The sequence below is a fragment of the Danio aesculapii genome, chromosome 6, assembly GCF_903798145.1.
Source record: "Danio aesculapii chromosome 6, fDanAes4.1, whole genome shotgun sequence".
NCBI classification, from domain to species: Eukaryota; Metazoa; Chordata; class Actinopteri; order Cypriniformes; family Danionidae; genus Danio; species Danio aesculapii.
Genome location: NC_079440.1, coordinates 13629106 through 13749137, shown reverse-complemented (window position 1 = coordinate 13749137; position 120032 = coordinate 13629106). Strand labels below are relative to the sequence as shown.

At 37.1% G+C, this 120032-nt stretch overlaps 5 protein-coding genes across 5 annotated transcripts in view; all 5 read left to right on the top strand.

Moving 5' to 3' along the window:
• The window catches only part of coq7 (coenzyme Q7 homolog, ubiquinone (yeast)), a 7220-nt gene extending 3701 nt beyond the window's left edge, over nucleotides 1-3519 (top strand). The window contains exons 3-6 of the mRNA XM_056459591.1: nucleotides 258-372; nucleotides 454-593; nucleotides 3065-3133; nucleotides 3238-3519. Coding sequence (XP_056315566.1) covers nucleotides 258-372; nucleotides 454-593; nucleotides 3065-3133; nucleotides 3238-3315 — 402 coding nt within the window. The 3' untranslated portion in view covers nucleotides 3316-3519. The remainder of the gene's footprint in view (nucleotides 1-257; nucleotides 373-453; nucleotides 594-3064; nucleotides 3134-3237) is intronic.
• Nucleotides 3520-31337: 27818 nt separating this feature from the next.
• notum2 (notum pectinacetylesterase 2) lies at nucleotides 31338-60375 on the top strand. The gene is made up of 12 exons (XM_056459580.1): nucleotides 31338-31567; nucleotides 31654-31988; nucleotides 33033-33085; nucleotides 34555-34650; nucleotides 34725-34785; nucleotides 35175-35251; nucleotides 35334-35433; nucleotides 40352-40540; nucleotides 49182-49282; nucleotides 49392-49539; nucleotides 52436-52483; nucleotides 58166-60375. Exons 2-12 carry the CDS (start codon nucleotides 31675-31677, stop codon nucleotides 58464-58466), a joined length of 1488 nt encoding a protein of 495 aa, XP_056315555.1. The 5' UTR covers nucleotides 31338-31567; nucleotides 31654-31674; the 3' UTR covers nucleotides 58467-60375.
• Nucleotides 60376-73681: 13306 nt separating this feature from the next.
• On the top strand, nucleotides 73682-85152 carry ccr7 (chemokine (C-C motif) receptor 7). The gene is made up of 3 exons (XM_056459588.1): nucleotides 73682-73795; nucleotides 73988-74028; nucleotides 82238-85152. The coding sequence occupies exons 1-3, from the start codon at nucleotides 73780-73782 to the stop codon at nucleotides 83294-83296; spliced, it is 1116 nt and encodes a 371-aa protein (XP_056315563.1). The 5' UTR covers nucleotides 73682-73779; the 3' UTR covers nucleotides 83297-85152.
• Nucleotides 85153-93592: 8440 nt separating this feature from the next.
• On the top strand, nucleotides 93593-95332 carry LOC130230532 (cytochrome c). Its single transcript, XM_056459594.1, has 3 exons — nucleotides 93593-93700; nucleotides 94514-94688; nucleotides 94768-95332. Exons 2-3 carry the CDS (start codon nucleotides 94520-94522, stop codon nucleotides 94911-94913), a joined length of 315 nt encoding a protein of 104 aa, XP_056315569.1. The 5' UTR covers nucleotides 93593-93700; nucleotides 94514-94519; the 3' UTR covers nucleotides 94914-95332.
• A 7271-nt stretch (nucleotides 95333-102603) lies between these two features.
• Nucleotides 102604-120032, top strand: part of nfe2l2b (nfe2 like bZIP transcription factor 2b) — an 18045-nt gene continuing 616 nt past the window's right edge. Inside the window, exons 1-4 of the mRNA XM_056459579.1 lie at nucleotides 102604-102688; nucleotides 107261-107482; nucleotides 110293-110454; nucleotides 116172-120032. The exon at nucleotides 116172-120032 is cut by the window's right edge and continues 616 nt beyond it. Coding sequence (XP_056315554.1) covers nucleotides 102653-102688; nucleotides 107261-107482; nucleotides 110293-110454; nucleotides 116172-117275 — 1524 coding nt within the window. The 5' untranslated portion in view covers nucleotides 102604-102652 and the 3' untranslated portion in view covers nucleotides 117276-120032. The remainder of the gene's footprint in view (nucleotides 102689-107260; nucleotides 107483-110292; nucleotides 110455-116171) is intronic.

Below are 120032 nucleotides of genomic sequence, written 5' to 3'. Positions count from 1 at the left end.
TGATGACTTGTCTAATTACCCTAACTTGCCTAATTAACCTAAATATCTAGTATAATATTATGTACTATCATCATCAAAGATAAAAGAAATCAGTTATTAGAAATGAGTTATTAAATCTATTATGTTTAGAAATGTGCTGGAAAAAATCTTCTTTCCGTCAAACAGAAACTGGGGAAAATATACAGGGGGGCTAATAATTCAAATGTGTACCAGGTTTAATAAAATAGCTGTTGTAAATGTACCATTCATACCTGCAGCATATGTGGGACCAAGAGAAAATACATTTGGAAAAGTTTAATGAGATTCTTGGAGAGCATCGGGTTCGACCGACGCTATTGTTGCCGCTGTGGAATATCGCTGGATTTGCATTAGGTACGTTCTTAAGTAGACAAGATTAATTGTTTGTTTTTGCACTGTAATTGTAATAATAAGCTCTGACTGTGGTGGTTTCAGGAGCTTGTACGGCTCTTCTGGGTAAGGAAGGAGCCATGGCCTGTACTGTGGCTGTTGAGGAAAGCATCTCGGAGCACTACAACAGCCAAATCCGAACACTAATGGAGGCTGATCCAGACAGATACACAGAGTTACTACAGGTAATACCAGTACTGAGCATGCACATTTACAGTTGAAGTCAAAATTAGTAGACCACCTGTAATTTTATTTTTATTTTTTTTTCAACTATTTTCCAAATGATGTTTACCAGAGCTAGGAATTTTTCACAGTATTTCCAAAGATATTTTTTCTTCTGTAGAACGTCTTTTTTGTTTTATTTTGGCTAAAATTAATTTTTTTAATTAAAAGTTTAAAAAAGTATTACTAGCCATCTTAAGCAATATTTATTCTATTGTCTACAGAACAAACCACTGTTAAACAATGACTTGCCTAATTACCCTAACTCATCTAGTTAACCTAGTAGAGCCTTTAAATGTCACTTTAAGTACTAGTATCTTGAAAAATATCCAGTCAAATATTATGTACTGTCATCATGGTGAAGAATCAGTTATTAGAAATTACTTATTAAAACTATTATGTTTTGAAATTAGGCTGGGCAGTGTTGCAAAAAGAAATTATCACGATACCATGTTTCATATCATTCGGTACCAATAATTATTGAATATTTTTTAACAATACATTTGGGAATGTTAGAATTATTTTCTATTTAACCACTTTATTTTAATTTACCAACATTACTTGCACTGCAAAACACTGAGATTTTCACAGTATTTTCGTCTTAAATGTTGAAAATAGCGGCGCGTCACTCCCATGTGCACGTCGTGCAAGTCGCACGCCTCCATTGGAAATGACCAACTTACACCCTAAGCTTATTGGCATTCCTTCCAAGGCATGTGCTCAGCAGCCACGTTTTAATAAAACTATAGCCTTCATACCGAAACTTCATACCAAACTTTTTTTTATCAATATTGACAATGGTGTTCGGTCCATAAATGTTGATACCGATTTTATCTCCCAGCCCTACAGAAATTGGGGGAAAATATATATATTGGGGGGCTAATAATTCTGACTTCAATTGTATAATAAAGCTGATTATATTTTTAATTGCCACTTAAAGGATTGGTGTTTCTGAAATACTGCAGACCATCCAAGACTGTCACCAAAAACTCTTGTTGGCTCATAAAATACAGGCACCTTGAGACTCAAAATATACTGTCAAAACTAAGGGTGCTTTCACACCTAGATGTTTGTTTTGGAACCTGTCTCATTTGCCCCCTTAGTTCGGTTTGTTTGGGCATATGTGAACACCGTAATCAGATCCACACCAAAACAATCGGTCCAAGACCGCCTAAATCTCGGCTCGGTTGAAACAAACTCTAGAGTGGTTCGGTTAGTTGCATACGATCCAACGAACTAACAAACCAGGCGATATCACAGTGTATTATAGATGTGTCATAGGCATTTACAGTATATGGCTATAAGAAGAGAGAATGATGAGTAAGACGGGATGTCATTCCTACAGTACCAGTGAAAGTGTGTTTCCTGTCAAATACAATTGTGAAAGCATGCTGTCTAACTGAACTATTGAGAAAAAAAATTATATATATATATATATATATATATATATATATATATATATATATATATATATATATATATATAATACCATGAACTTTTTGGTTAACATGACTTCTTATATAGAATTGATCATATTTTACAACCCTTGACAATTGAAATGAGGCTTTGTATGAGAAAGTCTTACCTCTGATTTATATTTGGTATCTGATGTCTGTGGGTTTCAGCATTCAAAATTAAGGTGCACCTTTTTGTTTATGTCTTATACCTATATTATACCTTATATTATGTCTTATATTATATATACCTTATATTATGTCTAAACTCTGACCAATGTGAGGAGAGATTACTCGCATGTGAATTGTTTTAATCATTTTGGTCCGTTTAGAAACTTTGCCGTGTGAAAACAAACCGCACCAAGTACAAAGTGCAACATTGGAACAATTTAAACCCTGTTTCGGAACGAATCAATCAATCTACAGGTGTGAAAGCACCCTAAATTAAAGGATTAGTTCACCTAAAATGTATATTATGTTATTAACAACTCACCTGCATGTCGTTCCAATCCAGTCCCAGTCCCTTGCGAGACCTTCGTTCATCTTCAGAACACAAATAAAGATATTTTAGATGAAATCCAAAAGCTCTCTGACCCTCCAAAGAGAGCAACGGTCACGAGACGTTCAAAGTCAAGAAAAGGAACCAAAAAACCTTATCAAAACAATCCATGTGACTTCAGTGGTTCAACTGTTATCATACAATAGTCTAAGAACACATGTGTACTTCCATAGTAGAAAAAAACTAATACTATGGAAGTCAGTGGTTACCGGTTTTAACACTCTTCACAATATCTTCTTCTGTGTTCAACAAATGAAAGAAACAATTAGGTGAACAATCCTTTTAGGTAAAGTAAATTAACGGCAAATAATACTTTTGGTGTGAACCATCCCTTTAAATGTCATCTTTAAGAGGCATGTATCTATTTTTGAGCCAAGCCATCTAACATACAACCTTATCAAATTGCTTTTAATTCAATCAGATCATTAAAGAATTTCGTGATGACGAAATAGAGCATCATGACACAGGATTGGAGCATGATGCTGAGTCGGTGAGTTTTAATTTTCAATTTGCTTGTTTGATTCATGGGAAATCATGTACATGTTACTTTGTTTTGCGTAAAAGCTTGATTTAACTTTGTTTTTCCTTCTATAGGTACCAGGATATATGCTTTTGAAAACAGCAATACAGGCTGGCTGCAAAGCTGCTATCTATATTTCTCAGCGTATTTAGAGTCATTTTAACAATGCATGGCTTGTAAATATTGTTTTTTTGTCATTCATGTACAGTAATGTGACATGTAAGGAGACCACATTTGTCACATCTTCAGTTTACCTGCTTCTTGTGAACTTTTTGGACAATTAAATATACAAACTTAAAATGGATTTGTATTTCAAAACTGTGTATTTTCCCCAATTAAATGTGTTCACAAAGTCATTGTTGTATGTTTCATTTTACCTGAGACTGAACAACATCTATAGGGTAAAATGTTTAGATTTTGATATGTCCTTTTTAAGTCTTTTGACTTGAGTTTAAACAGTGAAATGATTGCAAATAATGAAATATGAAATGCATGCTATTATGTATTTTGTCTTTGTGGCACCATCTGGTGGTCATAAGATTACTTAAAGGGATAGTCCACCAAAAATGAACCATTTGTTATCATCATCTAATGTTTTTCTTTCATACTGTAAAACATAAAAGATTAAATGTTTTCTGTTGACTTCTACTTAATAAACATTTAAAAATGTCAACATTATTTAAAATAGCTTTGTTTGTGGTGTGCAGAAGAAAGGAAGTTATACAGGATGATAATGTTTGGATGCAGGAGCAGTAATGTATTTATGAGTTAGTATTTATGATCTGCCCTGGGAGCGTCACGGTGGCTCAGTGGTTAACACTGTCACCTCACAGCAAGAAGGTCGCTGGTTCGAGCCCCGGCTGGGTCAGTTGGCATTTCTGTGTGGAGTTTGCATGTTCTCGCTGTGTTGGTGTGGGTTTCCTCTGGGTGCTCCGGTTTCCCCCACAGTCCAAAGACATGCGCTATAGGTGAATTGAATAAACTAAATTGGTCGTAGTGTGTGTATGAGTGTGTATGGATGTTGCCCAGTCCAGGGTTGCAGCTGGAAGGGCATCCACTGTGTAAAACATATGCTGGATAAGTTGGCGGTTCATGTCGACCCCTGGTGAATAAAGGGACTAGGCTGGAGGAAAATGAACGAGTGAATGATCTGCCCTGCTGGTGCCAGATCTTCAGAAATTAAATAAAAAAATTAAAGGAACACTCTATGTTGTTGTTGGCTATATTTACAAGTCCCCTAGAGTTCAACAGTTGAGATTTACCATTTTTAAATCCATTCAGCCAATTTTCGGGTCTGACGGGAGCACTTTTAGCTTAACTTAGCATAGCATAGATCATTGAATCAGACCATAAGCATCTCGCTACTATTTTTTTAAAAGAGTTGATATTTAAAGCTATATTTATATCATATACTAAGACTGATGGAAGATACTGTAAAAGTTGCTATTTTCTAGGTCAATATGACTAGGATCAAAGAACTTTGCTAAGCTTAAAGAGCTCCAACCAGACCCGGAGATCTTCTGAAGTAATATCATTGTGCCTGCTCAAGCGATGGTATGGCATGAAAATTCCTTGGTTATTTTGAAAGTATATGAAAGTATAGTTCCTAGCCATATTGGTCTATTATCCATCTGTCTTTGTACACAATATAACTACAATAGAATCAAGCTTTAAATGGGAATTATCTTTTTACACACTTTTTCTGAATTTATTTAGCATGATTCTTAGCATAGCATAGATTATTTGAATTAGACCTTTAGCATCTCACTCCAATGTTTTTAAGAAGTATTCTGTAGTTATATAATATACTAAGACTGAAGGAAGATTTAAAAAATGCTATTTTCTAGGTCAGTATGACTAAGATCAAAGAGCTTTGCTACCATACCATGGCTGAAGCAGGTATAATGGTATTATGCAGTACCGGCTAGGTAACAAGCTAACAGCGCTGCATAATACCATTGCGCCTGCTCCAGATATGCTATGGCGGTAAAGTTCCTTGATTATTATGCCAGAATGATCGTATAGTTCCTAGCCATATTGGTCTTTAAACATATCAGTCTTTGTACATGATATAACTACAGTAGAATCTTTAAATGGGAAACTTATCTTTTATGCACTTTCATTGAATTTTTTTAGCCTGAATGCTAATGGTCTAGTCTAGTTCAATGATTTATGCTAAGCTAAGGCAAGGCAAGGCAAGGCAAGGCAAGTTTATTTATATAGCACATTTCATACACAGTGGCAATTCAAAGTGCTTTACATAAACAGGAATAAAAGAAACAAGTATAAGAGAAATAAAAAAACAAATAATAAAATGGTAAAAATAGAAATAAAATAAAATAAAAGCTGATAAAATGTGTTATAAAAGAATTAAAAAGAAGAGAAAAACATAGTAGTTCGATCTGTCGGACGTAGCACAGTGCTCATTCAGTAAAGGCACAGCTAAACAGATGTGTTTTCAGTCTTGATTTGAACGTGCCTAATGTTGGAGCACATCTGATCATTTCTGGAAGCTGATTCCAGCAGCGAGGGGCGTAATAGCTGAAAGCCGATTCACCCTGCTTTGACTGAACTCTTGGGATTTCTAATCTATTTGATCCTAAAGATCTGAGTGATCTGTTAGGTTTGTAATCAGTGAGCATATCTATAATGTATTGAGGTCCTAGGCCATTTAGTGATTTATAGACCAGTAATAATACTTTAAAATCTATTCTGAATGTAACTGGGAGCCAGTGTAAAGACCTGAGGACAGGTGTGATGTGCTCTGATTTCCTGGTTCTGGTCAGAATTCTGGCCGCAGCGTTCTGGATGAGCTGTAACTGTCTGACTGTCTTTTTGGGAAGGCCAGTGAGGAGGCCATTACAGTAATCCACCCTGCTGCTGATAAAGGCATGAACAAGTTTCTCTAAGTCTTCACTGGAAACAAAGCATCTAATTCTTGCAATGTTTTTGAGATGATAGTATGCTGATTTACTAACTGTTTTGATATGACTATTAAAACTCAGATCTGACTCCAGAGTCACACCAAGATTTTTGACCTTATTTTTTGTTGTTTGACCCTTAGAGCCAAGGTACGCATTCACCTTGAGAACCTCATCTCTGTTCCCAAACGCAATCACTTCAGTTTTCTCCTTGTTTAACTGAAGAAAGTTTTGGCACATCCAATTGTTAATTTCATCAATGCATTGGCAGAGGGTGTCAATGGGGCTGTAGTCATTAGGCAGTAAGGCTAGGTAGATCTGAGTGTCATCAGCATAGCTGTGGTAGGAGATTTGGTTTTTTCTCATTATTTGGCTCAGAGGGAGCATATAAAGGTTGAACAGGAGTGGTGCCAGAATCGAGCCTTGTGGGACTCCACATGTCATGGGTGTCCACCTCGACTTATGGTCACCTATACTGACATAGTAACCTCTTCCTTCAAGGTAAGATCTGAACCATTTGAGGACCGTCCCAGACAGCCCAACCCAGTTTTCCAGCCTATCCAGAAGTATGCTGTGATCGACAGTGTCAAATGCGGCACTGAGATCGAGCAGTACCAGCACTGTTAGTTTGCCTGAATCTGTATTTAGGCGGATGTCATTGATTATCTTTATAAGGGCGCTCTCTGTACTGTGATGTGGTCTGAAACCAGATTGATAATTGTCTAAACACCCCTTGAAGTTTAAGAACTTGTTAACCTGGTTAAAAACAACTTTTTCAATGATTTTGCCAATGAAAGGGAGATTTGAGATGGGCCTGTAATTGCTCAATATGGTGTTATCCAGGTTGCTCTTCTTCAAGAGGGGTTTAACAACTGCAGTTTTAAGTGAGTTAGGAAAAATCCCTGAGAGAAGTGAAGCATTTACCACTTTTAGAAGATCCATTTCTAAACAGGTAAACACCGTTTTAAAGAATGATGTGGGGAGCGTGTCAAGACTGCAGGTTGATGTTTTCATAACTTGCACGATCTCTTCTAAGATTTTGCCATTAATTGCCATGAAATCGGACATAATGTCTGATTTCTTAAGTTGTGGTTGAGCTAGTCTGACGTCGACACAATTTGGCTGATTGGATGAGCTGATTGCCTTTCTGATATTATTGATCTTGTCAGTAAAGAAATGAGCAAACTCATTACATTTGCTTTCAGAGAGTAGCTCACTGGGAATCCGACTGGGGGGGGTTGTGAGTTTCTCTATCGTTGCAAAGAGTTTACGAGCATTGTTTACGTTGCTGTTTATAAGGCTTGAGAAGAAAGTCTGCCTAGCAGTTTTTAGTTCCATATTAAAAGCACGAAGACTGTCTTTATAGATATTATAATGGACTACTAGTTTCGTCTTTCTCCACATACGCTCAGCTTTTCTGCACTGTCTTTTCGTCATTTTTAATTTTGGGGACCTAGTCCAAGATCCCCTTTGCCTGCTAGTTATATTCTTGGCTTTAACAGGAGCAATGTCATCTATGACATTCTTAACTTTAGAATTAAACAAATCAAGGAGAGAATCAACAGAGTCTGCAGATATACTTGGTGCTAGCGATATGGCCTTCATAAACTGCTCATTAGTGTTCTCATTGATGCATCTCTTTCTGACAGAGACAGATCTGTCTTTAATAGCTGGAGTGATCAATATGTCAAAGAAAATACAGAAATGATCAGATAGTGCAACATCCTTAACAACAGTTGATGAAATGTGTAAACCCTTAGTTATAAGTAGATCAAGAGTGTGTCCACGATTGTGTGTGGATCCTTGAACATGCTGAGTCAGATCAAAAGTGTTCATAACAGTCATCAGTTCTTTTACAGCATTGATTTCTGGATTATCAATGTGAATATTAAAATCCCCAGCAATGGTAAAATAGTCAAATTCAGAGGTTACTAATGATAACAGCTCTGTAAAATCATCAATAAAAGTTGGAGAATATTTTGGAGGTCTGTAGATAATGATCAGTAAGATACGTGGAGCACCTTTTAGTGCTATACTCAGATATTCAAAAGACAAAAAGTCACCAAATGACACTTGTTTACACTCATAGACATCTTTAAACAGGGCAGCAATGCCTCCACCTCTCCTATTGGCTCTGCAAACACTCAAAAAGTCAAAGTTTAAAGGAGCTGTTTCATTCAGAACTGCTGCACTACAACTGTCATCTAGCCAAGTTTCATTTAAAAGCATAAAATCAAGGCAATTTGAGCTGATAAAATCATTGACTAAAAGTGACTTATTGTTAAGTGATCGGATGTTTAAAAGTGCTAACTTAACAGTTTTAGCTGTTTTTGCTACAGTAGTCTCAGATTTATATTTAATAGACACAAGATTTGAGTGATTTGCTATACGGCCTGAAGAAGTCTTCGGTTTTCTGTCACGTAAAACAACACATATATGTGTAGAGAAAGCTACAGGCACACTGGGTTCCTGCTTGTTCTGTAAACATCTGATAAAGACACTGTTATCTAAGCAGGCACCCGAGACACATCATGGAGAGCAGTTTTGTTCACCAGCTGAGGATGGTGCGTTGTTGTTTGGGCCCTGGCGGTGGGGCAAATGTCGGAGGGCTCTTCCATGTGGGCTCAGAGGTGGTTGTGGAGCAGGCCGCTTTTTGGTTGGTAACTGGGGGCTTGCGGCAATAGAGTGTGAAAGTTTAGTTCCAGCATGCACCAGTTCCTCCATCTTTTTTGAGAAACCCAAGAGAGGCGAGCAAGGTGATAATGAGAACGTGTCTGGTGACGGAGGCTGTGGCTCTGGAGATTCTGGGTGCTGAAATATGTTTTCCTGGGTGTTTTCCTGAGGATCATTTTTTAGTGACGAGACATCATGCTGTTCTGATGCGTCACAGTCTGTCTGTGTTGAGCAGAGGGCCAGCGATAGTGTCTCTATCAACAGTGGGTGTTTTGGCTGCGTAGCGTTATCACTGTCCTTGGGTGATGCGTCAGCCCCAAGTCCACTCGGGAGCTGATTTGAGGTCCTGTGGTCATCCGGACAGATGCTAGGTGTGTATGTGCCATTTGGATTGAGGTCAGTGGCACACACAGCTGATGGATGATGGAGGGAGAAAAAGATATTGTCCTTTAGCACCTTTGCACCAAGTTTGTTTGGGTGAAGGCCATCTGATGTCAACAGTTGTCTTTGGTTCCAGAAGAGATTGAAGTTGTCAATAAAATTCAGTCCTTTCCTGTTACATGCTTTCTGCAGCCATACATTTAGACTAAGAAGCCGTGAAAACATATTTGTCCCTCTTGCAGGGAGTGGTCCACTGATGAACGGCTGAATTTTCACTCTTTCAACTGTTTCCAAGAGCTCACAGAAATCTCTCTTGAGCAGTTCTGACTGTTCCTTCCGAATATCATTCTTCCCCACATGGATGATAATCCGTTTTGCAGTCTTGTGCTTTTTCAGAATTTCCTTAAGTTCTTTGTTTACATCAGAAACTGTTGCATGAGGGAAGCAGTATGTCATTGTAGATTTGCTCCTAAAATTCCTGATTATTGAATCTCCTACAACTAGTGTTCTTATCTCAGGTGCGATCGGAGCAGAATGCCGCTGTCTAGTCGGCCTTGAGCCTCTGTTCCATGCAGAGTTAGCTGCTGAGTCATGCGATCTCTGTCTGACTGCATTTGGGGATTCTTCACCCATATTACTCAGTACTTCATATCTGTTCTCAAGCTGTATTTGAGTCCGAGCTGTATTTGGGGTAGAGGACGCTAATGCGGCAGCATATGATCTGACCCCACGAGTACCCTTTGGTCTCGCACCTTGTTTATGCCAATGCTCATTTTCAACAGCTTTAATCTGTTTTTCAGTGCTCGAAATAGTGGTAGGAATAGATTTATGGGACTCACCGGCTATTTGCTGTGAGCGTCCACAATGACGCTGCAGTTCTGGTTGGATCGCAAGTAACTTTGTTTCAAGAACTGCAATCTTTTGTAGAAGTTTGTGGCAATTTGTACAGCAGTGAGAATCTGAATTAATCCGATCCAGAGGCATTTTCACAGCCGTGTTTTCCCGTCTCAGGAATGTGAGCAGCTGATAGCTGGTAGCGGGAGGATTGTTTAGACGGTAATTCCCCTCTTGTTAGTAAAGCTATATTCCAGAAAGTTTATAGAATCGATGCTGATCTTCAAGCTGTGTCGTTAAAATTTAAAATTTTAAAAAGTTAAAATTAGGGTTTAAGATATAAAAGCAAGTGAGCAGAGAGCGGAGCAGTAGGCAAAGACGTCCGAACAGTAGCGAAGCAGGAAGCTTACGGCTAAGCTAAAAGTGCTCCCTCCAGACCTGGAGATTGGCTGAATGAATTCAAAAATGGTAAAGAATTCAAAAATGGTTTCCAAAAAAAAAAAATGCAGTGTTCCTTTAAGAGAGTATAGCAGATGACATTTGCATGACATTTACATTTCTTGTGTATGTTGCAAGCTCATTAGATTCCAGTGCACGTTCCCTAGAAATATGATTAATGACCTTTTCATTGGTAGTAATATATTCCACCATATGAACTATAAGAACACGCAGACAGACATGTATGCAACATCTGACACTTAAGAGTATAAGCAGAGATTTAGTGAACTGAGCAGGTTGTCCATCCCATGAACTGATTTTCCACCTCACGTTGGATCAGATGCTTAAGTTTAAGATGACATCACCTTCCACTGACACAACACCCAGAGACAAATTACCAGCTTGTGCTAGTTCACATACATAAACAGTGACGTGTCTTCATAAATCATAAATCATCTCCCCCGGTTTAGCTCCCGTTGCAAAACACTCATAAATTTCACGATTTGAGAAGAGGTTAAACAACTGTGCTCAGTAACTGATTTTGTTTAGAAAAGGCATTGTGCAAATGACAGCTGTCAAACCCTTATAAGACACCACATTGCTGCATTAGATGTGTTCATTTCTCCAAAGCTCAACTTGACAAAGTCAGGTTGCAATGTGTGTTGATTTAAATTCATCTTTTAGTGTATATTGTTAGACTGTTTATTTAAGTTCAAGGAACATGAGTGGCATATATATATATATATATATATATATATATATATATATATATATATATATATATATATACAATGCCTAAACTAAACGATTCATTAATAGGTTTTGTTTACAACCCTCAAATCAATCATTTAATACACATTACAGATTATATTACATATATATATTAGTGCTGGGCAAATATTAATCTTAATTAACCGCATCCAAAATAAAAGTTTGTTTTGACATAATTTAAGTTTGTGTTCTGTCAAAGTCCCTTTAGGGCAAGTCATTTCACTTGACGGCCATCTTTGAAACACCTCTGGGGCAGTATGCTCAGGCATTCTGTGTGAATGAGCAAACATCAATTTCTCCAAAACTGCTTGCCAAGTTTACGATTAAATTTCATATTAGGAATCACCAATAAAATTAAAAAACTGTCTATTTAGTTTAATTTCTAAACATTTGAATCACACAAAATTTGCAGAAACTTAAGTATGGTCTGAGCCCCTCCCCCAGATTATCGTCAGTCTATAGCGATCGATGATTGGCTCCTGTACTAGAAGGCGGGATTTATTCGCCATATAGCAATCGATGATTGGCTCCTGTACTAGTAGTAGGCTTTATTCACCATATTGAATCTTTACATTTTTCCCCATTCAAAAAGATACGAGTGACATGTAGTGATATCCAAATTTACTTTGACTTGTATTTCATTGCAGACCATATGAAAACAAAATATTTCATGTTTTGTCTGGTCAACTTCACTTCATTTGTAAATATACATCCTTTTCTGTCATTCAGACCTGTAACGCATTCCAAAAAAAGTCAGGACAGAAGCAATTTAGGGCTAGTAATCAAGTAAACTGGTTAAATAATGATGTGATTTGAAACAAGTGACGTCAACAGGTGGTTGTAATTATGATTTGGTACAAAAGAAGCATCTAAGAAAGGTCTAGTCCTTAAGAAGCAAAGATGCGCTGAGGATCGCCAGTTTGCCAACAAATACATGAGAAAATTATTTCTATATGTTTCAAGATAAGATGACATTTGGATAGGTCTGTTTCACCTTCAACAGTGCACAACATAATCAAATTATTTACAGAATCGAGAGAAATTTCAGTGCATAAAGGACAAGAGTGCAAGCCTAAGCTGAACTACTGTGACTCTCTCTGATCCCTCAGGCGGCCCTGCATCAAGAATCCTCATTCATCTATAAGCGATATCACCACATAGGCTCAGGACTACTTTTGCAAACCTTTGTCAAGTACCACAATAAGTAGTTACATGCACAAATCCAAGTTAAAACTGTACTGCGCAAAAAGGAAGCACTATGTTAACAGTGTCCAGAAGCACTTCTCTGGGCTCGGAGACATTTGGGATGGACCATCACACAGTGGAAACATGAACTGTGGTCAGATTAATTAGAAATTTAGGTATTTTTTGGGAGAAATGGACGCCAAAACATGGAATAATAAACTGAGCATTATTCGTTCATTCACTTCCCTTCAGCTTAGTCCCTTTATTCGTCCGGGGTCACCACAGTGGAATAAACTGCCAACTTATCCAGCATATGTTTTACATTGCGGATGCCTTTCCAGCTGCAACCCAGTACTGGAAAACATCCATACACACTCATTCGCACACATACACTGTGGTCAATTTAGTTTATTCAATTCACCTATAGCGCATGTGTTTGGACTGTGGGGGAAACCAGAGCACCCGGAGGAAACCCACCCGAACACGGGGAGAACATGCAAACTCCACACAGAAATGCCAACTGACCCAGCCGTGACTCAAACCAGCAACCTTCTTGCTGTAAGGTGACAGGGGTAACCACTGAGCCACCATGTTGCCTGTGAGCATTACTGAATGTTAAAATGTACATTAACACATGTTAATTCACATATATCTTTACAACTGTTAAAACAAATGAGCATTACTGTATATCAAATATCATCATATTATAATGATACTTCTACTCACCTATTCTCTGGATGGCAGCAGAAGTTGCTCATCTTCGAGCCCACCTGAGTCAGGGGTTTATTTCTGTTTTAGATTAATAGTGCTGACAGATTCATTGCATGATGTAAGATGTTTAAAAAAAGAAACAAGCACTAAACTGCATATTTGGCATCCAGATTGTGTGACAAAATTACCATAACAAAAGTGTGAGTGATGATTCCAGTCAAGCTGCGGGTGTTAATATCAGTAAACCATAAAACCGACAACTATATTATCTCAACGTTTCAGAGAACAGAAGAAAAAAAATACCAAAATGTTGAGTCAGTACACAAAAAAATGGCATCAATAAAATAGCAAAGGTGTTAAAACAGAAGTAAACAACGTTATTCAGAAGAAAGTACTTTTTTTTAATATCCAAGTGGCTGTCTTGCAGCTTTACCCATTTATCATGGTCCATAAATGTATTTTTATGTGCCTGACACAACTGTCTGTTGAGCAGATCTTTTTAGAGCACAGGCCATTTAGCATTCAAAGCGGCCAACTAGCAGTAATTACCTTTTTCCTTTGTGATCGGTTAAACCAATGTAAGAACTGAATCTTATGTCAGAACCCCAAATCATTAAAATGGACATATTATGCCAAAAAATAATTACCAAAGGGGTTTAAACACAGTTATGTGGCAACAGTGTGTGAATACGCTAATGGTAAACATTAATTATATTTTTTCTAATCACACTTCATAAAAATAATCTGCAGAAACACTTTGATTGATATTCTCCCTTTGTAAATGTCATCAGAGGCGATAGCCTCGCCCATTAGTGACGATCTCTTCCTCATTAGCATAGCGATTGATGACTGGCTCCTGTACTAGAAGGCGGGATTTATTCACTTAATATTGACTTTATTCATTGATACACTTTTCTCCATTCAAAAAGATACCAGTGACATGTTTTGTGTATTCTATAGTCTTTGGTTCTGTGTATATTTATAATGTATAATCAAGGGCGTATATTTGCTCTTGACATTGGTGGGGACATACATCACTAGAGCTGCATTGAACAGCACAAATTCTGTTTCACGCTTTAAAAAAAAACATGAATAACGTACTTAATAATATAAAATAAACACTTAATAATACAAATAACAATCACACCCCATGTGGCAAAAGTCCCTCTACATGATTTTACTGCAGTTGGGCTTTGAGGAGGTATGAATGTAGAGAAATTTAGAGAGGTGTGTGATGCAATTTAAATGTTTTATCCCGATTATTGTTTCTTATAATCGTGAAGGCCAAAATCGAAACCGAATTTCGATTAATTGCACAGCCTTGGTTGGTAGTTTGCGGTCTCTTCCTCATTAACATAGGCAGCCCTGAGAGAAAAGCAGCCGTCTGCCATTAGAGTTTTTTCAATTCAATTCATCTTTATTTCTATGGTGCTTTTATTACAATGTAGATTGCGTCGAAGCAGCTTAACATAGAAGTTATAGTAAACTGAAACTGTGAAAATTTCAGTTTAGTTCAGTTCAGTGTTGTTTAATTTTCACTGCTGAAAGTCCAAACACTGAAGAGCAAATCTATCGATGCACAGCTCCACAAGTCCCAAACCAAGCTCAAGCCCAAAAACAAACTTCACCGATTGACAAAAGTGACGGAAAAAAAGGTTGATCCCAAAGATAATGTCTGTGACTAATGCCGAGTTTGGACTGCATGATTTTCAAAGTAGTCGCATCATAGATGTTTTCACACTGCATGACTATCTGGGGTAGTGTTTCGTCGCTGCCGTGTTTACACTGCAAGATGGATCAGTGACGGGGTTTCACACTGCATGATTTTAAAATAGGAAGAATCACAGAGAACTTTTTCTTGGTCCGCAAACTATGTCTCACAACCAAATACACGCAAGAACTGACATGGAAACAATGTGAGGTCCCGTAGTATATCGTTTGTTATTAACCACATAATGAGAAAGAAGCCTTTAGTGGGGTGCTTATTTTGCTCACCTGGGTTTTAAAAGTAATTAGCAAATTCTCTTCCACTTTGTGGTATTGCTCAGATGACACGTTAAACAGACACAAGTGCTCCTACCAAATTTCCACTAGTTTTTCCTCCATTTCTTGGGTCCAAATAGACTTAAAAGAAGCTCTTTTCAACCTCCCACTGGCCTGCAGATATCCATACTAGTGGATGCTGCTCTTTCATTGGCTGTAGGTGATCTCCGATGTTATTTTCAGTCAGAACACATTTCACATGGCATGATTTGAATCGCAGACAGGTCCAGATATTTAAGCATACCAAATATCTGACGAGTGTCGGCGACTCATCCGCGATTCTCTCAGAGCGCGTCTTTTATAGTTCATGCTGTGTGATTGATTTCTCAAAACCTGTCGGCGAGTCAAAATCGGGGCTAAAATCATGCAGTCTGAACTCGGCATGAAGTGCATTACAATTGCGGAGTTTTAGGATGCACAAATGAACACCTGAGACACTTATATGTTTTTAGTTTTTCATAGAGATAACATTAGTCCGGTTGTTGAATCTGCCACTATACTGATGCATAGGCCTTTGTAGCTCCACCCTCTTTCGAAAAGACAGCTGGCAGCACAATCTCATTTAATTTAAAGCGACAATTACCAAACGGCACAATTAGGATCCAAAGAGTTATACAAATTTTTTCATGGGGAATTTTAGGCTGAAACTTTACATACACAATCAAGGCGACTTATTTTACATCTAAAAAGGGGACCTTTGACCATCAAGATCCTTGCAATAATGTCCCACAACGCCAACAGTAATAACATAAGCAGATCTTCCATTTACCTTTTCAGTCTGTCATCAGAAATAGAACATCACTTTTATTGGTTTTAACAAAAATATTACTCCAATCACAAACTGTAACTATAATTGATAAGCCCTTTATATGCAATCTAATAAAACCCCATTCTGTTAATTCTTTAGACTCTCAACCTACACATATCTGACACAAGGTGGCATTATACTAAGGGATTTCTTTCAGATTTCAACTTCAGAACTGTATTTCCCATGGTCAAGTCTCCAGTTTTGGAACTTTCAATAAAAAATCCATTCCAGTTGGTCTGATTTGCATGGGATTTGGCACACATCAACTCAAGTATTTAAATTTTAGATTTACAGCTGAAGACAAAATTATTATTAAAAATATTAATTATAGTTTTTCAATTGGCTAGAATAAACCACTGTTGTCTAATGATATGCCTAATTAACCCAACTTGCCTATTTACCTTAAACCTTTAAATTGCACTTTAAGCTAAATAGCATCTTCCAAAATGATTATTTATTCATTCATTTTCTTTTTGACTTAGTCCCTTTATTAATCAGGGGTCACCACAGCGGAACCACCAACTTATCCAGCATATGTTTTACGCAGTGGATACCCTTCCAAATACAGCACTGGGAAACACCCATAAACTCTCACATTCACACACATACTCATACACTACGGCCAAATTAGCTTACCCAATTCATCTATAGCCCATGTCTTTGGACTGTGGGGGAAACCAGAGCACCTGGAGGAAACCTACGCAAACACAGGAAGAAAACTCCACATAGAAATGCCAACTGGCCTAGCCGGGACTCTTCTTGCCTTCTTGCAGTGAGGCGACAGTGCTACCCACTGAGCCACCGTGCCACCCCCAAAATGATTAGCAAAGTATTATGCACTGTCATCATGGCAAAGACAAAAAAAAATTGGTTAACAATTTATTTTGATGGTTCATTTGCGTATTAGTAGACTGTCTGCTTAATATCTGTTGATACTGCTGCTAAACAGACATTTAACTGACTATAAGAAACTTTGCAAGTACATGTCAACTTACACTAACCCTAAACCTAACCCCAACAGTCTATTTATAATCTAATGAGGATTAGTTGGCATGTAGATGCAATCTAACGTAAATTCAACAAACAAACCATCAAAAAAAAAGTGTGACCAAAAATGGTTAATAGAAATTAGTTATTAAAAGTATTATGTTTCAAAAACAAAGTGTTGAAAATAACGCTTTGATAAATGTTCAAAAAGAATTTTAATTTCACAAGAGGTCTAATAATTTTGTCTTCAATTGTACAGTATATGTATCCAAGTGTTGTGAAAAGAGGCTATAGAGTAATACAAATCTGTGGCATTGTGTATTTTAAGTAATGGTGTTAAATATACATTTCGAAGTCCAACATTAACAAAGCTTTATATACACATGGACAACAGGACAAGGACAAACCAAGTCACTGTCTGCCCACAGGGTGCACTACGACTGAAAATCATTGTGCAATCATATGTTGAAAATTATATCTTTAAATATAATATCTCACAGATTCAGATAATCCAACAGACATGGTTAGCTAAACAAATTTCACACTGCAAAAAAAGCTTTTCTTTCTTAGAGTTTTGTTTCTTGACCAAATGTAATTTATCTAAATGTGGATGACGAGGAGCTGGACAACAAATTTGTCCACGGGATATATATCAGTTTGAATTCCTAAAAGTTTTTAAGTCACCCATTTGTTTTGTAATTATGATGCATTTTTTGGTGCTCTTTCATCATCAACACAAATTTACTACATCATTTAGCACTGTTGACTTTCCAGTTTAAATATTTGGAAAGATACTGTACATGACTCTTATTGATATGATGATAATTGACATTGATATATTGATTATTCATTCATTTTTCTTTGGCTTAGTCCCTTATTTATCAGGGGTTGCCACAGTAGAATGAACCGCCAACTATTCCAGCATATGTTTTATGCAGCGGATGTCCTTCCAGCTGCAACCCAGTTCTGGAAAACACCCATACACTCTCGCATTCATGCACACACTTATACAATACGGCCAATTTAGTTTATTCAGTTCACCTATAGTGCATGTCATTGGACTGTGGGGGAAACCAATCTCACGGCAATTCGTAACTTTTTAATTTAGTGGCTAATTCGTATGAATTCGTACGATCTAATTCATACAATTTAGTACAATTTGCTCATCGATTTGCTTGGGGTTAGGTGCCACGCCTCCTTTTTAAAATCGTAAAATTTGTAAGACTGAACTCGAATTCGTACAAATTAGCCACTAAACTGACAAAATGTAAAATAGTTACGTTTCCTCGTGAGATCAGGCTGGGAAAACCGGAACACTGGAGGAAACCCACGCGAATACAGGGAAAATATGCAAACTCAACAGAAATACCAATGGGCCCAGCCGGGACTCGAACCAGTAACCTTCTGTGAGGAAACAGTGCTAACCACTGAGCCACCGTGCCTCCACATTTTGATCATATAGATACTCATTTTTAATAATACTTCATAGGTGTGTGTGAAAATATAAAATTACTCACAATACAAAGCTGTTGAGGAAGCAAATATCAGACCATTAGCTGTCATTCACAGATGGACTGATACTTATAGGGTTTATTGTTTCTGTGTAACTAAAGAAAGAGCTGTTTCACCTAAACTCACCTCTGCAAGGAATCCAGTTTTATATTGAGGAAATCAGAATCAGGAGCAGACTTTAAAAAATGCAAAACATTATGGCTCCCGTCTCCGTGAAAAATTGTCGTTGTAAATTTTGAGCACAATGGTAATATAAATCCACACAAACCACGAACGCTTTCGGATGCAGATCCTTTTGTTTCTTGGCAACATCAGACGCATCCAATGAATCACTGACCACAATGTTAAACACAATCTCACATCTCTATACATTGTATTTAGGATAAAAGTGTATCAAACTCTACACAGCTTCTCTCATTTTTGCTGCTGCTGCTGTTTTAAGTTAATTTTTCTTGTCCCTGGTTCATCACAGCAGCAATATCCACAAATTCGGTCATCATTTACTCAATCTGATGACATTTGAAGGCAGATTTTTTACAAAATGCAAAAGCAGATATTTTGAGCAACATTGCAGTCTGTTGGCCATACAATTAACATGTTGAAATGATTGCCCTGTACATGAATTTTGAAAAAATTGTATCGTTCTACAGTATATACAATGCTTGTTTTTGGACTCTACTGGTGTGAAGTACTAATTGAGGAGTTCAGATGCAAAATGCCATCTGAAATCTTCTTCTAAAATGTTATTTTTCTCAGGCTTCTGTGTGTAGGTTCAGTAATTTTACATTTATGGCGATTAATACACTGTAAAACCCAGCAGTCAACTTTATCAAATTAAATGAGTGTAGTTAACTCAAAATGTACTAAAAGTTAATTCTACTCATTTGAAAAGAGTTTTGAACTCAGTGTTGAAGGAAATGAGTTAATTAAATACCTCATTACTTCAACTTAAATGGAGCAAGTTCACAGTACTCATATGGAATTAACTCAAATGGTTTGTAGCAATCGGTTTCCTCAGACGGTTTGAGTTGCCTTAACTTATTGGGTTTTACAGTACTCAGTTGGTTTGAGTTCTCTTCATTTATTGGGTTTTACTGTACTCAAATTGCTTTGTTTGCTCAAATGGATTAAGTTCACAGTACACATTTGTTTTTTTTTTTTAACTTAAATGGTTTGTTGCAGTTTGTTTCCTCAAATGGTTGGAGTTACCTTAACTTATTGTGTTTTACAGTGTAGGTTATTAGCTTATTTTCATTGCTTTTAACATAAAAATAACTGAATGTAAACAGGAGGCTGAGAAAACTGCAAATTTTAGAGGAAAATTTCAGATGGCGTGTTTGCATTTAAACCTTTCACATACATTGTAAAACCCGATTTGTTTGAGGAACTGTTTGAGGAAACCAATTGAGGCAAACCATTTAAGTTGTGAAACAAAATGGTTTGAGTACTGTAAAGTTATATATTGTGTCACATACACATATATCATTTGTGTTGCTATCATCAAACTTTTAGAGTATTAGTAACTTAAACAGTTTAAGTTCAGTTATCAAATCACTATTAGTTCAATTAACTTAAACTGGTCAATTAACTTAAACGAAGTCCAAACAACTATATAGCCACTCAAATGGTTTGGTATTCCTTCTAGCATTAGTATTAACACAAAAAATACTATAAATTAATTCATAACTCAGCAGCATGGTGGCACAGTGGGCAGCACAATCGCCTCACAGCAAGAAGGTCGCTGGTTGGAGCTCCGGCTGGGTCAGTTGGCATTTCTGTGTGGAGTTTGCATGTTCTCCCCGTGTTTGTGTGGGTTTCTTCCGGGTGCATCGGTTTCCCCCACAAATCCAAAAACATGTGGTATAGGTGAATAGGTGTATGAGTGTGAATGACTGTGTATGGATGTTTCCCAGTGATGGGTTGCAGCTGAAAGGGCATCCGCTGCGTAAAACGTATGCTGGATAAGTTGGCGGTTTATTCGGCTGTGGCGACCCGAGCTAAATAAAGGAACTAAGCCGAAAATAAAATGAATGAATGAATAATTCATAACTCATTCGATTAGAGTTATGCTTAATATAATCAATTTATGAGTTACCATAACTTTTTTCATTGAATAACTTTATAAACCATTATAAGTTAGACTAACTTATTTCATTAAGTGATTTTCACTGTTAGGTTTTGCAGTGTATTTAAGTCAGTTGAAGTCAGAATTATTAGCCCTTCTCTATTTTTTTTCCCAAATTTCTGTTTAACAGAAAGATTTTTTCAGCACATTTCTAAACATAATAGTTTTAATAACTCATTTCTAATAACGGATTTATTTTTTTATCATTGCCATGATGACAGTACATAATATTTGACTAGATAATTTTCAAGATACTAGTATTTAGCTTAAAGTGTAATTAGGCAAGATTAATTAGGTACAATGATGCTCATTCTGAAAACGTACCGCTATATACATATCTGTTCGTTTTTTTTTGTTGCAGTTTTTGTTTTCGCGAATTCACCAGAGGCCGCTGTGTGCGCATTTTGAGACCTCAAATCTCTCTGCTGAGTGCCATTTGCACCTGCTGTTCTCGCATAGAATCCACCAGAGGCCGCTGTCGACTGACTGACTGACTGAATGACTGACTGACTGACCGATCGACTGACCCACCCTCCTAACTTGCCTAAACCCAACCAATAGTGTTTTCAAAAGCACTGATTGACCCCCACTTCTCTAAACCCAACCTACAGTTTTGAAAAGCAATAAAAAAAATTAAAAAAACATTCTCACCCTGTTATTTACTTGTTTATTTTATTTTTTGGCTTCTATTTTTTTTGTCTTGCCTGCTTTCTGGAACCGTTCTTCACCGGACTCGAACCTCGTCATCGTGGTCAACTCCTCTCTGCGTTTAAGTCTATTGATATACATGGCGAGTTACTGAACAAACTGTTATCAGCGGGAAAGCCGTCCATACGGAGATAAGTGGTCAGCTGGTAAGGAACGCTGTCTTACCGCCCCGTAACATTCATTTTAAAGACGAAATGCAGCCATCCGTACTTCTGGCTACATAATCCACAATCTCCAGAAATGTATATAGAGCTACGTTTTCAGAATGAGCCTATGTTGGTTTGTTCTGTAGACAATCGGGAAAAAATATTGCTTAAGGGGGCTAATAATACTGACCTTAAAATTTGATCTAGCCAAAATAAAACAATCAAGAGTTTCTCCAGAAGAAAATATATTATAGGAAATACTGTGAAAAATGTCCTTGCTCTGTTAAACATAATTTGTAAAATATTTAAAAAAGAAACCAAAATTCAGAGGAAGGCTAATAATCGGACTTCAGCTGTAATATTGAGTAATATAGAAATGACTTATGTGTCTATAAATCTCTTGTTATTTTACACCCGTACAAGATCACTATGCTTTCTGCAATAACAAATATCCTTCTTTTTTGACCTTGTAAGTGTGTTAAGTGATGACCAAACTGTGGCTTATAGCTTGGCCGCCAATCCATTAACATTGGCATATAGAACAGGTGAGCATGTATGAATGTATTGATGTTTGTCTTTGTAAGTCATGACATTTGTGTCAAGGAGCACCTACAGTTGTGTTGGCACCTCCGACTGCCGCGTTTCTGATCAGCTTATGTGAGGTCCCAGAGGGTGGCGTGACCCCAGCGGACATTCATCAATGGCTTTGACAGGACTGGGGCTTCACCAGCATGACTTCAAGGACGCGTTGCTGCTCAGCACTGTCATGAGTTTTGTGCTGGCTCTTCAAGCTATTTGCCCAAGCATCTGACGAGGCCCCACACGACCCAACTTGTGGTCGCTAACAAACCCTTACAGATACATCCCAATAGTGTTCAGGATTAAAAGACACCAATTTTACATACATAGTGAACATTTAAACACAACTTGAGCAAAGTCTACACAATGGCAATTACCTCACTGTGAAAAACGTATACCTTAAATGCCTTGGGCTAATAGTTTTTTCTAGTTGACTTAAGTCAGCAGGGTTAATATGCAGTCTTAAAAACACTGGGATTTTCACCGTTTGGACTTTGTTTGCATTTTCCAGCTGCAAAGAATAGGTGTGTAGGGCAAAATAAGGAAAGATTGTGTGTGTGCTTATAAGATGTCTAATCGATGTCTAAAAATAGATGTCTTGGGTAAATTGGTACTGGGAATAAAAATCTAACAGACGTCTAACAATAATCTAAAAATAGACTAATCATCAAATAGACAGGAATGACTGACTACACATATGAAGTCTGTCTAATATGTTTATTTGATGACTAGTCTATTTTTGTATTATTGTTAAACACCTTTTCAGTTTTTACTGACAACCCAAATTTAGTCTTGATTTAGTCTTCAGAAATGTATATAGAGCTACGTTTTCAGAATGAGCCTATGTTGGTTTGTTCTGTAGACAATCTGGAAAAAAATATTGCTTAAGGGGGCTAATAATACTGACCTTAAAATGTTTTTTAAAAATTAAAAGCTGCTTTTATTCTAGCCAAAATAAAACAATTAAGAGTTTCTCCAGAAGAAATTATATTATAGGAAATACTGTGAAAATTTCCTTGCTCTGTTAAACATCATTTGTAAAATATTTAAATAGAAACCAAAATTCAGAGGACTTCAGGACTTCAGCTGTAATAGTGAGTAATATAGAAATGACTTAGACCCATGACTTAAACCATGACTTAGACCCATGACTTAACCCAAATTTAGTCTTGATTTAGTCAAGACGTCTATGTTTGGATATCTAAAAGGCGTCATTTAAAACCCAAAATTGCTTGCTGTGTGTTCACATACTAATGCACTATTCTATGTATTTCTATACATTTTTAGTTTTGAGTATTTGAGTATGAGTAAAAAGAGCACCGAATCCCCAGATGATTCTCTTTTATCTTATTTACCCAAAAAACATTACTTGTGAAATCTTGGACACTTCATGCACTCGTAGTTTTAATAATGTAGTGGAGGGGATAAGGCTTTTGCATTTTGATGTTGAATGACAAAATAATCTCATAACATTCATGCACTAGATGTTTGGGTTCAGAATAAGTACTCAGTACTATACAATGTTTCATTTGAGACACTACTTTCTACTTCACAAATCTTTCATTCACATGACACAGATCACTGTCACAGAGACTAAATTGGAACAGACAACAAGTGCTTTTATGAGTGCATCAAAAATGTGCTGCTTCATTCATACACACATGCTCAAAATGTTGATTCTGAATTCAGTTTTTTTGGATATATTTTCTTTCAAGGAGCAAAAACAGACAAGCACTTTCAATTTAATAAGTGTAATTTAAAGGCTTAGGTTTGCTCTGTAGACAATATTTTTAAAAAAACCTTAAGGGGGCTAATAATAATGACCATAAAATGTTTTTAATAATTAACAACTGCTTTTATTTTAGCCGAAATAAAACAAATAAGACTTTCTCCAGAAGAAAAAATAATATAGGAAATACTGTGAAAAATTCCTTGCTCTGTTAAAAATCATCTGGGAAATATTTAAAAAAGAAACTAAGTAAAATGAGGGCTAATACTTTTACTTCAGCTGTAATATTGAGTAATAAAGAAATTACTTATGTGTCTATAAATCTCTTGTTATTTTACACCCGTACAAGATCACTATGCTTGCTGCAATAACAAATATCCTTCTTTTTTGACCTTGCAGGTCTCTGTGTGTCAAGTGATGACCAAACTGTGGCTTATAGCTTAGCCGCCAATCCATTAACATTGGAACAGGTAAGCATGTATGAATGTATTGATGTTTGTCTTTGTAAGTCATGACATTTGTGTCAAGGAGCACCTACAGTTGTGACGAACACTTTCAATGCTGTGCATAAAATGTAAGTTAACGTCTTTTTATTGTATTGTAGACAATAAGGTTTCTTCACTCACAGTGTTATTATTCAGAAAAACTTCACTCATGTTACTCATGTAACATCGCTGAACATGAGTGTATAAATCCTTTAAATGCTACACAGATCATGCTGTTTTAGCTGGTCTGCCACACTGCAAAAAAAAGATTTTCTTAGACTTTTTGTCTTGTTTCTAGTCCAAATATCTATAAATTCTTAAATTGAGAAGCCTTTTTTAGACAAGCAAAAAAGATTGTCTTATTTTAAAAAATAATATGCCAGAATTAAGTGAGTTTTTGCTTAAAACAAGCTAAATAATCTGCCAATGAGGTAAGCAAAATAATCTTATGCCATGGCATAAGATTATTTTGCTTGTCCCATTGGCAGATTTTTTTGCTTGGCATAATATGCCAAAATTAATTTTGCCATATTATTTCTTAAAACAAGACAGTTTTTAAAACAATCTTTTTACTTGTCTAAAAAATGCTTCTTGAATTAAGAATTTTTTGTTATTTTGGCCCGAAACAAGAAAAAAAAACCTAAGCAAGAAAAGCATTTTTTGCAGCGCAGGTCTTAGCTGGTTTTAGATTTTTAGCTTCTGGCCTTATTTTCTTAAAGCACCTGAACAAAAACATGGATAGTTTAGGATTTTATCTTTTGAATCAAATGTATTTAAATCACACCATGTCACATCATGCTTAAATTACTGACTACTGTACTTTCACTTCCTAACCCCTGCAAACAAACAAAAAAAAACACTGTTAACACAAGGCTAAATTAGTCAGGCAGGTTGTCCTGATCAAACCAGCCTGGTTTTAAATATTTGTATTTATTTATTTATTTATTTTTATTTATTTTAATATTTTACCAGCCTGACCATCTTAAAAAAATAATTATATATATAGAAAATTATATATAGATAGATAGATAGATAGATAGATAGATAGATAGATAGATAGATAGATAGATAGATAGATAGATAGATAGATAGATAGATAGATAGATAGATAGATAGATAGATAGATAGATAGATAGATAGATAGATAGATAGATAGATAGATAGATAGATAGATAGAGAAAATTATATATATATTTCAAAGGGGGCTAATAATTCTGACTTCAACTGTATACATATATATGGTCAGGCTGGTCTCAGCTGATCTTCCAGCTTAAACTAGTCATGACCAGCAACTGATTTCAAGAGATGAAGTCCACTGTTAAAAATTAAGGGTCCCAAAACAGACTTCTCACAGTGAAAATAACCATTAAAGAACTTTGCTCAGTTGTAGATTTTTAAAAGAACAATTGCTTTATAAATGACAAAGACCATTCAGAACCATTTTCCACTTTAAAGACTTTTTGTGTGTGTGTTTTTATTTAAAATTCAATAAAGAATCTTTTATTTTTAAAAGCATTCATTTCGGTGACTTTCCCAAATATGTAATATATAGAGATGAATTACTGTAACAGAAAATAGATTTGGGTCATCTTTATAGCAGTCCCTAACTTGAAACTTGCAAATCAGTGTTTAAAGCATATACCAAAGGTTAAACATGTAGTATAATTCAAACAAAAGCTATTATTAGTAGTTTTAATATTAGTTGTTTCATGTTGTGTCATTGCTCTCTGCAAAAAAAGAGAAATGCTCAATTGCCCAGTAACACAAGTAAACGGTTTCATGCTTGATAGTTGTAGTATGTTCACAATGTATCACTACACACCTGCAATGTTATTCACCCAGACGTGAAGAATACACATGTAGATACATTTAGATGCAGCCTGCGACACATCAGAATCATCTGTTTGTGAAATCACGAGCCTTAAATGATGAAAGTGACTTCTGAGTGGCACTCTTGCTGCTGATCCTCAAAATTATAATCATGCCACCTATTATCTATGGCTATTACATCATGGAGCCTGCCAAGACCATCAATCCCACTGACTGCTTACAGAAGGTTAACATGTCATCCACCGTAACGCCTCAAACTGTTAGTAGGCGTCTCACACTTTGCACCAATCCAGCAAAGCCTGAAATGTCAGTGCCGATGATGAACAGACATAACCACAGAATCGATGTCTGCAAAAATCATCACTCCGCTGTCGACGTACACTATGAGCCTGCAAGTCACCTGCACCTTTGCATATATATTTCTCTCTCGTAAAATACACTTGAGCACTGCTGACAGTCAGAACTATGCGAGACTTTTGAAAAATCCCAATCGCCCCATGATTCAATTCAACCTACAGCTCAAGATGCGTTTGGATCTACAAACTGCCTGGTGTGCAAACCGCAGGCATTCGGCTTAGATGCTTAGATGATGCGATCTCTTTGGATCAAGACCTTTGCACATTACTGTGCTCTGAAAATCACATCTATACAGCTCTCGGAGTTGCGGCATGCTTTGATGCCTGTCAGCTGAGAAATGCAGTCGCCTGCCTTCAAATGCAGTGCTGACACACACGGACACAGACAAAGTGCTGACCTTGGCTTAACATTTGAAAAACACATTCCGAACAAAACAGAGTAAGTCTCCGATGGCCAAAGACTCGGGTCCATGATTATCCGATAAGAAGTCAGGTGCTTTTTTAACAAACATGGGCATCTGGAGCACTTTTTGTGTCATTTCTGCTCAGGTGTCTGGTTCAGACTCGCCGAGAAAGTCTGAATTTCTGCCGCATCTTGCCAGCTTCTGCAAAAATCTATTGAAGCAGATATCAAAGACCAAAAATACAAGCAATGCCATCTTAAAGCTTTTTTCAAAACATTCTGGCTTGTATTGGAAAATAAGCTGAAGGATTTACACCTTTTTTCTCTCTGTTTTTCTGCATTTTGAGGTCTGCTCTGCAGATTGTTGCAGTGAATTCTGGGAAGACAAGTGCACCGTGCGTGCTTCTAAATACAGAAAGAATGAAGAATGTTTTAAGCTCAGTAGATCAAACTCAGAAATGTCATTTGATTAGTTGTTTAGACATTTTTGTCTAAATATTTTCACATATCTGAAGGAGTTCTGGCAACACTTTAAAGACTTCAGCCCTTACAACAATGCTAAAAACATCTTGAGTCTAAAATTGTGCCTGCAAAAAGTCCAGGTTAAGCATCTGTACATTTATATTCATTCATTCATTTACTTTTCGGTCCCTTTATTTATCTGGGGTCACCACTGCGGAATGAACCGCCAACATATGTTTTATGCAGCGGATGCCCTTTCAGCTGCAACCTATCACTGGGTAACATCCATACACTACCATTCACACTCATACACTACGGACAATTTTAGCTGAACCAATTCACTCATACCACATGTCTTTGGACTTGTGGGGGAAACCAGAGCACCCGGAGGAAACCCATGCCAACACGGTGAGAACATGCAAACTCCACACAGAAATACCAACTGACCCAGCCAAGGCTTGAACCAGCGACCTTCTTGCTGTGAGATGACATCACTACCTTCTGCGCCACCGCATCGCCAGTATGGAATTTTGTCAGTTGGTTTCTTGCTGATGTTGTCATTGGCAATTTAATAGTAGTAGAGTTTTGTCATTAGTTAGTCATTGAGATTAAAAGATCGCAAATAGATTACATTTTTAAGCTTTTGGGAATATTACCTTACATGCAGTGTGTAATATAGCTGTATGAGAATTTAGAAAGCCTGTAAAGTTTAAAATATCAAACTGCATGACAAATGAAGCCAGTGTCTCCTGAAAAAGATATATGATTATGTTTTTTTAAATTATAGAGTTAAAATTAAATTGCAGGGGTTTGGTAACATTTTGGTAACATTTTTTCCACAACCCATTGTTAATACAGTTGTGGAGGAAATACACAGCTATAAAATAAAATAATGTACCAAAAAACTACAAATAAGTTTAAAAAAATAATCATCTGACTCTGGCTTAAACATGCTTAAAATTGTTACCGTCATAACTGTCATATGGCGGCACGGTGGCTCAGTGGTTAGAACTGTTGCCTTATAGCAAGATCGTCACAGTATTGAGTCCCAACTGAGCTAGTTGGTATTTCTTTGTGGAGTTTACATGTTCGTGTGGGTTTCCTCTAGGTGCTCCGGTTTCCCCCACAGTCCAAAGACATGCGCTATACGTGAATTGTGTAAACAAAATTGGCCATAGTGTATGGGTGTGTGTGTGTGAATGCGAGAGTGCATGGGTGTTTCCCAGTACTAGGTTGCGGCTGGAAGGGCACCGGCTGCGTAAAACATATGCTGAAATAGTTGGCGGTTCACTCCGCTTTGGCGACCTCTGAAATAGAGACTAAGCAAAAAGCAAATGAATAAATATATGAATGGATGAATGAGTCACATGAGTTCATGTGTGAATACCAGCTACCTTAATTACTTGTTAGAACATGTTTGTTAATTAAAGTATTAACAGGTTTAGCTGAATGTAACTAACATAAACTAATGAACTCGTAATGTTTTTTGTCATCACTTTACTTGGAGGGGCAAATTACCATTGACTCATTCTTAACTACTCTCAAACTCCTATGTTTAAACTGTTTATTTTGATGTAGACAAAACACATTTCTATTGTTTTTCAATTTAAACACACAGTAGACGGATATGCACAACCTTTACATTTAAACACAGGAGTTCATGAGTAGTTAAATTAATGATCATGTGCCCCTTCAGGTAAAGTCATGACATAAATAATAGTTTACTCCCAAGATCATTCTGCATAAATCCAGAACAGCAAAAAATGTCCACATATTCTGTTTTAGGCACTTTGTATAAAGCCCCTCTGCTCCAGTCAGTTGTTGAATGTTAAGGAGACTGCTTCTACATTGTGTTCCTGTTCTATGTCATTGAGGTCCTTTGAGTTCCTTTGTTTGGATTTTTTTTTTTCTTTAACTACATTTGGATCTGCCTCTTGCCTTTATGGGATGAGACTTTTCATTTTCAGTTGGTTGGTACATTATGTATGCAGAAAAGTCAAGCTTTAAAGGGTAAAATTATCAAACCTCTTTTTTGTACAGTTTGAAGCAAGATGCCCTATTCATTCATTCATTCATTCATTCATTCATTCATTTTTTTTTCAGCTTAGTCCCTTTATTAATCTGGGGTCGCCACAGCGGAATAAACCACCAACTTATCCAGCATATGTTTTACGCAGCGGATGCCCTTCCAGCTGCAACCCATCTCTGGGAAACACCCAATCATTCTCATTCACGCACATACACTACGGCCAATTTAGCTTACCCAATTCACCTATAGTGTATGTATTTGGACTTGGGGGGGGGGGGGGGGGGGGGGGACCGGAGCACCCAGAGGAAACCTACATCAACACGGGGGAGAACATGCAAACTTCACACAGAAATGGCAACTGACCCAGCCGAGGCTTGAACCAGAGACTTTCTTGCTGTTAGGTGACAGTGCTACACACTATGTCACCGCACCACCCGGCTAATACTCTAATCCGATTTAATAATTTATGCTAAGCTAAGCTTAAAATGCTCCCTCCAGACTCTGAAAGACTGAATGGATTGTAAATGGTAAATGGTAAAACTCAACTGTTTAAAGGTGACTGGATGAGCCTATTTGGAGCGGGGTGTTTATTCACTCATTCATATGAACACACACCAAGCATTTTTGTGTTTAAAAGACATCTATTGACATCTTGGCTAAAACAAGGCTAAATTTGGGTTGTCAAGGAAAATGAATGAACAAACATCTATTAGATTTTCACTATGCTTAGTCCCTTTATTAATCTGGGATCGCCACAGCGGAATGAACCACCAACTTATCACAGCGGAGCACCCGGAAGAAACCCAGTGGGGTGTTTAATAGTATTTAAAAATTGAACAGTATAGCATTAATTTATCCTTGATTCTCATCGAGTTCCAACCTTTTTCAGTTACTGTATACGCAGTTTCTGGATAAAATAACTTGATCTGTTCTATTGTCACTTGTATAAGACAATAATTCTGTAGAAAATATCACCATTTAATAAAGAGGCCTTTTTTCGCAAGGAATGGTGCTTGTACTTAGATGGATGCGTAAAGCTTCACTTGGTCGGAGGCAAAGACAGACAGTTGAAGTCAGAATTATTAGCCCCCCAGAATTATTACCACCCCTGTTTATTTTTCCCCAATTTCTGTTTAAAGGGGAGAAGATTTTTTTTCAACACATTTCTAAACATAATAGTTTTAATAACTAATTTCTAATAACTGATTTATTTATCTTTGCCATGATGACAGTAAATAATATTTGACTAGATATTTTTTCAAGATACTTCTATACAGCTTACAGTGACATTTAAAGGCTTAACTAGGTTAATTAGATTAACTAGGTTAGAGTAAGTAGGCAAGTTGTTGTCTAACGATGGTTTGTTCTGTAGACTATCGAAAAAAAATATAAAGCTTAACGGGGCTAATAATTTTGACCTATAAATGTTTTTTTTTATTAAAACTTGCCTTTATTCTAGCCAAAATAAAGCAAATAAGTCTTTCTCCGGAGGAAAAAATATTGTCAGACATACTGTGAAAATTTCCTTGCTCTGTTAAACATCATTTGGGAAATATTTAAAAAAGAAGAAAAATTTCAAAGGGGGGCTAATTATTCTGACTTCAACTGTACATAATTCATTGTATTGGATTAGCAGAGCAGATAATGACAGCAATTAATAATCAACAATTAACAATCAACTATCAACAATTGCATTACGTGTCTCACATCATAACAAGATCTATAAATCTGTGCACAATTCACTGCCATTTTTTATACAAGCAGCTCAATTCAACTTGAGAAGAATCAAATATTTCAGAAGAGACACTCACTGGATTATTTCAAGTGAGTGAAGAGCTTCTCCCTATTAGAGTGAGGTCTGCTCCAATGACCTAGAGCCACATGCCATGTAGCTGCAGGGTTATGCAGGTATTTCAACCATGTAGGTGTTTAAATCAAAGTCGAGCCCGGTCTAGGGGTGGGCGGGAGGGCTTGTTGTCAAACTAAGTTAGATGGGGAGGGGATGTCTTTGAAATACGGTTAGGAGAGTGCGTGTTATCTTTTCTCCTCGCCATTAGACGTCCAGGTTTGGTGTGTCATTGGTTGCAGCCCAGAGCTGGCACCAGCTCAAAGGGGATGTTTAGAAATGCAATCCATATGGTGGCACTATAAAATCTAGCACCGACCACAACCAAAGACCAAGATCTGCTAAGGACACCAGCGTAGCATCAATCTGAAAACCACCTTTTCCGCAGCACCTGAAGATTTTTGCTCTTCAAGACATCAGGAGGACCAGTTGCTTGAAAGGGGTGAGTGTTCACTCTGAGGCTAATGAATTGAAAGCAATGTCTTTTCAAATTATAGCCCACTGATGAACCATTTGGCCGTTCTTTAGGGAGGTCCTGTCAGGTTGGATATGAATATTTTTTGTCGTGCTTTGTTCCTGCTTCTGCTGGGAGTCGTTTCTTGCCAGAACAACAATCGCAATGTCAAGCCAGGAGGAAAACCTGCAAAGAAACCTAACAGCCCAGCCATAGAGGCGACCCAGCATGGCCCTGAAGCAGACCCCAACTCTGGGCTGGCTAGTGCTGGCGATTCAAGTAAAGAAACAAATCCGGGAGGCCGTGGCTCCAGCCAGCAAAGCGCATCTGTCAACAAGCCTGCTGATGAAATGAAGCTGCACTTTCTTAAGAACGCAGCAGTGACGTGCAATGATGGTACTGCTGCTGGGTAAGACACAACATCTAAATCCTCACTGCTAGCTGAAGATGCTTTTAATACATTGGCAACTTTTGAAACTGTGAAGTTTGATTGTAATTCTAGAAATAATATACACAGAAATTATAATTTTCTAGTACAAATATCTTAAGATACTATGGTTATAGTTGAAGTCAAAATTATTAGAAATTCACTCCTGTGAATCTTTATTCTGTTTCAAATATTTCCCAAATGATGTTTAACAGAACAAGGAAATTTTCACAGTATTTCCCATAATATTTTTCATTCTGGAGAAAATCTTGTTTGTTTTATTTCGGCTAGAATGAAAGCAGTTTTAATTTTTTTAAAAACATTTTATGGTCAATATTATTGGGCACCTTAAGTCAAAGTTTTTGATTGTCTACAGAACAAAGCATCGTTATACAATGACTTACCTAATTACCCTAACTTGCCTAGTTAACCTAGTTTAAATGTCACTTTAATCTTGAAAAATATCTATTAAAATATTATTTACTGTCATCATGACAAAGTTAAAATAAATCAGTTATTAGAAATGAGTTATTAAAACTATTATGTTTAGAAATGTGTTGAAAAAATTGTCTTTTTATTACACAAAAATATACAAGAGGGTTAGTAATTTAGGAGAGCTAATAATTCTGATTTCGACTATATCTAAAACTAGAAAAAATGTTTGCAATGATGGTGCGATGGCAAGAAAAATGAACTTTATTCAAAGGGAAAACCAGATTATTTTTCTTACTCTATTGGCAGATTTTTTTTTATTTTCTAAGGAAAACATTTTATTAACCAATTTAAATATTGTATTTCTTCTGGCTTCCCAAGTACATGTATCCTTACCTAAAAATCTATATGTGAAAACAAGACATTCAGTAAAGACATTCAGTAAAATTCAGTAAAAATCAATTTAACCAATTTAAAGACTGCCGCCTACAAAGCTGCTACAAAGTACATCAAATATTTATCCTTTGACAGTTTTGAAAATGTCCTCACATGGTTATGTTCCCTAGACCATCTATATTTATTTGTGACCCACAGGTTCTACCTAAAGGAGTTCAAAGGAAGTAAGAGATGGCTGATATTTTTGGAAGGTGAGTATTTAAAACAAAGTTAATTTTGTCGAGAGAGGTCAGCAGGCTTAAATGCAGTGCTCTGCGTTATTTTGACTGCTGGTCATCTTCTTAGACATGTCATTTTTCTTGCTTTTTTAGAGCATGTCACATCGCATCGGTTCACCCACATGTCAAGAAGATATATAGAGTCGCTGGTTAAGAAAAGTAACACGCAATGCTGAATTAGCCATTTTAAAATTAAACAATGCGAGATGGAGAACAAAGTGTGAGCAAATAAATCATGCAACGTCTCTTCACTTGGAAAGCCTTGCCAAGAGAAAGTGACTTTAAATGGAGGGGGAGAGGCTAGCAAGCTTGTCCAGTTTTTCAGATAAATAATTAACATTATGTTTTGCTTACGTGAATGTTATTTAAAATGTTTTCATGATGTTATGTTCTCAGAATGTTATTTAAACCAATATTAGAACATTTTATCTACATTGTATTACTGTGTTCCAAGAACGTTTCGCTAATTTCAAGATGTCAAAATGTCAATTTTTTTAGACAATTTATTAAAGGTCGCATGAAATGCTTTGAAATGTGCATTTTTTTATTCGCTGTTTGACATCATCCCAAGTGATAAATGAAGAGAGGCTGGCACATACTGTAACTCCTCCCCATTTAAAACAAAAACAGCCAATTGCATTTCGTTTTTATCACAGCTCTGCCAGTGCGAGTGGTTGAAATCAAGCGCATCAAATGAAAAGGAAATGAGAAGATGGGGGCGGGAAATGTTGGATATTAGAGAGCATTTGATTGGTCAGAAGATTTGATGAGACACTGAAGTATGAGATGACGAATTGCTGATTCATTTACGCGAAAGTGACAACCTCAAACTTTGGATGTTTATATATATATATATATATATATATATATATATATATATATATATATATATATATATATATATATATATATATATATATATATATATATATATATATATATATGTTTGGATGTTTTATATTTTCTAAATGGGAATTTTTCCAGTTTTTGGAGTACACTCGCTTATAGATATCCTTAAGACTAACAGACTGAAACTAAAATCTAAATTTATTCATTTTAAATAAAGTGGGTCCTTTAACATTTTATTTTATTTCATGTTATATTACTGTTCTCAGAGTGTTATTTAAAACCCTATTAGAACATTCCATTCACATTATTTTAATGTTCTCAGAATATTTTTCTATCATAATTACAATAATGTTCCAGAAATGTTATTTAATAACATTGCATGCTAACATTTACACAACTTCAATGGAACATTACTGATTGTTCTTGAAATGCCCCCTGTTAGCTGGAATAAACCTGTATCCCTCTCCACTTTAAGTTGTTATTAGTTAGTTGTTATTAGTTAGTTGTTATTTGCCAGTAGAACAAAATCAAGGTTTTGGGGTCTTCAGATCAGACAGATAATGTGCAATTCATTCCATTTAATCTGATTTAAGGTGGTTGGTGCTGCTACAGCAAAGAGACCTGTGATTCCAGATACAAAACTATCCCTCGTCTAATGGGCTCAACCGACTGGCCACAGACACGCAGAGGTGGATTGATATTAACCAGACATTGCAACACTTGAATCATTCTGAATGAAAATAACCTTTCTGCTTATTTTAAGGGAGTGGTTTATTATCAGCGCAAGTTGATGAAAATCCACACTGGTATAACGCCAATATTGTGTAAGTAAAAAAAAATCAAAAATCAAATTTTTGGCAGAATAATGGTCCAGAATAATGTATTTACTAACATAAACTAAGTATAAATAATCTTGTAAAGCATTTATTAATCATAGTTCAACATTTGCTAATGCATTATTAAAATCCAAAATTGTGCTTTGTTAACATTAGCTAATACTGTAAGTTAACATGAACTAACATTATTTAACTTAAATAACATTAGGTAAGGTTAAGAAAGATGATTCAATCCAGCAACAACTGTATTACCAATTGTTTGTTCATATTAGTTAATACATTAACTAACGTTAACTAATGGACCATTATTTTAAAGTGTTACCTTTTTTTTAAATTAACATCTGCCTAATGTCATTCAATGAATCTTATGTGTTCAGATTTGTTCCCTACTGTTCAAGTGATGTGTGGAGTGGCAACAAAGCAGCATCAAAATCCAAACAGGGAAAAGAATCAGGTATGGTTTTTCAGTCTCAAAAATGTTGTAACCAAATTTTGATACCAAAACTAAGAGTCTCTGTTTCTTTATTCTGCCATAGAATATGCTTTCATGGGGTCTCAGATCATTCGTGAGGTGATCAAAGATCTTGTCCCAAAAGGACTGAAGCAAGCCAAAGTTGTGATGTTGGCAGGAACAAGGTGAGGTTTTTACTGGCTAAATTAATATATCGTATTTGTATATAATTTTGGACGTTTCTTAAATAATGGGATGCATTTGAAGTAAAAGAGGTTGATTGATTGATTGATTGATTGATTGATTGATTGATTGATTGATTGATTGATTGATTGATTGATTGATTGATTGATTGATTGATTGATTGATTGATTGATTGATTGATTGATTGATTGATTGATTGATTGGTTCCTTAGTTTCCTTAAGGAGAATGTTTACATGTACACTAATAATCTGATTTTAATGCGATTAAGACAATACTCTGATTTAGAGTCCATTATGTAAACAGCGATTATTGGTTCATTTATTACAATTAGGTCATAAACGAACTAAACAGAAATCGGATTAAGACATGTGGAGTATGCTGATTTTAGTGGCATTATTGAAGTGAGCTTTTTCCCCCATCTAATTCCATTAAAACAACACTCTTCCAGCAGTTCATACTCGCATCCAATATCTCGTTTGTTATGGGGGTCATGCAGGAAATGTTCCTGAATGAAAGTGAAAGTGCTAAACTGCAGTTAAAGTAGACAAACTAAAAATTAAAAACACCCGAAATTACATGAAACTCTGTAGGAAATGTGAATAGCGCGGGGACGCAATGACGTTAATCGAATTATGTGCTATAACATGTAAAACAAAATCATTAAAGGAACATTCAAGAAGCAACTCATGTAAAGCTGAACTTACCTTAATCATATTATTGTCTAATTCAGATTAAAGCAAACAATTCAATTACTGGCATCCATGTAAACAAAGTCACGGTCTGGCATGGAAGACATGACTAGAAAACTTAAAAATATATATATATTATATAGCTTATTCTGAAACATTGAAACATTATCAAACCAATAATTAAAAAGGTGGAAATAAATAAATAAATTACTTCAATTCAAACGATAACAATGCATAACTTCAAAATAAATAAATAATAACAATGTTCAATACACGTTTTTGTTCACTGCATTTCACAGCATTCTATGGTGGCTGAGAGAGTTTAACGTGCTGCAATTTAAGAAAACAATTACTAAAAATGCCAGCAAATTGAGAACACATGCTGCAAATCATCACAACACAAACACATTTTTAAAAAATGCGCTGCATTTAAAACGCAAACTATTATAAAAACGTGCTGTATTTTCTCACAATGTAAACGTTTTACGAAAACGCACTGCATTTTCTCACAACACAATGAAAATCTTGACCCTAAAAAGTGGCAGACCCGGGGATTTAGGTAATGATTAGTTAGGCAAATAAATATTAAAGACACAGGAATCGGCACACTAAAGTAAGCAAGCAAAAAACTCACCTTTCAAAGATCTCATACAACTTTAATGAGCAATAGTCACAGCACAGGGCCGTCCGTCATGTTTTTGGGTCCCCTTGAAACATTTCCATTGTGTTCCGTTCATTTTGTGTTGTGAAAAATGCAGCGCGTTTTTAAAAAATGTGTTTGCGTTGTGATGATTTGCAGCACGTGTGCTGTCAAACAGATAAAGATCTTTTCGTAAGTTGCTGCCATTTTTTGTAATTGCATGTGTTTTCTTATATTGCAGCATGTTAAGCTCTCTCGGCCACTGTAGCTTTCCAATGTGTCATTCTGTCTTTTTGATGGTTAAACAATACTGTAAAAAGATTGGGTTCCGCACAATCCCTTCATGTTGTCCCACCACAGTTGGATAAAGTTTTATCATTTTAAGTTGATTGAACATAAAACAATTATGTTGTCCCCCCCAAAAAACTAAATTGTGTTGTTTTAACTCATTCTGAAGTTTTTTATTTGTTCTGCTGGAATATAAGACATCTGAACATTATCATATAAATCAAAAAGTTCACCTAGTTAAAAAAGAGGTTCATATTTGATCAGAATCTTGTAATTTCCCTTTAACAAAATACACTGTAAAAAAACTATGGGTTCCACTCAATCGATTTGTCTTGGGACAACATGAAGGAACTTATTAACTTATTAGCTTATTAACTTAAATTAACTTATTAGTTTTTACAAATTTAAGTGGAGTGAACATGAAACAATTAAGCTATCCTCCAAAAAAACAAGAATTATATTGTTTCAGCTCATTTTAAATAAGTAGTTTGAACAAACATCAAACATAGATTTTTGAGTGTATGTCAGCTTCTCTAGAGCAAGCTTGCTAGTCATTTCTTTAATCGACAGGCAACAACATGGATGACTTTTGAGTTTCTTTCCAGATTTGTAATTACTAACTGCAAAGACACTATTTGGGAGTATTCTGTGATTTATTTCCACCATCCAAGAACTTAAACTTGTTATTATAACCCATAATCTGATTTGAATCCATGTACTTGTGAACAACGACAACACTAGACACCCAATACACCTGTTGCTGCATATTGAGATCTAATTACAAGATGCTATGTACAATTGCGATGGAGCCATCTGGAGAACCATGAAACCCTATTCCCGTTGTTGGACCACCCCTTGAGTTTTACCACAACACCACGGCCATACACAACACTGACGGAAGCACTATTTTCAGCACATCCTGTTGTCTGCCATTAAAATCTTTACTGCAGCCTGAAATGCTATAGACAATGACATAACATCTATATATATCCTGCAATGCAAGTTCTGAGGATTACTCCAAAGTTAGCAACAAGGTTTTGTTGGTTATCCCAAAGCATTTGTTAAAGCCATCTGACACTCAGACATGTAGTTCAGTAGTTGGACTTAGAGCTGCATGATGTTGGAAAAATCTGATATTGCGATATTTTATTTTTCTGCAAGTTTCACAAGATAAATAGCTCTATTTAGAAGTTTTCTGGAGAGTCTAACATTATTCAGGTACGTTAATAAGAATGCAAACATGCTTGTCATACTTTGCCTTGTTTCTAGCCAAAATATCGAAAAATTCTTAGATCAAGTAAAAATATTGTATTATTTTCACCTTCAGAACAAATAAGTCAACATTTTTAGAGTTTTTCCTTAAAATAAGCTAAATGATCTGCCATTAGGGTAAGTAAAATAACCTTGTTTTCACTTTAAAATGAAGATTTTTGGACTTGAAACAAGACAAAAATCCTAAGTAAGAAAACAAATTCTTTATGGGGTGGTTAACACTGTCGCCTCACAGCAAGAAGGTCACTGGTTCGAATTGCAGCTGGGACAGTAGTCATTTCTGTGTGAAGTTTGTATGGTCTCGCTGTGTTGGTGTGGGTTTCCTCTGGGTGCTCCGGTTTACCCCACAGTCTAAAGACATATGCTATAGGTGAATAAAATAAACTAAAATTGGTCGTAGTGCATGCGTGTGAATGAGTGTGTGTGGATGTTTCCCAATACTGGGTTGCAGCTGGAAGGGCATCCGCTGTAGAAAACATATGCTGGATAAGTTGGCAGTTCATTCCGCTATAGTGACCCCAGATGAATAAAGGCACTAATGCACAAGGAAATGAATTAATGAAATTCTGTATAAATAATTAAATATGTTGTCATACATCCAAACATTATCACTTTTTGTGCCCAAATGTTTTAAACTCTCTTGAAATGCTCAGTCACGGGCCTTAAAAACACATGAAAATGATAAAACTTTGCTCTATTAAGGTTAAACTTAGTATTGACTCTACAAATCACATGTGTTCTGTAGCTTCTTGTCAACTATAATTCCGACTCAACACTCAAACACCCATACACCCTCGCATTCACACACACACACACACACACTCAATTTAGTTTATCCAATTCACCTATAGCGCATGTCTTTGGACTGTGGGGAAAACCGGAGCAACTGGAGGAAACCCACATGAACTGGGAGAACATGCAAACTCCACACAGAAGTGCCAACTGGCCCTGCTGGGACTCGAACCAGCGACTTTCTTCCTGTGAACCAACAGTGCTACCCACTAAGCCACCGTGCTTGTAATGTAAAGCTGGTCGCTGACAACAGAGGTCTGGATCCAAACGTAGGGTTTATTAGCAGGATGGTTAGGCAAGCAACAGTCAACACAGGAGCAAACAGATTTATACGGGCAATCCAGAGTCGTAGTCAACTAAAAAAAAAAAGGCAGGAAGCAGACAGAAATAAACAAACAAAACAAAGCAAAGTTCAAACACGGAAGGCAAGGAAAATGTGTCATAATGTTCACTAACAGTATCACAAAACTCAGCCACTTGTGTGTGTTTGAGAGGTGTGTATATATAGTCTGTGTAATAGTCCTGTTTGCAATTCTAGGGATCTAGGCCAGGTGTGTGAGTGGTGCATGACTGGATATGTAGTTCTTTTGCTGGCAGATTTATAGTTCTCCAGTGATCTGCTTGGGCTAGATCGTTGGTGACTGTGACAGTGCTGCCCGTAACAAAGATTAATTGCATTTAATTTTTGTATACGGGGGAAAAAATTCTTATTTAGAATGTTTGTCTTGTTTCTAGTTTAATTATTTATATTTCAAGGCAAAAACAAGATTATTTCACTTGCCCCATCTGCAGATAATTTACAGTAGCTTGTTTTAAGGAAAATCTCTTAATTTTGACTTATTTCTTCTGAAGGTGAAAACAAAACAATATTTTTACTTTATCTAAGAATTTGAGATATTTCGACTAGGAAATATCTAAGAATAAGTAAGAAAAGCTTTTTTTTTGCATTGCGATTATTAAATTTCTGTGCCGTAAGACTGTTAGACTCCTGTCAAATACAAAACTGTATCAGTGTTATTCGACCCATCATGAAACTGTATTCTATCGCAGAAAAATAAAATATCACAATATCCAATTTTTCCAATATCCTGCAGCCCTAGTGGATGTGCATATTGCGATATCGATGCTGAAACAGTATATTGTGCAGCCCTAGTTTGACTAACCTGGGGTAATATTTTGGGACTGCAGCAGCTTGAGGTTGTTCTTCTGTCCCGCAGTGCTGGAGGAACAGGTGTGCTGCTGAACATTGATAAGGTCTCCAGTCTTCTGGAGCAGCAGGGAGCTGAGGCTCAGGTGCGCGGCCTAGTCGACTCAGGCTGGTTTCTGGAGAGTAAACAGCAAAAAGTTCCCGACTGTCCCGACAGTGCCTCCTGCACCCCTGCAGACGCAATCAAGAAAGGACTTAGGTAAAGTACAAATGAAAACCAAAACAAACCGTATGATTTTACCTCACATTGCTAGTTTTGTGGTGAACATTTCATCTGTGCATGTCATTAAGAAAAATAAATGTTTGCCCTTCTGATCTTTAACTGAAATCCGAAAATGCAATTGCTATTTTTTTTTTTTTCATTTAAATTGTCAGATAAATTCCATATAAATAATTAAATCCTTTCTTACACCTTCAAACATCACACTTTTTATGCCCAAATGTTTTAAACACCCCAGAAATGCTCAGTCACGGGCCTTAAAAACACTTGCAAATGATAAACCTTCACTCTATTGTGGTTAAACTTAGCAGTGACTCAACAAATCACATGTGTTCTGTAGCTCCGTGTCAACTATAATTCAGACATTGCATATCTTGCAATGTGACTATTGCTGATGCTAGGGCTGCACAATAAATCGTTTCAGCATCTGCAATAGTCACATCACAGAATCTGCAATGTTGAGTCTGAATTATAATTTAAATTGTCATTTAAATTGTCAGATTATGTATGTCTTAGGTATTGGGCGTGGATAACTTACTTAACCACACCCCTCCAACAGTCGGTTTTGACAACAAACAGTAATGAGACGGAAGTGTCTGTTAGGTTGTAATAAAACTCTTCTAAAACCAATTTTCCCAATCTTTCTGAATGAAATGCCTACTTGACTACATCCAATCAGCTCGCAGTACAAAATAACAAGCCACGCCCACTCTTTTCCCATTTAATTTTCCATTTCACTGCGTCACAATACAAAAAAAACGATCGCTGCTTCTGGTTAATGGAGACTTTAAATCCTTGAAAGTTTTTAATATTTAGATTTTTTTTAAAAACATGTGCGCATTTATATGTATTTATGTATTATATCGTCTTTGCATCAAATTACAAAAAAAGAATTACCACTTGTGCGCTTGTAAAGCAAGCTGTATGGGCGGGACAGTAAATTTGTGTCTCACACAATTTCTTTTCCTTTTTCTGAAAGTCTTGCTAACACCATCGGGGAGTTTTTTTTATTTGTTATTATTTCAGCAAACAGGGTTGTAAAAGAATTTTTTTCTTGTTCTCTTCTATTCACTGAGCTCTAAGTTTACACAACTATGAGGACTTTTACTTCCTGAAAAACCCGGACATGTGAAAAGGGTCCATAACTTAATAGATAATTTACCAATAATTGCATGAAGTAACCCCCCAAATGTTATGAAGCGGACAGGAGACAGAGGTAAGGAAACGTTAGGGTGTTTATTAAATGACAACAAGGAGCACATGAAGGATAGCCAGGAGGATCAGGAATGATGTTGGGGTCTTTTCCTCCGTGGCTGGGTAATAGGAATACACGAGGATGGACAGCACACACCAGATACAGCTGACAGAGGATGACACAGACTTGGAAGGACTGGAAGACAGGACGATTCGGGAGGACCAGGAAGACTAGGAGGAATACAAAGAGAACAGGTAAGTAAATCGTTTGTTTTAGCTGAGGATGACTACGCTGAGTGGTCGCTCAGTTGTCCGCTTTCGTCGAGACGAGCCCGGACAATGAGCGACTGGAGTGCTGTGCTTTTATCTGGTGCTCGTGAATGTGATGCAGCTGTGTGCTCATTAGAAGTCAGGTGATGGTGATCTTCGTGAGTGGGGATCGTGAGAGCCTGACCAATCCGTGACAGTACCCCCCTCCCCAGGGCCCGCTCCTGAGGGCCGACACCTCCGACGCCGTGGTGGTCTCCCTCTGCCTCTAGGCGCTGGGAACTCAGGGTGGCTCTCATGAAACTCCACCATGAGACTAGGATCGAGAATATCAGCTCTGGGAACCCATGTCCTTTCTTCGGGGCCGTACCCTTCCCAGTCCACCAGGTACTCCAACTGGCCACCACGACGTCGGGAACGCAAGATCTCCTTCACTGCGTAGACGGCTCCTTCTTCTAGGAGCAGTGGAGGAGGGGGTTCCTCTTCGTGGTCAGGCTCTGTGGAGGGAAGAACAGGATCGTGATAGGGTTTCAGGAGTGATACGTGGAATGTAGGGTGAATACGGTAGTGAGAGGGTAATTGTAGTTTGTAGGTGACGGGGTTAACCTGTTCCACGATGGTGAAGGGACCAACAAATCGGGGACTTAACTTGCGAGAGGGCAGTCGCATGCGTATGTCCCGGGTGGATAGCCACACCTTTTGTCCGGGTGTGTATCTGGGTTCTTCAGACCTTCTTCTATCGGCGGTTACCTTGCTTCGACGGACTGCCCTCTGCAGATGTTGATGAGCCTCGTCCCAGACTCTCTCGCTCTCCCGGAACCAGTGATCCACTGCGGGGACATCAGATGGTTCGCCATCCCAGGGAAAGAGCGGTGGTTGGAAGCCCAGGACGCACTGGAATGGCGTGAGTCCGGTGGAGGGTTGCCGCAGTGAATTTTGGGCATATTCTGCCCAGCCCAAATACTGGCTCCAGGAGCTCTGGTGACCACTGCAGAAGGTCCTCAGGAACCGTCCCACCTCCTGAATCTTCCTCTCTGTCTGCCCGTTGGTTTGGGAATGATATCCAGAAGAGAGGCTGACGGCCACACCTAGGAGCTTGAAGAAGGCTTTCCATAGACGTGAGATGAACTGTGGACCTCTGTCCGACACAATATCTTCTGGAATACCAAATGACCTGAAGACTTGATTAAAGATATTGTCGGCTGTTTCAAAGGCTGTGGGAAGACCTTTCAGAGGGATTAGTTTGACAAACTTTGAGAATCTATCTACGATGACTAGAATACAGGTATTACCTTCTGACGAAGGGAGGTCAGTGATAAAGTCCACTCCTAGGTGTGACCAGGGACGGTTCGGAATCGGCAAGGGATGGAGCTTTCCAGCGGGTAGATGACGTGGGCTCTTGGATTGGGCACAGTCCTTACAGCCCTGAACATATTGCCTCACATCCCTTGCCATGTTTGGCCACCAGAATCGTTGGGATACTAGCGAGAGAGTATTGTTGATCCCTGGATGTCCAGTGCCTAGCGAGGTATGTAAGGAGTGGATCAGATCTACCCGGTGTTCAGGTGGTATGAACTGCCGATGAGGAGGGCATCCCGGCGGAGCAGGGGCTTCCGGAGTGGCAACGACTGGAGGAGCGTTCCAGGTGATCGGACAAATGGAGATGTGTTCGGGAAGAATCTTCGTTGGGAGTTCTTCATGATCGTGATGCTCGTGTAAACGAGAGAGAGCGTCTGCTCTTAGATTCTTGGGTCCTGGACGATAGGAAATGGAGAAATCAAAACGTGAGAAGAAAAGTGACCATCTGGCTTGACGTGGACATAGTCTCTTGGCCTCTTTGATATATTGGAGGTTTTTGTGATCTGTGATCACCTGGAACGGATGTTTGGCTCCCTCCAACCAGTGACGCCACTCCTCCAAGGCTAGCTTGATTGCTAGAAGCTCCCTGTCTCCTATGCTGTAATTCTGCTCCGCCGGGCTCAACTTCCGAGAGAAATAGGCACAGGGATGCAGTCGGGGCGGTGTATCATGATGTTGGGATAATACTGCCCCGACGCCGGTGGTGGATGCGTCCACTTCCACCACGAAAGGAAGATTTGGGTCAGGATGAGTCAGGAGTGGGGCCCTTGTGAACTCCTTCTTAAGAAGGCGGAAGGCTGCGGCTGCTTCTTTGGTCCACTCCAGTCCTTTGGGTTTACCCTTGAGGAGATTAGTGAGAGGTGATGTAATCCTGCTGTAGTCCTTGATAAACCGTCTATAAAAGTTAGCAAACCCAAGAAACCTCTGGAGCTCCTTAATGGAAGTGGGTTCTGACCAGGATAGAACAGCCTCAATTTTCTTCCCATCCATACGTATACCGGTTTGGTCAATGATGTATCCCAAGAAATGAATCGACTTCTGGTGGAATGAGCATTTCTCCGCTTTGAGGTAGAGGTGATGTTCTCTCAATGTGTGTAGGACCTCCGCAACGTGTTGGCGATGTTCGGCCTCACTCCGGGAGTAAATGAGGATGTCATCTATGTACACTATTACAAAGTGGTGAAGAAACTCCCGGAGGACTTCATGAATGAAGTTTTGGAATACGGAGGGGGCGTTGACCAGACCGTAAGGCATGACCTCATATTCATAGTGGCCAGTAGGGGTCACGAATGCTGTCTTCCATTGGTCCCCCTCACGTATTCTTATCAGATTATACGCGCTGCGGAGGTCCAATTTAGTGAAGACTTTAGCTTCTCGGAGCTGTTCCAAAGCGGCTGGTACCAGAGGAAGGGGATATCGGTATTTTACTGTACCGTTATTTAGGACCCTGTAGTCGATGCATGGACGCAGCCCTCCGTCCTTCTTGGCCACAAAGAAGAAGCTTGAGGCGGCTGGTGATTTTGAGTGACGTATGTACCCCTGACTCAGAGCCTCCCTTATGTAATCTTCCATTGCCTGATTCTCTGGAAGCGAGAGCGGGTAGATCCTACCTCTTGGCAACTGGGCATCTGGAACTAGGTCGATCGCGCAGTCCCATGGCCGATGCGGCGGTAGCTGGAAGCTCTCTTGGGGCAGAAGACATCATGAAAGGAGCTGTACTCCTTAGGAATGTGGATAGACTGCTTCTCAGGAGGACTCTCGACCGATGTTGTAAACAAAGAAATGGGGTTCCGACCTTGAAGAGGGAGATTTGGAAAACAGGTAGGTGTACATCCAGATCCCCATTTCTTTATCTCTCCTGTGCCCCAAGAGATGATGGGATCGTGCTTCACCAGCCACGGGCGCCCTAGAATGATGTCCATATTTGCACCCTCCAGAACCAGAAATTGAATCCTCTCTTGATGTAACAACCCCACTTGAAGAAGGATGTCTTCGCATTGTCGATGGATACGGGTCGAAGATCGAGTGCACTGGGTTATCGGTTGTATCTGGTATATATGCGAGGACGCCTCAGTACGTAGGTGGAGTTGACGACAGAGGGATTGGGAGATGAAGTTCCCTGCTGACCCGGAGTCGATGAGGGCTGTGACAAGGAGAGAAATAGAGGCAGTAGTTATTTGTACGGTGGTAGTAAGTGGTTTACATTGTTCAATATTCGTACTGAATACACTCACTGAAGTCCGAATGGGACGAAGGGGACACTCCATACGGGTGTGTCCACTGACACCGCAGTATAGACACAGACCCCGGGTCAGCCTCCTCTGTCGTTCCGCGGATGTTAGTCTTCCAGACTCTATTATCATGGGTTCTGGTTCTGGAGAGGCTGTTGACTCAGGCGATTGGAGGAGTGCAGACGAGGGGGTGATGGTGTCCTGTTGATAGGAACGGAGACGATCGGAACATCGGAGAGAATGTTGGATGAATCTCTCCAGACCCATAGTATCATCTAATGTGGCCAGCTGGATTCGGAGAGTGGGTTCCAAGCCGAGCCGGTACGTGGTCAACAACGATCTCTCATTCCATCCACTTGCAGCTGCTAGAGTGCGAAACCGGAGAGCATATTCCTGTGTAGATAGAGTACCTTGCTTTAGATGATACAGCTGCTCTCCAGCGGCTACTTCCCCATCAGAACGTCCAAACACCTCTTTGAAATACTCCGTGAAGGTAGTGATGGAATTCATGACCGGCCCGGCTTGGTTCCAGATCGTCTCAGCCCATTTAAGTGCAGGTCCAGAGAGTAGTGATACGATGTAGGCGATCTTTGACTTATCTGTGGGATATAGAGAAGGTTGCATTTCGAATATGAGGGAACATTGTAACAGAAAACCATTGCACTCCCCCGCTCCGCCTGAGTAGGGCGCTGGTCGGGCCATGGGACTGGAAGGAAGGGCCGAAGAAGAAACTGTGGAGGCGGAAGTGCTCGGTGCTGGTGGTGCGTTGGAAAGTGGAGCTGGTGGCTGTAGAATCCGCTTCAACTGGTCCACCAGCTCTTGAAAGTGATCGGGGGTGCTCATGTTGTCGTCGTTAACGGTCCGGGCTTCTGTTATGAAGCGGACAGGAGACAGAGGTAAGGAAACGTTAGGGTGTTTATTAAATGACAACAAGGAGCACATGAAGGATAGCCAGGAGGATCAGGAATGATGTTGGGGTCTTTTCCTCCGTGGCTGGGTAATAGGAATACACGAGGATGGACAGCACACACCAGATACAGCTGACAGAGGATGACACAGACTTGGAAGGACTGGAAGACAGGACGATTCGGGAGGACCAGGAAGACTAGGAGGAATACAAAGAGAACAGGTAAGTAAATCGTTTGTTTTAGCTGAGGATGACTACGCTGAGTGGTCGCTCAGTTGTCCGCTTTCGTCGAGACGAGCCCGGACAATGAGCGACTGGAGTGCTGTGCTTTTATCTGGTGCTCGTGAATGTGATGCAGCTGTGTGCTCATTAGAAGTCAGGTGATGGTGATCTTCGTGAGTGGGGATCGTGAGAGCCTGACCAATCCGTGACACCAAAAATATTAAAATGTTAAGTAATATTTTGGTTCATTGGTAATATTCATGTTCAAAAGGGCAGTTTTTTAATTGCATTTTTAGCTTGACTTTAATGTCAGGTACTTACATTTACCCAATAACTACAATAAGGTCAATGAAATGTTATATTCTCTATCCAAAAACTAATACTTTAATACAACTTAATACATCAGCACATACAAATACAGTCTCAGCTATACAGTAGGAAATAATAGGAAATATTCAAACAAGTAAACCGGATAATACAGTCAGGCTAGGAGCTAAATATGCACCATAGAATGGAAAATCAGGAGAAATTACTAATTTAATGCCAAAAAGGTGTCCATGGCTGTCAAAAATCATCAGACTTTTGATGTATGTTATAGGTCAGTTTCTTAAGTAGAAATAGCGTACATACTTGGGACAAACACATTATAATGGAGGGTACCTGAGGAGATGATTACAATAAAAGTATACATTTCTTTGCCAGATAAACCAAGATTAAAAACAAATGCTTGGTGTGAAAGTCCAACACAGTCTCTACTCAACCTCAAAAATATACATGTATGTAAAATATACAAGGGGAATAAAAAGAGATCTTGCTACAGCATTACAAATTTTGTCAACTATTGCTTTTTATACATCAATAATTTGACAATTATTGATGTGGACTGGAAAACTGATCGATTGTTTTGAATGGAGAAATGGCTTAGTTTATGAAATTAAATTAGCACTAGTTATGTAAAACACTAGTACTAGTTATGTTATAATCAATGAAGCTGCTAAATGATTAATTTAATTTCTGTACTGTTTTCAGCAACCCAAGCTCATTGGAAATACGTGTCTAGGGCTATATTTTTGCGAAATAACTGCAAAAAACGTCCATCAGCATTTGTTTGCCTGCAGTTTCTGGGTGAAACAAATGCTACTGGCCTGTATGACCCCGACAAGTTTACTCTTTGAACTACAGCGAAATAACAGCAATTTTCAAGGACAGTCATTTTCCTTCAGCATTATTTATCAGGGGTCGCCACAGCGAAATGAACTGCCAACTTTTCCAGCATATGGTTTACGCAGCAATGCCTTTCCAGCTGCAACCCAGTACTGGGAAACACCCATACACTCTTGCATACACACACACAATCATACACTACAGACAATTTAGTCCATCCAATTCACCTATACCGCATGTCTTTGAACTGTGGGGAAACCTGAGCACCCTGAGGAAACCCACTCGAACACGGGGACAACATTCAAACTCCTGGTTCAAACAACTGGTCCATTCGGGACTCAAACCAGTGACCCTCTTACTGTGAGGTGACAGTTCTAACCACAAAGCCACCTTGCCTCCAGTTTTCAGTGACATATAATAAAATAAATAAATAAAGGATTGTTTTCATGCTGTTTTTTGCACAGCACTGAATAAATAAAACCCCAGGTAATAAAGAAAGCTGGCGCATCAGGCATTTTGTTCGGCACTGGCATACAGCATGTAAGCCAAACATGGCCTGGGTTTGGCAGAGGTGGCACCGTCTTTAGGGTGGCACACAAGTCTTGGGCCAGATTTCAAATGTAGTATTTGGCCCAGATGTTAAAAATGTATATGTGGGCCACATAAGTTTGGCCTGTCTTGACCTACATTTAAATTATTTTTGAGTAAAGAAAAAGATTCTACCAATCAGGTCGCTTTGAGAAAAAAAGCATGCCCATAGCGTGCCTAAAGCCAAATGATTAATGGGTTTATCAATTTAATTGCAGTCGTAACACCAACATTTCTGGCCCAGTTCTGGGTTATTAACTTGACTGAGACTTGGCCCAGATATGGTCCATGTTTGGCCCTTGTCTGGAAGCCAGACTTGGTCCAGTCGTGCACTTTAATTCACTGCTGCATGTGGGCCAAGCAAAAACTGATTGTGTGGGCCAGAGAAATTTTGCTATGTGGGTCAAAAGCAAGTACACAATTAAGTGTGTAATGAAAGTAGGTTTAGGTGGACTCAGGTGCTATATATTTTTTTAATATTATACTAATTATTAATGAAACTTAAATATCTCATCTGAAGTACACTACAATTGCACATTTAATACAGGTAATACTACTTAATGCAATTCCATTTTACAGGGGGGACCAAAAAACTATTAGTGCTGCTTTTACTTTTGATTTTACTTCTTAGGAGTTTGATCACACGATGATCACTGTATAATTTACTATCTGCTGATATCTTTGCTAGATTGTGGAATGGTGTTGTTCCAGAAAAGTGTAAGCAGCAGTATAAAAGAGGCGAAGATTGGCACTGCTTTTTTGGACACAAGCTGTTCTCCTATATAAGCGGTGAGAGTACGCCATCTGTGCGATATGGATGAAAAAATTGTTTAAAGAAGTGGATAGTGCTAATAATAAGTGATTCCTTCATAATAACAGATGATGTGTCTCTTTATAGCTCCGCTGTTTGTGGTGCAGTGGCTGTTTGATGAGGAACAGTTACGAGTGGAGAACATTTATATGGGCAGCCAGTCTCTCTCAGAGCAACAGTGGACATACATGCAGAACCTGGGGAAAGAGTTAAAAAACTCTCTCAAAGACGTGACGTGAGTACATGACTGGAACTACACAGTAAAAAAAATCCGTAAATTAGCAGTTTTACGTATTTTTCATGTCTTTATTTTTTTTCCATTTATTTATGCTTTTGAGTTGCATTATGGGACCTCGATTTTTCTTCCAACAACTTTTAACCTTGAAAATTTTGAGAAAGTGACTTTTATTAACATTTTTAATAGTTTAAAATGATATATTGTCTTGGTTGGTGTTGTATATTATGGTACAAAAACTTTGTAATAATCTACCAGTACATTTTCTGTTATTTTACAGACATATTTCTCTCTATATATTATTTCAAGTCACTAAAATATCAACAAAAGTCACTTTGTTAAACTGTAGGGTTGAATTTTCCCCATCAAAAGTCAACAGAGAAAAGCTCCCATAATGCAATTCAAAACCATAAATAAACAGAAAACGCAAAAAAAGTATGGAAGCTGTTAATTAACAGATTTTTTTAGCGTTTATATATTAGTATAGTACTTGTGCTGAATAAATGTGGCCCTGATCACACAGATGTTTCCAAACCACACTGCCTTTTTTACATATATATTACTGGTTAACCACTGATTCTGCTGTTTTGTCTAATCAAGATTTATCCCATGATCCTTTGAGTGAAATATGAGAGTAAACTGTAAATAACCAGTGACGAGGTGGCATTACTCTCCTCACAGTTCATCCATACAGATTTAAAAGGAAAGTTATTAGAATTACCAAAATACTTTCAGCAGACCTTTAATAATCTCTAAAATTCAAAACAAGTCTTTCACCAGTAATATAGAGCTGGAAAAATGACACAACATAGTATTTCATTATTTTCCATGGCAATACAATATCAATATACGAACGCCCATATCTATATATTGCCAGTATTATATTATACTATTTGGCTGAACAATACAGTGCATCCTGAAAGTATTCATAGCGCTTCACTTTTTCCACATTTTTTTATGTTACAGCCTTATTGCAAAATGGATTAAATTCATTTGTTTCCTCAACATTCTACACACAATAACCCATAATGACAATGTGAAAATAGATTGTTTGAAATTGTTAAAAATCACTGAAAAATCACATGTACAGAAGTATTCACAGCCTTTGCCGTGAAGCTCTAAATTGAGCTCAGGTACATTCTGTTTCCACTGATTTCCACCTGTGGTAAATTAAGCTGATTGGACATGATTTGAAAAGGCATACGCCTGTCTATATAAGGTCCCAGGGTTGACAGTGCATGTCAAAGCACAAACCAAGCATGAAGACAAAGGAATTATCTCTAGAACTCCGAGACAGGATTGTCTCGAGGCATAAGGCTAGGTAAGGTAACAGAAAAATTTTTGCTGCTCTGAAGGTTCCAATGAGCACAGTGGCCTCCATCATACTTAAGTGGAAGATGTTTGGAACCACCAGGACTCTTCCTAGAGCTGGCCGGCAATCTAAGCTGAGTGATCGGGGGAGAAGGGCCTTAGCCAGGGAGGTGATCAATAACTCGATGGTCACTCTGTCTGAGCTCCAGCGTTCTTCTGTGGAAAGAGTAGAACCTTACAGTAGGACAACCATCTGTACAGCAATCCACCAATCAGGCCTGCATGGTAGAGTGGCCAGACGGAAGCCACTCCCCACCTGGAATTTGCCAAAAGGCATCTGAAGGACTCTCAGACCATAAGAAACTAAATTCTCTGGTCTGATGAGACTAAAATTTAACTCTTTGTAGTGAATGCCAGGCGTTACATCTAGAGAAAACCAGGCACCACTCATCACCACGCTAATCCCATCCCTACAGTAAAGCATGGTGGTGGCAGCATCATGCTGTGGGTATGTTTTTCAGCAGCAGGAACTGGAAGACTAGTCAAAATAGAGGGAAAGATGAATGCAGCAATGTACAAAAAAAATCCTCAATGAAAACTTCAGAGTGCTTCAGAGTGCTCTTGACCTCAGACTGGGGCAATGGTTCGTTTTCCAGCAGGACAATGACCCAAAGCACACCGCCAAAATATCAATGGAGTGGCTTCACAACAACTAGGTAAATGTCCTTGAGTGGCTCAGCCAGAGCCCACACCTAAATCCTATTGAACATCTCTGGAGAGATCTGAAAATGGCTGTACACCGTTGCTTCCCATCCAACCTGATAGAGCTTGAGAGGTAATGCAAAGAGGAATGGGCAAAAATTCCCAAAGACAGGTGTGCCAAGCTTGTGGCATCATATTCAAAAAGACTTAAGGCTGTAATTGCTGCCAAAGGTGCATTAACAAAGTATCGAGCAAAGGTTGTGAATACTTCCGTACATGTGATTTTTCAGGATTTTTATTTTTAATAAATTTGCAACAATTTCAAAAAATCTTTTTTCACATTGTCATTATGGGGTGTTGTGTGTAGAATTTTGAGGAAATAAATGAATTTAATCCATTTTGGATTAAGGCTGTAACATAAAAACATTTTAAAAAAAAAGAAAAGTGGAGCGCTGTGAATACTTTCTGCATGCACTGTATGTTTTCATCCTATTGTATTTTTCCCTTTCCATAATTGTGATAACTTTTTGTTTGTTTGTTTTTTTACTTTGTCCAATTTTGCTTTAGTAATAAGAATTGTGTCATTGAATGATTTTTGAAGGTGAAACCTTATTTACAGGGTGGAAAAACTACAGTATATGTAACTATTTCATTTTAATTAATCGTGATTACAATTATGACCAAAATAATCGTGATTATGATTTTTCTCATAATCGGGCAGATCTACGCCACTTTGAGCCTGTGTTGAAATGTACAGTGATGGTTGGAAGTATTTGTTTTTAATAGGAATTATTTAATTTTTTATTACAGTCAACATGGTAAAACTGAATAATATTTTGCACTATATACTTATGTACACTAACAGCGCTGTATGTTGTTTTAGGGCCGTGTTTGCCCCCTCCTGTCTGTCCCACACTCTGATAACCAAAAGGTAAGGGCTCGCAGCCACTTTAAAACACAGTCCTCAAGGGTGAGCTCATATGCTCAAATTGAACACTCATCCATCACTGAGCATTCTAGGTGTCACCAAAATGCCACCTCATGGTTTCACACTTAATTAATGACCCGCTGTATGAGCGAGCAGCTCATACAGGACGGTTGATTTGTGACGCGAACCATGAAACTGTGGCGGAGCACATGATGATGATGAGGTCAAACTTATAGCAGAGGCAGCTGCTTATCAAGAGACGGATTAGGCTACTGCTGAAGGGGCATTAAACTGTCATTAAGTTAACACTAAAGCAGTTGCAGGGACAGTACCTCATAGAGCTGTGCATCTGTAATATCCAATTATAATTATATATATTGTCAAATGTAAAATAATAATGAATTACTTTAAATAATGAATAATAGGATATAATTAACTTAGAATAAATGTAAAATTAGGGCTGAACAATCGTTTGAGCATCGATATTGCAATGTGTGTATCCGCAACAGTCACATTGCAAGATTTGATTGTATATTAAAGATTAAAGGATAAAGATATGATTAAATGTTATTTTATATTATTGTATACAATTATTTACACAATGATAACCATGTTATTTTGCGTACGATTGTTCTGATACGAAATCCTGTATTTCAATACTGTTAGACTCCTCAGAAAACCATAAAGCACTGTTTATTTAACATTTATTTTTTCTGTCGGTTATTATATATGCATAGAAAAAGGCTTGATCACCCTAGTCGATCTAATTAATGAAATCTTTCTAAATAGAGCTATTCAAATCATCTGGTGAAATTATCTTCATATCGCAATATATATCCAGTGGAAAGAGTACTGAAAAATCATACTCAAGTGAAAGCACCATTACTTGCCCAAAAATGTAGTTCAAGTAGAGTAAAAGTATCAAAGTATGAGTAAAACGTAGCCCTTTTAAAAGTACACAAGAGTGGTGAATATTACACAGTGAAAGGCACATGCATTTTCATGCTATTTGTGCATGTGTGTAAACTGAAAACGTAACATTCTGTAGTGCATTCAGTTATTATTTAAGGCCATTAGGTGATTTCATCATACAGTAAACATCTACACCTTTTCATCAGTGACATGCTGTCTATATTAGGGCTGCATAATATATAATTTCAGCATCGATATCGCAATGTGATCATTCATAATAGTCACATCGCGAATATATGCATATTTGAGTCTGGATTATAATTCATAATTTTCATGTGTTTTTGATGCCTTAAATACATTCAGGCATAATAAATTGTACCATTTATAACTTTAACAATGATTCATTTTATTGAATTATTTTTGCTTTTATAATTCAGTCACTGTACTTGAATACTGTTAGACTCGGGAAATGATAAAACACTTTATTTTAATTGTATCTTTTTCTTGATTGTATTTATTATAGATTGTTATGCATGAAAATACTCACAACACATGCAAATATAGAAATGCACTGCAAATAGCACAGACCACATCGAAAATGTGTCGGGGACCCCAAAGATTTTATAGATTGTTTCAGGAGTTCACACTTAGCTGATGATTGATTATAAAGCTTGTTTGGCATGCTGTCCTGGGAGAGAGCCCTGAGCTCATAAGATCCTCGAGCCCGGGGCTCCCTCCCGTTTGTAAGGCGAGAGGGCCGATTGAGCTCAGGTAGATCTCGAGAACTCCCCTGCTTTAGTAGCTAACGAACAGATAGTGATTGCTCTTAAGAGATAACTACTTATTAGGAGCATGTCTATGGTGCCGATTTGGATTAGTCAACTAACTTAAGTTGCATGTTCTTGGACGGTGGGAGGAAACTGGGGAACCCAGGGGAAACCCACATGAGCACCAGGAAAAAACGTAAACTCCCCACAGAAACATCGGCTGGCTTGGTAAAGACTAGAACTAGTGACATTCTTGCTGTGAGGCAACAGTGCTAACCACTGGCCCACCGTGCCACCCATCTAGTAAAGAGGAGGAGTAGGGGTGGAAGAGGGGATTCTTCAAAACGAAGATGGCTGTTATATGGAACTTAGGGTGTTTATAGTGGCTTAGCACCAATCGTCTGATTGAAAATTAGTTTATAAATAAACTTCACTCATTAGATTTAATGGAGATGCACTCCACTGCAGAATCATCCCAATATATCTATTATAAATTCTTTCCAATTAGAGATACTCAAGTTATCTGGTGAAATTGTATTAATTTCACATTATATATCGCAAAATAAAAAATATCGCAATGCTAGATGTTCGTGCAGCCCTTTGAATAGTCTCTGCGTCATTGCATGTAAAGATTTTGGACATCTTCTTGGACACTTTTAACGCTTCCAAATGGTTTGCTACATTTATAAAGCACCCATGTCTTGAGGTTGTTCAGTTTGATGCAATTTACTTTCTATAAGCGATTTGATTGGACAGGAATCGCAGGACTGATTATTCTACTTAGCCAATCCCCATAAACAAGAAAAAATAAAGTAGTGACTGCAGGTTAAAGGAAAATAGTGCAGTAAAAGTACTGATACAGCAGTAAAAATGTACTCAACGCAAAATAAGTTCACATTTTTAATAAAGTTAGTAAAGTATAATTTCTGAGAAAAACTACTCAATGTAATTTGTTACTTTACACCACTGTATATATCGCAAAGCAAAATATTAAAATGTCAGATTATTAATATATCATGTAGCCCTACTTACAATCATATTTATATTTCATTTTATTAAATCCCCCAAAATTAACTGAGTTTAATTTATTTAGCCATATTCAAGAGTGCAGATTTGGCAAGGATGGAGGGGATGAGTCCTCACCAATATCTAGCAATTACTGAAATGTCCCCACCAATAATTGAATCACTTTCAAAATAAAATAATGCTACTTAGTAACCTACACATGCAGAAATGATTAATCACATTCTCTTCTCAGGTCCTCCCTCCCACCAACATGTAAGGACAGTGTAATTGTCTGGGCCTATTTATGCTGTTAATGCCAGCTGTAATTACGTTTGGATATGAGAAGTGGCTAAAAGAAGGAAATTTTGGACATGAGTATGTCCAAGATGTGGACATAAGTAGCTAGCTTTCAAAGAGTCAAGTTTTTAAAGTCAAGTTCGCTTGAAGTCTACCATAATATTAACCAAGGCTGTGGAATTAATTGAAATTTAGTTTTAATTTTGGCTTTCATGATAATGAAAAATAATAGAGATAAAACGGTTAAATGGCATCACATGCCTCTTGAAATTTTCCTACATTCATACCTCCTGAAGCCAGATTGCAGAAAAATCATGTAAATTGACATAGGACATGCTTCATTAATTGTTATTTGTATTAATAATTGTTTAAAGCCTTTATTCATGTTTTTAAAAGCAAGAAAGAGAATTTGTGCTGTTCTATGCGTGCGCTATAGGGGTGTATGTCCCCACCAATGTCAAGAGCAAATCTACACCCTTGCCCATATTGACATATATAGCTAAACTGTTGTTTAATGCTAGATAATGTATTCCAGTTTCAGTTAATAATATATTATTGTTGATTTATTGACTATTATAGTCAATATATTTAAGATAATAAACAAATATTATGAACCAAAAATTAGAGCATAGGTAAATTACAGTTTGTGATTTTTTTAAGTACAAACTATACTTTTTACAGTAATAAAAACAGTAATTTTTTATTTGTTTTACAAACCCAGTTATGAAACGAGATCTTTAACTAGCACAATAGACCACATTGGGAAGCTTACATTTTTTGCACACTTTTTTACACTTAACCACATTTGGGGTTTTTTTAAAGTCAGTGTTACTTCCTGTTCAGAAAACATTTTACTTCCTCGATGTGACATTTCTGAATTAAACTGAATAAATAATTGGGTAAAGGTATAGATAAATGTGTATGTTGTATCATAGATTGGATTGCATATGAGGTTACATACACTGTAAAAAAAAGCTGGGCTCCACACCATCGATTTGTGATGAGACAACATGAAGGAATTAAGTTCACTTTTTAGTTTTTATAAATTTAAGTGAATTTATACATAAAACAATGAAGTTGTGCCCAAAAACCCCTCAAGAATTGCATTGTTTTAGCTCATTTTAAATATGTAGTTTGAACAAACAGCAAAAGTAATTTTTTGAGTGTGTCAGATCTAAACAGCTTAAATAAAAAAAATTCAACAAAATTGCAAAAGATATGAAAATTCACCCTTCATTTGGCACAGATTTGGAGATATTTTAAAAAGAAGAAGAAAAGAAGAAAAATTACCATGAAGGTCAATAGGTACCATCAATCAGTATTCTTTAAATTAATTTCTTTTGTGTTTAACAAAAGGAAGAAACTCTAATAGATTTTAAAGAATTGAAGGAAGAGTAAATGAATAGAAAAAAAATCATAACTATCCCTTTAAGTTAAAATGGCCATGTTTGCAATTAACTAATTGCAACGTTTCAAATTGCAATTGCGATTCGATTCGATTCCGATTAATTGCACAGACCTAATGGTCTGTTTTTTTTTTTGTTTTGTTTTTTTTAATGTTTGTTTATTTTTTGTTATTTTTTTTATTATTACTGTTATTATTATATGTCTTTTTTAATTATTACTATTATTGTTATTATTTTATCTTTTTTTAATTATTTGAATTATTTAAATGTTTTTTTGTTATTATTTGTATAAAATTATTATAGATCGTACAAATGTTTTTGTTCTGTTTTGTGCTTATAAAAAACAAATACAAATAAAATATATACAGTTGAAGTCAGAATTCTTAGCCCCCCTTTGAATTTCAGTTTTTTTATATATATTTCCCAAATGATGTTTAATAGAAAAAGGAAATTTTCACAGTATGTCTGATAATATTTTTTCTTCTGGAGAAGTTGTTTTATTTCAGCTAGAATAAAAGCAGTTTTGAATTTTCTAAAAAACATTTTAAGGTCAAAATTATTAGCCCCTTTAAGCTCTATTTTTTTTTTTTTCGATAATCTACAGAACAAACCATCGTTATACATTAGCCCCTTTCACACATAAAGACCTTTCCGGAAAATTGCCGGTAATTTTCTCTGTATGTGTGAACAGGCCCTTTTTGAAAATACAGGGAAAAATTGTTCCGGAAATTTTCCGGAAAGAGCAGTTGTAACATTACCCCTAATTTGCCGAAATGCTGCTCTGTGTGAACACAGAAAGAAAAACTGGCCGGAAAGAGTTCACGACTCCAGCCAATCAGAACACTCAGATGCATTCACATCCGCACTGTTTTTAAAAAAGTAAAAGCCTTTGATTATTTTTCCAGACACATTTAGCTGCTCGGTGTTAGTCAGATAACGTTTCTATGTTCCTTCTTAATGCCAACTGTGTAAAAAATTATCGAGAAAATGCTTATAAGAGCTTGAAGTTTACCTTCAAGCTCTGCTTCAGTTGCTTGACGCGTGTGCACACACATATTATGCACATCTCGACATGCAAAAGTGGTCCTCCATATGTTTTCATCGAAGTTGTTCACAGTATCCATCCACAGAGATTGTAATGTAGTTAAATGTTTACAAATACAAGCGCAGACGTTTAGAGCTCATTTCTGGTTAATGATGTCAGAATTTACCGGTATTTTAAAATGGATGTATGAACGGTCTTTTCCTGAAAAAGCCACTTTGGCTTGTGATATCTCATTTTTTAATCTTTCTTTCAGTAACTGGACGGATTTCCAAATCAAAGGCACATCGCTCTCCCGTGCTCTGCAGTGCTGGGACAGAAGTCTTCAGGAGGCTAATAAAAACAGCAAAACTGCACTCAAGGGCTGTCCCTTTCATCTCATCGATAACTGCCAATGGCCACAGTGCAATCCAACCTGTCCAGCCCTGATTGACCAGGCCACACAACAGGAGATGACTTTGCTCCAGGTGCTGGCCAGTATGGGCCTGGACCTGCAAAAACTCGGCTTGGATGTAAGAGGTGACATTTCACCCGGAATGGTCAGCAATGGTGGCTAAATTAACCTTAGTGCTCTTATCGACCCAATTCACCTCATCCCACACTTTAGAGATTGTTCAGTGGCTTCATCTCTGGCCACTTCCAGAGAAGGGCCTGGTGTGTCTAGTGAACATCTCACTGGATTTCAGTACCGACAAAACCGTGTTCGATCAACAGCAATGATTTCGGGGTCTCCAAGTGAGTGACTCTTTATAGTTAGACACAGTTAATCAATGGATATCACAACTGCTTAAAAAAACGAAATAACAACTTCAATCAGAGAACAAGTGTTTGAGTTAAATGCTGTCAACATCATACTTTACTAACAGAAAAAAATGAGCTGGTATTAAATCAGAAGAGTGAAAGTTTAGGATGTTTGTGTTTCTATCAGATTTTGGAGATATACAGTTAAAGTCAGAATTATTAGCCCTCCTGTGAATTCTTTTTTCTTTTTCCAATTTTTCCCAAATGTTTAACAGAGCAAGGAATTTTTCACAGTAGTTCCGATAATATTTTTTCTTCTGAAGAAAGTCTTATTTGTTTTATTCCGGCTAGAATAAAAGCAGTTTTAATTTTTTTAAACCATTTTAAGGTCAATATAGCCCTCTTAAGCAATTTTTTTTTCGACTGTCTACAGCAGTGGTTCCCAAAGTGGGGGTCCGGACCCCCTGGGGGGCTCATAGTACGATGACAGGGGCTCGCTTGGTGATTTCCAAAAGTCAAATAAATTTTATTAAGTACTTTATCGATAACCCACAGAAGATAAAAATAGTAGTGAATAGTTACATAAAAAAGCAACAACATGCAAATAAAAAGCCATCAGCCTTTTATTTTTTTTCATAGGATTGTGTGTTTACATTAGATTAACAACACAACAATAGCATCAGATGCAGCAGATTGATTTTATAGCACCAGGTTAAACTTTCTGACACCTTTATGGCAGTCAAATACACTAAAAATAAATACAGACCACAACTGAACATTGAGGACAATCTCTGAGTGGCGGTCTCCAAAATTAAACCAGGAATAGGCTTGTGCTGAAAACATTGCCCACCAGTCTCATTAGGTGAGGTTGATATAAAATTAAACAAATTAATAAATGACTATTTAAATTATAGCCTATGCTTGTTAGACTGTTGCAATTTTGTGTGTTGTCAATATTCTGGTGTGCAACATTTGTATATTTATAACCAAGATTGTGGGGGTCGTGAGTCACTGGCGTTGTTATTTTGAGGGTTGCGGGCTAAAAAGTTTGAGAACTCCTGGTCTACAGAACAAACCATCGTTATACAATGACTTGCCAAATTACAATAACTTGCGTAATTAACCTAACTAAGGCTCCAATTACACTTTAAGTTGAATACTAGTATCTTGAAAATTATGTAGTAAAATATTATGTTTGGTCATCATGGTGAAGATAAAAGAAATGAGTTATTAGAAATGAGTTATTAAAACTATTATGTTCAGAAATGTGTTGAATAAATCGTCTTTTTGTTAAGCAGAAATTGGGGAAAAAATATACAGGAGGGCTAATAAATCAATAATTCTGACTTCAACTGTACATGACAGAACAATAAAATACTGCAGTATCTACATTTTCCAAAGATCCAGCCACAATACTTTCTCTGTTGTATATCTTCTTATTTTTAGCAAGTGCATGCTGTTTTAGGACGTGATTGGTAGCAGAATTAGCAGACGAGTCATATGAAATGACGCAAAATCAGTATTTCACATATTGACAACCATCCTAAAATGACCTTAAAAATAGTACAAAACAAAAATAATTTCTCTATTCACTATTATTTATCATCTGCATAATTTTACTTCTTGTCTATTTCCAATATTTTAATATCCATAAAGTTCTTGTGACATTTATAGAATGGTTTGACTTATCTTGAACACTAATAAAAGATTTAATGTTTTAGACAACTGCAATCTCAGTGTGTACATTTATGTGTGTGTCCATTTTATTGGGCCCCACAAGGAAAACAGCCTAAATTTGATCAAAAAATGTTATCAAATTTGCTATTCTATGAAAATGCAGAGGGTTATGTTAAGTTAGATATTGGAAAATTTGATGTGTGTGTCTCTGTGTGCACTGTTTGGGTGGTTTGCAAGGACAGAAATTTGTATAATGGCATGGATAAGACCTAATACAACATTGAGGTGGTTTATGAGCACACACCTTATGTCCTTGTAATTCAAAATGGTTAAAAAAACATATCTAATGGCATCTTATGACATTCAAATGTCATCTTATGCCACTGTCTTCCTGTGAGGGTTGGGTTTAGAGGTAGGGCCATAAAATAAGCACTTTTTACCGTACGTCTATGGAAAGTTCTCGTAAATCACCAATGTGTGTGTTTTTTTTGTTGCTGTTGTTGTTTTTACTGGAAACAGGTGTTTTATTGAGGAGCATAGAGGAACAAGTAGCAAACTTTAGGTTTCAGGAGTAGTTGAATTTTTAGTTTTTTCCAACCTGACTGATATGTAATGTGTCAGTCTATACCTTATAAAATACAAAGGAAGGCATATGGAAAATATAAGGAGAATGGAAGCAGATAACATATACAGAATATGTAGCTGATTGAACTGATTTGTTTTAAATGTGGTATCTTTGGGCAATTGGTGTTCAAACCCAGAGTGATCAGACAAGAAAATTTGTGTTTAACCACAATCTTATCAATGCTCTACTGCTTCTCTCCTTGCAGTTTGTGCATGTGCAATGTTAACAAAGTATGCCACATTTAAAGTGGAAGTGAAGCAGTTATAAGTTTACATTATTTTGTAAATTGATTTACACTTTAATGAAAAGATATTAAACGAACTCGATTAATGAAACCATTTAGCAGAAAACGGCATGTTTTACTATAATTTTTAGAGCTAGAGTGCTGCCATCTTGGAATAGGATGAGATACATGATGAGGCCCAATTCGCATACTATCTGTCCTAAATAGTATTTGAAAATAGAGTTAGTATGTCCCAAATTGTAGTAAGTTGAAAAGAGTATTCCAAAGGTTCCCAGATGGTTTACTATTTCCGGTAAAAAAAATTTAAGTGTAGAACCGTCCATACTCTAACCGCTGATATTGCCCATAGTACATTGTACATAGTACATACGTTGGACGTGAATTCGAGTAGAACTACAAATATGGATGAAAAGTGTAAATAAAGTTCAAACTTAATAGACATGCGAAACCAACCATCAAGTAGAGAGGCTTCAGTAAAGATGTTTGTATGACTGTTAATTAATATCTAACCAACTGGAAAATATTTCAGTCACGTTTTCTGTGTTATATAATAATACTGAACTTATATAAAGACTCGAGTCGAGTTGATCGACTTGAAAAGAGAATATGTCTTAACATAATCCACAAAGATGTCCACGAAGTCATGTGCTTTAATCATTGCATTAGTCTGAATGTAAATCCCCTCATCAGGCAGCATGAGAGAGTGGACCAAAGCGCATCAAATGAAAGGTATTAAAAAAAATAGAAAACGTATAAATATTTTTGTATATGTTAGACACAACTTTGATGCTAGTATTTGCACCAGCTCTGTGATGCACATCCACAACTTCACGCATTGGGTTAAATTAGGCTTTGCGGTCTCCATGTTCAGTCAATTATTTCCACTGTATCTGTTTAGCTGAGGGAACAGAACCAACCCCATGACATCAGACACAGTAATATTCCAGAATGGGGGTGTCCTAGCTCTAAAAATGATCCGCTTGTTAAGTATGACGTCATGCAAAGCGGCTCTCGGGTCCCGGATCCAAGCGCTATATCAAACTGTATGGGGAGATTCAACAAATGGTAAAAATAAATGTTTACAAAGTGATGTAATACTTTCGAAAATCACATTCGCAAAATATATATCCATGCCTAATATCCGATGACCAAACAGTAATAAATGTTTTTATAAATTGTTACAATTTTGCGATCGTGCACTATGATTTTATATAAAAATCAATTTAATGTGTGACAGGACTAAAAAGTGGTCATAAACTAATATTTTCTTAAGTCAAATAAGTAGCGGCTTGGATCCGGAAATAGTATTCCATACATCACCCATACGTCACGACTTAACAAGCGGATAGTAAAACATTTCTGCAAAAAGTTACATTAATCAGTTTTGTTTAATATATTTTCATTAAAGTGGAAACCGATTTACAAAATAATGTAAACTTGACTGACTGCTTCACTTCCACTTTAAATAACTTAATATAGACAGAAAATGATATATTACTTGTGGTAATTTTACACAGATTGCATATTCTGTAAAGTCTGAAAAGTAAATATGGATTATTGCATTTCTATTATTGAAATGGTGTGTGAATTCTGTGAAATATTTAACCAAAATATTCATTCATTTATTCATAAATTTTCCCTCATCTTAGTCTCTGATTTATCTGGGGTCGCCACATTGAAATGAACTGCCAACTATTCCAGCATATGTTTTACCCAGTGGATCATACACTACGACCAATTTAGTTTATTTAATTCACCTATAGTGCATGTCTTTAGACTGTAGGGGAAACCAACATGAACATGGGGAGAACATGCATACTCCACACAGAAAAGCACACTGACTCAGCCAGGACTCAAATCAGTAACCTTCTTGCTGTGAGGCGACGATCCTAATCACTGAGCCACCGTGTTGTTCTCACCTGAAATAATTACAGATAAAACTGTATTGATTTTCAGAATCAAGAAATGCAAGCCTTGAAAATGTAATGCAATTAAATGCAAAATTAATAATGCATAATTTTCCGAATTAGTCCAATTCTACATGCTTTTTTTTTCTTTAACCCTTTATAGGAAACTGAAATGCTCCTAGAGTGTTACTGGGGTTTATTACAAGGCTTTTGAACTTTTATCTCATTAAAGTTACCATATTCTTCACCTGATAAAGAGTTAAAGGTGTCAATACTTCAAAAATATGTGGTTTAGCGAAAAGGATGGATGAATGAAAATTGTGTCAATATCTGGCAGAGTCAAGTGGAAAGTGAGTGGGTGTTTCGTGAATAACAATAATCGGCTGAAATTTTCACAAATGACAATAAACAAAAACATGACTAAGAAAACACTCAGCAGGGTCAGAATGTCTAGAGGGGAATTTCACAGTTTTATCCAAGCATATAAACAATTCATATTGAGAGGAACGATACGGTGGTGATTCAGGTTCTGTCTCTGTACAGACTAGACTAGTCTACTTCCTGTAAACAATAGAGTAGTCCTGACTGTCTGAGGTCACTTTAGGTTACCTGTTCATTTCTTACTGTGCAAACACAAACTCAATCTGCTATTTCGTGGATAACGTTTGGCGAACAGAAAAATATCTGGAGAGACCGTAAGAAAGCAGTAGATCAACTTGAGCATGTCCTAGTGGAAAGTGTGAAATTATTATATACTGCAAAACATCATTTGCTCAGATCATTTGTTCTCTCAGATAAAGGTGTCAAATTTTGGAATTCATTGCCAGACTATTGCAAATCATAATCATTTATATTTAAAAAGCCACTAAATATGGGTTAATAAAGTTGTAGTCATGTCTAGTGTACATGTTTTTATAAAATTGTGTGCCATTTGTGGTTTTTGGTTTTGTAATTTATAAAAGCCCTCCTATGGAAAAGTGTTGCGAATTAGCTTTGGCGCATGGCACAAGCACGTGAAGCCTTTATTTCAGATTAAACTATGTTTATTGTATCTGTCCTACTTCATTAAGTAAGAATAAATAAACTAAATAAATATTTCAATTATATTATGAATATATTTTATTGGTACAAAAAATATTTTAAATATTTTAATACATCGATTTTAGCTACAGCTTCACAGTTACAGCTACTAATAATTGCTCAGGGAAAATGGAAACATTTGAGGGGGAAAAAAATGAATAGTTTACATCTATTCTCATCTATTCTATTACTTAGGATATTGTTGTCGGTTGTTTAACATTTCCATCGTAAAACAGCTGTCGTATATATAATGTTTCGCTTCATAAGTCCTACCTTATTCTCTTTCAGTCTTAAACTGACGCTCTGTGGTGAAATTTGCGTTCTGCTTCTGTTAACCGTAAACCCCGCCTACTTTCATTTGATTGGTCATCTCAATCATTTGACGTCGACGAGCAAGTTGAGAAGTCTAAGACAGACCAGCTGAAATGCTTCCAATTGTTTGGTTAGGTTAACACTTTTTTCAGTGTAAATGTTCATGTTATCGAAGTATTAGATTTTTTATTTGCTAAGTGCATAAGTGTTTTTTACTTCAATTTTAGTTCAACTGTTGTAGCCTACTGCTGTAGCCTTTAAAAGTATCCTTCATCTGAATTTTTTTTTTTAAGAGGCATCTGCTTCGTTGCATTTCAAAAACAATACTGTGCTATAATAAAGTATTTTTGCTCCATTCCATAAACGTGTATTGTAGTGAAAAAAATGTATTTTGGAGAAATCCTCACCTGCTCAGAGATGTGAAGCCGTGTCCAATTTGTGAACTAGATCTTGTCAGATAACGACTGCACCTGTTCTTTAGTCAGCAACTCACTTATTCAAATGATTTCTTCAGAGTGAATTAATGAATCGTCCTTTCGATTAATCAGTGTGATTTTGCAGCAAATCACTGAATGAACTGATTCAAAAATTAGTCAAAAACGGAAGATGCTTTCTGCTTGATTACTAATGGCACAACATTGTAACTATAATGGAGAGTTTTTGTATTTCTTTGTATCATAAATGAAAACCATATTTTACTCTCAAGTGTGAGTTGTTTGTGAAGTAAATGTAAAAGGTCAAGCTCTTTAAGTTCACTGTATGAAAAGGTAGGTTTTATTCATTTTTAAACTGAACATGATAAAATAACAAATGAATGCTCATGCATTTTCCCCACTGCATTAACAAATAATACCTATACAATTCTTAAAATATTTACACATTTTGCCACCTCACTGTATATTGTATGCTTATTTGTCAGCACACATTCTCACACTTTTAATTTTGTTATATACACACTCTCAAAAATAATGGCACCTTTTCCAAAAATACACATTTTTACACAAAGGTTCAACCTAAAAAGTACGAAAAGATCATCTGAAATTTTTAGATACTAACAAACATTCACTCATTCATTCATTTTTCGTCCACATAGCCCCTAAACCAGTGGTGCCCAATCCTGTTCCTGGAGATCTACCTTCCAGCAGAGTTCAGCTCCAACCCTGATCAAACACAACTAAACCAACTAGGTAAGACCTGAGGTAGCTCTTGTTAATTACAAATACCAGAGATGCTGATTGTAAAAAAACGAAACAGCACTGGTGCAATTAATAGCTGATATTTTGGCATATATCAAATTTAATTACAACTCATTTAAAACACCTTTCTTTATTATAATAGCTAGTTAAATCCTAATAATCTCACTGTTTGATCTAGATCTTTAAGCTCGATCTTGAGCTACATCTTTTCCTCCTGTTTAAAAAAAGTTGTTGTTTAGCCCCAACATTTAACATACTTGATAATCAGGGACTAAGCTGAAGGAAAATAAAAGCATGAATGAATGAATGAAATCGGGCGGTTCATTCCTTTCTTTATTTTAATAGCTAATTAAACCCTAATAATCTCGCAGCTTGATCTAGATCTTTAAGCTCGATCTTGAGCTAGATCTTTCCCTCCTGTTTAAAAAAAGTTGTTGTTTAGCCCCAACATTTAACATACTTGATAATCAGAGACTAAGCTGAAGGACAATGAAAGCATGAATGAATGAATGAAATCGGGCGGTTCATTCCTTTCTTTATTTTAATAGCTAATTAAACCCTAATAATCTCGCAGCTTGATCTAGATCTTTAAGCTCGATCTTGAGCTAGATCTTTTCCTCCTGTTTAAAAATAGTTGTTGTTTAGCCCCAACTATTAACATACTTGATAATCAGGGACTAAGCTGAAGGAAAATGAATGAATGAATGAATGAATGAATGAAATCAGGCATTTCATTCCTGTCTTTATTTTAAAAGCTAGTAAAACCCAAATAATCTCGCAGCTTGATCTAGATCTTTAAGCTCGACCTTGAGCTACATCTTATCCTCCTGTTTAATAAAAAGTAGTTGTTTAGCCCCAACATTTAACATACCTGATAATGAGGCATTAAGCAGAAGGAAAATGAATAAAGAAATAAATAAATAGATAAATAAAATCAGGCGGTTCTTTCCTTTGTTTATTTTAATAGCTAATTAAACCCTAATAATCTCGCTGCTTGATCTAGATCTTTTCCTCCTGTTTAAAAAAAGTAGTTGTTTAGCCCCAACATTTAACATACCAAGATAAAGCGTATTGTGGTTTTGATAGATTAGATCTTCCTGTTTTGCATCAAAACCACAATCAAATATTTCTTTCAGCTTCTATGAATTACAGCGGCATGTAAATGTAGAGCTCTTATAACACTGGTCATAGGCCATCGTCTTAAAGTGCACACGCTTCTGTGCACTTTGACAAACTTTCCATGTAACGACAGAAATTGGTCTGTTTTTTTTTTTTTTTACTAACAGTGGTTTGAGAAAAGGGAACTTTTATCGTGTGTTGTTTTCTTTCTGATTTTAGGGTGGGGGTTTGCATGCTTCTTTTTTCTGTCTTTGATGTATCTTTGATAAACCTCGAAGCGCACTAGCTGCAAGCAGTCTTTGACCTGCATTTAACCAGAAAACAAATGTTTTATCTTTTGTTTGCTTGCTTTGTGCACACGTTTTCTTTAGCGTTTATTTTGTTCCGTTTTCATGTTAAGATACATTTTGTACATTTGAACTGTTCGGATAAACTGCATGTATACAAATCTGTTGACAAATTATTGTTGTTGTTTGCTTTATTAGGTTCATCTCAGGTCAGACAGGAAATAACAAACTGTAAATATATTATAACACCTTGAAACCACACACTGGTTCAATGGCGTATATGCTCTTGTACTTTTAATTTCAGTCAGCCAGCCCCAAGGCTTCCGGTTAATTGTCATCCCATACAAAATCGCCATGTTTAAGATCTGATTTCTTTAAAAATACAGCGATCTTCACTGCCTGGCTGAGATACGATATAAAATGGGTATCAAACCCAACAAGAAGCATTGGATTAAACTATAGTTTTCCACGCCATGTCTTTAAAATATGGAATTTAATTCTTTCTGCGCTACCATGCCGCTAATGAAAGCATCTGTGTTTAAACGCGTCTCTTTTTACGCTTTAACAATCAAATAAATGCTTAAGTCTGTTTAACTGATTATATTTTAATTACATTACAACATCAAGGCTGTAAAAGGAAACTTATCAAAGTGAAAATAGTCATATAAAGCTTTCATAAAGCAATCAGTTCATCATTGACTGAAAAACATTAGCTGTGCATATAGCACCTTCACCAAACAAGTATCAGGCAAGCACAATTATAAACTAAGTACAGTTTACAAAAATGGAGTGTTGGGTAGGTTACTTAAAATAAGTAATAGATTATAAATTACTGACTACTACTGGAAAATTGTAATCTCATTACATTAATTACATAATGTAAAAAGTAATCAAATTACTAATTACTTTACTTTGAAGTTACTTTTAAAAGTTATAAATTATAAAAATGCAAAATAAACTTCAGCTCTTTCAGTAATTTAATACTCACTGAAAAACATTATAATGGGTTGATCACAGCAGCTTGACACATTTAAAAGACTTATGCTAAGTTCAGACTGCATGATTTTAGCACCGATTTTGACTCAAAACCGACAAATGCCTGAGATCACAGGTACATCGATGCTCATTCACTTGAGTAACAATAACACAGTGTGAACTATCAAAGACGGGATCTGAGAGAATCGCGGATGAGTCGCCGACACCAATCAGACATTTGGCATACTAAATATCTGGAGGTGGCTGTGATTCAACTCATGATGTGAAATGAATTCTGAGTGAAAATAGCATCGGTGATCACCTACAGCCAATGAGAGGGCAGCATCCACTAATATGGGTATCTACAGGCCAGCGGGAGGCTGGGGGAGAAGTTAAAAGCGCTCATTTTCAATTTATTTGTACCCAAGAAATGGAGGAAGAAGTAGTGTAAATTTGGCAGGAGCACCCGTGTCTGTTTGACGTGTCATCTGAGCAATACCAAAACCGGGACGAAAAAGAAAAAAGTTGAGGAGAAATTGCTAATTCCCTTCAAAAGCCAGGTGAGGTAAAATACATGTATTTTTTACCCCACTAAAGGTTTCTTTCTCATTATGTAGTTAATAGCAAAATATATACAACGTGACCTTGCTTTGTTTCCATCTCACTTCTCATATGTGTTAGGTTGTGAGATGTAGTTAGGACAAAGTCGGCGATTCTCCTATTGTAAAGTCATGCGGTGTGAAACCCTCTATCGCTGATCCATCCTACTGTGTAAACAATGCAGTGACGAAACGCTACCCCAGATAGTCATGCAGTGTGAAAACATCCGTGACACTACTACTTTGAAAATCATGCAGTCTGAACTCCTAAAAGAGTTCACCCAAAACTAAAAATTCTCTCATCATTCACTTTTCCCAAATCTGATTTGTCTTGTTTTTAAACACAAAAGAAGACCTGTAACCATTGACATCCATAGTATGCAAAAGCACTGTAGTGTTTTGGGGTTCTGTGTTTGTCTGAGGTAGTCTACCGAAATGTGTATATTCCATACAAAGCATCCTGTTCTCCAGCAGTTAAAAGCGCATGCTTATTAGTTTTCTTTGTAACGCAAGTAACGCAATTACATTGACTTTAGGAACTGTAAATTACACAAATTTAAAATGTAATTTGTTACATTACAGCGTTCCCCTAAAATGCACTTAGAAGTAGGCATGGGACGATAACTGTTTTCAAGGTATACCACGGTATGGAAAAGTCAAGGTTTTGAAACCGCAAACATTTTCTGTTATACCGTTGCTAGGGTATATGTCATTTTTTAATGTGTTTTTATAACTATTTCATTAAGTTCATCAAGTTGTTTCGTAATCTGTGTTTTTGAAACTAATGAAGATAGTCATTGATCTATTTAAACTGTTTAACCTGGCATGTTTGAAATAAAAAAGCCAAAATATTTTAAATGTTTCTTAAAATAAAATATACTGTGTTCAATGGGGGAAAAAGTTTTTTTTTTACCCAGACATTTTAAAAGAACTTATTTTAGAGCAGTAATCACAATACCTTCAAATCGTAAACTGTGATATTTTTATCCAAATTTATCATACTGTCAGAATCTAATATAGGTCCATGCCAACTTAGAATACAGTAACGCATTACTGTGGAGCGCGTTACACCCAACTCTGAACAAACGCATTGATAAAATAAATAAATAAACATATTAAATAAATAAATTGGGTGGCACGATGCCTCAGTGGTTAGCACTGTTGCCTTACTGTAAGAAGATCAATGGTTCAAGTCCTGGCTGGACCTGCTCACATTTCTGTGTTGAGTTTGCATGTTCTCCCCGTGAGTGCTCCGGTTTCTCCCACAGTCCAAAGACATGCACTGTAAGCAAACTGGATTAACTAATTTGCCCGTTGTGTGTGTGTGTGTGTGTGTGTGTGTGTGTGCGCGCGTGTGTGTGTGTGTGTGTGTGTGTGTGTGTGTGTGTGTGTGTGTGTGAATGTGAGTGTTTAGGGTGTTTCACAGTACTGGGTTGCAGTTGGAAGGGCATCCACTTCGTATAACATATGCCGGAATAGTTGGTGGTTCATTCCGCTGTGGCGACCCCTGATAAATCAAGGACTAAGCCGAATGAAAATGAATGAATGAATGAATAAATAAATTTTTAAAAATCAAACATTCATTCATCCATTTATCTTTCGGCTTAGTCCCTTTATTAATCTGGCGTCGCCACAGCAGAATGAACCGCTAACTTATCCAGCATATGTTTTACACAGCGGATGCCCTTTCAGCTACAACCCATCACCAGGAAACACCCATAGCCTCTTATTCACACACATACACTATGGAGAATTTAGCTTACCCAATTCACCTATACCGCATGTCTTTGGACTTGTGGGAGAAACCGGAGCACCCGGAGGAAACCCAAACAAACAGGGGGAGAACATGCAAACAGAAAACATCTGCAAACATCTCCACACAGAAATGCCAACTGACCCAAACGAGGCTTGAACCAACAACCTTCTTGCTGTAAGGTGATCGTGCTACCCACTGCGTCACCGTGATGCCCACCCAAAAAAATCTAACAAAATAAATAAATAGAAGAATAAAAAGTAACTAAATTATTAAGATATAGGTGTTTTAATAACATTTGTTGTATGGCAACAGCAAACAAACAAATGAATTAGAAAATTAAATGAAAGAAAGTGCAGATAAATAAAATAAATGCACTTTACAATCGCTAAAAAAAAAGTGTTTTTCTTTATGATTCTGCTTAACCATTAGGTCACTTAGCCATCACCCAAACAAAAACCTCACAATCAGGTGAGACTACAGGTGGTTGTAGCTGCTGAGGTTTATTCAGTGTTCGCATGCACTAACTGCTTCTTCACCATGCAAATCACCTGTTGTGGCCGAAACACGTCTTCCTGCTTAGGCCTCTTTTCCTGGCAGCAGTGTACACGTAAACCCACAAGTGCACACGTGCAGCAGCGCATGTACCTGTGCAAAGTTGAAACTTGGTGGGGGGAGCGACAGTGGTTGAGGACAGGGAACTTTCAAAACTGAGAAGAGGAAAAAGCTCTTTTAAATGACTTGCTGCTGTAAATGTTTAGTCTTCTACAGTGTTGTTTAGGATTATGAGCAGACTTTACTCAAATATAATACTTTGTGCATGCAATCCCTTCATCTTGTCTCAATGCAAATTAAGTTAACTTAATGGTTTTCATAATTTTAAGTTGATTGAACATAAAACAATTAAGTTGTCCCTAAAAAAACTCCAGAACTGTGTTGCTGCAGCTAATTTTAAATAAGTAGTTTGAACAAGCAGCAAAAAAACATCTCTTCTTGTATTTAAAGTCTTCTTGTATTGAAAATTACCTTTCATGCAATGTGTGACACCGCTCTAAGTGAATGAAAACATCCAGCTGAGGTTTAAAGAGCACCTATGATGAAAATCATCTTTTGTAAGCTGTTTGGACAGAACTATGTGTAGGTATAGTGTGTCCACAGTCATATTGGGGTGATATAAAGACAATAAATCTCTTTTTTAAAACTTCCTGACGTTAAAATAGGATTCAAATCTGTTCCATTTTGAGGCCCACCGCAACGTGATGCATTAGTGCAGTTTCCCCGCCCACCGAATTGATTGACAGCCGTGTATTAACATGTCTTCGCAGTAACGCATATATATCAATGAGACAGGATGTGCCCAAAGCAACTGGGATTAAAAGATCTGTTCAGCTCTCTGTGATCATCAATCATCATCATATGTGATCAAGAGTGAGTTTTACAAGTTTAAAACGTTTTTAAAACGTGCATGTTTGTAATGAATTACAGCTTTCTGTCACTGTGCTGTTTATCTGATGCAGCCAAAGCGGAGATTAAGGCACACTCTGACAGGCACGTGGGAACGGTGGGCGGGGAGAACCAGCATTAAAGGCACGGGCCACAAAAACAGCTGCATTGTGTTTAGAGCAGAACATTCCAACATTTCTAAAGGTATAATAAATAATCTGATGGGTGTTTTGAGCTGAAACTTTACAGACACATTAGATAGCCCCACATTAGACATTACCATAAGTGTCAGTATATATGAAGCATCACTTATGGGGAAAAAAAGTGACCATTGTATTTTTATTTTTAAATATATATTTTTATATATTTTTGATTCCTGATGTGTGAGATATGTAACCCTTAACAGAAAATTGTATGGCAGGATGTGATCAAATAATACTTGAATGTAATCAAGTGTGTATCTGGTTATCATGGTAACTATTAACCTTATTTTACATGTGCAATCAGATGCAGCCAATAGGACTCTTTCTAGCCCGAGACTTTAGGTCTTATTCACTTTCATTAATTTATTTTTATTTTTTATATATATTTGTTTATATTTATATATAACAACCCACTACCACAAACAAGGCAATAAAAGAAAAAACATATTAAAAATTAAATATATATTGTCCCAGACTTTCTGAGTTGACAGTGAGGAAACAGAGTGTACCATATTTATTCCGTCCATATGTTATCATTTAACATGAGAGGCTTGGCAACATCTAAAAAAGAAATATACAAAAGAGGTGTATCTTAATACAAAAGAAAGAAGGTCACATTAACTTGAATCACAAAACCTTCCAGATATATCAAAGTTAACAGTGAGCAAATACATCATGTCATATTTGTTTAGTCAGTCTTTTATCATTTGACATGAAGGGCTTGGTAACATCCAAAGAGTACAAAATAGAAATAACGTAGAAAAAATATAAAAATAAATGAATAAAAAAGAATAAATAAACAAATAAATGAAATAAATATAAATAAATTTATTCTAAAAGCCAGGGAGTTCTTCAAAGTATTTAATAAAGGGGGACCATTTGTCTGGGAACTTGTGTTCGAGCCTCGAAACATGCATTTAATCTTTTCCTCCATTGATTAGATGTTAAAAAGTTAGATGTTAAAAACAATTCGTTATGCTGTTTACTGATATTTTCTTCTAATATTTAAAATTGTATGTCTAGTCATGAAAACATTTGTTTGTAGAGCAAGTAGCTGGACCATTTTTTGATGTTTATTATAGTCATTTCTCCTATAGGCAACTGAATCGGTAGTTCTAAAGCAATCACTAAAAAGAGCGCACTTCCACATCGCCGAATAAGGTCAATAGTGTATGTCTTTTTGTTTATACACTGTAAAAAGTGATTATTTGGTTCACTTCAAAAATCTAAGTAAACCCGTTGACCTAAAAGCGAAAACTTGTCTTTACCTTAAAAAGTGAGTGACCCATTGTTTATTTATGTAGCATTGGGTTTACTCACTATTTAAGTTAAAGTCAACTAATCATTTATTATGTTGTCACTTGAAAGTGTTCTTTGCTCTGTTTTTTTTTTTTTATCAAAGAAAATAAACTATTTAAAAAAACTTACTTATTATGATCCTTAATTATCTAGCAAGACAGTAAATTGTTTTCTTTGCAATTATTACTACTTACTTTCTATATTAGCTAAGGTAAGAAACAATGTTGTTTTTCTTGAAACACAGCAGGCTGTGGTTAAAACTCTTTCCTCTGGTGTTGGCTTCAAAGTCAAACGTGGTTCTTCACCTTTTTTTTTTTGGCACAGCACATACAGACACACACGAGCTCTCGTGTTCACTGAGCCGTGAACAGACCCCGGTGAGACGTTCAATCAGAAAGTCATCTGCAAACATGCACGCGTATACCGGTGAGTCTAAAAGTTAATCGGCTGGATTACACTGTTAAATATTTGCATTTACACATACAGGATGTGGTTGAAGATTTTAAAAAGGAAACTAATAGTGTAGAACTGTATATATTATGTGACGTTTCATCATTTCTATGAATGAAGTCTATCATTTTGTGCATTCTTTGACACATTATGTCTTTTTATTGACAGTGTTTTGTCCTGTGTTGCTGATATGGTCATGCCACATAAAGGTATTTTTATGATTTTTATTACTAGAATAAACTAGTATTTATGTTAACTTCTTATTTTAGAGGGAGGTTTCGCCAGTAAATTAAATCTGTCATCATTTATTATCGTTTATTACCATTAGAAAATGTAACTTTCTTCATTTTGTGTAACTCAAAAGAATATTTTTGACAGAGACAGAATCAGTCATCGTTCACTTTCAATGCACATGTTTGAGGCTGCAGTTCTTACATAATCTTATGAAAATCTGTAACATTAATAATACGTTCATTATAAAGCAACAACCAGCAGTGAGCAATACAAGTGTTGCACTCAAAAAAATGACTTTTGCTGCTTGTTCAAACTACTTCATTAATATAAGTTGAACCACCACGATTCTTAAGGGTCTTTGGGGACAGCTTAATTTTTTATGCTTAATTCACTTAAATGTGTAGAAATGATTAGGTTAACTTAAGTAAATTGTGTTGGGACAACATGAAGGAATTGTGTGGAATCCTGCATTTTACCTGTTATTTCATATTTGCTCAAAAATAATATTCACTGTTAGTTCTTGTTAACTCAGTACTAATACACTCAAAAATCGTTGCTTGTTCAAACTACTCACTTAAAATTAGCTGAAACGACACATTTTTTAAATTTTGTTGGCACAACTTAATTGTTTTATGTTCCGTCCACTTAAATTTGTACAAACTAATAAGTAACACAAGTAGAGTGTGCAGAACCCAGCAGTTTTACAATGTACGACCAATTTTATCATATAAACTATTACAATTTTTTACACTACCTAAGATTAGTAAATATTTTAGAAGGTCGCACTTTATTTTTATGGTACAATTCTTGCTATTAATGGTACAATTCTTGCTATCAACTATAACTTTTAGCTCAATAATCAACTAATTTGCTTCTTAATAATGTTTCAAGAGTTCACACTTAGATATTGTTTGACAACTGTTAGCAAGTTTGGCATGCTGTCCCGGGAGAGAACCCTGAGCTCGGAGATAGGTGAGCCCAGGGCTCCCGCCTGGTCCATAGAGCATATGAGGGGAGTACGAGATCAGGTGGTTCTCGAGAGCTCCCCGTGGTAAAAGAAAAAGGAGGAGAAGGGGTGGATGGGGGGTTTCTTCGGAAAACGAAGATAAGAGAGTAGTTCTAGCTAGGCTACTTATAGTGAGTTGGGGTTAATCTGATTGGCTAACTAGTGAGTGTAGATGAGTGGCCAGCTGCAGTCAATCATATCACGTGCTCCTCTCGAAACTAGTTTGAAAACTTCACTTCAAGAGTTCACACTTAGATATTGTTTGACAACTGTTAGCAAGTTTGGCATGCTGTCCCGGGAGAGAACCCTGAGCTCGGAGATAGGTGAGCCCAGGGCTCCCGCCTGGTCCATAGAGCATATGAGGGGAGTACGAGATCAGGTGGTTCTCGAGAGCTCCCCAAATGCAGGAGACTCGGGACAGCAGCCGTGTATTCGAAGAAACTCCCCAAAAGGCTTGGAAGGCTATATCCGGCTGCTGGATATATAGGTTTTTCAGAAGGAAAGGAAAAGGGGGCTCCTGTGGGAGCAAAGGATGATACGGACTCCTGCGGGAGCCCGAGCAGGGTTGGCATGGGCTATGAATACTCCTGCGGGAGTAGATTCGGGGAGACCCCTGCGGGGGTTAGAGCCATGGGATGGACAGGAATCCTGCTGGGGTAGTTAAAAATGGGGAAGGGGACTTGAGGACTTCAGCTGGATAAGAGGGGGGTGAAGGGGGCTGGGGTGGGGCAGGGACTCCAAGGAGTGGATTGCTCAAGGAACACTCCTTACGGAGATAGAGCTGGGAGGTGGCAGCGCTATATATAAATATATATGTATATATGAAAATATATATATATATATATATATATATAAATATATAATGGGGTAATCTAGTGCCTTGGGGGGGGGCGATTTTTTGGACTCCTGCGGGAGTCGAAGCTCCTGGGCACTCCTGCGGGAGATAGAGCTGTATTTGCCATCTCCAGCTGGAGTCGGGAAGAGGAAGGGCAGGTGAATGCCCCAGCTGAAGGGTGAATGGCTGTTGGGCGATGACCCCTGCGGGGGTCGATGCTCGGGACCACTCCTGCGGGAGTTAGAGCTTGAGGGTGGCGGCACTATATATAAATGTATATTTATATGCGTGGGTGCATATATATATACACATATATATAAATTAAATAAAATAAATGAAAGGTAAATGTGTAAAATAAATGTAGAAGAAAATAAAATAAGCTAGGGCCGGGGAGGGTCGGTGACGTGACTCGTGCTCGTGTCACAGCTCGGGGTTGGTTGAGCTATTTTGGCCAGCTCCAGTAGGAGTCGGGAGAGATGAGGGGGAGGTGAAGACTCCTGCTGGAGGGTGACGGGCAGAATTGGTGCTCTGGGGGTGTTCCTGCGGGAACAGAGCGTGATGGTGGCAGCGCTATATATAAATTAATATTTATATGCGTGGGTGCATATAGATATGAATTTATATAAATAAAATCAAACAGAGAGAAAAATAAAAGGCAATATTATATGTCATTGATAAAATGACTTATAATATGTAAAAGCTAGGGTTGGGGGAGGGGCTGTGAGATGATTCCTGCGGGAACCGAAGCTCGGGGTAACACTCCTGCGGGAGTCAGAGCCATGTGGGGGGCAGGGTCCTACAGAAGTCAGGGAAAGGTGGAGGGGTGGTGAAGACTTCTGTGGCAGCGGCCAGGGGGGGGGGGCGGAGTGACAGGGGGTGCCTGGGCGGGAAAAACTCCTGCTGGAGTTAGGTGGGTGAATATGGAGAGAAAGCTGAGTGCGACTCAGAGCCAGAAGGAAGAAAGGAGGGTTAGGTGGCTGGGTCGTGCCCGCGCCCTTGGGTGGCTGAGGAGCTCCTCAGCCCTCTGGGAGCTGGGATGGCTGTGTCTAGGCTTATCCCTGGATTGGGCTCGTGCCCTTGGCCGCTGGGTTTAGGGTGTCTGCTGGTGAGGGTCCTTTGGGCTTCCTTTAGATGGCTGTGGCTGAGCCGAATGTAGGATTTGAAGGCATCGGAAGACCACCTTCCTAGTGTTTATTTGTGTTGTTGAGATAGCCCTTTGTGTGCAGCTGTGGTGGCGGCTCCTATTCTGAATGAGTGACTGGAGTATGATCCTGGTGGGAAGCCTGAATGGTGGAGGACTGCTTTGATGTGTTTTTGGAACCAAAAGCGTGTCACTGGGTGGTGTGAGTCATCTGTGAAAAAGGGGGGGGGCAGGGGGACTTAAGCTTAGCATTTCTTATAGTGTATGTATGCTAGGAGTATTTGGAATGGCTTGTGGGGGAGGGAATATTGAATATGTAGATGCATTATCCTTTCTGGATTGATCTGTTTATCTTGATTGATAGTTTCCTCATCAATCAAAGTTAGATCTGTGATGGTGGGGTGGATGTTGGGATCAAATTAGATGTTACTGTAATTTCACAACATCTGAGAAACTCAAAAACAATAAACATTGCATCTAGAGTGTGGTCTGTATGCAAGGATAGGTATCCTTCTGGGGTTACTTCCTAAAATGTATTTATGGGTGTTGATGCAAATCATGTAAGTGGGAATGTCATCTTCAAAGGAGGGATGAGGTCAGGTGCGGCTCTGCTTCTGGTACCAGTTTCTAGAAACAAAAGCAAGAAATGGAATCAGCAATTTCCTTATATAATTAGGAACATGTACAACAGTTGTGATAATGATAATGATAACGCCTTTGTTAGTGCAGTGGACAGCGGCTTCATTGTAACAGTAATTGAGAATTTTGGAGGCGGACTTAATTTCTCCGCGATATGGTCCGTTGGTAGCGCGTCGGCAGTCCTGATAACATCCCTCTAAGCCTACGGCGGGGGCGGCGTCTGTGTATTAAAGATATGAACTGAGTATGAAATTGGATCGTTTATGAATGAGTGGGCAGCAATTCCAGCGCTTAGGAAGGAAAGCATAAGCCGGTCGCACGCCTAAGCGCTGTTCGGTGACGTGCTGCGTTGCGCCATGCATTTAGGATTCTGAACATATGTTCTATCAGGGTGCGCGTCGGGGGCTGTCCGCAGTGCCTAGTCACAATTCAGGACTCTTTTCCCTTGTCATGTGCGCACCCCGTCGCCGCTCTGAGCGGTGCCTCCGGTGCGCGACGAGTGTTATGGCCGAGATCGGATAGAGATATATTCTCATCTAATCCGGGGACTGATGCTGCGAGTTGAAGGAGGTGAGTGACGAAAAGGCGTCCCTGCAGGATAATGCGCGTGTGAGTTTTGATGTCCTAAAATGGACAGTTTGTGCTTAGCGCAATCTTTTCTCTTTAAGAATATACAAGGGAACTAAATTTCAATATATATGTATATAGGTATGCATGCATGTATGCAATTCTGCGAATCCAAATTGATGCTTAGGAATTTTATAGAAGTGCTTGAGCCGGAGGTTCTTCCATGATGGAAATGCCAATATTAGAAAGACTTGTCACTAAATTTTCTTATATCTTCAGATATATTATATCTTCAGAACTTATGTCTCTGTCACTAAGAGATACGTGTAAGCATCTAATAGATGAACTACGTGCGAACGCCGTAGTTATTGGCGAGAATCCCGCAAATATATACTGAAGTATAAATGTGGTTACTTCTGCGTCCGAATGTTATACAGACTGCGAAGTAGAATTGTATTGTCTGATTAATGCCAGAAATCAGAGATACCAGATATCAGGAATGACTTAAAAGGCGGGGGTGATGTCGACTGCGAGCCAAGCTTGCAGCAGATAAGATTAATTAAAGAGATTTCTTGGTTTATGGCGTGGTAATTAAGGCATCTTCGTTCGGCGTGGTGAATAGTGCTGAAAAAGGCGGAATTATGGGAAGATGAAAGATCCGTTATTAGACGTTTTTAGAAACGTTCTAATGCCCATTTCAGTAGGGCTAATGTGAATGTGCTTGAAGCAGCAAGAATGAGGGGATCGAACATGAATTTATTGTCGATCTCTTTCTCTATAATAGCTCTGTGATTTCTGGTTCAGCGTTGGTGAAGGGCTGGGAAGGGAGCGCCGAGATACCGGGCTTGGATCCATTATACAGACCTGGAATGAGAAATTCAGAAAAATTAGGTCAGGGTGCAAACGTAAATCAGTATAAAGATTTAAATGTTGACAAGTAATTTGTTTCTTTAGACTTGGCTGACGGCGTGCGTGTCGCCGCAGTAGTAGCAAGTGTGTAGAAGTGAGAGGAGGGAGAGCTGTGATATTGTCTTTAGCAGGGAAGATGGGCGGGTACGTAGCCGGTGGATCTTAGGGTGGAAAATTCTTATGAGCTGGTTAATGTAGGAGATTTGGCGAGGGTTCTCCTTGAAGAGGGTTTTGAGTGGTAAGGATTGCTGGAAGAGGAGGGCTGGAGTTTGCACTGGATTGGGGAGCTGCAGGCTAGAAGAGTTGCGTTATTGTCTGGGAGATTCCGAGATTGCTTTAGGGCTTTCTTTGGTGGCCTGGGGTGGCGCAGTGTTGTAGGCTGTAGTACGTAGTGTTTAGGGGGCGTGCAGGAGCGTGTGGTTGTAATGTCCTAGGGGGGCGGAGTCAGTGAAGACGTGGATTCGTAAGGTCTTTCCGGGTTTATTGCAGCAGTATGGAATTTGTGGTTCCGGCGTCTAGGAGTTTGGAGGAGTTCTGTGACTGTCGTTTGTTGGATACGAGAGACGTAGGATGACGCTGGAGAAGGTACGTGGCGGTTTGAAGTAGCGGGAGATGAGGATTGTATAAAACATTGTGCTCCGGCTGGAGTAGTTAGGCCTTTGGCCTCTTACTGGAGCCTCAGTCTCGGGCAGGCTTCCAGGCTGAGCTGGGTGTTGTTGAGATGGGGCTGATGTTTCGGGGAGCGCGGAGCTTTCTTTCTTGCCCGTTGCTGCGCTGTTGTGATCTCCGTCGCCTCCGTTGTTGTTGTTGTTGTTGTTGTTGTTTTCGTTGTAGTTGACGACGATATGATGATGATGATGATGATGATGATGATAATGATGATGATGATGATTAAAAATAGTAGGAGGTTGGTTTGTCCGTGAGTAGCTTTCGGAAGAGCTGGAGCGGACTTGTCGTTAGTTTCTTCGGAAAACGAAGATAAGAGAGTAGTTCTAGCTAGGCTACTTATAGTGAGTTGGGGTTAATCTGATTGGCTAACTAGTGAGTGTAGATGAGTGGCCAGCTGCAGTCAATCATATCACGTGCTCCTCTCGAAACTAGTTTGAAAACTTCACTTACTAATGTAGCAGCTATAGGTTTGATTAGGAATGTTGAATATCATGCAGAATATGTATTTATAGCTACAAAATAAACATCCAATATCATACTAATAGGCAGGTAATAAGCCAGTAATAGTGATAATTGGTCCTTAAACTAAATGTTTTCACAATAGAATAGAATAGAATAGAATAGAATAGAATAGATCACACTTTGAGGGTAAAAGTCTTGCTATTAACAGACCATTAACTATGATTTTTGCCTCAATTAACCTTTAATTATTAAACTTCTGCTTATTAATAGTTATTAGGTAGTAGCTAGGTTTACATAGGCTTAGGAATGTAGAATAACAATAACATGCCAAACAGACACTTTATAAGAACAAATAAACAGCCAATGGTGAGAACTGGTACTTAAACTAAAGAGTTACCATATTTTTCATTGTTAGATAACCGATAACATAATTAACCATATTTGAGAAATGAGTTTGAAAAATGTCAGAACTATTCTGCAAGTTGCATAAACTTAGTCTTAATTTTTATTAACTAGCTCTTATGTGGAGAAGACTATATAACCGCAAACTCACTTGCAAGTAAAAGGCTTTAATAAACCAGCCCAGTCTTTTAATTGCAAATGTGCGGTTGTATATATCCTTTACAGATCTACTATCTTATTTCCTGCGCCTCAGCAGGTATCTGTATGCATATTTACAAAATTAGAAACTGGTAAACGAGTTTACTCGATTAGATGGTCAAAAGCCAGCAGTCTTACTTTTTTAAATGTTATCTTCACCATACTTGAAGAAAAAAAAAAAAGATTACTTATTTTGAAGACAAGCCTAAGCATGCAACCAGAACTATTTGTATGAACACCTTGGCTACACTTTTTTATGGTCCCCTTTAGACATTCTGTTTTCTGTAACCAACATGTCAAGTAACTGTCATTAGAGTATAAAGTAGTGCGCACAGCCTTAACAATGAAGGTTTCAAAAAGAGATTTCACAGTTGTGTCATAAATAATAAATTTTTTGCAGGTCCTTTAAAACATTTTGTTGATTACAAGTTATACATTGCAACTGAATACCAACTAATTCTCATTAGAGTATTAGTAAACTAAACTATAGATTTCATGTACTGTAAGTTGACATACATACTTAAAGTCAGTTGAATTTCTGTTGGTGGAGCAGTATCAGCAAATACTAAGCAGACAGTCTGCTAATACTCTAATGAGAATTATTGTCATTTAGTCACAATTTTGTTTTGGAAAACTAAAGGATTTTAACTCTTTAATTGCCAAATTCATTATTGAGTTGGTAACAGTAATCGTGGACTGCATTTTTCCCCTTTTAATCACAGTCCTGGCCATGTGAAAGATTAGTAACAACATTGCCTTTGATGCATTGTTAGTTTTTGTGCAACATGAGATGAATTTTTTTCTCCCTAGTTTAATGTTCATGGTCCCATCGATTTCCATAATAACCATTTTTTGATTGCAAAACCATGACACCATATAATCATGCATCTTTGATTGTTTTGTTTTTTTCACCAAAACAATCAAGGAGTTAAAATCCTGTAATTTTTTTAAACACTGAGTGGTTTTGATCTGGACTGAGGTTAAATAACATATTTGTGAATCAAAAAAAGAAAAAACTATTTATCTGATGCATTTTTACAGCAGTTTAATTCAGTGGATGTTTTCATCTCGTAGATAATGAAAGGGTAGTAAATTTGAACAGTACACAGGGGTCTTATTTTGTGTTCACCAAAAAAAGAAACCCATTAAGCTTTGGAAAGTTCTTTTCTTTTTCTAACTACCCTTTAAGAGGACCATCAAAATAAAGTGAACCTATTGTTTTGAGAAACAGGTTTTTTGAAACTGTTCATGTTCACTTATCAAACCATCGTGAGGTAGTCAATTCAAATAACAATGATGTTTTTCCCCAATAAATTCTTGGAAACTTTATAACACTTTGCATTATCTGTATTTCAGAAAAGTTGGTCCAACATGACTGAAAGCCAAATGGGTGAAAAGGCTACAACAGAGTATGATTATTCCACAGAACCAGATTATGGCTTGTATGAACAAAGTTGCAATAAGACCAACAATCGTACTTTCAGAGCCTGGTTCCTGCCCACCATCTACACCATCATCTGCCTCCTGGCTCTCATGGGGAACTTTCTGGTCATCCTGACCTACCTTTACTTCAAGAGGCTGAAGACAATGACAGATGTTTACCTGTTCAATCTGGCCATGGCTGACCTGCTGTTTGCCATTTCTCTCCCCTTCTGGGCAGCTAGTTTCATGAGTACGTGGCATTTGGGTTTGTATCCATGCAAAGCCATGTTCACCATCTACAAGGTCAGCTTCTTCAGTGGCATGTTCCTCCTCACCTGCATCAGTATTGATCGCTATTTCTCCATAACGAAGGCTGTTTCTGCTCATCGCTGTCGCTCCAGCGCAGTCTACTATGGTCAGGTGTCTTCTCTGGTCACCTGGGTGATGGCGGTCGTCTTTTCTGTACCTGACATAGTTTTCGCTGAAATCAATAGCAGGGGCACCTGTTCAGCAAATGTCAACTATCAGGACTACCATGTTAAGATGGTGATAAGTCAGATGGTCTTGGGTTTTATCATCCCAGCAGTCGTCATGGGGTTCTGTTACTTCTGCATCATTAAAACCCTCATGCAGGCCAAGAACTTTGAGAGAAATAAAGCCTTCAAGGTAATCATTGCAGTGGTCGTTGTCTTCGTGTTCAGTCAGCTACCCTACAATGTAGTCATGGGAATTTCTGCCCAGCAAACAACAGATTGTGCCAAGGACAATATTCGTCTTTTTGCGATGGATGTGACCATGGCTGTGGCCTTCTTGCGCTGCTGTGTGAACCCATTCCTGTACGCCTTTATTGGGGTTAAGTTTCGCAATGATCTCCTGAAGCTTTTGAAAGACCTGGGATGTCTCAGAACGAGCCACTTAATGTACACCCACTGCGGGAGACGAAGATCTTCTGTCGGCCTGGACACAGAAACCACCACAACCTTTTCTCCATGAATACTCAAGAACATATTGCCAAAAACAAAAAGGTTACCGTTATATAGTATATCGCTTGATAAGCTGCCTGTGGAGGACTATGGTGACATTTACTTGCGTTCTGAACATGTTGCTATTCTAATGTTACAAGTAACTTAAAGTCTGGGTAAAGAGAATTCTGTTTCAAATCCCATTTTAAATGTTAAAAATGTATTGCTCAAATACATTACAAAGACTCTGAAGTATGTAGTACTGAATTGTGGGGTCAAACCATGAAAATAGCCATTAAATGGAAGTTAAGATTGTCATTTATTTGTACATCCACTTGAAATGGTTTCTGAAATGAGAAAAAATGTAGGTCAGTGCATGATTTTGTCCTTTTGGATGCTGCTAACAAAATGGAGGAAGATTTGAATGCCACTTTGTAGTTTTAGAGGATTACTGTCCACCAAAGTCACCTTCAGCACCTTCTGGTCCAGAATGTTTTCAGATGCCGGATGAAATTTTATTGACAGAATTGTATGATAATCCTCTGAACCACTGCCTAACCCTAACCCCTAACCTAGTGAAGGAAGGACAAAAACGAGACCCGCACTGAAACCCCCGCCCTAAAGGACTGATAGCCATTCTTGCCATAAAAAAAAATTGTTGTCATTAGTATTTTAATAAACTTTAATAAGTAAAACTGTCTGAGATGTGAACAAAAGCAAGTGATGCATCAAAGTTTGATAAAAAAAAATCGTAAATAGTTATAAAAATCCTTATAATCAAGAAAATAATTTATAAAAATAATTACTTTACAAATCTTGAATGATATTAATAATATGACGTAGTTCCTGAAACTTTCTACTTCTGTTTATCCGTCTGACTTTACAGTCAGTTCCTTTTTACCACCCCCTGTCGCTTTTAAGAATATCACAATGGCGAATGCGACAATTGTAAAAGCCTTGTCTATTTCGTGAGGTGTGCACGCAGTCAGCGGAGGTGCACGATGCGGCGACAGGCAAAAGTACAAATCCAGCTTTTAGTAGCTCCGCCTTAAAGGCATTCCATGTGACCAGAAGTGAAGAAAAGTTGTTTTGAGGGGGGAGGGAGGGTTATGGTATTTGTTTAAAGATTATGAGGGCAAATCAATTTTTAATAGGTAATAAAGTGCACAGATTTATAACAAGCACTACTATATACATATGAAAATAAGAAGAGTACATTTTGATTTTAAGCCGACTTTAAAGGGCACCTATTTTACACATTTTTCAAGATTTGCCTCGGTTGCATTAGATAACCAGAACAATGACAGACATGAAGGAAGCAGATCTCTTGAGCGTCTTTGAGAAATGCTACAGTAAGAACTTTCCCAATGATTATTTGACGTATGTGTTGTGGAGTTAATTCAAGCCTTTCTGCGACGATGAGTCACACACAATGTCGTTACAAAGTTCATGCACACACAGACACAGTGCGTGCTTAACTTTGCATGGTCTTTGCCCGGCAAATGTGACAGGATACACGTTAATATCCACTGCTGTATGCATATCCATTATGTTAATGTACAAAATAAACACGATTTAACCTCCACAACCCGGGATTAAAGCATCGTCTTTTATAATTGTACTGGTGCGCAGCTGTGGTGATGAAGTAGATGGTAAAATCACTGTAATTCATTACACACATGCACTGTTTTTATAAAACGTTTTAAACTTGTAAAACTCACTCTTGATCACATTTGATGATGATTGATGATCACAGAGAGCTGAACAGATCTTTTATCCCAGTTGCTTTGCACACATCCTGTCTTATTGATATGATTATACGTGTTACTACAGAGACATGTTAATATAAGTCTGTCAGTCAATTCGGTGGGCGAGGAAACCACACTCCTAAGTCGTGCCCATTGCGGTGGGCATCAGAATGGGAGGGATTCGGATCCTATTTTAACGTCAGGTAATTTAAAAAAGCTTAAAAAAGGCTTTATGACTTTATATCCCTCCAGTATGACTGTGGACATGCTATACCTACAGACAGTTCTGTCCAAACAGCTTACAAAAGATGATTTTCATCATAGGTGCCCTTTAAACAGTTTTTCAACAGCTCTGTGTTCAGAATTCTTTGAGTGGGGATAAAACAGTGGCTAAATGATGCAAAGAAATAACCTAAGCTTATTATGCTAAGGTTATGCTAGTTACATATTGCTAACTTGCAAAAAGGAAGAGAAACAACAATTTTTTTGCAGTCAGAGTGGGATGAGGTTGTTCTTGGGTAGCCAGTCATTGTCCTCTGAACTGAGTTCTGGCTTTAAAGGCTCAAATATGTATGGTTGTATAAAGCCAGTTAAACTCATGCTACTAGAGGAAGCATCAGTAGAATCCAGTCAGGTTGTAACGGTACTATTTAATTGTAAGATGGTCGATTTCAACAACATATTGTAGTTCCTTGGCTTTTTGCTTTATTCAGATTTGGCTGAGTAGTTAATAACATTTTTTGTTGTGTGACAAACTCAAAACACATACTTAAATCTCACTTTACCCGGACTTTATTGTACAAAAACTTCCACTTTTGTAACTATAAGTTTGCCACTTCTTGTTCTTGATTTCCCTTTGAGAGACAAAATCACTTTCACTCTTTTTTATATGACGTAGCCATTCTGGATTTAATGTTTTGACCACAATTTCAGTTTCTCTGCATTGTATATACTTAAAAAATGAGAGTTCTTTACATTAGGCTTACTGTCAACAATCGTATGGTCCATAGGTTAAATGTAACATAATCCCTTATTTTGCTTAAAGACATCCTGGTAATATTAAACTGTTTTTGTATGCAGTTATACAAAACTAAATAAATCATCTGAAATGACTGACTGTATTTGCTTTTCATGTTACCAACATAATTAATGTTCAGTGTTGTGCTGTTTTTGTCAGTCTCGCTTTTATCAAAATAGCACCTGACTCAACCTCCATGTAAGAGACAAACGCATTACCGGCTGCCCAATGTGTACAAATATAGACCATTGTTGTTTTGATGAAATTGTTAACCATTTTTCATTTTGGTTTCTCACCTTAGAAGACTGTGAGGAAGTCATCCACTCATTGTCTGTGGTCACAGTACTATGTGGGTAGTTGTGGTGAGTTTGTGTAAAAATGTCTTGTGTATGTTGATAAACAGCAGTAGGCTACAGCCTAATTGACTTAAAGGGACAGTTCACCCAAATATTTTAATCTACTTACTATAGCAGAGGTGTCCAAAGTCGGTACTGGAGGGCCAGTGTCCTGCTGACTTCAGCTCCAACTTGCTTCAAAACACCTGCCTGGACATTTCTAGTATACCTAGTATACGCTTGTTTAGCTGGTTCAGGTGTGTTTCATCAGGGTTAGACCTAATCTCTCAAGGATACCGGCCCTCCAGGACTGAGTGTGGACACCCCTGCACTATAGGTTGCTTTCACAAGATGTCACTGATGACACGCGAAATTTAGACGGAGAGCAGGAAGTGATTCTTCTACATAGGAATTGTTATCAGAACATCTAAATGTTTCTGTTTTATGTTGTTTATAACTGTTTAAATTAGCCAAAATAAGAAATGCCGACCAGCCTACAGACTTTCAAAAGTTTTTGCTCATATAGGGGGGGAAATACAAAGAAACTGACTGAAAAACAGAAGAAAATGCGGTAACATTTTTTTCAATACATCCATGTGTACATTTTTATTGAACCACTGAACGCGATCGTATGTTTGACAACACCAACAAAGATTATATACAGGCCTAGCTATGTTTAAATATGTTAATGTGTTATATAAAAATCAGATACAAATACCCACACTTAAACAAAATCCAGGAGAATATAAATATATACCCTGCCATGTAATCGCTGCAAAGAATTCTTGTTTTGAAATAAGGCATGTCTTTACTGGCGTTTCGGCTGTATAAACAACCGTAACGTTAACATCGAGATGCGCAGCAGTGTTAAATGTTGGTTAATGGTAAGTTTATTGACAGAACAAAAAGGAAATGCAAACCTTGCAACAAAACTGGATGATTATTATTGTGGAGCACTTTTTCCCCTTACAAAAATAAATAAATGATAATGTAGACTATGCGTCCATGCTTTTGTATGCATTCATTTTATATTTATATAGTTTCTTAATTGCAAAATTGTCTACACATTTCTGGGAATTACCCCCACAAAAATCAGTCATTATTATTGCAAAAAATCAGAAAACATTGTGAAAAACTAGGGGGTCTGCTTCTAATAAAATGTACACTTCTATCCATCACAGCCTAATTTTCATTCCTTTAAAATAAAGTTGGTTGAACTGTATAGAACATCCCTATGTGGTCATGTCACTGGCCCATTAACATTTCCTGCTTGTTATCAAACTATTTCATAACTGTAACAAGAGGCAATTCAATCATAACTTAATGTTAAAACAGCTATTATGGCGTTATTTATCAATATGTGTTTTGGATTCTCTGCAGTTATAGAAATTAAAAATGTAAAACAGGAAATACGTTTGGACCATTGTTTTTGTTTACATCCCTCAAAATGCCAGGCCACAAAAAGTTAAAGTCCCTCATGAAGGAAGAAAGTCGTCGTGTGACAACGAAGATTAACTAAACACTATTGCAAAATTGTGTATGACGTACAAGGTACCCTATATATTCTTTAAAATAGGCTATATCTGACATCCATCCAAGAGTTTAAGACACTTGATGTAAACGGAACCAAGCATAATTTAGGGTAGGCACATCGACTTTCTAGTGAACAAAACAAATTGCGCACGGTTTGATATACATACCTGCAAGTATGGGGATCTTGGTTGATCTACAAATTAAATCTGCAATGAAGATCTTCTGGCGTCAGTCTAAAAATCTGACTACGTGATACTATAGCGCTACCCTGAGGTGGCTGAACAAATAAGAATGCAACTGGTACATATGCTGTACTGGTACAGCCTTACTGCTTAGGGATAGTTCACTTTAAAAGGAATCATATCATCATTTATTGTTCCAAACCTGTCAGAGTTTATTTCTGTTGAACACAAAAGAGGAATGTTGGAAACCTGTAAATGACTATTTTTTTGTTTTTCCAATGGATGTCGTTAACAGTTTAAACATTCTTTGAAATATCTTATTTGGTGTTCAATAGCTAAAAATGTTACAACCCATGAAGCTTTGAAACCACTGAAGAGTGAGTAAATAGGTGAAGAGGGAGTTTTTTGAGGTGAACTATCTCATGTTAATATTATGTTATATGTATATACATTTCGAACTTTTCATAAATTAAAAGTGAACTAAAAAAGCACTATAACCTATAAATAAAATAAGCCTTTCCTTCACTTATCGGCTAGTTTTTACTGAGATGAAAATGATGGCTAAATGTTGGAATTTTAGCTACTCTCCTAAACTGGGATATTAAAGCAGGACATGTAAAAATACATCGATTAATTTCACATTATTTAAAAACATTACAAATAAAACTGCGCTGTAAATACAGAGAGGTGTTTAATTGTTTTTATTATTATTATTATATACAATATGTGCTGCAGTTCCTACAGTTAACCGCTAGAGCGCACTCTTACATAAAATTCCTTTTCGTGCATCACAGTGCAGTTTTATACTTGACCAGCAGATGTCGCTGCTTTCTGTGCAAAAAGCAGAATGTGTGAGGAAGGGAAGTGCACAGGAAACAATTAAATGTGCTGGAGGTGGAGGAAGTGCTGCAAAGAACACCAGGGAATAGTATGAGAAGGACACAGTCACCTCTAAACCTACAGCAGGAGCTTCTGGGCCTGAAAGCTCAACTTGTAACAATGTAAAGTATTCTGAGGAATGTTACCATTTTAAGCCTTTTTAACAAAAAAAAAAAGATAGCAATTTGTATAGCTTTATATATGAAGGTCATGATAAGGACATACGCACAGTATCTCGCACATCCTTTCTTTCTTTCTCTGAACGTAATCAACACTTAGATCTTAAATGGTTTATTAATAGACTGCGATTACATTGGGTTTCCTGGAGGTGTCTGTGAACCAGCCAGCAGTCGAGGTGCATGAAAACCCAGTAATGATGGCTAGTTTAGAGAGAAGATATGCTGAATGTGAAAATGAACATGGCTTCAGAAGCACTGATTCTTTTTCTGTTGCTATGGGAACAGTCCACCATTAGATTGCTGTCTTCACACAGGGAGTAGTGCATTGAGTTCAGAGCTGTGCAGTCAGACAGTTTGATTACTGGATTTGAGAAAAGCATATTGTGAGCTCAGCTGACGAATAATGCATGTTGTGTGTGTTATTTGATTTATTATTATGTATTACATGTGCACGGTGGTGCAGGGGGTAGCACAATCGCCTCACAGAAGAGAAAGTCACTGGTTCGAGCACCGAATGGGGTCAGTTGGCGTTTCTGTGTGGAGTTTGCATGTTCTCCCCGTGTTCACATGGGTTTCCCCCGGCTGCTTCGGTTTCCCCAACAAGTCCAAAGACGTGCTGTATAAGTGAATTGGATGAACTAAATTGGCTGTAGTGTATGAATGTGAATGTGAGAGTGCATGGGTGTTTCTCAGTACTGGGTTGTAGCTGGAAGGGCATCCGCTGTGTAAAACATATGCTGGAAAAGTTGGCGGTTCATTCCGCTGTGGCGACCCCTGATGAGTTAAGGGACTAAGCTGAAGCAAAATTAATGAATGAATATTACATACTTTGATTGGTTTTGGTCGTAGATACTAGGGTTGGGCGATGTTGACCAATTTGGCATCGAACGATGTCTAATGTGAGACATCACGATGAATGATGGCATCGTCTTCGTAGGCGGCGGTGAATTAATTATTTATGCATAATTAATTCATAACAAATTAATTATTTGTAGCCTACCGTTTCAACTACCTGACTTGCATAGTCTTTGTTTTACCCATAACCTAGTCATAAATAAATAAACATAAGTTACACACAAATTACCACCTGTCAATCACTTTTTCTGCAGGACTCTGGCATTAATAGGAAGAGGGATCTGTGTTGTTATAATGGTGTCAAGAAACGACATTGGTTGGTAAAAAAAGGTGCACAACTAACAGGAACCAACCAACAGTATCTGAGGTTTTCGCTAAAATTACTAAGTACCAGCGTAAAAGCGAAAGATTGAAGCAGTGTACTGACGCTGTGACACGTTCCCTCATAGATTCAAGACTTCAAGACTGAAGAGTTGTTATATAGAGACAAGATTAATTAAATATCAGGTTTAACAACAATAATGAGGCACGATCCAGCAGTACATGCTTGATTAACTGTCCGACGTGCACTGCACTCCGGGGTTTTGTGCTCAAAGCACCCGCTGACTGTCTTGAGCTGAGATGTGTGCATATGCTAGAGTGCATGACAGTGTGTGTGTGTGTGTGTGTGGTCACGTGATGTGCGTTTTCAGCGGTATAGTGTGGACAGAGACTCTTTCAGAGACGCTAGGTAAACGCCAGAGTGGACGTGGATCGTTTTTGTTCTAAAATGATATTTTACAACTAAAATGTATTCGTGTAAAGGAGGCCTAAAGGTGTGTTTTTCGCGAGCTGCTTGCTGCTGTGACGGGGGCAGGACGGAGGATCGAGATGCTGCTTCAGCATCGTGATGGCATCTTCTATCGACCCAACCCTAATAGATATTGTTTTATATTGGTGGTTGCTGCTTAATTTGTGTAAAATGTGCACTCGATAATTTACTTGGAGAAATCGCTTTGTGAGTTTTCTTAAACGTTGGTATACTTTGTTAAAATGTTTACTTTAAAATATGGTAAATCATTATATTTAACAACCTTGTCATGCACGTACTAACGTACACACATAAAGACATGAACGTTTTATTTATAATCCACATTTGAAATGCTCTACAAAGTGTAATAAATATATGAATATGACATGTTTCAACAGAAAATTATTTTAATCATTAAAATTTATTATAAGTTTTTATAAAATATATATTTTAGTTTACTTTTAGTTTTACGATAAATGCTTACCAGTATATTTGGGCAGTACGCATTAAAGGTATAGTTCTATTATATTTTGTGTTGGTGTTGTGTAAGAACATTTTACATTAAAAGGTTTGGGACCACTTGCGGGTGAGTAAATGACAAAGTTTTCATTTTAGGTTCTCTGTGCCTTTAACCATATTCAAGACAATAGAAATAATTATGAACGTACATATAACGTTGTAAAGTAAAAGAGGTAAAATAAGGTGGAAAACACTTTATGCTGTACTAACTGATTAAAAACTAAAAATATAAAACAAATTCATTTAATTGCAAATAGAGTAAAAGTAAGTATCAAAAGTAAGTAAGTGCAGTAGACTGTTGAGTGTTTAAGGTCAACTAAATGAATTGTCTCTCCTCAGGTATAAGGCAATGGCTGGTAGCAAACAGAAAGATCTGGAAAATGTTCACTTTGCTGCAATTAAACATACCCACCATATCCTTGGTCCCTCTCCAGTTTGTAATAATCTAAATTATGTGTGAAATTTGTTGTAGCACTTCTTAAGCTTATTGTCACTTATTAGGTTTCTATTAAAAATGTGTCTTATAGCCAGGGGCAGTAAGCCAGGGGCAATTAGGGCCTCAGGAAATCAATAAATACCTAGAAGTATAAATTATACTTTTTCTTATACATTTTCTATCATATTTTGTACAGTGAGGGTCTAACAAATTAAATTTTAACATAATTATAACATCTACGCAAATTTGTCTTACACCCCCAATCATAGAGCAGTCCAGCAGTCAAGTCAGGTAAAGATTCAGTTTTAAAAACTATTTATTATTTTCTATTTATTCATTATTTTTCAATTGACTTTTTAAGAAAAACAAATAACTATGAAAAAAACTGCAAAATAAATGAATAAATAATGAATAAAACTACAAAGGATGCATTTTAGGACTGTTGGGCTTCATCGCTGGAAATGCTTGGAGCCCCCAAATCACTAATCTGCCCCTGCTTATAGCAGAATTATAGATAATTTTCTACCCGGCATACATACAACCAGGAAGGTGGAGAGGGGAGTAAAAGATTGTATGTACACACTCTCACACAGACCTTGACAGAATTTAGAGGTGGTTCAAAGCAGTCTTAACTTGTCGGTCAGGGTTGCTATCTTTTTTAAGTTTGTGACATGTCACAATGACAAATCCCCTGTTCTGTAGCCTTAAGGCTCTGACCAGTTAGGTTTCATTTTCACCAGAAGGTCCAGTTATGACAATATTATTTTGAGGTCAATAGGATGAAATAATGTTAACAGGCTGCAATGGCGACAAGAAGGTCAACGGACATTTTGTGTCTTGTTTGTTTCAGAGAGATTCAGTTTAGACCTTCAATAAATTTATATCTGTGCCATATGTAATGTTGGTGAGTAGTTTTAAAACATATTACAGTATAGGATATCGTTAAGAAAAAGCTATCTATATGTTTGTTTCCAAATAAAAAGAGCACTTTATCAAGCAGTTCTCCTTGAGAAACCGCTAACACATGCAGGCTAATCTTCACGAAAAGCTGTCCAGTTATGCACATCTGTAGAGCCCATTAGTCATTGCTGTCAGTCGTGAGTGTAAAGCATATATAACCTTTCGTTTATGAGTCAACCTGTTACCTTCAGGTATTATTGACTGGGAAACACCAGATAACCTGAAAAACGAGTCTTCACAGCACTTCTCGTGAGCATTTTCCCGCGAACCAGAATCGTGTGAATGGATACCTGTAAAAAAAATCCCTGACACGCTGCCAAAAGCTCATGTGACGCGACGTCAGTGTCACATTAGAGGCTACGTGTGTACAGAAGAGGAACAACGAGTTCTTCCTTAGCGCTACATTTGACACTTGTTTCAATGGGATATTTATAAAATAAGATATGCTTTTATGTCATAATAGTCACTGATATGTTATTTTCAGTTTAAGTTCTGATTAATTATATGCACCTTAATCAATTAATTAAAATTAAGGTAAATATTTCCTGATAGTTTCCTCAGTAGTTCATTCCGCTGTGGCAACTAGTGACTGAGTTTCCTGACAGAAAAAAAACCTAGGAAATGGTCTCGAAAGCATGCGTCAAGGTTAAACGTCTTTTCAGTGTCATTTATTCTAAATTAAACTGTATGCTACATTTATATAGCTACTACATGTACAAAAAACATCTAGACTCTGAACTCCGCTTATCTCCGATTATCTCTTTCAAAGCGCTGCCTGTCACAACACCGTAGATGGATGTCCAGAACAGCTGCTGCACCGTGATCAGATTCGTCAAGAAGAGGCACGTGACCGGTTTAGTCAGCGCATGATTGTGACGTCAAACACCGGAGCCTACTCGCGCCTCTAAAATGAAGTGACCTTTCTCTTTCGCCCTGATATAGAATCGGTCCGCCAACCGGCAAGAGAGGAGTGACATCCAGAACGACAGACAGTTTAAAAGGTAACATTTTTTAATCTGTCACGTAGTGTTGAGATCTGTTCGGGGTTTAGGTGTCATGTATGTGATATTTCTGCATAATGGAGGGTTTTTGTAGCGGTTTCTTGGAAGGGTGGCGTAAGGTTGCGTAAGCTAACCGGTAACATTACTCCTCAAGAGCAACTGAACGTCAGGGAAGAATTATATGCTTTGGTAATAGCTGGTGTTGTTTATAATGTTATTCTAATAGGAGAAATACCTTTGTTGCTAATAACAGTAATAACAGTTTAGTAACTCAATAGAATGTGTAGGTTTTATAGGAGGTTAGCCTGATGCGGCTAACTGCTAGCGTCCGCAACGTGGATCTGAAGCCGGTTTACGACTTCTGCTGAATTCTTTAGTGTGTAAATATAGCATATCTCAGATAATTCTGACGAGTTAAATGGATATTTGTCACACAAACTCTAATCCGACTGCTTGTTCATTTTAAGCTAATTCTCACAGGGTGATTTCTAATGCGCTACACATCAGTGATTAAGGCTTCCTTTAATAAAGGCGATTTGAGGTTATCCTCGGATGAGCAGCTTGATGCTGAGATGTTTACAGTTACGAATCGCCAAGGATTAGTTGTCAGAGAAACATACTTCTCCATCTATAAAATACCAACAGGAGATGATTTACATCATAACGAGAGAAAGACTAACCTCATAAGCTGTTTTAGGGCTTGCTATGTGTCCTGGGCTGATAGGTTAAGCATAAAGGATGCTTCATCCTTGAATGACCTTCTAATGATCTGCCCTTTCATGTATCAGTGTGTTCTTCTCATTTCACTTCCAGGTAAATATGGGTGACGTTGAAAAGGGCAAGAAGGTGTTCGTCCAGAAGTGTGCCCAGTGCCATACAGTTGAAAATGGAGGCAAGCATAAAGTGGGGCCAAATCTCTGGGGTCTTTTTGGTCGCAAGACTGGTCAGGCTGAGGGATTTTCCTATACAGATGCTAACAAGAGCAAAGGTAAGGCTGATTTGGCTACTACACATTTTCTTATTATGAGTGGAATCGCTTGATAAATCTTTATAATTGATTTCCACAGGCATTGTCTGGGGTGATGATACCTTGATGGAATATTTGGAGAACCCAAAGAAATACATTCCAGGCACAAAGATGATCTTTGCTGGGATCAAGAAGAAGGGCGAGAGAGCAGATCTTATTGCATACTTAAAGTCGGCCACATCATAATTCAGCTGGAGATCGAGGAAGCGGCAATATTTAAATTAAATGTTTGTAGTTTGGATTTGAATGTCTTTAACTATCTATTATTCATATGGTGTAACAGAACAAGTGGCCAGGGTTATTCATTATAACATGTGGCATGCTTCTAAAGCCGGTCCATTTTAACAGTGAAGATTTTCTTCTTTTTTTGTTCGTCCATATATGGTTAAAGGAAGAGTAAAGTTACTGCAGGTCCCTAGTGTTTCCGCTGAGGGAATGAAAACTGTCCCCTGGTTTCACAGGAGCTGTCGTACGTTAAATTATTAAAATGTGCTGAACCTAGTAAGTATTTGGATTGGAATGAGTGACTGAAAAATCAGTTTGCTTATTGGTAACATTGTATCAAATGGATTTGAACTGTCAAATAAAACGGTCAAAATAGTCAATTTTATGTCTATTCTGTTAGTTTCTCATATTCTAATGCTTGTTTGTGCAGGTAACAATAAAGTGCACTTTTTATTTCAAAGTATTACTCTTTGACCTTCACTTTTAATGTAGTAAACGGGCAGATGACTCCATGTACTGAGACCTTTAAACTCTCAGGATATAAAAATTGTCAGGTATGCTCTCTCTTGCTCCTTTGTGTAAATTCAGGGCAAGTCTTGACAATGTCCACATAGAGAGAGGCAGCATGTTTATCAAGATTGTCATAATTCTTTCCCTATGATTGTCTTAGAAAGCTAGCCTGCCTGATAAGGAAGTATTGGTCCCTCTATAAAGAGTATAATTTTTCTATCAGGAAATTGAACATCCATTTCTGTGCCATAAATGATAACATTAATGAATTAAATTACATTACTGCAAAATTCAATGACACTAAAAAGCACTCTAATTCAGTTACACGTTTTTATAATTGATTAACAAAATGTTTCTTTTTCTTACTGTCCTCTATTTTTCAGCAATATTATGAATCTAGAATAATTGTAACAGTGAATAAAAAAAACATTTATCAATGTGTTATGACTTAATTTAATGGCACACATGCTTTGGGTACCATTGAGAAGACTCGGCAAGCACTTTTTAGTGTTTTTAAAAGATGTCTAATAGACGTCTAGACATAGTCGTCTTGGCTAAAACGAGGCTAAATTTGGGCTGTTAGTGAAAATCTAATAGATGTCTAAGAATAGGCCAAAACTAGACTAGTCATCAAATAAACAGAAATTAATGACTACACAAAGTCTGTCTATTTTTACGACTAGTCTAGTTCTGGCCTGTTAAACGTCTTATATTTTCACTGACAGCCCAATTTAGCCTTGTTTTAGCCAAGCTGTCTACGTTTAGATGTCTATTAGACACAAAATTGTTTGGTTGGGATGTGCTATCTGTAAAATTGGGAGGATCAAATGCAAATCAAATAGCGTAGAAACTTTGCATAGTCCAGCAGTTCTTATCAGCTTTCGCTTTAATTGGACTTGAACATTATCAGCAGATACGTGCAATACATGTCAGAGAACGTAGTCCGAACTAGCAGAAGAATGCACAGACGGTCAAACTCTACCTACCAACATCATTCCTACAGCAAACACACATTACAAATTAAAGTAGCATAGCCTGGTGTGTGCGTATATATATATATATATATATATATATATATATATATATATATATATATATATATATATATATATATATATATATATTAATGTCTTACGGCTTCAAAAACATGCATGTTGACTGCAACATAAATTTAAAACAACAGCAGTTTCAATGTCATCACGAGAAGAGTCATTTGAATATAAATGCCGCCCCCTAGAGGACACCGACAGTTACGCAACGATGTTTTGTAACAATTTTATTGAACTTGAAAGTTGCCAAGCTTGCATATTTATTGCAGCACGTGAGACTTTCAGTTCAATTCGTGTCAACTTTTTCGGTAATGTTATTTTGTGTAATACATGCTTCAGTGAATGAAATTAAATGGCATCTATTTTATTAATGCAACATATTTATTCTGACAGAGTTTTGTGAGATAGTTTGTGTATTCTGACCAACTATATCCCGTGATTAGCCATTTCAGAGAATACTGCAGGTCAAACTATGCATCTAATTTTATTTTACTTTTAGGCTATACGCCCCCCCCCCCCTCCCCCCATAACTATAACTAAAATTTTAAATACTTTGTTTTACAGAACACAAATAATGACAATCGTGCATTTGTTTACACTCTAGACTAGCTACAATGTGATTCAGTATAACATAAGTTCATATAGCAAAAAATCTCGTTGTGCATATTTAGAACTATTAGATGACATTAAAAGACAATTAAGAATTACAGTGCTGTCTCAAAATAGTAATTATAATAAGATCTGTATACTTTGAATTATAAGAACTTTGCCACTAAGTACTTTGCCATTTTATTTTTACATATATCTGTTTTGCTGATTGACACTGGCATTATATTTAACTACTATTTTGATATTTTATTTTGATAAGTTATTTGAATCGTTAAAACTCCTATACAATAACCTAACGATACCTAATTCTTACATTTAATACGTAAGCTTATAAGATCACTTTAATCTGATGGTCCACGTGTGTTGAGAATGTAGAAGTGTGTTAGATTACATAAACAGTAATGTTTCACTACTTTTTATTTGTCCCTTATTTTTACTTACAATCTAAATATACGACTGTAAACGTGGCTGTGAGAGGATACTCGTTTTAAACAAGATTTCTCGTCCTTTCTGTCTTACATCAGCCTCCTCCAAGTGAAAGTGTCTGTTACAGGAACTGTGATAAAGAATATGAATAAAACATGACCATCTCAGAAAATCGCACTGCCACAAAACACCAGAAGAGGTCAGCAGTTAGCTAAAAAAATAAGAGACTGCTTATTCTGTTTTTCTGGATTTAACATTTTTTTTACTCTTATTATCAGACCTTTATTCAATTAACAAAAAAGAAAAAAAATAACGTTTTACTCAAACCCAAAATACAGAAAACTTATAATTAATTAATTTAATGTTATGACATTACACTTTTTGAATCATTGCAAAATTTGACATTGGCATGCACACTAGCATAAAACACGTTAGTTTAATATTACTATTTCAGTCGAGATGCTGTTTGAAATGATGTTTTAAATATATATAAAGATAATCAAAAGCAAAGATATTATTTCAAATATTTGTTTTTTAAAAAAGCAGAAAAATGTATGTACATTTTAATCTACAATCTTTCAAATTATTAAATGATGTTAATGGATATTAGGCATATGTTTCCAAAACATTACTTTGCAGGCCCATAGCCAGCCTATTAAAAGAGGTGGTTATTTTTTTTTTTTCAAAAAGTGGACCTATTTGTTGTCATTCGCTCCAAATTATGAGGTTCAAATACAGCATTTTAGTGACATTTTAAGCATTAATTTGTGCTGGATTAGCTTGTCGGATGGTTATCATTACCACACTTTTTGATGCAACAAAAATACTTCCTAAATTTGTGCTTATCATACTATTTTTGTTTACAAAAAATTCTGTTTGTTTACAAGTGTGCATTTAAACTGTAAGTTATTACAGTTTCATATATAATGTATTAACATTAGAATTTTAGAAATATGAAAAAATACATATTTTTAAATGCTAATTTATTATCATCCATCATAAAAATTAAAATAAATAAATAAATAAAAATTGTCAATCTGTTAAAACCTGTTTTAAATTAAAAACTATAGCCTATATGCAAATAACAAACTTGCCAGCTCATTTCCTCAGTCAGAATTTGTCTATTTAAATAATAAAAGCCTTCTTTTATAGGTTATTTTATTGGTTATTCTTCTTAAAGCCTTCTTCAATTGGTTATTTTCACAATTTATGATGACATACTATCAAAAATGGGACAAATGAGCTCATATACGGGCAAAATTCTGGACTTTATCAGAAGAGGGTGGGACTTTCGGACAACCAAACCCCCTCTTGCTCCGGGCCTGCATTATTATTAATAATAATAATATTATTTCATTTACTGGCTTCAAGCGGTCAGCAGATTAGTCTTTTGAGGCAGTAAAGTAAAACTGAAATATAGCCTTTCTTAAAAACATTGTTATATTATATACTTGAAAGACTAACTGGCCTCTGCACATATAATAAGCTTACACAAGTATAACTTTCCATAAACCGTTTCAGTTCCAGCAGCACTTCGAAACATAAACCATTATCACAAGCCAAGAATACAAAATTGCAACATTGTATACAGTCACACTTGTGAAATCTGCTTGACTTATTAAAGCTGGGTAAAACAGACTTATTTTAGTTTTCACTTTGCAAGCCATTAACCGTAACTGGAAACATTATGACATTATCAATTGTATCTATTGTTAATTGAACATGTAGACTGCATTTATTCTTTATATATTGTTTTGCATGCGGTTAATACTTTCTTCATATTCGGCATATATTTTAATAAACAACAGGACTATTGGGATATGGTTATCAGACCACAAAAGTCTACCTCAAATATATATAGCCTCATCACGCTTGTGTATTATGCTGCCCACATAGAGTGACAGCAGATCAATAAACTCACTACAGTTTGACAAATATTATTGGACAACATAATGTACTTTTGAGGCTTTTTTTAGGCGAGAATGTAGTTGTTTAGATTGCAACTAAGCAGTTTATTTCTAATGATAGTGCATATTTTAAAATATTTATAATTTCTGAGAGACAGCTCATCGGCGGCTATTAGCCTGTCATTGAGCAGAGCAAAGAGGGTTGACGTTGACCATCCATAAGATTGCGACAGAGACCACATAATAATAAGCCCTTAGAGGAGATAAACTCTATTTCAAATTACAGCTGATCAAATATTATGATCTTATTTTATGTTGTAGTGCTGTATTTATAACATAGTAATTGTAGTGTATTGAGTGCAACAGAGAAATAATGGGAAATAATGGGCATTTCATGCCGTTCAGCTATATAATCTTAAAATGTCAGCAAAATCACCTGTTTTGTCATCACTTTGGACATTATGCTAGAGAATCATTCAAACACTAGCTCTAAGGTGACGTTGGTGATTTAGTAACAGTTTCTGCTGTTCTGACATCAGCTGCAGATGTGAAGAAATGGGTGAAGAAAGTAGTTCCTCATACAAAAGGATTTTAAGAATCTTCGTGTTTGCTTTAGTTTTTTATATACACAATTATGCCGTCAAACTGTTGTATAAACGCAATATCACACTCGTAGCAGCCTCAAGCGTGAGCAGCCTGTGTTTTTTTTTCTGCGTCCATGTTAACAGATTAGAGCTTTCATACTGCATGCACAAGCAGCGCGTCAGCGTGAGGCGTCGCAGAAGCAGCAGTGCCGCGATAGTTTTGGCGCTGGATCTATTTTTGCCATGCTGCTCAGGCTCAATTAAAGTGACAGTGCATTGATAATGACCAAAGACACATTGAATGACAGTAAAAAACAGCAATTTTACCCAATAAATGCATCGATAATATCCACTGAATTTTATATATTCAATTAAATGAAATTAAACAATTAAAAACAGCAACAAATATTTATTTGGGCCCAAACTACAAAACCAAATTTAAAACTATTTTAGTATTAGTTTTGCTTAGTAAGTTGCACGCTAGTTTGATCATGTATAAATATCATTTTAACTATATTGTTTTATAACCATAGGCCTACAGTACATCATCCTGACAATCAAAAACAAAATGACATGATATCACAGGCGATTGTCTTCTGACCGAGTGCACCTGAAAAGACATGAATGACACTCCTCATAGAGCTTGAGAAGCATACAGCTCCTTATGATCTATATAATTTATAAAATAAAGGCTTGCAGGTTAAGGAAACAGCAAAGGAGGAAGTTGCCACGATCCTTGGTGCGAATTTAAAAGTAAAAAAAAAAGATTTAAATTCATGTTATAGTACGTACTTCAAACCTGTCATGAAGCCTCTTTTTCCTAAGAGATCCATATGGATTTGATGGGTGGAGCTTCTAAAGCAAAGTTCTGTAATGCACTGACCACACACTCACACAGCCAGAGTGGACCACAGAACTTTCCCCGAGGAGCCATGATGTGTGTGTATGTGTGCGTGTTTCTCCATATAAGTGTGTCCATATGTTGATTTTACTTGTGTGGGAATACGACTTGAAGAAAGCCTAAGCATGCATTTTTGTTTTCAAAATTTTACATTTAAAACAAACAAAATGTATCTGACATTTGCTTCAGTCATTTGGGCTTCGACAGTTTGCTTGCAGTTGCCTTGGCTGTGATGTAGCCTCCACACTCAGGGCCCAATCAGCTTCTGAGATTCCCTGGGAAGCAAAACACATGTTAGAATTTATGTCCAGTCTCTAGAATAAGCTGACGTGTCTCCATGCATTAACAACCACAAAATCCTGCAACACTGTTTAACAGAATCATGCAAATGGTTTACAAGAACTGTAATCAAGAGCTTATTTTATACAACCACATAGATCAATTTTGGCATGTTAAAAAAAAATTTAAGTTTTCATGAAATCTTTGGAATCATATATGTTTCTACAACATTTTTGTAATCATATACAAGTGGATTGTTCCATAAGATGTGGTGTATTTTGTTTTCAAAAGGATAAACAATGGACACTGACCTATATATACATACATATGTGAGTTATTAATGCTAAGCTATTGTTTGTAACACGTTATACTATCAAATTTGTCTTCAAGTTTTGTAAACAATAGTTCTCATATTTTCTTTTTTAGCAGCCTGGCATCACTTTAACGTACTGACTAAGCATGTTCAACTTTCTGTGCACATTTTCCTATGTTTAATGCTCTGCAACAAACATAAACTAGAGGCTAAAGTCACTGCTGAATGTTTAGTGTCCGCTTACCTTTCGGCTGACCGGTGGCTCTTCTGAATGTGCCTCGAAACAGACTGAATGTACCACTGGACCCCCCTTTTCTCTCTCTTCTCTCTCTCTACGTCTCTAAAGGAATGTCGACGTGGAGCTGCCAAACGTGAACGTGTATGGCACTCATGAACGCGCTCGTTAGAGACTCTTTGAGCTCGTACCCTTGGCATAGGTAGAGTGGGCATGGCGCTAATCACAGCTACCTGTCACATTTCGTGGCGTCTTGAAAGCTGAGGGGGAAGAAATACTTGAAAGACTTACAATGAATGCTTCATTTAAAGCTGTTTAGAGACATGTTATGTTATGTTATGTTATGTTATGTTATGTTATGTTATGTTATGTTACGTTTTATGTAGTAGTGCACGACGTGGGCAGCTTATCAAAAATAATTCCTCTAAGATTTTACTTGGCAAATAAATTTACATCTTAAGATATAGCCTACTTTTAAGCACTGAAATAAAAACCAAAACAAGTAGCAATGTTTGTGGAATTTAACGTTTCAATTAGGTAACATGATGTGTTTTTGTTTGTTTAAACGTTTAAGATCAAATCGTTTCATCGACATTGTTATCGATGAAGAAATAACGTCGTAACGACATGTAATAAAGAGATAAAGGCATGTCTGGCTGGAGTTGAAGCCTGTTATTGGTGGTGCTTTGTAGTAGGCGGGTTTTGCAGCGCGATTGGCTGAAGCGTCGTTACCGAATTTATCATCTGCTTGTTGATTGGCTGGTGGATATTGTGGGAGACTCCCATGTGTGTTTGGTTCTGTTACACACGCGTGTCGTCAGATTTGATTCAGAAATATGCGCGCTGTCGTGTGTGTTGCTTCTCCATCATAACATCAACTGGAAGACATGGACGACCTTTCAGCTCAATTTCAACATGAGTCGGTAAGTTTACAAACTTTGATAGCAAACAGATATATTTTGTCAAGCAGTGGGTTAATATAAATCCACATATATCCACACATATTTTGTGCAACTGGTGGAAAAGGGATATGACACTGCACACCAGAAAAGTCAGCGATACTATACTATATATATATATATATATATATATATATATATATATATATATATATATATATATATATATATATATATTAGGCATGGGATGATAACCGTTTTTAAGGTTTGGGAAAGTCAAGGTTATAAAACCACCAAAATTTTCTGTATTACCGTTCCTACACTGTACAAAATTCTGGTTTGCTTAAAATTTTAAGCTAAATCAAATTAACTTTATGAGTCCATTGAACTTAAATTGTCAAACTGACTCAATTTTATAAAATTAAGTTAGAACATGATTAACTTAGCTTAATAAGTTACAATGACCTAAAAACATGTCCTGTACGGACCAACTGATTGTATAATTACTTACAGTGTAAGGTATGTGTAAGATTTTTTATGTGATTTTTTTTTTTGTTTATTAGGACAACAGTATCTCCAGCAGAAAAGATACCCAAAGATGCTGTGTTAACATGTAAAGAAATCTGTGTTTTTGAAACTAATGAAGACAGCAGAAGTCAATGATTCATTTGAATTATTCTGCCTGACATGTTTACTGCTCCAAAATATATTAAATGTTGCTCAAAATAAAATTTATTGTGTTCAAAGGGGGAAAAAGTTTCTGTTTTTTACCCAGACATTTCAAAATAATATATTTTAGAGCAGTGATCACAATACCATGAAACCATGATATTTTATCCAAGGTTATCATACCATCGGAATCTTATACTGACCCATGCCTAATATATATATAGCTGACTTTTCTGGTGTGCAATGTATATATTAACAATAGTTTAAATTTAATAATATTTCCCAATATTATTAAATGCAATAAATTATATGTATTCATTCTTTTTACCAGTTAACATGAAGTACACCTTTTCACCTGTGGTAAATCTTAATAATCTAAAAAAATGCTGGGAATAGTAAAGCTGAAACGATTCCTTTTGTCATTTCTGAATGCCGGCCTGTATATGGGGAGTGGTGGGCAGTCAGAATAGCTCTGGGGCTGTGGTCTCGAATGCTGGCGGAGGCTGTCATGAATCTGGCTGTCAGGTATTGAAGTGACTGGTTAGTTAAATAAACATTTGACTTTGTGCACCTGATCCAGTCACACCCACAACTGCACTACTGTTTCGGGCTGGGTAGCCATTTATCCCACTGAGAAGAGTTAATTCATAAATCAATTGTCCTTTATGCACGCAAAGGCTCTATCAGTCTGTCTGCACTTTACCACAGTTGCATCATCAAATTCACCACCCAGCTGTAGGCGTGTGTACTCACCTTTCACTCAGCTCACCTTTATACCTTCTTTCTCCCAGTTATTCTTGTTCTGGATTTTTTTTTCGTGCGCGTGTGTGTAGTATCTGATGGATTGTTTTTTTAGGTTGCTCTGTGAACTAAATTCGTAATCTCATGTGCAATCTGAAGCATTTATTTGCTTGCGTGACTCCACTGAGAGGGCAAAAAGTTCAAGGCCTTCATGACCGACTCTATTAGAAACGCTTTGAGTGCTGTTTTGAGGCAATTTTTGTGTGTAAATTTACAAAAAAAAAATTGCTCACTTAAAAGTCCTTAATGGATTAAGGTTAACATACACTAATAATGTGCACAAGTCTATCTCCTACCTTGTAAACCATTGCTAATATCTGTCACTGATAGTGGATTGAAATGATTGTAAAAATATGCAGACCTGATATCAGGGATAAGTACAGTTTGAAATCCGACATCTCTGCTCATGGGCACTCATTCTGTATTCAGGTTTAAACCAATCACTCGAGCAATCACAGGAGTATGTCAACTATTACCTCTTGCCTAAATGTGATCTGAACTGAAATGAACTTGCCTGATCTGAACTTGTCTGAACTGATCTGAACTGTTTCTATTTTCAGTGCCACATCTGTAGTGTGCACGGCAGATGTCATTGACGTTTGGAGTAGAAAGCAGGCACTACAACATGTTGTATATCATATAGATAAGCTTCCTCAGTGGCAGCACAACCTCTGACCAAATTTATACAAGCCTCATAAACTCTTGGATTACCATTTATTGTAGCAAAAGAAGTGATTACATGTGATCTCATATCAGTGGCTCTTAATGTTTTTCAATCCAAGGCACCTGATCATTCGCAACAGTATTTAAAGACTTAATGTACTGGATAAAGATAAAGACTTAATATAAATAAATATATATACACTGTAAAACCCAAAAAGTTAAGGTAACTCAAACCATTTGAGGAAATCGATTCCAAAAAACCAGTTCAAAATGTTCAAAAACGAATCCTAATGAGTAGTGTGAACTTAATCCTTTTGAGTTAATGAAGCAATTTGAGCACAGTAAAACCAAATAAATGAAGAGAACTCAAACCAACTGAGTACTGTAAAACCCAATAAGTTAAGGCAACTTAAACCGTTTGAGGAAACAGAGTGCTACAAACCATTTGAGTTAAACTAATTTGTATGAGTACTGTGAACTTACTCCATTTAAGTTGAAGTAATGAGGTATTTAATTAACTCATTACCTTCAACACTGAGTTCAAAACTCTTTTCATTTGATAAAGTTGACTCTTGGGTTTTACAGTGTTGGTATATATAAATGCACTACCTGACTTGTCTTGTTGTCTATCCCAGTTGTAAGATCAACAAATAATGACTTCTAGTTAGTAATTTGGCAAAATGGCAGAAGGTAGATTTTTCAGATGATCATCTGTTGAACTGCATCCTAATCATCACAAATACTGCAGAAGACCAATTGGAACCCACATGGACTCAAGATTCTCACAGAAATCAGTCAAGTTTGGTGAAGGAAAAATCATGGTTTGGGGTTACATTCAGTATGGGGGCATGTGAGAGATCTGCAGAGTTGATGGCAACATCAACAGTCTTTGACATTACAAACCACAGGAGAGGGCAAATTCTTTAGCAGGATAGCACTCCTCATACTTTAGCCTCCACATCTAAGTTCCTGAAAGCAAAGAGGGTCAAGATGCTCCAGTATTGGCCAGCCCAGTAACTAGACATGAACATTATTGAGCATTTCTGGAGTAAGATAAAGGAGGAGGCATTGAAGATGAATACAAATAATCTAGGTGAACTCTGGGAGTCCTGCAAGAACGCTTTCTTTGCCATTCCAGATGACGTTATTAATAAGTTATTTGAGTCATTGCAGAGATGTATGGATGCAGTCCTCCAAGCTCATGGGAGTCATACACAATATTAATTATTTTTCCAATGCACCATGACTTTATATTCTATACTGTACGTTATTTCTGACAAGACTTTTTTTTAAGTAAAGTCAGATCTTACTGTCCTAATTAGATACTTAAAAATCATGGAATGATCATATTTTATTTCGGTAAAATAAGCGTAATCTAGAGGCCTTTGCTTTTCATATAAGCCACTTTTTATACCAAATGATCAACTAGAAGTCAAATTATTATTTGTTGTTCCTAAAACTTTTTCAAGAAAATAAGAATATACCCGGTTAGATGCAAATTTCTTTTAATTGGCAAAGAAGCCTGGAACATACTGTCAACTTGTCAAAAAGAGCTTATACAATGTGTATCCTGGTAACAGTTTCTTAAAAATTTCAATTAAAAACACAAGCTAAAAAACACGCATGTTAACCTGCTAGATACATTTTAGTGTTAAAACATGCTGGTAGCATGCTAATTCATGCTAGAAACATGCTGGTATGGATACTAAGCCATGCTAGCAACAGGTTAACAACATGTTAATTCAGTTTAGCAGTGTGTTGAACATGCTAGAAACTAATACTGTATGTTGACACAAGTGTGCCACACTAGCAACACATTGAAACATGTTAGCAGCATGGTAATTCTTAGAAGCATTTCAACCTGCTAGATACATTTTGATGTTAAAACACACCTGTAGCATGCCAATTCATGCTAGAAACATGCTGATAACATGCTAATTCATGCTAGCTATATGTTAAAACAAGTTAATTAATTTTAACAGTGTGTTGAACCTGCTAGCAACTAATGTTGTATGTTGACAATATGCTAAAAAGCTACAGTGCAGTATGTTAAAATGTGATTAGCTTGTTTAAACAGTGTTAGAAACATGCTAACAACCTGGTAAACATTATAAAAACATTTTATTTTAAATTTTACATTATTAGCAACATTAAGTAATGTGTTGCTTTTGCTTATTATTCGTTAGATATCGTTTAGAGAGATCTAAACCACCTCCATCCATATGGTTCTGTTTATTGTTTTGCTACCCCTACCTGTGCTCATGTAGTCACATTACAGGTGTATTTGGCAAGAAGGCGGCTGTCAGGCAAATGAATGCGGATGCAAATCATGCACAAAACATGACTGATATGGCAAGAGTTCGCAGAAAGTTCATGCAAACATACTCCTATTATAACATCTGTGTACTTGGCCACACACAAACATGGCATTATCTGTTTTACATTATGTCTCTCTGTGTTTAGGTTTTGATTGATATTTTATGGAGGCAGGATGTGGATTTGGGGGTGGAGCGCGAGATCTTTGATGGATGTCTCCGGCAGAGGGAGGAGGAGACCATGAGAGCGAGAACAAGAGAAAGAGACTTGAAAAGAGAGAGAGAGCTTGAAAGGATAATGCAGAGGTTACAAAAACTAGACAAGGAAACTGGAGAGTGTTTGCCTAGCCCTGCATCTGTGAACTCTCAGGTAACCACTTCACTTCACATGTGAAAATAACAAAACAAGCACCCCTTAGTTAAAAGTGCAATAAGAGATTGGCTGCTTCTGAAATCGCATAGTTCGTCCAATCAAAACGCTCAGCTCAAACATTACAGTTGGCTGGCCTACCTGCCTATCAAAATACTTAAATGTGTACATCTGGGCTCCCTGTTTGGCCAGAAAGCTTTACTTCATTGGTGCGTTAACAATTTTTTTTTTAAGTTTGATGTTGTAATTAGTTGCTAACTGTGCTATAAAGTTTTCTCTCTGGTAAATTGGTTATGTGATTGTATTGTAGTGAAGTTATGTTGTCTAGCATTTATCATTTCAGGAAACATGGCTTTGAATGTTGATTTGAGGGTGCACTTTTATGGCCCGTTTCCACTGCGTGGTACGGTTCAGTTCGGTACGCCGTTTCCCCTGTCAAAAGGTACCTAAAAGCGAACTGTACCATACCACTTCTTGGGTACCCTTTCAAAAGGGTAGCAAAACAAAAGGGTACCAAAAGGCAGAGCCAGACGCGCAGCTGAATGCCATTGGTTTACAGAGATACGTCACTAGCTTGAGCAAAAGCCAAGAGAAAACAATGGAAGCGCCATTTTTAAATGCACAGCCAAGACATTACACCGTAATAATATATACATTTTATAACAAGCTATGGTTGACCCGTCTTGATGAACAGCCACAAAGTCAAGAAGAAGAGCAGAATTTACCCTGTGCCCAGTAGTTGTTTACAAGGCCGTCTAAAGCACAAGTGGTTTTCCTTTCTCGCGAGAGCTCGCATGTGTGTCTATATTTTAAATAATGAACTTCTTGAGCTAATGATAATAACATGCGCATGATTATTGAAGTGCTTCTGACATCCTCTCATTTCATAAACAGAAAAACGCAAGAACGGCGCGCAAAAAAACAGAAGCCGGAAAAAACAAAGGAGCAAATGATTCTTTCAGCAACCTAAAACATGAACAACCTGCCATGTTTAACTATTATCATCATTTTTTGGACTATTATGAACTGGGAATGACTGAATTACTCTCTAACAGAGGTTACATGTGCTAGCGAAGACTAAAGATACAGATGAGAGGTTTGCAGCAGTGGTGTAGTCCTTGCTATACTCACGTATACTTAGTATGCCTACTTTTTTCCATGAGCTGTTTTGGTGTTACGACTTCTGAGTATCATACCCTCGGTATACTCACTTGTTTCACCCAATTTATGTGTATTCGCATCTCCTTTAACGGTATACCAAATGTTTTTTTAACGTGCATATTAATTTGTTGCAGTTGGTGCATCTTTGTTTAACTTGTGCCATTCCCCGCCCCCTGACGACCGCAGCAACTGTGAGAACATTTCGTGAGTTTTTCGAAGATCACAACAAATCAGCTTATTGATGTATCATTGAAACATTCAAGTAAAATTAAAAAACAGCATGGCCGTCACTTTAGCCCTCCTACATTTCCATTCAGCCCCCCTAAAACTTTTGTGATTATCTCATGAACTGTACACTACTAAATGATCGCCTTAGTCCCCTCTAAATTTGATATAAACCACAACTTGCTTTTCATTTAGTCAGCAAACCACAGCTGTGCAGACCGTGAGCACAAGGTGTGTGTTTATCGATAGATTGTTAGAATATCTGCATATTTGGAGTTTTTTGCTGTGAAAACACTTGTTTCCTCTGCGCTCCCCTCAGCACAGATGTTTTCTCCAGTGAAAATGTAACTCTTAACAGACATGTTGCTGTTTATTTCACAATTAACAGTGAAAATAAAAAACAGTGCATGTAGCATTAACTATATCATACAATCATGCACAGGATTAAACACAGTGACAGAACCACTTAATGAATGTACTCATTTTAACTGCATATCTGAGTGACATCAGAGTCAAACATCATGTGTTGTTTCGTTTTAAATAATGTATGTATATATATATATATATATATATATATATATATATATATATATATATATATATATATATATATATATAATAAAAAAATAAATAAAAATAGGCTCATATACATTTAAATACAGCTCAATATACTCAGCCAATCTCCGGGTCTGTTGGGGTCACTATTACCTAAGCATAAATCATTGAATTGGGATTAAAATGAATTTAACTGTACTGTACTACTCAGTGGAAATGGGCCATTAGTGCTATCAGGCTAACGTTAGCATTTTCCAAGATCTACTATTGCACTTTTAAAAAGATCAGGTAAAGGTCACAGAATAATGAACATTAATTCACTCTTATCTTGTTTCAAACTTGTAGAATTTTGTAAACAAAAGAAGATATTTTGAGGAATTTTGGTAACTTAAAAGATGACAACTGACCTCCATTTGCTGTAAAAGAAAATGCTGGGTTCCACACAATTCTTTCATGTCATCCCAACACAAATCAATAAATTTACCTTAAACAATTTTACAAATTTAAATGGATTGATCATAAAACAATTAATTTGTCCCCTAAAAACTAAATACATTGTGTTGTTTTAACTCATTTTAAATAAGTAGTTTGGACAAGCAGCAAAAGTCATTTTTGAGAAAAAAATACCTACAATGGTTTGGTTTACAACATTCTTCAAAATGTACCCTTTTGTGTTCATTATAAGAATAAAACCCAAATAGGTTTATAAGAAGTGGAAGGTGAGTAAATGATGATCGAATACTCTGAATACAGAAAACCTCACAAAATAACAAAAGTCTCACAAAATAAGACCCGCTCACACACCCACACACTCTGTTGTTCAGTGTTGCTTACAGAGATTGTGCTTTGTTTTTTGTGCTATCCTTTAGGCTGTGCCTTTCTCAGAAATGTTACCCTCTACGGTGTCGACTCAGTCTTCACCTGTTACCCAGAATCCCTTGTTGTCTGCCCTGCTGTTTTCTCAGAAGCCTCAGAAGCTTCCTACTCAGAAGCAGGGTTTCGGTGAGCTGGCGTCGCTGCCAGATTTACAGGTACTTTCACACAATACAAAAATCCCACATGCCTGAACAATAAGTTTATCATTTGAGTTATGGAATACATTTTCTTAGCAATTTTACAGACTTTTTACAATTTTGGGTTATGGTAAAAATAAAAAATAAAAATAAAAAAAAAAGAGGTGGATGGCACAGTGGCTAGCACTGTAGCCTCACAGCAAGAAGGTTGCTGGTTCATGTTCTCCCTGTGTTTGCATGGGTTTCCTCCGGGTGCTCAGATTTCTGCCACAGTCCAAAAACATGCTTTATAAGTGAATTGGATGAACTAAACTAGCTGTAGTGTATGTGTGTGTGTAAATACGAGAGTGTAGGGTGTTTCCCAGTACTGGGTTGCAGCTGGAAGGGCTTCCACTGCATAAAACATAAGCTGGAATAGTTGGCGGTCCATTCCGCTGTGGCGACCCCTGAGAAATAAGGCACTAAGGCGAAGGAAAATGAATGAGTGAGTTTTATTATACCTAAACAACCACCTAGATGTACATTATCCCACTTACTACATAGCTACTTGCCCCAAAACTAGCAATTAAACACAAAAGATTGATGTGACCTGTAATTATTAACTCTTTAATTAACGTAAAGCTTACAGAAACAAAAATGGCTTAATGCAACCACTGAAACTAAGAACACAGGCTTTTGCGGGTACTTCGAATCATCTTGACTATTAATGAATATCTTCATATCCATATAATTAAAGAGCCCCAATTATGCATTATAAAAGGTCATATTTTGGTTTTGGGGGTCTCCAACAACAGTCTGATATGTAATCAAAGTCAAAAAACAACAACACGCATTCAGTATTATTGCACACAGCGGCAAAAGCTGAACTATTTTGAATCTTGACAGCCACACGTGTGTAGGAACAGCTGACGGTGGCCATAGAAACAACAAACGGCAGTGGATCGCGAGCTCACAAACACATTTAAATCTGTTAACAAAGCGGCACGCGTCGCGTTTTCAACATGGTTTTAGACGCTATATCAGAATATAAAGAGTTAACCAGATACAGTACAAGCGATTACAAGTAACAAAACACAATTAAATACATATTTTGCAAGCTAGAGAAAACAAGGAGGCAATCATTTTAATCGCACTTAAGTTACTTACACTTGTGAAATGGAGGAAGGAACTGATCCATGAACTGTGTACTGTAAAGTTCCTGTCAAGCTCTGACAAAGTCCCATACATCAATAGTCTTTTCTGATCATTCCCTTTAACAAACGGCCGATGAATCCCCCATTGTAAGCGTGCTGAAGCACTCGTCAGAATAATGACGGGAACACAGCACAAGGTTGGGGCTATAATGCTGAGGTATTTTTTGCAAAAATAAACTTCAACCACTGACTCTTCACAGCCTCATCTTTGGGTAGGAAAAATAACACTAACTTTTCCACACACTTCCGCACAGCATCGATGCGTCTTGATTCAACTGAAATCTGCTACAGTGTTTGTCTTCTTTTCCTTTCTAAAGTTTTTGTGGGCGGGGCCGGGGGTTTAAATTTTCTACGTGTGTAACAAATGGGCGGGGCTTGAGTTCCGTATCGATGTCATGGCGGCACGACTAAAGACTCGTTACCTCCACGATTCAGTTTAACCACTCTGAGTGGACTTTTTTATAGATTAATCAATAGTTTTAAACACGGTGCACATTCAGATTTAAGCCTTAGCTGGATATTTCACTTCATTTAGAGCTGTTACACATTGCATGGAAGGTCATTTTCAAAAACCCATAATAGGGGCTCTTTAAAACAAATATTTATTCATGCTTATCTTTATTGCCGCTCCTCTTGATTGTTTGGCGTCGTCTTATGACGAATGAAATACGTAGGTTAGTGTAAGCAGCATTCAGGCATTTTTTTCTTCGAATTTTACAATTGTTTTCTTCTTTTTTTGTAACATCAAAGTAATATAACTAACATAACTTGGTGAAATTGTCGAGTTTCAAATTCCTCCGCATATTATTTGGTAAATTTTGTGTAAAAATGTCTAAAGCGATTCACACAGTTTATCTAATCAGCAGTATTAAAGCTTTTAAAGCAATAGTAATTAAATTGAGCTGTATGCTTATCAGAGATACCGTGGGTTAATGTTTATGTCGCCATATGATAGCATGCAGGTAATGTCCCTATTATCTCTGAAAAGAACGTCCTGACATATCACAGATGTCTCTACATTAGCCTGGTCTGAAATGACACCCACAGCCCACATAGTCATATGTAGGTTTAGATTTACATTTTTATATATTTTAAAACGTAAATCTTTCCTGTGGTAATTCATTTTCAGCATCGTCACTCTAGTCAATCTAGACTCTAGTCCTCAGTGTCACGTAATACTACCAAATATAATTCTAGTATGATTTAATGATCAAGAAGCATTTATTATTTTTGTTACCAATGTTGAAAACAGTACAGGCATTTAATATTTTGTCAAAATTGCATTTTTTGGGGGATTTTTTGATCATTTAGGTGCTCAAAACAACAGCATTTATTTTAAATCTAAATCTTGTGACTTCTGTTAGGTAATGCATCCTATTTGAAAACACAAAAACGGTTGGATATTAGTGTAAATACTTTGATTTACCATCTAAAATATGCATGATGTCAGGGTTTAGAATGGTATCTTGCTCCTTTTTAATCATGAGAATGCAGTTATCTTATTCTCTTATATTTTATTATAACTAGCAATTCCTTAAAGGTGCCATAGAATAAAAATATGGAAATACCAAGAGCAATGTTCTCAAACTCGATTCCTGGAAGGCCGCAGCTCTGCACAGTTTTGCTCCAACCCTAGTCAAACACAACTGATCCAACTAATCAAGGTGTTCAAGACATCAAGAGACTATTTTCAGCTTCGTCTTTTCAGTCTTGTGTCTTATAATACTACAAGAAAGCATGCTAATAGGATTTAATGATCACGAAAAATTGACTATTGTTATATATGTTGAAAGTAATAGTGGTATTTAATATTTTAGCGGAAACTGCAATTATTCTGAATTTTTTGATAATTGAAGTGTTCAAAACAACAGCATTTATCTTCAATCTAAATCTTGTGACTTCTGTTAGGTAATGCATCCTATTTGAAAACACAAAAACGGTTGGATATTAGTGTAAATAGTTTGATTTTCCATTTAAAATATGCATGATGTCAGGGTTTAGAATGGTATCTTGCTCCTTTTTAATCATGAGAATGCAGTTATCTTATTCTCTTATCTTTTATTATAACTAGCAATTTCTTAAAGGTGCCATAGAATATAAATATGGAAATACCAAGAGCAATGTTCTCAAACTCGATTCCTGGAAGGCCGCAGCTCTGCACAGTTTTGCTCCAACCCTAGTCAAACACAACTAATCCAACTAATCAAGGTCTTCGAGACTATTAAGCAGGTGTGAGTTGGAGCTGGTTGGAGCTAAACTATGCAGAGTTGGGGCCTTCCAAGAATTGAGTTTGAGAACATTGACCTACAGGTTTAGCTGAGTAATAAGAGTTCAGTACATTGAAACAAACACCATTGTTTCCTCGTTCCTCATGTAAATCATGTGAGTGTATTATTCAGGTGAACAACTAAACAATTATAACAAAACTGACTCTGATAATCCACATGGGATCCTTAATGTGCATACTCCGTTTGATTGGCCTTAATGTTTCCTATTGGTATTACAACAATTATATAGTATTTCATATTTTTTAGGTTTATCCAAGCCTGGATTAAACAGACTCGTATTTTGAAAATGGGTACTAAATAGGAGCTGTTTTGTGAACAGGCATTCAAGCACAGCCACAATGTTCACAGCTCTTAAGAATGTAAAATGAGATTATAAATTTATGCTCCCCAAAGAGACATAAGGTCTATTTAAAGTATCTTTTGTTAATTTAACACACACACACACACACACACATTTATATATATATATATATACATACATATTTATGCACCGTGTCATATCACTCAGCTCTTTCTGTGGTATTTCCAGATTGAAAGGATGGCAGTACACTTTATAAAATTTCAACAAACTACAGCTCAGCACTGATGGCACGGTTTACCTGCTGCCTCGTAACTCAGCACTCAGAACATGATGCCAACAGAATATTTAAATTATGCTGTATAAAACAATATCTTTGGTTTTTTATTGAGATGTTGTGGACGTCATTGACCTCATTTATGACCTCTTGACGTTACTGTGACGTATTGTGAGCACTTGTGATCAGATTACTTGGTTTATTGACTTAACTGACAATTTATTCATTAGATATTGCATCATCATTCTAGCTTCTGATTTCAAACATGCATTAGGGTTACTGCCTAAGTTTGGTTCTCTTTAGAGATACACTGATTGAACACAGAATCCACCAAGCCCGTTTTTGTTTTCTGTCACAAAGTCTGTAACTGGAACATCAACAAAAGCAAGAGACAGTGATGGCAGAGAACCTGTGCGTTGATTATATATTTGTAATCTGAAAAAAACAACCAATGAGACGTGTGTTTTATTGAAATAAAATGCTAAATGTTGCTTTATTAAAGGGATAGTTCACCATAAAATAAACGTTTATGCAGATGTTGATGTTAATTCCTGTTTGTGCTTTCATATATGTTAAAGTTTTAAAATACAACTCTAAACACATCTCAGTTTGTACCTTTTGTTGAATATAATGATAATTTAGCCAATATTTCATCCTCAACACAACTGAGGAGCAAACTAGGTTATTCTGGTCACATAAATATGTCCACTTCAGTTGAAAATACTCTTATGTAACAAAGAATTTACTCTCAGTTTGTTCAAATATGATTGTTTTTCATGTGTCTAATGCACGTTTATGCACCGTGTCATATCACTCAGCTCTTTCTGAGTTTTTTCCAGAGAGAAACGATGGCAGTATACACTTTTAAAGCTAATCAGTTTATGCAGAGAGGTTGATATTAATTTCTGCTTGTGTTTTCATAAACGTTAAAGCTTCAAAATTCAACTCTAAATACATTTCAGTTTGTACCTTTTGTCGAATATAATGATAATTTATTCTAATTTATTAATGATAATGATTTAATTTATTCTATTCTATTATTCTAATTTATAATGATAACTATGTCCACTTCAGTTGAAAAGACTCTAATTTAACAAGATATTTACTCTCAATTTGTTAAGATAAGATTTTGCATGTGTTTAATGCACGTTTATGCACCGTGTCATATCACTCAGCTCTTTCTGTGTTTTTTCCAGAGAGAAAGGATGCCAGTACACTTTATAAAACTAAATAGTTTATGTAGACGTTGATATTAATTTCTGCTTGTGTTTTCATATACGTTAATGCTTAAAAACTCTAATTCTAATCTAAACACATCTCTGTTTGTACCTTTTGTCAAATCTATTTATAGTTTAGCCAATATTTCATACACAACACGGCTCAGGAGCAAACTACGTTACTCTGGTCACATAAATATGTCCACTTCAGTTGAAAAGACTCTTATTTAACAAGAAATTTACTCTTAATTTGTTGAAATATGATTTTTTTTATTAGTCAGCTCACTTCAGAATACATCGCTCTGTGTTTTTATGTGTGTGAGACATGTTCTAGCTTGTACAATTCTATATTTTCTGAACGATGCTTGAATTTAAATTAAATACTGATGTAACACCTTTTTTATTCTCATGAACTTATTTAAAAATCTCTTAATAAAAAAATGTCTCCTTTTTTCCTGTTAGTATTATCTGGATGTCTTGGAGTCTGAGAGCTCAAGCTTGCCCCTAGAGGACATCGCTGAAATCTGCCAACCTAACCTCCCCGATCCACATCCGGAAAACTCAACAGATGCTTTCTGCTGCATCAGTGAGCTCACACAGGCTATATCAGACTCCTTAACATGCATACCCTCTGATCCAGTAGAAGTCCTGGAAACATGCATACCGACACTCTCAGATTCCAGCAACTCTATGTATTCCCCCTCAAATGCAATCTACACCCCTGAGAACGAAGTCATTTTACCCAAATGCCAGATCAACGATTCGGTCCTCAGTGAGTTTTGCTCTGAGCTAAACACATACACCATTAATGCTGACCAATTAAACATGGCACCTGCCCAACAGACTCTCTCCCAATTCGAGGAGCGTCACGTTCTGCTGGATTTTGATGACTCGGCTTCTGTGGGCTCTGTGGATTTAGAGACTTCCCTCTACGAGTCCTTAAGTAACGAACAGTCGGACAAAGACGAGCTGGAGAGCATCCAATCAGATTACACCGATCTGCTGTCATTATCCGCAGATTCAACAATGTATGAAACTGTTACAAACGCAGAAAAGCAAACACAAAAGACTAGTGTTCGCCGCGGGTGTCGGGACGAACAGCGAGCCCGAGCGTTGAGCTTGCCTTTGAGTGTGCATGACATCATCCACCTGCCTGTGGAAGCGTTCAATGAAGCCATTAGCACATGTAAACTCAACCACGCTCAGCACACGCTCATCAGAGACATCCGGAGGCGGGGTAAAAACAAAATGGCCGCCCAAAGCTGCCGCAAACGGAAGATGGATAGTCTCTTCGGGCTCGAAGACGAGATTGAGGACCTGAAGAGGAAGAAGGATCAATGCATGGAAGAGAAAGAGAGGAACGCGAGAGAACTTTGTGAGATGAAGGAGAAGGTCGGGAAACTTTACATTGAAGTGTTCAGAATGTTAAGAGATGAGCGCGGGAAATCGTACAGTCCCAGAGAGTACAAACTACAGCTCAGCACTGACGGCACGGTTTACCTGCTGCCTCGTAACAGAGCACTCAAGAACAAGATGTCGACAGAGGATTTAAATATTGCTGTATAACAATTCAACGACTTTATATTTGGTTTTATTGAGATGTTGTGGACGTCATTGACCTTATTTATGACCTCTTGATGACGTACTATGAACACTTGTGATCAGATTAGTTGGTTTACTGAGTTGATGGACAATTTATTCAGCGGACATTGCATCATCATTCCAGCTTCTGGTTTCAATCATGCATTACAATGACTGTATAACTGGACTCTTATTTTGAAAACAGGCATACTAAATGGGGCAGTTTTGTGAAGCAGGCATTCAAGAACAACCACACAATGTTCACAGCTCTTCAGAATGTAAAATGCGAGATTATAAACTTATTCTGTGCTCCCCAAAGAGACATAAAGTCTGTTTAAAGTATCTTTTGCTAGTTTGACATATAAACATTGTGATATTTCCTGCGTATGTTTGTAATGAGGCAACAAACACATGTAAACCGATTAATATACATGTTTAATGTAGGTTTATGCATCATGTCATATCTCTCAGCTCTTTCTGTGTTTTTTCCGGAGTGAAAGAGTGCCAGTAAACACTTTATAAAACTTGTATAGACCCAGAGAGTACAAACTACAGCTCAGCACTGACGGCACGGTTTACCTGCTGCCCCGTAAAAACAAGATGCCAACAGAGCATTTAAATATTGCTGTATAACAATTCAACAACTTTATCTTTGGGTTTTTATTGAGATGTTGTGGACGTCATTGACCTTATTTATGACTTCTTGACGTCACATGCACGAACATGGAGCACTTGTGATCAGATTGGTTGGTTTATTGAGTTGACGGACAATTTATTCAGCGGACATTGCATCGTCATTCTAGCTTCTGGTTTTAATCATGTATTACGGCTACTGTATAATTTAATTGGAGACTCTTATTTTGAAAGCAGGGATACTTAAAAGGTGCAGTTTTGTGACAGGCATTCAAGGACAACCACATAATGTTCACAGCTCTTCAGAATGTAAAATGAGAGATCATACATTTATTCTGCACTCCCCAGAGAGAGATAAGGTCTATTTAAAGTATCTTTTGTTAGTTTAACAAAAAAACATTGTGATATTTCCTGCGTATGTTTGTAATGAGGCAACAAACACATGTAAACCGATTAGTATACATGTTTAATGCAGGTTTATGCATCATGTCATATCTCTCAGCTCTTTCTGTGTTTTTTCCGGAGTGAAAGAGTGCCAGTAAACACTTTATAAAACTCGTACGGCCCCAGAGAGTACAAACTACAGCTCAGCACTGACGGCACGGTTTACCTGCTGCCTCGTAAGAACAAGATGCCAACAGAGCATTTAAATATTGCTGTATAACAATTCAATAACTTTATCTTTGTTTTTTTTATTGAGATGTTGTGGACGTCATTGACCTTATTTATGACTTCTTAACGTCACATGCACGTACATGGAGCACTTGTGATCAGATTGGTTGGTTTATTGATTGACTGAACATTTATTCATCAGATATTGCATCATCACTCTAGCTTCTGGTTTCAATCATGCATTAGGGTTACTGCCTAATTGAATTGGGAAAGAATGAAATCTCCAAAATGCTGTCAGTGTTACAGCACTCACATTTGGAGTTTGGTTCTCTTTAGAGATGCACTGATTGAACACAGAATCCACCAAGACAGTTTTTTTTATAGTCTATAACTGGATACTGGAACATCAACAAAGGCATGTGACACATAAGGCAGAGCATCTGTGTGTTTATTATGTATTTGTGATCTGAAAAACCAACCAGCAATTAAATGAGAAGTAAGATGGCCGCCCAAAGCTGTCACAAGTAAAAGAAGGATCAATGTGTTAAAGAGAAAAAGAGGAACGCTAGAGAACTTTGTTAGACGAAAGACAAGGTCAAGAAACTTTACAGAGAGGTGTTCAGACTGTTGAAAGACGAGCGCGGAACTTGTACAGCCCCAGAGAGTACAACCTACAGCTCAGCACCGACGGCATGGTTTACCTGCTGCCCCGTAAGAACAAGATGCCAACAGAGGATTTAAATATTGCTGTATAACAATTCAACGACTTTATCTTTGGGTTTTTATTGAGATGGTGTGGACGTCATTGACCTTATTTATGACTTCTTGACGTTACATGCACGAACATGGAGCACTTGTGATCAGATTGGTTGGTTTATTGATTGACTGACAATTTAGTCAGCGGACATTGCATTATCATTTTAACTTCTGGTTTCAATCATGCATTGGGACAGTTGACTCAAAAATATTTTTTTTTTGTTCACTATTTACTGTAAATTCTAAACTTTCATGAATTTCTTTCTTCTGTTTAACGCAAAACAAGGTAATCTGAGGAATGTTGGAAAATGCAGACATTGAGATCCATAGTAGGAACAGAACAAATACTATGCCTGTCAATGGCTGTTTATTTTTTTTTTCCCAACTTCTTCATTTGTGTCCAACAGATGAAAGAAAGACAAACGGGTTTGAAATAAATGGAGGACGAGTAAATGATGACAAAATTGACATTTTGGGTGAACTATCCTTTTAAAGCAGAGAGGAATTTCTCATCATATGAGCATCACATTTAAAACACATGTGAAACACAAAAAACATGTGGGTAAATATGTCCAAAACCCCATTTTATATGTATCTTACGTATGTTCCACATGTAATTTTAACATTTGAAGCTTGTTTGCTTTATATTAGATACAATTAGATACAATGTAATTTAAATCAGTAACTGCTCATGCATGTATAGCATCTCTGGACTGTTTAAAGCATCGTTGCCTCTAAATT

Bases quoted from the DNA above. Each gene is read 5' to 3' on its own strand.
- notum2 (XM_056459580.1), top strand. From the start codon at position 31,675: ATGAATATTTTTTGTCGTGCTTTGTTCCTGCTTCTGCTGGGAGTCGTT. The intron at 33,086-34,554 runs GTGAGTATTTAA...ATCTGATTTAAG, and splicing joins ATGGCTGATATTTTTGGAAG to GTGGTTGGTGCTGCTACAGC. The intron at 49,540-52,435 runs GTGAGTACATGA...ATGTTGTTTTAG, and splicing joins AACTCTCTCAAAGACGTGAC to GGCCGTGTTTGCCCCCTCCT.
- ccr7 (XM_056459588.1), top strand. The intron at 74,029-82,237 runs GTATTTTTATGA...TCTGTATTTCAG, and splicing joins TATGGTCATGCCACATAAAG to AAAAGTTGGTCCAACATGAC.
- LOC130230532 (XM_056459594.1), top strand. From the start codon at position 94,520: ATGGGTGACGTTGAAAAGGGCAAGAAGGTGTTCGTCCAGAAGTGTGCC. The intron at 94,689-94,767 runs GTAAGGCTGATT...TGATTTCCACAG, and splicing joins AGATGCTAACAAGAGCAAAG to GCATTGTCTGGGGTGATGAT.